The 108,671-nt window shown below is 44.2% G+C and overlaps 2 protein-coding genes and 1 long non-coding RNA gene across 5 annotated transcripts; all 3 read right to left on the reverse strand.

Annotated features, from left to right (window-relative positions):
• Positions 1-25,876: 25,876 nt before the first annotated feature.
• Positions 25,877-36,920, reverse strand: LOC309335154. The gene is made up of 3 exons (XR_014153403.1): positions 36,476-36,920; positions 34,908-35,040; positions 25,877-25,980 (listed from the first exon to the last, which is right to left on the reverse strand). It is a non-coding gene; the product is annotated as an uncharacterized lncRNA (long non-coding RNA).
• Positions 36,921-61,249: 24,329 nt separating this feature from the next.
• LOC309335074 (uncharacterized protein) lies at positions 61,250-68,454 on the reverse strand. 3 transcript variants are annotated; one of them, XM_081850013.1, is made up of 5 exons: positions 68,177-68,288; positions 66,551-66,571; positions 65,955-66,033; positions 63,626-63,835; positions 61,250-61,858 (listed from the first exon to the last, which is right to left on the reverse strand). In XM_081850013.1, exons 1-5 carry the CDS (start codon positions 68,198-68,200, stop codon positions 61,689-61,691), a joined length of 504 nt encoding a protein of 167 aa, XP_081706139.1. In that variant the 5' UTR covers positions 68,201-68,288; the 3' UTR covers positions 61,250-61,688. The 3 variants fall into 3 exon arrangements, with proteins under 3 accessions (XP_081706139.1, XP_081706138.1, XP_081706140.1); XM_081850012.1 differs by lacking the exons at positions 66,551-66,571; positions 68,177-68,288 and adding an exon at positions 68,303-68,454; XM_081850014.1 differs by lacking the exon at positions 66,551-66,571 and having other exon boundaries at positions 68,177-68,303.
• Positions 68,455-71,384: 2,930 nt separating this feature from the next.
• UTP6 (UTP6 small subunit processome component) lies at positions 71,385-96,289 on the reverse strand. Its single transcript, XM_081849707.1, has 19 exons — positions 96,097-96,289; positions 94,887-94,971; positions 94,033-94,074; positions 93,857-93,949; positions 92,884-92,931; positions 92,298-92,361; positions 91,779-91,897; positions 90,573-90,650; positions 87,446-87,527; positions 85,838-85,919; positions 85,139-85,320; positions 83,140-83,219; positions 82,944-83,021; positions 81,814-81,993; positions 77,448-77,528; positions 75,032-75,141; positions 74,848-74,914; positions 72,749-72,821; positions 71,385-71,645 (listed from the first exon to the last, which is right to left on the reverse strand). Exons 1-19 carry the CDS (start codon positions 96,186-96,188, stop codon positions 71,488-71,490), a joined length of 1,794 nt encoding a protein of 597 aa, XP_081705833.1. The 5' UTR covers positions 96,189-96,289; the 3' UTR covers positions 71,385-71,487.
• Between the last annotated feature and the right edge of the window lie 12,382 nt (positions 96,290-108,671).

Genomic DNA, 108,671 nt, shown 5'->3' on the forward strand with positions numbered 1-108,671 from the left:
AGTCTCTCAGCCCCACTCACCTCACAGAGTGTTTGTTGTGGGGGAGGAAGGGAAAGGAGAATGTTAGCCGCTTTGAGACTCCTTAAAGGGAGTGAAAGGCGGGATATCAAATCCAAACTACTACTACTACAACTGTTTGGGATGGGAAGGAAGGGTGGAAAAGAAAGAGAAGAGACTGATCAGGGTCTGTGCCTCATCCTGTTGTGGCATCTCAAAATAAGATGCAAGTAGAAAACTGTCTCCAACTACACATTGAATGAAGCCATCTGTCTGCAGTCTTCCCCGTCAGGGCTGGCATACGGGAAAATGATTCTTTAAGGTGGCGGTGGAGAGAAGAGTGATATGCCATGACTGTAGCTGCTGTTCTGTCCACTCTCACCCAGCTGATAATTATTTATGGCTTGTATACAAGGCAGGAAAACTTAAAGGAGTCCCAACATGTTCTCCCTAAATAGCTGCTTGAACAAACAGAAGCTCTTCACGCCTGCTAGGAGTCTGGGGCTGTGTACACATTCGTGGTTAATCTGGCTCCAGTTCCCACCTCTGTTTTTTGACTCTGAATACACACGGTAACAGCTGGAATCCACAGGCATCTCAGAGTTCCTTATTTCAAAACCGTGTTTTGATGCAGCTTCCCTTAACACAACTTCACTACCATATTCTGGTCAGTTTTTAACATGGTGGATTAAACCCAAGTTGGTTGGTTGGCCAACTGGATTTTTATACCGCCGGTCAACCATTTTTTCTAAGTGAGGTGAACACCAAGATGGTCTCTCCACACAGTAGGTGAATTCTCCAGCCTGGACACTAAGATCTAGTGCCAACAACCTTCTGGATAGGAACACAGGTGGCGCTGTGGGTTAAACCACAGAGCCTAGGACTTGCCAATCAGAAGGTCGGCGGTTCGAATCCCCATGACGGAGTGAGCTCCCATTGCTCGGTCCCTGCTCCTGCCAACCTAGCAGTTCGAAAGCACGTCAAAGTGCAAGTAGATAAATAGGTACTGCTCCAGCAGGAAGGTAAACAGCGTTTCCGTGTGCTGCTCTGGTTCGCCAGAAGCGGCTTAGTCATGCTGGCCACATGACCCGGAAGCTGTACGCTGGCTCCCTCGGCCAATAAAGCGAGATGAGCACTGCAACCCCAGAGTCGGCCACGACTGGACCTAATGGTCAGGGATCCCTTTACCTTTACCTTTACCTTTACCTTTTAGTAGTCCAAGCAGGAAATAACCAGAGCATGTACCATCCTGGCAAAACAATGCGCAGGCAGGTAGGGTCTCAGCCAGTATACCAGCACGTGAAGCTGGTAGACAGCTGCCCTGGACACAGAATTGACCTGTGCCTCCATGGACAGCTGTGAGTCCAAAATGACTCCCAGGCTGTGCACTGGTCCTTTGGATTATAGTTACCCTATTCAGGACAAGGGAATCCCCCACAACCGGCTGCCCCCTGTCCCCCAGAAACAGTATTCCGTCTTGTCGGGATTCAACCTCAGTCTGTTGACAAACAGTGCTCTGCAAGAAAGGGGGAAGGTATTAAGCTGTTAATGAGAATTACCGGGGGGCAGAGCATTCATAGGATTGCTTCCTTAGTAGATTAGTATTATGCAATAATTCTAAAATAAAAAAGGAGTGAGAAATTATGACAGATGAATATGAAGTATATTTGTTTTGATAATCTGTGTACATTCAATCATATGCACTGTTTGGGACACACTCAGGGAGTTTTTCCAGGGGGAACTCACAGGAACTCAGTTCCGACACCTCTCAGGTGGCCACCATTGCCATTTTAAGAGAATGAGGGAGGTGTTCATGGTGAGTTCTGGCACCTCTTTTTCTAGAAAAATAGCACTGGGCACACTGGGTTTTCAGAGAGCAGAGAACAGAAAGCCTACCACAGTAAAGATGAACAGGGATAGAAAAATGAAGAGATTATTTAAACAACCTAACTGAGTGAACACCAGCTGCCTCCGTGTTCTGAAAGGACCTCTAGCCTTATTGAAAATTAAAAAAACAGTGATGTTCTGTAATTGGCTGCTGCCAAAGACCCAAAGATTTGGGGGGGGGGAGACATTCAGCATCTTAAATGAATCTTTTCATCCAACATAACGATGAGCAATGAAGTGGGAGCAATTCTGATTGATTTTTCTTCGGGGGGTGAGAATTACCAGGGGGGCAGAGCATTCATAGGATTGCTTCCTTAGTAGATTAGTAAATTTGGTAATAAATTGCTGCATGGTTTTCTTATCTTTTATAAGCATTTTCCTCCCTTGTCTGCATTTGCTTGCCCGATAATACCACCTACCAGTGTTACGCTAATTATCTCTTACAAATGCCAGGCCAGCGTCAAGTTAGAAATATTGAGAGCAGATAGAGATGTGGCTGGATGAAATTCTGAAGCTCTCTTCTATGGAGGATTATCAAAGGCTAAGCCTTGGCATTTTTCAGGTGTGATGTAATGGGAATAGATGCTGACAGAGGGCAGCATTTAGTATTTTTCATTCATTTTACTGTGGCTAGTTTGTCCCTGCAGTGGTACCTCAGTTTTTGAACAGCTTAGTTCATGAACAACTTGGAACCCAAACACTGCAAAACCAGAAGTAGGTGTTTCTGTTTTTGAACTTTTTTTCAGAAGCCGAACATGCTCCGTTTTGAGTCCCCCCGTGTTTCCTGTTGCGCTGCTAATTTGTGCCCCCCCCCCCCCACTGTAATTCAAGCCTTCCACTTCCAATTGCTGTGTTCTGGGGTGATACTTGGAGCTTATATTTGGTGCTCTTGTTTTTGCTTTTTACTGAGTGAGTGAGTGAGTGAGTGAGTGAGTGACTGCAGAAATGGATAATGACTATCATCAGTGCAGGTAAGAATTTTTTTAAAAAAAATATCATCTACAATACTGTTTTATTTATTTTATAGTACAGTACAATAATTATTGCTTTCATTTTATGGTCTCATTAGATAGTAAAATTCACGTTAAATTGCTGTTTTAGGGGTTGTTTTTAAAAGTCTGGAAAGGATTAATCCGTTTTGCATTACAGTGGTACCTCGGGTTACATACGCTTCAGGTTACATTCACTTCAGGTTACAGACACCGCTAACCCAGAAATAGTGCTTCAGGTTAAGAACTTTGCTTCAGGATGAGAACAGAAATCGTGCTCTGGCGGCACGGCAGCAGCAGGAAGCCCCATTAGCTAAAGTGGTGCTTCAGGTTAAGAACAGTTTCAGGTTAAGTACGGACCCCCAGAACGAATTAAGTACTTAACCTGAGGTACCACTGTACTTTCTATGGGAAAGCGCACCTTGGTTTTGGAACGCTTTGGTTTTGAAACAGACTTCCAGAACGGATTAGGTTTGAGAACCAAGGTACCACTGTATTCCTAGGTTCACTTTTCAAGATACAGCACTGAAATGTTTTTTCAAGTTACTCTAAAGACAGCTCACACAAAAGAGTGATTTTTGGAGAATCCTGGAGTGGTTTTACAGACAACACATTTAGTTGCTTCTAGGCGATGAGTTGTATTGAACTTTCACCTTGATTTATTTGCACAAAGTTTGCTATGAGTTTATACAACATTGGCTGTTATATTGAGTATTTGTTCTGATTTGTTTTCAGGTTGTATTCTTCCAGAGACTTTTTGTCATCTTCTTTTCTTTTTGAAATGTATTGTTTCATAAAACTGGTTACTAAAAGGGGGCAGGTAAACCTGTCAATTTCCATTTCTTATTTTTCAGATCATCCACACTTGTCCCATATCTAGAAAGCATGGGTCTGCGAGGTCTTCCACTTGGCCCATGACACAACATAGCCAGCATAAATCCAGCTAAAAACCACTTAGTGAGTTCATAAGCTCTGAACCACCACCACAGCCCCAAGTCCCAGCTCAATCTCTTAGCCGCCACATTTTAGCTTGGCATTGTGCAAGCACTATAAACCCAAGCAGGCATTGTTTTTAAATAAACTCTTGAAAAAGAGGCTGAGTGGATATGTCTTCATAACTACCGTATTTTTTCTTCTACAGTATAAGACTCACTTTTTCCCTCCTAAAAAGTAAGGGGAAATGTGTGTGAGTCTTATGGAGCGAATGCAGGCTGCGCAGCTATCACAGAAGCCAGAACAGCAAGAGGGATTGCTGCTTTCACTGCGATTCCTCTTGCTGTTCTGGCTTCTGAGATTCAGGGGGAAAAAAATTCTTCTTTTCCTCCTCCAAAAACTAGGTGCGTCTTGTGGTCTGGTGCATCTTACAGAGCGAAAAATACGGTAATCGTCACAGAATTACCACCACACACACACACACACACACACACACAAACTGTGGCTTTGGTAAGCCCAGCTCATGTTATTTGACATGAAAATGAGAAACAACTGCTTGATTAAACAAGGCGATTCTTCAGTTGTGCAGCAATAATATATTAAGATGACACATCATTTGCACTTGTGTGTAACTGCCGCTCCTTCAGATTTAAATGCTGAGGATAATTGTGTGCTTTCCCATTCTCTCGACCTGATTTATAACCCAGGCTCCCCCTGCCCAATCTTTCCAGCAATATACTTTTGTGTATTCCCCCGGAGCTGAACTTAAACATTTTTGGATGATTGATCCCTCTCGTCCCCCTCACTGCAGCTATCACCTTGTTGTACTGCAATTGCTCTCGGCCAAAGGGGAACAGAGTGTGCTGGAAGCTGCATATGATTCAGTTCTTTGTGCCACTCCCAGCGTCATAAATCGCATGAGCAAATCACACTGAGACAGCTTTTTCGCCATGCCAGCTTTAACACTGCTTTGTTTATGTGCTCCCAGACCTCATGATATTTGTTCGTGCTTTTGGCTTGAGATTTCCTTTTTTTAAAGAAGAAGAGAGGAATCAGTGTGCTTGCCAACCCAACATGCTCCATAACACGTCAGATATCATCAGATCATCATGAGATGCTTACAATTTTTAAAACAAAGAGCACAGCAGTTATGGGAAAGGGGAAGGGGAAGGAGATTATATCTTTTGATGTTGGAGTTGCCATTATTCAATGACAACGGCAACTATTATTATTATTATTATTATTATTATTATTATTATTATTACCCCAGCCACTCTGGGCAGCTGCCAACAGAATATTAAAAACACAATAAAACATTAAAAACTTCCCTATACAGTGGACCTTCTGGTTACAGATTTAATTCATTCCAGGGGTCCATGCGCATCCTGAAAAATCCGTAACCAGAGGCCCACTTCTGCACACACAGACGGCGTAATAGAGTGCTTCTGCGCATACGTGCGGCGAAAGCGCTTCGGCACATGAGTGTGGCACGCAGAGCACTTCTGCGCATGTGCACATGGCAAAACCCGGAAGAATACACTTCTGGGTTTCCCACGTTCATAACCTGAAAGTTACATAATCAGAGTGGTACATAACCGGAGGGTCCACTGTATAAGAAGTTTAAGGTTTGATTCACATATTGCTTGATCTGTAAACACAGAATCTTGACCATCTCTGGGCCAGCTGTCATGCCAACAGGCAAAATGGATATAAAGACTGATCACGGTCATGTCTGTCAGCTGTTCCTATGGACTGTTCTTCCAGCTGCCAAAGTCACAAGAACTGATGTCGATGATGATGATGATGATTGTTGTTGTTGTTGTTGTTGTTGTTGTTATATTTTCCCAGCCACTCTGGGCGGCTCCCAACAGAATATCTAAAAGTCAGATAGTTGTTTATTTCCCTGACATGTGATGGGAGGGCATTCCACAGAGTGGGCACCACTACCAAGAAGGCCCTCTGCCTGGTTTCCTGTAACCTCACTTCTCGCAGGGAGGGAACCGCCAGAAGGCCCCCAGAGCTGGACCTCAGTATCTGAGCTGGATGATGGGGGTGGAGATGCTCCTTCAGGTATACTGGGCTGAGGCAGTTTAGGGCTTTAAAGTTGTGCATCATATCTGTGATTACCTCAGCTGACATATTACATCATCAAGTGCTGTTAGTGGTTTTGCTACGATACCAACACAGGTCCTCTGTGATCGAGTTTCCACGTCACGGTATGACAGCTCAAGGTTTACTGTGAATGGGGAGAGCATTCCCACTTCACTCTGCCCCTAGCATGAGTGGGAGCAACAAACCATGATTCCTGGCTTAGTACTGTGTCTAAACCATGGGATATAACTTGTTTACTTCAAACGAAGAAACCATGATTGGTAAACCAAGAACAAATCTTGACTTCACATTGTGGTTTTTTTGGAGTAAGACACCCCCATGATCCCCCATTCAGCCATAATGCTAACCCAGAGGTTGTGGTCTGTTACTGCCACTCAGATGAATGGAAAAGCGGGAGGGTTCTGTGCTTTATGGTCAAGTACATATCACAGTAAACCATTCACTATGGCTTACTGCGATATATAAATGCTGCCTACATATTATCAGAGACTGGTAGTGTCACGGTCTGTTTTACGGGCAGTCGAAGTCCCAGCTGAGGACATCGGGACTGGGGGCAAGATGGTGGGGTGGGAGCAGGAATGAGAGTCCAGAAGCCAGGGGTCCGAGGGTCAGGAAGCAGGGAGTCACGAAGTCAAGGCTCCAAGGGTCGAGAAGCAAGGATTCACAAAGTCAAGGGTCCGAGAATCAGGAAGCAAGAAGCCAAATGCAGCAAGGCATGAGACATGTTGCTGTGGCCAAGAGCCAAAGGGAAATGCTGACCTTATATCCCTTCCTGGCTCTTGCCACCAGGTGCAGTGAGTTACCAAGCAGCCTCACCTGTGCGGCCGCACCTTGCCTCCCCAGAACTCAGGAAGGCCACAGTCCTGCAAAGCCCTACTGGTCACAGGGCCTGGCTCCTGCATACACACCTGACAGGTAGGGCTCTGAGGAGTGCGTGACAGAGGCTGATCCAGGGGAAGGAGATCAGTGATTTGTGGGGACTTGTACCACCTGCAAGGCTGAAGACTGGGCTACAGGAAGGAGAAGAGTCTGAGCATTCGGAGATGGGGGAGGAGGTGCAGGAGGAGTCAGAAGTGAAAGAAGAGACTGTCCCTGCAAGTTGTGGGATGGTAGAATCCCCATCATCCCTTTCCCCACTGTCTCCAAGGACCAGGAGGAGCTTGAAGAGGCAGGCACAGTGGCAACCTCCATGCAGAGCAAGTTCCATGCATGTGCTCCGTCAGGCAAGGATACTTAAGTTCGGTTCAGGGTGTGGTTGCGCAGTTACTCCAACAGTCCATCTCAGAGCACAAGCCTGGGCAGGGGATGCCATGTCAGGCTTCAGGGACTTGGCTTCCCCACCCCCTTTGGCAGTAGATAAGCAGAATCAAAGCGAAAGGAGACTCTCACCAGTTAGCAATTTTTATGATCATAGCAAGAGAACAAAGAATCCATGTCCTAGGAATGGAGGTGTTCCCACTTAAGGGTTCCACCCACTTCCCCCCTTGTCACCCACGTAACTACCACGTCTTGTGTGCTGGGCCCGGGGGTAACCCGTGAAACGCAGTCCAGGACCAGTCCAGTATCCAAAGGTTCCGCTGGGAGTCAGTCCGACAGGGCCAAGGCAGGACACGAGGCAGGAAACCAGGCAAGGACAAGTATAGGATCTCAGGCAGGATCTAGCATACAGCAATGTTGCTCCTGCAACCTGGGGCGGGGTCCGACAGCCTTTTATCTTTGTCGGGGTAGCGGCCAGTCCTGATCCCCCGGCGACTCACCTCCCTGTTTCGCCTGAAGACCAGTACTCCTCCTGCGAGTACTCAGGTCTCTCATTCTCTCAGACCTTAGTCTCTGCAGCTTGGGAGACATTGGTGTGTTACTAGACCCAGGGGCCGCCTCAGCCTCTCCTGACCAAACTGGTAGTGGAGCAGCTGTAAGTGATGGCCCAGCTGAAGGCAACGAGGTAATCTGGAGCTAGGGCAGGCTCAGGCCCCTGACTCGGCCCAGCTGGTGTTTGTTGCAGGGGAACCTGTGCAGACTGGGACTTCAGGGTCAGGCCCCAGACTTGGTTCAGATGATGCCTGAGGCAAAGGATCCGGTGCAAACTGAATCTCCTCTGATTCCAAGTCCGAGCCCCAGTCCCAGGCCATCACATCTTGTAACCTGATCTCGCAACCACTGTGCTTTCTGTGCTTCCCCCTTATCTGCTCTCCTTGACCTTGGGCTGAGCGGATGGACACTTTGCAGCAAAAGAGAGTCTGTTAACTCTCCCCCCCCCCCCCGGTTCTTCTTCTTCTAGCTGTTCACCACCCAGTTCTTCCCAACTTCTGCCTTCTGATCTTTGCCCCTCTGCAAACCACTGTTCCAAATCTATACTGTCCCACTGCTCCTAGGAAGATTCAGGGTCCTGATCAGGAGCAGGAGGAGGGGGAGACTCTCATCATTCCTCCTCAGTGCAGCTCTCCTCAGAACAATCCCTGACACGCCAGCTACTTAGTTGCCAGAAGTGTGTGTCTGTATGTGTTCTATGCACCTTAGAATCTCCTGTAAGTGCATGCTTTGTCAATAAAAGAATTAAACTACTGGATGTTTGTTCTCCTTGGGTTGGGCGTGCTCTGGGCACATATGCACAGATGTACTATCACCTTAACTGTTCTGGATGCTCAATAAGCCAAAGAGTGGATATGAATATTTACTCATTGTCATCATTATAATTCTGCATGCTGTGTCAAACCCTAGCACTGAAAACATGTCCTGGACTGACATAAATTAAAGCTTTGGTGGGCCATACCATTTGCAAGAAATCATAAATAAATATTGCATCGAGAACCCTGGGGTTCTGTATGCGGGAACAAAAACCAAGTGCAGAGACAGATTCTGCACAACTCATATTTGTGCATGGTTTAGCTAGCAGGGTCTAACCACAGATTCTGAATAATGCATATGACACTTCATAATATTCCAGTGAATTAAACTAGGGGGGTCCAAGGAGCATAAGAGCATTAAGCCAGGAAGCAGATGAGAGCTACCTTTTCACAGTGTGCATTTAAATAGTAAAATCCCCAATTAAGGTAAAGGTAAAGGTACCCTGCCCATACGGGCCAGTCTTGACAGACTCTAGGGTTGTGCGCCCATCTCACTCAAGAGGCCAGGGGCCAGCGCTGTCCGGAGACACTTCTGGGTCACGTGGCCAGCGTGACAAAGCTGCATCTGGCGAGCCAGCGCAGCACACGGAAACGCTGTTTACCTTCCCGCCAGTAAGCGGTCCCTATTTATCTACGTGCACCCGGGGGTGCTTTCGAACTGCTAGGTTGGCAGGCGCTGGGACCGAGCAATGGGAGCGCACCCCGCCGCGGGGATTCGAACCGCCGACCTTTCGATCGGCAAGCCCTAGGCACTGAGGCTTTTACCCACAGCACCACCCCAATTACATAAGTGCAAATTGTCACCCTGGTCCCCTCCGTAAATTACCACTCCAGACAGATCAACCCTAGCTCAATGAACGGTGAAAACTCTATCATCCTTTGCAATCAAGTCAATTTCCCCCTGCAAGTTGCTTGCTTGTACGCAGGCAGCCTGGGCAAGAATCAAACTGGGTACAGCTTACCTAGTGAAATATCATGATTGCTTGCTAAAGAAAGATGTAATTGTCTCTAAATCATGCTTTCCTTCTTGTCCCTGACATGATGTACACAAATAGGTACTTGCTTTCCACTGAAAGGTCTATCTAGAGTTCATCCAAGACAGATGTCTCCTGCCTCAATTGTTCTAACAACCATCCCTGGCAGGCATCCACAAATAGGAGGCTGTGATTACCCACACTTACAACCAGATTATGAGACACCTGGGAGTGGCGATTAGACTTCTTCTTCCTTTCTTTTTTTACAGAAGATGGAATAGGGATTGGGAGAGGGAAGGGAAGGGCCTAGTCAGGTTTGCTGCAGTTAATGTTTAATCTGGAAACAGAGAGACAGTTTTCTATTGAAGGGGCTGTTTTGGATACTGACTGAACATTGGGATCAAGAGGCTGTAAAAATGAAAATTAAAAAGGAACCAAATAATCAACAGCCCAAAACTGTATTCGGCTGCACAGCAGCAACCCAGAGAATTCAGCACAAAGTTCTCTGCATCTTGTTGCCTCTTGGGACAGGAAAGGCCCTTAGCCATGGAGTTTTGGAACAGAGGGGGAGTAGAGGGAGAAAAGCAGATCTGTATTGCTAAAGATCATCTGAGAGCTCCTGTCAGCTCCACAGCAATGCAACTTTAGACTAAGGTTCCCAACTTTTGAAAGTTAAAATTCTGCTCCCTGGCCTGGGCCAGGGAGGGGGAGCCCAAAGGGTCAATGGGAGGAAACTGTAAGTTTGAGTTAAGTCTGCTGCAGCTGGATTTCTTATGGACAGTGCTAGTCCTGAATGTATTGGATTTGTGACCATTGTGCTCATCTGCCTTCAGTAGCAATAAAGCTCTGCTGGATGAAATACAATTGCCTCTGGTCTTATTTTGGAAGGAATCCTGCAGCGTGTGGGATTTGAACTGAGGGCTTTATAGATCATGCAGTTTAGGGGCCTAGACTACTCCAGCTCTCTGGTTTATATTACACGGATAAAACACATGTGTGTGGAATTATGAGAGGCATTGCACATGGCAAAGCAATTGCACTCTCCTTTTGCCATTTACAAGACTTGTATGGAGCCCCTCACATTCACCTTCTCAGGTTAGCAGTTTGGTCAAATCAATGCTTTGACTGCCCTGTGTTTCCAAAAGTGTGCAAGACACTCAGCAGCGTAATATTATACCCCTTGATCCAGGCCCTGGAGATCTGTAATCCTCCAGTTCTGACTTGTGCGAAATCATTTCACAGTTGTTCGAAAGCATAGCTGTTCCTCCCAATTGTCCTTAAAAATTAAATGCCACAGGAATCAGAGTGTATCAAACACCTGTAGAGATAATTTTCTGGAACACTGTCAGGGGTCCTTTCTACCAAGAACTCAGTTATCACTGGATCCATTGTATTGTCAGGAAACTGTCGTCTAAGGGGTTCCTCACAGGCATATTCTAGATATGGAAATGATAGATAATGAACTGGGGGGGGAAATGTTTAAAATAACTTTTTAAAAAAATCTTTACACTTGTAAAATCAAATAAAAATTATATATATAGACCCTTTCCCTGAAAATGAATTTCTCCTAATAAACACATTTTTGCATTCTGTTTTGACCGATGTGCATATTTTTGCAAGTAATTTCCCCCAATGTAATGCATTTTTCTTTGTTATTTTCACTAATATATTCATTTTTATGCACACTGTTACCAAATATAGGCCTATTTGTAAACCTTGGTTGGAGAACTGGATCGTAAAAATTTGAAGATGTGTGGATTTTTAAGAGTGGCTGTATTTCACTTTGCACGGTGTTTCGGAACGTGTGCCTGATTTGCCTTCAACTGAAGCAGCTTGCATGGAAATAATAAAATAAAAATGATGCCACACTAAGAACCGCAACATCACACCTCTAAAACCCACTGGCAGGAGAACAGCGGCAGCAGTGGTAATAAAACAGTTGGTGATAAATTGCTTGTAGAATTCAACCTGCTACAAGCAAAAAATGGGGCAGGAAGTATAAGCCTTGATTGTCCAGTGGCTGAGAATGTCCTGATGGAGTCTGAGAACTTTTGCATTGTAATACAGTGGTGCCTCGCAAGACGAAAAGAATCCGTTCCGCGAGTCTCTTTGTCTAGCGGTTTTTTCGTCTTGCGAAGCAAGCCCATTGACGGATTAGCGGATTAGCGCTATTAGCGGTTTAGCGGCTTTTAGCGGCTTATCAGCTTAGCGGATCAGCTGATAAGCGGCTTAGCGGCTTAGAAAAAGGGGGGGAGGGAAAAAAACCCGCAGGAACTCGCAAGACATTTTCGTCTTGCGAAGCAAGCCCATAGGAAATTCGTTTTGCAAAGCACCTCCAAAACGGAAAACTCTTTCGTCTAGCAAGTTTTCCGTCTTGCGAGGCATTCGTCTTGCGGGGCACCACTGTATTTATTTTCTAGGCAGCTAGTTTTTTGCGAAAAAAGTGTCAGCATTCCAAATTTGAATCTTTTGCACTATGGGCAGTGTCCCAGAGAATGTCCCATATTCACATTCCTGCACATACTGGGAACTGAATTGCAAACGCTAAATAGTTTGTCTCTCTTATTTCCAACCACCAGATGTAAAGAGCCAGCCCTTCATTCCGTGTTAACTGGTGTAGCCACTAGTCAGATGTCTGATTCATAAATTTAGCTTAAATGTCTTCCTTCTCTCTCTCTCTCTCTCTCTCTCTCTCTCTCTCTCCACCATGATCTGGAACTGATAGCTGGAAACTTCTTTTTATTGGCCACTTGTCAGCTCAAGATTATATATCACAAGGCCATGGTCTATTAATGGGCCAGAAACCTGACATCTAAATCACAGGCATTTCCTCATACTAAGACATGTAGAGGGGAGCCTTAATCTTTGCTCGCAGTAAAAAGCGTCGGTTCTGTCATGATGGCTTCCTAAGGGTGGGGCGGGGAGGCAAAGACGTAGAAAATGCAAGGAGAAGCCTTCTGCGGAAGAAGGTGGAAACACCACCTGCGCGGGATAGAAGAGCAGGGGATCAGCTGCACAAGGGCCTCTCCAGACGGACATTTTGACACATCGTAAATGTGCCATTGTAAATATGCTGCTGCTGTTGGGTGATAACACTGAGGCCTGGTACCTGCCCCCAACGCAGCGTCACCCAGGATTCATCATTCCGGTCTCCCGTCACGCTGATGTGGCCATATCCAGGGACATGAGCACACGACAAGCAGAAGCTCAGCCTTGAGGAGTAACATCTAAGCCCAATTTATTGCAAATTAAATCAAACATAACAGAAAAAAGAAAACATGGCTTCTCTCTCTGTCTTTCTTCCTCGGAGAGAGCACTGCAGAAGCAAAAGCTACACAGAGGGGAAACAACGTATCTCGATTTCCTCTCACAAGACTCCAAAATCAGTGCTGGAATGTAAACAGACATGTGACATGTAACAATCCCACACAACTGCAGCACGGGAGGTATGGAATTCCCAACAGCTGCTGGCTATGATCCAGAAAGGAATGCACACACCTGGCGCTGGCCTTCTTGTGAGGCAGTTGCATAAGACAACAGATTCCAGAAGGCACTGTTAGAATTCCTGCTCTGTGATTGCAGTCATGGGATTGTTGTCTATCCCATGACGGTATATGTTTTGACTCCGCAGAGTGGGAAGTGACGGAGACAGGATGTTTGTGTTACTGTGTTCCATGAAGTGGGACTATTGTCCTTTGTTCATTCTCTTTGCTGTCTGATGCTAGAGAGAGAGGGAGTCATGTTGAGGTGCTCTGTGTGTCTTTATTTGTAAATAAAGTACCGTAGATTAGCCAAAATGCTGAGTTGCTGAGGTCTGTCACGTGAACTGCGCAGACTCTGCGGATCCCTAAGTGTGCCGATGTCTGTTGGCATTGGTCGCTGTGATGTTCAGGCTGAAGAAAGCTTTTGAAGTTCCTGATCGACCAGGAGGGAGAGAACATGCCAGTTGGGCATGTGTCTCTACCAGGGTCCTACTCAAGTGTAGGATAAGCTACTGACAGGCACGCCATTTTCCTGCCTCTAACCTTCATCACTCCCTCTTGTGTTAAATGCACACAGGTTTAAAGTGCTCTTTCAAAATACATCTTTGAAGATTCATTCTCCCCCAGTTCACCAGGGTTTGGTTTGGAGACGGCTGTGTGTTGGCCATGGTAACTGTTCACAGTAAAAGTGCAGCTCTCCTACAAAAGGAAAGTATCCTTGAGGGTTTTGCTCCGAAATCCTTCCACTCGGGAAGATGAAACTGAACACCTTTATTTTTATTTAAGAGAATGGCTACCATTGTTCTCCTGTTATTGCAGCGATTGATTTATACATAAAGTCGCTTAAAAAGGACGCAGAAAATCTCCCACACGAGCAGAGGTTATAAAATAACCAATACAGGAGGCGGTTTTGTATCGTTAATCCGATAATGTGTTTTTGCTCTTGTGATGTTTTTATATTGTTTCCAGCCCATCTTTTCGGTTAATGTCGCACACATGCACCGTACTGAACAATAAATCTTCTCTTCTGGGTTTTGATCAGCAAATCATCATATATAACGATGCCTGACACCATGTGATTTGCCTGCCATGTGGATTTATCGCAAGAGACGGGCCTTTTGCTCATTAAACAAATGTGGTTTGGATGGGCGGGGTGCTTTTTTTTAAAAGTTGCAAAACTATAATATCGTTTAATGGTCTGCGGGACATGTTTGAGCGTCCCGGAATTTGCAAATTAAGTCTCTCTGCATCTTCGAGAGGGAGGGAGGGAGGGAGAGGCCTGAAAAAATGCTGTAGAAAGGCGAAAGGGTCTCAGACAGCTTTTCTTCCCTCACACCCCCAACCTCATGGCCAATTCCCATTGCAGGCATCGCTTGGCTTCTTCCTGAGGGAAACTTGGCAGGATAGAAGGAAAACTGCATATCCTCAGTCATGCCCCTGACAAGGGTATTCTTGGATGAAAGCTGCCTTCTTGGCCCAAAGATTTTAACACTACATCTATTTTGGTACCATGAATAAGAGCCCACTTGGCTTCTCCGCCACCATCTCATCCTTAAAACTGAGGGAAAGAAAAGAAAGGAGAAGGGGCAGGGGCAGGGGAGATCGCAGTAATGAAAATCAAGGCAAATTTCTAAGGTTATGAAGCCAGAAAGGATTTAAAAATCCAGGACAAAGCTAGAGGAAACTAAGCCAAAAAACAAACAAACACCTGGCATATTTTTGTGTGGTGCAGTGGTTAGAGTTCTGGTCTAGGACCAGAGTTCAAATCACCACTCATTGATGAAGCCCACAGGCTGACCTTGAGCCAATCACTGCCTCTCAGCCTAAACTATTTCACAGAGGATTAAAAGAGGAAGGGGAGAACCACAGACCCTTCACGGGTCCCTATTTTCCAGGGACAGTCCCAGATTACAGAAGCCACCCCAGTTTCTGACTCGATCCCAGAATGTCCTGCTTTTCCTTAGGACAATGGTTCTCAACCTGTGGGTCCCCAGATGTTGTTGGACTACAACTCCCATCATCCCTGAGCTCTGGCCTTGCTAGCTGGGGATGATGGGAGTTGTAGTTCAACAACATCTGGGGACCCACAGATTGAGAAAGCCTGCCTTAGGATGTCCCTATCAGAGAAATGTTGGAGGGTATGGGACACCTCAAAGTGTCCCTATTTTCCAGGGACATCCCTGATTTAGAGACACCATTCCAGTTTCTTATTTGATCCCGGAATGTCCTGCTTTTTCTTAAGATGTCCCTATTTTCGGAAAAATGTTAGGAGGGTATGGAGTTACTCGATGCCGGAGCTGTCTGAAGGCAATCCTGTATAGGGAAGTTTTTTAATGTTTTACCATGTTTTTATATATGTTGGAAGCTGTCCAGAGTGGCTGGGGCAACCCAGTCAGATGTGTGGGGTACAAATAGTAAAATTATCATTATGGAATGGGGCGTCCCTATTTTCATTGGAGAAATGTTGGAAGGTATGGAGTTATGTGACACGCCCCCCCCCCAGCCATCTGAATGCAGCCCTGTATAGGGGAAGTTTTTTCAATGTTTAATGTTTTATTATGTTTTATGTATGTTGGAAGCCACCCAGAGTGAGTGTGGCAAACCAGTCAGATGGGTAGGGTATAAATATTGTATAAATGTTGTTGTTGAATAGGATGTCCCTATTTTCATCAGGGAAATGTTGGAAGGTATGGAACCATGTGAACAACCTTGAGCTCCTTAGTGGAAAAAGCTCGGATATAAATGCATTTTATACATATAAGATTGCATATGGAAATTGGAGAGGGATGAGGTTTGAAGTTACCCAAGCCACTAAGAACAAGCTTTGCCCACACTTCAGAAATAAACACTGCAAAACCCCATGATGAAAACAAGACAAGGTCTCATGTGAAGAGACTGCCGTTTCTGGCGACAGTCTGTGGTAACACATTTAGCGAGGAGCTAATAGGCTGCTATGGTTTTCCCAGTAGTGGTGTATGGAAGTGAGAGCTGGACCATAAAGAAGGCTGTTCGCTGAAGAATTGATGCTTTTGAATTATGGTGCTGGAGGAGACTCCTGAGAGTCCCATGGACTGCAAGAAGATCAAACCTATCCATTCTGAAGGAAATCAGCCCTGAGTGCGACACTGGAAGGACAGATCCTGAAGTTGAGGCTTCAATACTTTGGCCACTTCATGAGAAGAGAAGACTCCCTGGAAAAGACCCTGATGCTGGGAAAGATGGAGGGCACAAGAAGGGGACGACAGAGGACGAGATGGTTGGACAGTGTTCTCGAAGTTACCAGCATGAGTTTGACCAAACTGCGGGAGGCAGTGGAAGACAGGAGTGCCTGGCGTGCTCTGGTCCATGGGGTCACGAAGAGTCGGACACGACTAAACAACAACAACAAGTTGCTTGGATCTGATCAGGAACGGATAGGGCCAGCGGAGGGAGTAGGGAGGAAGCTCCCTGTGGACCAGCTGGATGATAAGGAGAGTTAGGCCAAGCTACCAGGCATTTGTGACGAATGCAACACTGCCCTTCTGGGAGTAGAGATGTGGGAAAACATTTGATTCAGCTGATGTTTCAAGACAAACATAACTCATTTGCACTTTCTGAGAATACCATGCAAACTGAAACGAAGTCCACCCTTACCAATTTGCACTTCTCTGAATTTCGCAAGGCAGTTTGCCAGTCATGTAAAGAGTACTAAAAAGGCACATACAAGAGTAATGTGTGCATAACAGATGAATATCCTTTCTACAAAAGAACATATTGTAAAACTGTAATGATCCAGAGAAGATCCGCAGGGCCCTTGCACAAGGACGACACGCAATATCGTGAAGAGTTTTGTATTTTTTCTGCATATGGGGGCGGGGGCGGTATTGTCTCTGTTCTTATGTTATATGTTTTTGTGTTTTTATATTGTAAACAATCCTGTGATCCTCAGATGAAGGATGTTATAGAAATTTTAATAATAATAATAATACAGTGGTGCCTTGCAAGACGAAATTAATCCATTCCGTGAGGCTCTTCGTATAGCGGTTTTTTCGTCTTGCGAAGCAAGCCCATTGACAGCTTAGCGGATTAGCGCTATTAGCAGTTTAGCGGCTTTTAGCGGATTAGCTGATAAGCGGCTTAGGGCTTAGGAAAGGGGGGGGAGGGAAAAAACCCCGGAGGAACTCGCAAGACATTTTCGTCTTGCGAAGCAAGCCCATAGGGAAATTCGTTTTGCGAAGCGCCTCCAAAACGGAAAACCCTTTCGTCTAGCGGGTTTTCCGTCTTGCGAGGCGTTCGTCTTGCGGGGCACCACTGTAATAATAATAATAATAATAATAATAATAATAATGGTGAAAATAGTGTTCAAAAATGTTCTCCATGAGGGAATATTACTTTGCCAGAAATGTGTGTATTAGACAAGGGGGACTTTTTGTTTAAAAAAATCACAAATGAAGAAAGAGCAGAAAAATGAGAAACTGAAAAGGGACAGATTTGCTCATCTCTACCTGGGAGGTATCTTGGTGTTTTGTGGGCCTATCCTTTCCTGGACAGAGTTAGCGTCAGGCTATTTCCTGAGCCGTTTCCAAGCAACCTTTTCGCCTCGCATTCAGATCATTCCACTACTACACAATAGCTATCACTTGGGCTAAAGAAGACTCTTCGCCATCTCAGAAATGTTGAGTTTCAATTTCCTGGGTGAACTATTAAACCTCCTAGCGGGAGCCACCTCTAAACAGTAAGCAATCACTTTACAGCGAGGGATGAAGAACAAAATGGCTGAACAGTTTCATTCCTTCAATGGGACTGGGTAAACATGCAGAGGATAAGCTGGATCCAATTTTTTTCGATACAAGAAAAAGACTACAGGATCAATATGGATTTTGGCTAACACCATGAGAATGTGGCTTCAAATATTAGCAGTGGGAAGCTCACTGGATGCAGAGTAAACCATAATGTGAACATACCCACAGCTCTGCCCTAGGGGCTCCCTTCAGTCCCCCCCCAAAAAAAAGTATTTGAAGGGGTTGGGTTCCCCCCAAGTTGATGGGCATTGCCATTCAAATGGTGTGTGTGTGTGCCATGTCATGTGATTGACTATGCGGGGTGGGACATATTTTATGCAGTTTGGCATCCCTACACACCACCATGCTTGATCTTGAGCATAAATCTCGACACAATTCAGAAGAAAACAGAGGCAAAGTTTTCTGCTTCTTCTTTCCAAACATATTGTTTTCCATTACATACAGGTCAGCATGGAAAGTTTCCGCTGTAAAATGGGCCCAATGTACTCTTTAAACCCAACATTTAGAGGATTATTTATTAAGTGTCCAGGCTGTCATAGACTCCTTGCATGGTGTCAAGCTTTTTCTACTGAGGCACATTTGCCTTAAAGCCTCTCTTGCTGATTTCTTAAAAGCCTTACCATTATATAATAATTTATATAATATATAAATATATAAATATAAATATATAATAATTTATTATATAATAATTCAGAAGGTTCCTATTTAAGGACAGGAAATCTGAAGTCTTTCATTTATACTCCCTGTTACCTTCCAAAATACAACTTTTTAAGAGACCAAATTTTCTCTGCTTTCGGGATTTACAGAGAACAACAGGTGGGCTATGAGGAAGCAATTTGTTATGAACATTAACTCTGTCCATATTCATGACACATAATCCTCCATTGCAGTTTTAGTAGCCAACATGTGAGAGCTGAGGGGGTGAATAATGTTTGGAACTTTGTTTATTCGTTTATTTTAAAAGTTCCCATCTCCCGATATGAGTAATAGGCTATGAGGATCTGACAGCTCTGATTATATCTTCGCTCCCTCCTGCAATCTGGAGGAAAGATTTGGAGCCAGTCATATCCTATGGCATTTAGCAACCAAATTTCCAGTTGGGGGCCGAAGTAAGACTCCCTGGGGCCTCCTTAGCTTTTCATCCTTTCCAGGCATGGGAGGAAGATGGGGTTTCAGCAGATGAAAGATGCTTGTGGATGCTAAGGGAACACATTCCATATTGGAAAGGATGCTGAAATGCAAGTTCCGTTCTCCCACCAGGATATTGGAGGCTACTGAGTTCCAATTGGCACTTACGCTCGGCGTTCCACTTCTGCCATTGGCAATCTGACAGAGGTGGTTCACATGATACGGGTACCTTGTGGAAGCTATACAGGTCTGGATGGGGAGACTGTTAGGGAGCCCTGCGGATGCAGCCTTGAACTTCATGGAAGAAAGGTGACTTATGGGACATATATTGCCCTAGGACAGCAGGATCCATAGGAGAAACACATACTGGCCTCTGCTGCCACCAGTATGGGAAGGGTGAACATGTCAAGTTAAGTTTCTTCTCTTTCCAGGCTTAGGTTCAGTTGTCTGTATTTCCAAATAAGTTTGCCATATATGCGCAGTATAGATAGCTGACAGCCGACAGTCGACAGCTGACAGCTGATGATGATGATGATAATAATAATAATAATAATAATAATAATAATAATAATTTGTTATTTATACCCGCCCATCTGGCTGGGTTTCCCCAGCCACTCTGGGCGGCTTCCAACAAAATATTAAAATACAGTAGTCCATCAAACATTAAAAGCTTCCCTAAACAGGGCTGCCTTCAGATAGACAGATAAATAAATAAATAAATAAATGATAGATAGATAGATAGATAGATAGATAGATAGATGATAGATAGATAGTCCTAATGAAGATTCATCAGCATCTTTGTGTGAATTTCTTTGATATAAACAATATATTTTATGCAGGTTTTTGCCTAATACGCATAATTTTGTTTGCACAGCCATTTCCACTCATATAATGCATTTATAACACTCCCAATCAAGTGTTAAAAACAATTCAGCATTAAATATTAAAAACTTCCCTAAACAGGGCTGCCTCCAGATATCTTTTAAAAATAGGATAGCTGCTTATTTCCTTGACATCTGATGGGAGGGTGCAGGGCGGGCGCCACTACCAAAAAGGCCCTCTGTCTGGTTCTCTGCAACCTCACTTCTTGCAGTGAGGGAACTGCCAGAAGGCCCTCGGCGCTGGACCTCAGCGCCGGGCAGAATGATGGGGGTGGAGATGGTCCTTCAGGTATACTGGGCCAAGGCCATTTAGGGCTTTAAAGGTCAGCCCCAACACTTTGAACTGATGTTATTGACACTAATATATGCATCTCCTTGCACATTTTAACACAGTACATGCATTTTTGTAAACATTAATTGACTGGAGAACTGTGTCATAAAATTCAGAGAAGTACAAATTTCAAAGGATGTGTCTCATTTTGCATATTGTTTCGGAAGGTGCAAATTAGGTTCACTGGCCTTTAAAAACAAACTGAACCAAATTTCTCCTCATCCCTAGCCATTAGCAAAGGGGAGGCTGCATAATTCATGCAATTTTGTTGGGTCGGCGACCATGGCACATCTCTATTCAGACCCTAGAGAACCAATATTGACATAAAATTTTAGAATAATGCAATTTGTCATGCCTTGGGTCCCGAACACCTTGGTACTCGGACATTTTGGCTCCCGAACACTGCAAACCCGGAAGTGACTGTTCTGGTTTGTGAACTATTTTTGGAAGCCAAATGTCCGACGGGGCTTCCGTGGCTTCCGATTGGCTGCAGGAGCTTCCTGCAGCCAACCAGAAGCTGTGCTTTGGTTTCTGAACATTTTGGAAGTCAAATGGACTTCTGGAACAGATTCCGTTCAACTTCCAAGGTACGATTGTACTCCTACCAAAGTAGGGAATGCATGGGCTAACCTGCAAATAAAGGCAGCATAGCAATTTCACGAGGGACGTGGGTGGCGCTGTGGGTTCAACCACAGAGCCTAGGACTTGCCAATCAGAAGGTCGGCAGTTTGAATCCCCTCAATGGGGTGAGCTCCCATTGCTCGGTTCCAGCTCCTGCCAACCTAGCAGTCCGAAAGCACAGCAAAGTGCAAGTAGATAAATAGGCACCACTCTGGCAGGAAGGTAAACGGCGTTTCCGTGTGCTGCTCTGGTTCAGCAGAAGCAGCTTAGTCATGCTGGCCACATGACCCAGAAGCTGTGCACTGGCTCCCTCGGCCAATAAAGCGAGATGAGCGCCACAACCCCAGAGTCGGCCACAACTGGACCCTTTACGTTTACCTTAGCAATTTCACAATAAATGCCCCAATGTGTATTTTCTGACTAGAGGATTTTGAAATGTTTTTGATTCGGTGTTGTAAAACATAAACACAGAATGCTCTGGAAAACAAGGATAAGAAGTTATCTTTAGTTTACACTGACCATACGCAAAGAATGCAGAAGGAAGCAGTGTATGGTGTAGTTAGCACATGTAAATAGTTAAATATAGCAATAGCTGGCAGGCAGATTTACCAGGAGTGGGGAGATAAAAGCCCTCAGATGTATTCCAAGCTTGCCACCAATGAAGGATAATGCTATGTATGCAAAACAGTTTGCTTTTTAAAGCAGCCCTGTATATTTACAAGCATCTGTAGCCATAGCGAACATATGGGATGGCGATCAACCAGGCCCTATGGAGATAGCACTATACAAAGGCATTTTTAAAAGTTTTTTTAAAAAATCTAAAGTGATGTTGTATCTAAGTGAACGAGAAAGATATTGCACTCAGAGCCACAGCGGCAAATCACAAGGTAATTGTTTCCTTCTGCAGAAGTTATCATAATACGGACCCAAATTAGTTTCCATATTCAATGAAGTTTATTCGATAGCGCTTTTACTGCCCTGCTAATGATCCGGTTAAGCCAAGTTGGGGCAAATAAATTATGAAACAATAGGAAGATGGTGGCAGTTTACAAGGCATGTTCTATATAACAATCTTTAAAAGGCTATAACACAGGTTTATTGGATCTGGCACAGCTTATAAATCCCAACACCCATTAGTACACCATGGGAGTGGGGCAAAAAGGATGTCCTTTCATTTGTCATTGGCAGTTTTACACCTAAGTGGGTTTACTGCAGAATGTGGCCGCCGCCACCTCAACTAGAAGATCTACCAACGAATGGCAAGATATATTAAAACGCTTACATTAAAATGTCCCCTTTGCTCTCCAGGAGCACCCAGTTGCTCAGCAAGGAAACCAGGATGAAGAGATTTCTGAGTTTATGTTACTTTGGAAAACTGACTGAGCAATTGATTTTAAAGTATTCATGTCCAACATCTACTATACATTTTGGGAAGTGGTTTGTCTGTCTCTTTGTCTTTTCTCTATACCTTTCAAGATATTGCTGCCAAATTTGATACAAGCTTGAGGTGGGGGCAGCACGCTTCATCAGCATTTCACACTGGGTTCCAGTGACGTAGCATGGGCTGCTGGCGCCCGAGGTCACATGGAGCGGTCTGAGGAAAGCAAAACGGGTGGAATAGAGAGATTGCAGCTGCAGAGATAAGAAAAGAAGAGTTGATCCATTGTCTGGAGAGGTCACTTCCTGGTTCGCATGGAGAAGTCATTTTCAACTGAGTCCAGCAACGGAAGTACACAGCTGTATTGAGCCAGCACTAGGTGTTGAAATTTTGCGCCCCTAACATTTTTGCAGCCAGGACAACCGCCCCTATGCTCTCCCCCCCCCACCCACATGCTACACCACTGCTGGGTTCCATTTTGAATCAAGATGGTGGGTCTAAATGTCACTTTGACCAATTTTGGCCATAGATTTGGCTGCCTCTCAAGATCCTAGTCACAAACTCAGTACAGTTATTCCTGGAGTGGGAATGGGGGTCCATATAGATGTTGTGGTGCCAGACACCATTTCAAGGCAAGATAGCATCCTGAAGTATGACTTTGGCGTGACCTCACCCTTTTTTGACATAGGTTTGGCCTCCTCTCAAGACATCCGCACCAAACACGAGGGTGGCAACATGAGAACGGATATTCTCTGCAGTAGCTCCCCATCTGTGGAATGCTCCCCCCAGGGAAGTTCACCTGGCGCCTTATAATAATAATAATAATTTATTATTTATACCCCGCCCATTTGGCTGGGTCCCCCCAGCCACTCTGGGAGGCTTCCAAAAAAACACTAAAATACAATAACCTATTAAACATTAAAAGCTTCCTTAAACAGGCCTGCCTTTAGATGTCTTCTAAAAGTTTGGTAGTTATTTTTCTCTTTGACATCTGGTGGGAGGGCGTTCCACAGGGCGGGCACCACTACCGAGAAGGCCCTATGCCTGGTTCCCTGTAACTTCGCTTCTCACAGCGAGGGAACCACCAGAAGGCCCTCGGGGCTGGACCTGAGTGTCCAGGCAGAACAATGGAGGTGGACACGCTCCTTCAGGCATACTGGACCGAGGCTGTTTAGGGCTTTAAAGGTCAGCACCAACACTTTGAATTGTGCTCAGGAACGTACTGGGAGCCAGTGTAGGTCTTTCAAGACCGGTGTTATATGGTCTTGGCTGCTGCTCCCAGTCACCAGTCTAGCTGCCGCATTCTGGATTAATTGTAGTTTCCGGATCACCTTCAAAGGTAGCCCCACATAGAGCGCATTGCAGTAGTCCAAGCGAGAGATAACCAGAGCATGAACCACTCTGGCGAGACAGTATAGCCTTCACTATACACCTTTAGGCGCCAGGCAAAAACGTTCCTTTTCAACCAGGCCTTTCCTGACTCAATCTACATCCTACACCCTGTTTAAAAATGCTGGCTCTTTTGGGGGTTTTTTATCGGGTTGTTGGTTTTGTTTTGACTTTATGTATTTTATATTTTATGTGTACTGCCCTGAGACCTTCAGTTATAGGACGGTACAGTCATACCTCATGTTACGTCCGCTTCATGTTACGTTCTTTCAGGTTATGTCCTGCAGTGACCCAGAAGTACCAGAAAGGATTACTTCCTGGTTTCGCTGCTCGCGCATGCGCAGAAGCACAAAATGACGTCACGCACATGCGCAGAAGAGGCGAATCACAACCCGTGCGTAATAATAATAATAACAACAACAACTTGACATATGGGTTCTCAAGGTGGGGATCAGCAGACTTTGTCCCCATCGGGATGCCAGGAGCCATTTTGAAGCAAGTTAACAGACCAAAACATCATCTGGGATGGCTTTGTCCATTTTTGACCTCTTACGATATCATTGCCAAATTCAGCATGAGGGTTCCTGAGGTGGAGGTGAGAGTCTTCGTTGACATTTAGACACCAAGTACTGTTTTGAATCAAGATGACAGACTGAAACATGACTTTGACATGACTTTCTGTGGTCCAGAGAGCCTAGAATTTTCCAAGATAGTGATATGGATGGGTTTTGTATCATTGGATACTAAAGCATAGCTTCTAGAGTTCTCGTTTTAATCCAACAACCCTTGTTCTTTCTTTCAGGTCACTTCCATAGGACATGGAGGAGGTATTAACGGGTCTTTTCTAGAAGCTTATCTAACTTGGACTGCTCTTCCTTAAGCAAGAATAGAGTAGGATCAGGGATTTTGTTGCAGCCACTTCTGTAAATTACATAAAATCCTTACCTGACCATCAGAGATGCCTGATTGGAAGCATAAAAGCATGCAGACAGAGCTAACATTGCATGTAAATGATGGCGAGAGTCAAAAAATGGCTTTTAATGATCCATTGGGCTACAAAGCATTACACATAAAAACCTTTGTTAAAAAGAGGCAAGTGGGAGATCATGACTCAGCGTGTTATCTCCACGGTGTTGTTTAGTCTATCCGTTTTCGGAAAATTAAATAATACAATTAAAGTTAAATGGACCACACAAGAATAACAATTAGAGTATTGCAATGTATCAGAATGTTGTTAGTTTGGGCAATAATTCAAATCTGGCAAGAATCTCTCATTGTCACTGGTGTCCTTGATTTGAACTTTTTTTTCCCCCTCACCGCCCCTCATTATATTTGCAAAGTCTTTGATTCGTGCTCTATGTTTGGAAACATATGGCAGCTTCATTTTTTGCCACAGGATTCAGGAAGACCTTATTGAAATAAGTGCAAAAATGAGCAGCTGCGGTGATGGGAAGAACACTTTGGTGAGAAGAGAATGGGACGTTTGCCTCAGCATTCAAAACACAGCTTTGTACCAACAAAACAAACTAACAGCTCCAAGTGGTGATGGCCAATGAAACAACCATGTGATGCATGTCAGTTGACTTCTGTGTTATTCAATTAACTCCAATGCACTTTACCAATAGCCTTGAAAAATATTGTTATGGGATCTGGTCTAGCAGATGTGTTGATGGCTGGGGGTAAGACCCAGCCTTAAGCTGCAATCCTGTGCACATTTACTTGGGAGTAAACCTTTTGGACAATGAGATATACATCTGAGTAAACTTGCACGGAATTGCACTGATACTCTGGTAAATATTTGGAACACTGTGGTTTTATTCACAGCTAGACATCCTTTTCATCTGCCCTAGTGTGGGTTTGGCTCTCATTTAATATAAGTTCTTTTTGTGCTACAAAAGCAGCTTCTCTGTGCATAGTACATAGTTAAAATTATGAAATTCCTGACAACACTGTCAAGGCTCTGTCAAGGCTTTGGAAAAGTATTCCTCCCCCAGTTGCAGCAAGAGGAGAGAAAACAAGGCAGAGTCCTTTTTAATGAGTTTTATTCAATCTTAATAGTGAGAGACAAAAGAACACAACAAGAATTAACAATGGCCTTGCTCCAAACTGGGCTCCTCCAGAGCCAGTGTGGTGTAGTGGTTAAGAGCGGTAGTCTTGTAATCTGGGGAACCGGGTTCGTGTCTCTGCTCCTCCACATGCAGCTGCTGGGTGACCTTGGGCCAGTCACACTTCTCTGAAGTCTCTCAGCCCCACTCACCTCACAGAGTGTTTGTTGTGGGGGAGGAAGGGAAAGGAGAATGTTAGCCGCTTTGAGACTCCTGAAGGGGAGGGATAAAGCGGGATATCAAATCCAAACTCTTCTTCTCTCCTCCTCCTCCTTCCTTCCTAGCAACAGCATCTCCCTGTACGGTGGCTGCTTGTGGCCCAAAGTCTCTGATTCCGTTGTTCCTGCACCCTTTATGAAAGCCGAGTTCTGGGAGAAGGGGAATCAGAAATACTCTCCAGTGACAACGTATCAGTTGACTGCCCTGCCTCTGTCTCCCCTCTTCCCAAATCTGCTGCTCATCTGTCTCTGAGCTGTGACTTTCCTCAAACCTAAACGGCCTCAGCCCAGTATACCTGAAGAAGCGTCTGCCCGGATGCTGAGGTCCAGCGCCGAGGGCCTTCTGGCAGTTCCCTCACTGTGAGAAGCAAAGTTACAGGGAACCAGGCAGAGGGCCTTCTTGGTAGTGGCACCTGCCCTGTGGAACACCCTCCCATCAGATGTCAAAGAGATAAACAACTACCTGACATTTACAAGACATCTGAAGGCAGCCCTGTTCAGGGAAGTTTTGAATGTGTAACATTTTAATGTATTTTTAATCTTTGTTGGAAGCCGCCCAGAGTGGCTGGGGAAACCCAGCCAGATGGGCGGGGTACAAATAAATTATTATTATTATTATTACTATTACTATTATTACTATTAATAATAATAACCCCTCAAACCCCTGCTGTAAATCAATGCTGCATTCTTCTTCTCCTGCAGCGTCAGGAGATGGGGGAGTGATCTTCACCATTCCTCATCCATCTCGCTCTCTTGAGTCCAATCCCTGACCAACAAGGTGTAGCGATGGCCAGGAACGTGAAAAGAGTTTAGACAAATTCATGGTGGATAAAGCCAGCAATGGCTATTTGTCAGAATGGCCATGCACTACCTTCAGAATCAATGGTAAGCCTCTGAATACCAGTTGCTGGAAACCGCAGTTGTGATGTTGCCCTCGGGATCTGTTTGTGAGTTTTCCATAGGCATCTGACTGGCTAATGCAAGAACAAGATGCTGGTCTGGAGGAGGTTATAGCCTGCTGTTGTAAGGCTCTTGTTAAATTCGCATCACTTCAAAGGCCCACCCAACCTAGTATCCTGTCCCTGAGGTAAATGGTAAATGGCGTTTCTATGCGCTCTGGCTTCTGTCATGGTGTTCTGTTGCGCCAGAAGCGGTTTAGTCATGCTGGCCACATGACCCGGAAAAGCTGTCTATGCACGAACTCCAGCTCCCTCGGCCTGAAAGCGAGATGAGCGCCGCAACCCCATAGTCGCCTTACCTTTACCTTTACCTGTCCCTGAGGATGGGCAGATTCAGATGCCTTAGGAATGTACAACAAGCACAGGGAACTATTGAATGTATTCCATTTCTAGCCTCAATCAATTACAGGATTAGGAGCCTCTTGAGAATTTGATCAACCCAGCTTCCTACTTACCCAACATTCATAGATTTGCCTGATCTTCACTTGAAGTGCAGTTTGGGGGCTTTCGAAAATGCTTTGTCACAACTTAATAGTGTTTGAACAAACAAACAAACCTGTTTTCAAGTTCCAACACAAATAAAGTTTTAGCAGCCATTTTTCCAATCACTTTGAAAGCAAAGAGAAATCAAATTCGAAGTCATTTGGAATTATAGAGGTAGAGTTTCATAACGATCTTAGAAAGCCAGGCTGCATCCTTAGCCCTACCTGCATCTACTGAGATCATATTCTAAAGGCTCTTCTCCCCACTAAAAGAAGGCTTGTTAACATTCGCAAATCCCTTTTCAGAATCAGCTCCATGTGAATCTGCTTCTGGTTTCAACCTTTCTCAAGCTAACCTTACTTAAAGCAATATCGCTTAAATGAGTTGCATGATTTTTTGAGTCACTTGCAGCATATCGACGTGAGGCTGATTCAAGACTCCTTTGGAGCTGGCTTTGGCAACAAATACTTATTCTGAGATCAGAGGCACATTTTAATATGTAAAATGTGTTTCTTGGGCAAGAAATCCCTCTCATTTATTCTCTCTCTCCCCCCCCTCCCCTTTTATCATTTCAGGCTGAGCAGCAGAAAGCCTTTCATTAACATACTTCTCCACCACATAAAAGTGAGCTATTGTGTCAAAGACTACAGCTGGTGAAAGTAGTAGATGAGGTAATATCAGGCAGATGCATCTGCGCTCATCAAAGGGAACTTCAGATGCTCTGGGAAGAAGGTAGGGGAGTTGAGGTGCCCACATTTACCCACCTTTCCCAACCCCCTGGGTTGGTTTCGAAAGAGATACCCTTGATCCAAAAAGATTTAAATGCACACACAAACCCCACCACTTCCTGGATTCTGTTCCTTCCCTTCAGTCTGGGCCCAGTCTGACCCCCCCCCCTCCAGGGGACCCTGTAAGTTACCTCTTTGGCCTTTTTATCAGCTTATGTGGGACCAACATGGATATCGGGCCCTGATGAATACTTGAGGTTCCGGACCCTATGGTTGTAATTCGTGGGCAATCATTTAATTTTATCCTGATTCTAATTTTTAAGATGTATTTTAATCAATTGTTTGATGGTGTTTCAATGTATTTGATATTTGATGTTAGCCACCCTGGACCCAGTCTTGGCCGGGGAGGGTGGGGTATAAATAAAAATTTACTTATTTACTTACTTACTTCCTACACAGTTCTAAAACCATCTAATGAAAACGTTCTCTGCACACTGCTTCAGAACACTTTGTCACCATCATTGCAGGCCAGAAATCTTCTGCTTCACTTCTCCCATTGGCTGAGCACTGGGTGGGCAGAGGTGTACAGCCAACATGCATCGTTTGTGCTGCAACACATCTGGGCCAGTTGGATGTCAGATGCAGAAATTGCTTGGAAAACAAAGCATTGGGCTGTGCACTTCATTAGGAACCAACTTTCCGTGCTCCTGGCCTGGCTGCATGACACACAACTGGGAACATGAGCAATCTGGAGCCAGGAAATGAAAAGGAACAGTAAGCCAGGAGAGCCAGGACAGCAATGCTCACGCTGATCCGGCAATTTGCACCCACCAGAAATGTGCAATGGTGTATTGAGGGGGCAGGAGTTTGATGCACCTCACACAGCAGAATAAGCAGGAAAACGCCCAAACGCAGCTGGGCTGGCTTGTCTACCATCTAAAGAGCTCCCTGTAAGCCCATGAAATCCAGAGTTTATTTTATTTTTAAAAAATGATTTGTATTGAATTTTACAATTTTATCATCATCACAATCAATATTTCAAAAACAAAATACATTATAAATCCTCAACCCCAACCCCGGTGACTTCCCTCAACTTCCTTTTCTGGTTTTTTGGCATATTATCTCTCCCTGCTTATTGGTTAATTCTTATTCTTTATAGTTTTTTAAAATAATTATTATTCTTCTCTTATCATTTTGCCATCCTGTTTCTATTTCTACATTTATTCTGTGAATTGCAAGTGTTTAATCAAACCCTGCAAGTGAGACCACTTCTTTATGTTGATTCTGTAAATAGAACATAAATGGTTCCCAGTCCTTCTTAAAATCTCTGTTGTCTTTATCTCGAAGTCTTTCCGTTAGTTTGGCCATTTCAGCGTTTTCCATCAGTTCTCCTTGCCATTCTTCTTTAGCTGGTATTTCAGTACTTTTCCATCTTTGTGCATGAAATCCAGAGTTTAAATGGCCGTATACACTGCATCTGTGTGCAAGTTGTGTACCCGGCCGGAGAGGTTGCGCGCGGCTAAAGAGGAAGCCAGGACAGCAAGCAGGATCCCACTGGCTTTGCTCTTTGGGGCTGGGGGGAAAATAATATTTTTTTTCTTGATTTCCCCCCAAAAAACTAGGTGCGCCTTATGGTCAGGTGTGCCTTATGGAGTGAAAAATACAGTATATTCTGTTTCTCTTGACTGCAGGCACAAGAAACGTTTGAAACAATCCTCCATATCTACAAAATCAAAGCCCATTAGATAACTCCTTCAAAGAAAAAGGGATTCTGGGCACATGCTTTCTCCAGGAACGGCGCTGATTTTTGCAGATGACCTGTGTTATGACCAAACACATTGAATACCTGCAAGCAAGGTGTGAAGGGTACCAGGTGTTAGTTCAAATAAACTAGGAGGATCAGAAAATGGAAGGTGAAACCATTGATGCCATGTCGATCATGGTGCGCTTTGCTTTGCTCCCTAGTTTCAGCCAGCCAAAGCCAAACATTTGCAAGAAATGAATGTCAGTACAAAGCCTCATACATACAGATCAGCCGCCAGATCAGCCATGTTGAGGACAGTATGATTTATATCTCACACCCACACACTCAAATGCACAGCCCTGCCTTTATGATTGTTTCTAAGGAGGATACAATAGCTGTATATGCCAGCGAGATGTTTCTGGCCAGGAACATCAGCCATATCTCCTAGTTAAGTCCAACTTTTGTCCTCTAGATCCGGGAATAGCTGTGTGTCTCATGCTGCAGATATATATATAGGTTTTTGAACTGGGAGTCCACTGGGCGTTTGTGGCAATTGCAGCCAGAAAATCAGTTTGCTAAACCTACCAAAAGAACAGAAAGTTTTGACTCCCAACCATTTTTGTTCCCTGCACAAGAGGATCTTTGCTTTGGGGAAGTTTCTGTCTGATAATCCACCCCAGTGGAAGAAGGCAGAACTTACTGCCTTAAGAAAAAGGGTTGTTTCAAATGTCTCTCGGGCCCCATCTGCACCAAGCTCCTGCCAACCTAGGAGTTCAAAAGCATGCCAGTGCAAGCAGATAAATAGGTACCGCTGTGGCAGGAAGGTAAACGGTGTTTCTGTGCGCTCTGGCACTCGTCACAGTCCTCCGTGCGCCAGTAGCAGTTTAGTCGTGCTGGCCACATGACCCGGAAAACTGTCTGTGGACAAACGCCGGCTCCCTCGGCTTGAAAGCAAGATGAGTGCCGCGCCCCATAGTCGCCTTTGACTGGACTTAACCATCCAGGGATCCTTTACCTTTACCTATTAGAACAGTACAAGGCCATCTTAAGCATATGCGGCGCCATGGTACAAAAATCCCTCCAGCACCCCACCCCCCAGCAACTCCAAAACAAGAGAGATGGGGCGGTGGAAAATGTCCTCTGCCTCCCCCACCGCCCCGATCCCCGGCATGGTGGTGGCGATCAAGCAGGAAAACATGCTGGCAGACATGATCTCCGGCATCGGGGCGCCCGAGAAGGCGGCCCGGGAAGGCTGCACACTGCCTTTTGCCAGGAAGCAGGAGGAGGACAACGATTGGGAGCAGGGCCATCTTTAGCAGATGCAGAGGCTGGGGAGGGAAGTTGCGTGCTGCTTCCTTCTAATAATAATAATAATAATAATAATAATAATAATAATAATAATAATAATTTATTATTATTTATACCCTGCCCATCTGGCTGGGTCCCCCCAGCCACTCTGGGAGGCTTCCAAAAAAACACTAAAATACAATAACCTATTAAACATTAAAAGCTTCCCTAAACAGGGCTGCCTTTAGATGTCTTCTAAAAGTTTGGTAGTTATTTTTCTCTTTGACATCTGGTGGGAGGGCATTCCACAGGGCAGGTGCCACTACCGAGAAGGCCCTCTGCCTGGTTCCCTGTAATTTGGCTTCTCGCAGCGAGGGAACCGCCAGAAGGCCCTCGGCACTGGACCTCAGTGTCCGGGCAGAACAATGGAGGTGGAGACGCTCCTTCAGGTATACTGGGCCGAGGCCTAAGCCTCTGCAGGGATCGCTCTTCTCCTGCGGAGGCTTCGGAAAGAAGCTGCACGCCCGCCAGCCATATAGTTGGCGGGGCGCAGCTAGCGGGCATGCAGGGAAAGGGGAGGCTGCCGGCAAAGCCATGCAGCTCCCCCACTCACCAGGGCGCCCCTGAGAGGCCGGCGCCCTGGCGCAACGAACCACTAAGACCAATGGGAAAGACAGCTCTGGAACAGTATCATGACAATTAAAACAGTCAAAACTTTCCCCCAAAGAATTCTGGGAGCTGTAGTTGGTTAAGGATGCTGAGAGTTGTTTGGAGACCGCCTGTTCCACTCATAGTGCTGCAGTTCCCAGTGTGGTTTAACAACCTTATCCTCTTCACAGAGAACTCTGGGAATTGTAGGTCACTGAAGGAAATAGGGGCCACCTAATGATTCTCAGCAGCCTTAACAAACGGCAGTTCCCAGCAGTGGCGTAGCGTGGGGGGTGCAGGGGGTGCCGGCCGCACCGGGCGCAACATCTGGGGGTTAGGGTTAGGGATAGGGTTAGGGGGCGCAAATCCAGAGTTAGGGGGCGCAAATTACTTGCCTTGCCCCGGGTGCTGACAACCCACGCTACGCCACTGGTTTCCAGGATACTTTGGGGGAAGCCATAATACTGCTTTTAATGTTTCGTGCAGAACGGGGGTCTCTTAGAAAATGCTTCCAGTAGGGCAGCTCCTAGCACTAAGCAGCACAGTGGCTGTTTCTTTCTTTGTTTCAAACAATTAAAAATTGTTCTAAAACCCTATTTCGTTTTAAGCATGGCCATGCAAATATTTTTAGATTTCTTTGTACAAAAAACACAGAAGCCAACTGGAGTGGCTGTTGAACCTTACGTCGGCCATGCTAATTGGATCTGAAAGCAATTGGATTTGAGATTTCCTTCAAGGGGAGAGAGCATATGCCTTAGCTGGTTCATGCCATTTCTTGTTTCGAGGCTGTCTCCAATGCTGTCCATGCAGTGTTCAGAGCTATACGCCCTGGAATCTGGATCGTAGACTTTGCAGTTAATCCACCCTCAGCTTTTCTTTTCTTTTTCTTTTTTGGCATTGAGGAGGCTCATATGTGGAACATGTTGGGCAAAGCATTCTAAGCTCTATATAAACATAAATCCTTTCTGGATTTGGGATACATGGTTATACAACAATCCGATGTCATCTTGCTATAGCTGGCATCTTTACAATATCTTCTTGGAACAAGATGAAAGACAACTTCTTCTTTTTAATAGTACGGCTATCATGCAATTCCAAACATCTATTAATTAGAGAGGTTATTTCTGCTGACTCATTCTCCAATGAATGAGGCAGGTTGCGATCTTCTCGATGTGACACATAAACGCCCCATCTCTCCATCATCATCAGTTCCTTGGCAAGTTGCCCGACAGGGGCTGAACTTGTTGATATTATAGACACACACGTTTCCCTGGAGACATGTAGCCTCATATCTTCAGGAATGTACGAGAATGCAGCATTTACAAGAATGCCGTTGACCACAAGTCACTTCAGTGAACAAAGAGGAGCAAGCCTCATATTCCAGTAGTGAAAAAACTGTGCTTTTAAATTCCTGTTAACAAATACCCATTAACAAACAAGGCCCCAGTCGCTCTAGCTTTCCCCTTAAATCAATTTACAGTGGTACCTCGGGTTACATACGCTTCAGGTTACATACGCTTCAGGTTACAGACTCTACTAACCCAGAAATAGTACCTCGGGTTAAGAACTTTGCTTCAGGATGAGAACAGAAATTGTGCTCCGGCGGCACGGCAGCAGCAGGAGGCGCCATTAGCTAAAGTGGCGCTCCAGGTTAAGAACAGTTTCAGGTTAAGAACAGACCTCCAGAACGAATTAAGTACCGTATTTTTTGCTCTATAAGAATCACTTTTTCCCTCCTAAAAAGTAAAGGGAAATGTGGGTGCGTCTTATTCAGCGAATGCAGGCTACGCAGCTATCCCAGAAGCCAGAACAGCAAGAGGAATTGCTGCTTTCACTGCGCAGCGATCCCTCTTGCTGTTCTGGATTCTGAGATTCAGAATATTTTTTTTCTTCTTTTCCTCCTCCAAAAACCACCTCTTGTGGTCTGGTGCGTCTTATAGAGTGTCTTATAGAGTGAAAAATACGGTACTTAACCCGAGGTACCACTGTACTATCCAGGGGGCCACTTTATCTAAGTTATATAATTCAATATTTGAACAATTGCTATTAATAATAGTGCTATAAATTGGTTTTGTTATAATGAGGCTATTCTTGGACTGTAATTGAAAACTAAGAAAAAATATTATTTTTAAAAAAATCAATTTACTACCCATCCAAATATTACTCTCAGGACAGCTGCAAACAGTTGGAATAAGTGGTAGATGAACCAGAAGGCAAAAATCCCAACTGAGTCATAATCCTACTGGGAAATCGGAATGCTCATGCCGGATATGAAAGTAACTTTGTGGTACAATTGATGAACCTAGATGCAAATGACTCATTCTCCTCCTTCCACGGAGACCAGATACAATTTTCTGAAATTTTTATTTCCGTATTATTTGAAATCTGCGGTGTTAGGGGCTCCAGGAATCAGCGAGGGAATTACACTATCCTCTCTTCCAATGGAGCCAGTATTATTGATTATAAATTGGTTCCCATTATGATAGCTAATCATTTTAATAATGTTGAAGTTCTTACTTTTAGTTTTGGGACAAACATTTTTACTTTATTTTTTAGGAATAAGGTATATTTACTGTGCCACTTTGGTGCTAAAGCCATTGAAGTATTTTGTGAAGAGCTAATTAAGCCTTAACTTCCCTGCTTGCCCTAAGCAAAATCCTTTCTCTAAAGCTTACATTTGCATTGAAAATAAATCCCTCATCACACTGCATTTTGTAAGGCTTTTCTGCAGATTTCACTCGAAAACTCCGTTTTTAAATTTTATCATACAGAACCCACAACTGCATCAACATTCTGTTTTAGGATGCTGCTTTAGATTCAGAAGAAAGAAGAGATCAAATGCTTTTTCTACCTCTGGCCACCGATTGGCCAGTTGCCTCTTCTCGACTCCTCTTCGATGAGGAGTAAGGACTAAGGAGTAAGGCTGGATCTACACCGATTGTAAAAACGCTTTTCAAAAAGTTATATAGCTCTCAATACACTTTTACACTGATGATGGATCGCTGCTCTACAGCGCCCTCTGGTGCCACGTGCTTATAACACCTTTATAACGTTTTAACTCACCAGCGTAGATGAGTCCTAACTCAACCAGCTCCCCTCCATATGCATTGCAGCAGACCAAGAAAGTGTTTGAGAAAAGAAAGTCTGGCAAAGGCACACACGAAGGACGTATAATTCACACTTCCGTTCTCTAGGCTTAACAAGATAAAATGAGACTGGATGTAATACCTGAAACTGAGCTGTATCTCTGAAAGTCCCCAGGTCAAATTTCACCAGTACAAGATGATATCAGGCAAGCGGCTCACTTTCAACCTCAGGGCTTCCGTCTGCAATAAATGGACTTACAGGGTTATTTTAATGACTGCAAGACACAAGAACTAACATCTGTACTACCATACAAATGTTAAGTATTATCACATTAAAGGCCCTCCAGTTTTACAATATTATAGCTACAGTCTTTTATAATATTTGTTTACTATTTTTTGCATTAATCAAGAGTAATCCAAAAAATGCTTTCTTTCTTTTTTAACAGACTCTAAAGGGATTTTGTTGTTTAGTCGTGTCCGACTCTTCGTGACCCCCTGGACCAGAGCACGCCAGGCACTCCTTTCTTCCACTGCCTCCCGCAGTTTGGTCAGACTCATGCTGGTAGCTTCGAGAACACTGTCCAACCATCTCATCCTCTGTCGTCCCCTTCTCCTTGGGCCCTCCATCTTTCCCAACATTAGGGTCTTTTCCAGGGAGTCTTCTCTTCTCATGAGGTGGCCAAAGTATTGCAGCCTCAGCTTCACAATCTGTCCTTCCAGTGAGCACTCAGGGCTGATTTCCTTCAGAATGGAGAGGTTTGATCTTCTTGCAGTTCATGGGACTCTCAAGAGTCTCCTCCAGCCATTAAAAGAATACTCATATATATATTCTTTGGAACTTGAAATTAGGGAAAGACAAAGCTAGCAAAAGATGGGAGAGAGTTCTAAGCAGATCCATTCATAGTGAAGAATGTTCTTATTTATGTAAACAAGGATCAGATATTTCAATGCATGTCAGCTTAAAAGAAAACTTTCAGAAATGCTTATACATCAGTATTATACATCTGTGGTATCACACGTTTGCCAGACTTCCAAAATGGGTTGGTCTCCTAGGATTTGCTGGAGGTATAACACCGATAATGCTATTTCTTGCATATTTGGCGGCACCATGTCAAAATCTCACCTTACTGGTGAAAAGATCCAGTTAATAATTGGATTCAGCCTCTTTAGCTACCAGAAGTAATGACTCTAGTTTTATTTTTATTTAAACCTATGTGGACAAAAAGTGCCATTCCTTGGTATGATGTCCTCTTACAACAGCCAGTACTGCAGTTACAAAATAAAATAAAATAAAAATGGAGAACGAAGCACACTTCTTGTTGACTGGAATAGCTGGCTGAAATCTGGATGCTTCTTTTATTAATAAAATGACCTATTGTGCTCTTATATGACAAGGAAGAATAATGACCATCACGGTTGGCCTCTTTGGCAGCTCCTTTGTATTTTTTGGAAAAATTGGAGCTGAGATATAAATATACAAGATCGTTTTTATCTTGGTAAGTTTTTAATATTATCTGTAAGGAGCCATTTCTTTATTATTATTATTATGTGGTCTCACTGTACTAAAATCCTTCAAAACAACATTTAAACATAGAGAATGGACCAACTGGAACTTGGACAAGTCTCAAAACCCAATTAACTTTCTGCTACTCTCCATATAATCCCCCATCCCTTCACCAGAGATCCATACTTACTCTTATCCATACTTACTCTTGCTCTGCTCTTTCCAGGCACAGCTTTGTGCTTAAAAGCTCCATGTCTAAGCAGTTGGGGTTATTTGCCCCAGAAAATCTGCACTTCTTGCCCAATGGGAGCAAACATCAATTCAGATTCTGTGCGGATGGAAGCTTGCTTCGACTGAGCTTTAAAGAGCAGGCTTTGCCAGGAAAGAGTAGAGAAAAAGTAAGTGTCACAGACTGGTTGGATGCCAAGGAGTGGTAGGAGGCATGAGCCGGGGAACCCCCAAGGGAAGAAGGCTCGGAGCCAGGGGAGTGGTGGTGGGACTACAATGAGTGGTCAGAGAGAGAAGACCGGGGGGTTGAGGTGTTGGAAGCTGGAGAGGCAACCAGTGGCATAGCATGGGTTGCCAGTGCCCAGGGCTGCGTGGAGGTGGTGGGGTGGAAGGGAGGGAAACAGGTGGAGTACGCATGCACAGTCAACTGCCTAACAGCATCCATGTCACCTAAAAGATCGCAGCTGCAGAGATAAGAAAGGAAGATTTGTTCCATTGTCTGGAGATGTCACTTCCTGGTTCACAAGGAAAAGCCATTTTCAACAGAGCACAGAAGCGTGCAGCTGTATTGAGGCAGCACTGAGTGTTGAAATTTTGTACCCCTAACAATTATGCACCCAGGGTGACACACATCCCCTGTGCCCCATCCCACGCTATGCAACTGAGGGCAACAGGGTTTAGTGAGCAGGAAGAGTCTGGGACAGAGTGAAGTTCAGACTCTGAGGCTGAAGCAGAGGCTGGAGAGGAGTGGGGTCAAGAGGTTGCTGAAGAATCCAGGGAGTCTCCCTGTCCTGCTGTGACCAACTCCCCTCTCCCCTGGTCTCTGAGAACACACAAAGAAATGAAAAGAGCAGAACAGAGATTAGTTGTGTGCAGACAGAGTTTGAGACTGGGGGGGGGGGGACCCTGAAGAGGATGAGCCTTAGAGAGGGGTGGGAAGACACAACTGTGTCTTCGGGGCAAAACCTACCAGGAAGGGTTGCTGGGACCACTAGGCCTGAGCTGTATTTTTGTTTCCTTGGATAAATAGTTACCGTACTTTTCCGTGTATAAGACAATTTTTATTTCTTTAAAAACCATGCTAAAAAATGGGGGTCGTCTTATACATGGGTAGTGCATAGGGTGGTCGTTTGAGTGGTTAGTGCTGCAGCTGTCAGCGGCTATTGTGCATGTTATTGGTTGCTGTGTCAATGGGTGGTGTTGATTGGCTGGCCCAGGAGCTCACCAAGACAGTAGCTAACTTCCTCTATTTGATTTTTTGTCGCCGAAGTATGCTACAGGATCCTGCCCTTGCTGGAAACCCACAGAGATGAGGCGGATTGCTCGCCTCTTAAGCCCTTTGGCAGGTGACTGTGCTGTTGGGGTGGTGATGAGATCACACTGGCCTATCTATTCTGAATGCATTCTAAATGTTCTTATGTGATGCCAATAAAGGTTACTTGACTTGACTGGCTGGCGCTGCGGCAATTGGGCGGGCGATTGGCAGCTCTTGCCAGCGACGGGACATACGAAAGGCAGATTTTGTGACGCGTTGTGGTGAGCGATTTTCAGCAATCCCCCCCTAAAAAAAGCTAACGTACACATGTTTACAAGCAATTTCCCTAATATGCATTTTGGTATCTTCTTTCCATCAATATGTACACTTTTACCTAATACACTCATTTTTGTAAACATTGGTTGGTTGGAGAACTGCATTACAAAATTCGGTTGAGTGTGAATTTCAACAGAGAGCTGTGCTTTGGATCATCTATTCAGAATGAGCAAATTTGAACAATTCGGCTTTAAATACAAGCTGAATCAAATTCCGCCCTCACCCCTACTTCCAGATCTTTAACTTTTGTTGTTGTTTAGTCGTTTAGTCGTGTCCGACTCTTCGTGACCCCATGGACCAGAGCACGCCAGGCACTTCTGTCTTCCACTGCCTCCCGCAGTTTGGTCAAACTCATGTTAGTAGCTTCAAGAACACTGTCTAACCATCTCGTCCTCTGTCGTCCCCTTCTCCTTGTGCCCTCCATCTTTCCCAACATCAGGGTCTTTTCCAGGGAGTCTTCTCTTCTCATGAGGTGGCCAAAGTATTGGAGTCTCAGCTTCAGTATCTGTCCTTCCAGTGAGCACTCAGGGTGATTTCCTTAAGAATGGAGTGGTTTGATCTTCTTGTAGTCTATGGGACTCTCAAGAGTCTCCTCCAGCACCATAATTCAAAAGCATCAATTCTACTTTCCCCCATATGAGTAAATGGCAATCATTAATAGGGGAGAAAATAAAAGTGTGTTTTCAAGGGCATCGTTGGAGTTGGGGTTAAAGCTGCACCCCTGGTGGCCCATTTTATTGGCCTGGAGGGAAGCTCTCAAAAATCTTCCCCAATGTAGCCTGTTTAATATGCCCCATCCAATCTAATGGGATCCGCTAATATCCAAGGCTGCTGTTATCTGCTTCGCCCACCCTGACTTCTATTTCTTGCAAGTGATAGTTAAGACAGTGACAAAGCAAAAGACAGCAGGAAATGGCTAGAACCGAAGACTCCCCTCTCAACTTAGGTCCTGTCCACACCAGAGTTTAATGCAGATTTGAAGGGACAGGACGCCCTCTCTCTGTGGGCCCGTCCCCCAAATCTGGATTATCTGTGGATAATCCAATAAGGAAAGAAAATTTAACATAGAAGTGCATGCTCCCCAACTGGGCAGACTTTTTCTACATGTGTCGTGGTGTTTCTGTGTGTGCCATTTATAGCTATACCCTCTGCTTCCATTTTCTTTTCATCAGCTTTTTTTCCACCAGTTGTTGCTGAAGGTATGCATAGTTTTTGTTTTTGTTTGTTTTTTTGGAGGGAAGGGAATTAAAACAGCTCTTTTGCACAGAAGCGCTCTTGCAGAAAACAGCTGTATTAAAACAAGCACAAATTACACTGTGACAAAACCATTCTACTATCTGAAACTGCTTATGTGGAAATCAGAAGCCGTTTCTAGGGATGGGGGAGAAAATTTGCCGTTGCATATTGTCAGGGAACTGCCATCAGAGCCAAAGGAGGAGAGAGGGCTCCAGAGGGATGCCGGAGAGGGTCCCAGTAGGGAGAGAGGCAGCCCATCTGCTGGGGAAGGAAATCAGCGTAGCACCAGTGGAGAAGGGGGGCAGATGGGGGAATCGGAGAAAAGGCTCCTGGACTCCTCACCGGAGACCAGCGGGGAGAGCACGGGTCCTCCGCTGCCCACACCCTCCCTGCGCAGAAGACTTCCGCGAGAGTAGGAGGCGACTGGGCGTCAAAGAACTTCTTTGCTGGAAGAAGTTCAAGAAACGCCCACTGATGGATTCTGCCAGTGACTGAGACAGCCACAAGTGCAAGACTGTCCAGAAGGAAAGGGTTCAACCAGGCAACCTAGCCAGGAGCGGCGGCAACTTACGCACGAGCAACCCCCTTAGAACCACTGCACATATCCAGGAGGCTAAAAAAATACAAAAACAAAGGGAGAGAACAAGAAGTAACAGCTCTTTGTGTGACTGACTCCAAATCCTTGGCTGGTTGCGTGGCGATCTGCCCCCTCCCACAGATGGAATCAATAAAGACACATGGACACCAGAATTTAGGTTAATGGGTGAAAAATGGCCACAACTTTATTGATTACAGGTAAGAGCGGTATTGATAGGCACTGGCCCTATCAGACTAACAGGCATAGAACCGGGAAGGGTTAAGCACCAACAGGGGGAGCCCCCGAGATGCACATCCCTAGGCGCTCCCCAAGGGGTTACCGCTCGGGGGGCGCTTTAGGCCCTCGCCTCCATAGGTTTCGGACGAGGCGACACCCCCCGGAGTCCTTTATCGAACTACCCATCAACATTTGGGTGAGGTAATGGCGTTCCTCCCCCCCCAACTCATTTGCATAATAATCCCCTGCCAATGCCTAACCGCCCAAACCAAAGGTGTTGTGACGTTTTGCTACGAGGTAGGCGAAAAATCCAAGTGGCTTCCAAAATAATGCCAATTAGCCAAGTGGAAAAACTCCTACCAGGCCCCAGCCAAAGTCCATAGCAAAGTCCAAGTGAAAACCTAGAGGGTGGGTGGGTGGGAAACCGCAGCTGGCTGGAAGAAAGGGGCGAGCACGGGCTGCCCTGACCTTAAATGAACTCTCCTAAGCCCTCCCCCGCCGCCAGCCGATTGGCTGGCCCGCTAAATGATGACTCCCGGGATTCCCAAGTCCCGCAGGGCTGCAGGTGGGGCGTGAGCCCACAACACACACACACACCCTCCTTATGTCGGGAGTGGCTTTTGGAGCAACAAGAACTTTCTTCCTCTCTTTTGTACAAATCTGGTATATCCAAAAACCTGTGTTAAAAAATAAATAAATAAAAAGATGCTCAAGCTTTCCAATGTTCCAATTTACATAACAGAACCACACACACAATTTGGCCCTCCATTCCTGCTCTTCTTCTTTTTCTCAACATCTTCGCCTATGAAGCAATTGTGCAAAATGCATCCAGTAAATCAAGACACCTGCTGACTTCGCTGTGTACGTGCTGAGAACCGCGGAGCCTCGTGGGACAGATACATGGCCTGTTTTGCAACCCATGCAGAATCAAATGGGTTTTTCCAGTTCCTGTGCGGAAACCAAGCTTGGGCATGCAAGGCCTGATGGCTTCGTTTATAGCTCTTGCCAAACCCAAGCTTTTGTTTGTGGTCTCACCAAATCCATGATTAAGGATTGAAGCCGCAGTTAAGTCCTGACGCAGCAAAATGGCTCAGGGGACACCCCCGTATTACATATCTGGGCGGGAATGCTCTTTAAAGGCCCTACTGAACAGAGGGCCCCAGATATTAATCGAGAGGCTTGTTGACTCATTAAAAGCATTTAAACTTTATATTTAAAAAAGAAACACAAAGTTGCATTTCAAAGGTAAATGGGAGAAGAAAATGGAACATTTAAAAACTGTGAGCTAAAAAAGGGATACTTCTCTCTAGGTGGTACATTTTTCTGGGACTGGCAGTTGAGTCTGGCAGCTGGGTCTGGCAGTTTATTTTCTGGGGTAAAATCCCAAAACCAGCTCAACAATTTCAATCCTTAAAAAAGCTCAACAACTTTGGTTGTCCCTTTGGTCGTCCCTCACGCATGTTCACTTCATCAAATCTGGCCCTCTGAAAAAAGTTTGGACACCCCTGCTTAACCTTTAAAACCCACAAAACCATTAAAAGGGGGGGACAATTCATGTGTCAAATAGGCATGGATCTCATTCACAGCTTCATAGCACACTTAGTGCTAAGAATGAATTCAGAACATGCCCAGGGGCAAATCTGCTAATTTGGGGCTCATCCTCACTTCCCTTTGTTCTGCAATTTCTTCCAATTGTCCCGTGATTTATAGCCATGGGTCTGAGAAGTTTTTCTTTAGTCCTGCCACTTTCACCAAGAAAATCGACTGTTTACTTGGACTACTGCAATGCACTCTACGTGGGGCTATCTTTGAAGGTGACCCGGAAACTACAACTAATCCAGAATGCGGCAGTGAGACTGGTGACTGGGAGTGGCCACCAAGACCACATCACACCAGTCCTGAAAGACCTACATTGGCTCCCAGTACATTTCCGAGCACAATTCAAAGTGTTGGTGCTGACCTTTAAAGCCCTAAACAACCTCAGCCCTGTACACCTGAAGGAGCGTCTCCACCCACATTGTACAGCCTGGACACTGAAATCCAGCTCTGAGGGCCTTCTGGCGGTTCCCTCCCTGCCAGAAGCAAAGTTACAGGGAACGAGGCAGAGGACCTTCTCAGTAGTGGTGCCAGCCCTGTGGAATGCCCCCACATCAGATGTCAAGGAAATAAGCAACTATCTGACATTTAGAAAACATCTGAAGGCAGCCCTGTTTAGGGAAGTTTTTAAATGACTGATGTTTTAATGTATTTTTAATCTTTTGTTGGAAGCCGCCCAGAGTGGCTTGGTAAACCCAGCCAGATGGGCAGGGTATAAATAATATATTATTATTATTATTATTATTATTATTATTATTATTATTATTATTATTTTATTACAGTGGTGCCCCGCAAGACGAACGCCTCGCAAGATGGAAAACCCGCTAGACGAAAGGGTTTTCCGTTTTGGAGGCGCTTCGCTAAACGAATTTCTCTACGGGGTTGCTTCGCAAGACTAAAAAATCTTGCGAGTTCCCGCGGGTTTTTTTCGCATTTTCCCCCCTTTTCCTAAGCTGCTAAGCCACTTAACAGCTGATCCGCTGATAAGCCGCTTAACAGCTGATCGCTAAAAGCCGCTAGGCCGCTAATAGCACTAATCCGCTAAGCTGTCAATGGGCTTGCTTCGCAAGACGAAAAAACCGCTAGACGAAGAGAATCGTGGAACGGATTCTTTTTGTCTTGCGAGGCACCACTGTAACTGCTAGTGTGGTGTAGTGGTTAAGAGCGGCGGACTCGTAATCTGGGGAACCAGGTTCGTGTCTCCGCTCCTCCACATGCAGCTACTGGGTGACCTTGGGCTAGTCACACTTCTCTGAAGTCTCTCAGCCCCACTCACCTCACAGAGTGTTTGTTGTGGGGAAGGAAGGGAAAGGAGATTGTTAGCCGCTTTGAGACTCCTTAGGGTAGTGATAAAGTGGGATATCAAATCCAAACTCTTCTTCTTCAGAAAATCCGACTGACTTTCTTTGATTCAGCAGTAAGCAGCGGGTTTTCCTGGGCAAAGCACCAGAACAAAATAAAAACCTCTCAGAACCATATCTGGAAATCACAGGACAAACAAAAGTGTGGATTAGTCCTCAGTTTAACCTCTGGTTGCTAACTTATAGTTTAGGTAGTTCTCAAGGAAGCAGCCAGGTGAAAGCACAATGCATCAATGGAACAACATCCAAAGGGATGTGTTGGAGAGACATGGTGGAATAGATAATAAATACGGAAGAGGCTGAACCAAGTGAAGTTCAGTGCGCATCAGCGGCAGAGAGTATCAGAACTCACACCAACATTTCCCAGTTACTGCAGCAGTTCCTCAGCCAAGAGGGGCGAGTTTCAAGTCCAACCCCCCAATGGATAGGATTGTCCATATTACGTTCAGAAGCTCCAACTCGGAGCAATGGTGTGGCTCATATCTGGGCACTGTCCCAAAACTCATGTGGGGAAACCGTGTGGGACAACTGGCCCGGAACGCATGTGCAAATTGATTCAACAATCCTATTATCCACAGAGTTCGGTGGGATTTGCTGTCCAAAGGGGTGGGGGCAATTAGGAGCAGGAAGTCAGCTAGTGGGAAAAGGATTACCGTATTTTTTGCTCTATAAGACTCACTTTTTCCCTCCTAAAAAGTAAGGGGAAATGTGTGTGCGTCTTATGGAGCGAATGCAGGCTGCACAGCTATCACAGAAGCCAGAACAGCAAGAGGGATTGCTGCTTTCGCTGCGCAGCGATCCCTCTTGCTGTTCTGGCTTCTGAGATTCAGAATATTTTTTTTCTTGTTTTCCCCCTCCAAAAACTAGGTGCGTCTTGTGGTCTGGTGCGTCTTATAGAGCGAAAAATACGGTAAGCTGTTCCGCTGCTCAAATCCGCAGCCTCCTGGGTTTGTTTGTTATTGAATGAAACAGCCACTGAGTAATGTGTAGTTCGCCCTGACTATAGGACTCTAGCCTGACAGTACAACCTTGTAAATACTCAGAAAAAAAGTCCCACTAACCCCAATGGCTCACTTCCGAGTAAACATGTTTTGAGATTGCAGCTTTCATTTCTGGAGCTAGCATGGCAACTACTGTTTATTGTAATTAACATCTGATGATAATCATAGGGAGCCACGGTGGTAAATTTGAATAACTAGAGTTCTCAGCCGCATCAAGAAAGAGTGTTCTGCATCTTAAACTTTTCTTCGCAAAGCTGTTTGTGCCTGCAGCCAGAGAAATTTGAAGCTCTTCGGCACACAGCTGCTCTGCAAATATAATTTTCCTATCAACTTTGACAAAGAAAAATTGCTAAACGGTTCCCACTTCTGCCATCATTGCTCTTGACAATGTTTTAACAAGCTAAGTGTTTTCATATGTTTGCTTTATGTAAGAGATACAAATTGGCAACAAGCAGTGGCGGCGGCTGCTGCTAATGCCAATCGTGGCATTGTGAACTCCAAGGTCGTAAAGTTAAGAAAAAATATATTTTTAAAAAATCAAGTTTCTTTCTCCACCAAAGGAAGGTTCTGATCTGATCTGGTCATGAATCATGCTGCATTTCTAATTAATAAAATAAGTTATTGGGCACTAGATCTGCAGGAATTTGTAGATGGGGTTCATGCAACTTCCCAGAATCCTGATCAAGGGAGTCTGGTGAAACTAGAGGACCAATCTTATGTCTGTTTGGTAGAATGCTTGTCAGTGTGAGCAGCTTATATACCTGTGCAAGACCAGCAGGTTCCTCCTCTGGTCTGTCAGACTGATGCTCTTTGGTCTGTCTGCTGTTTCACATGTTGACCCCACCTGCCCAAAGACAGTCTCTCCAGAGTGGTGCATGCTCTGGTTATCTCCCGCTTGGACTACTGCAATGCCCTCTACGTGGGGCTACCTTTGAAAGTGATCCGGAAACTGCAACTAATCCAGAATGCGACAGCCAGACTGGTGACTGGGAGTGGCCGCCGAGACCATTTAACACCGGTCCTGAAAGACCTTCATTGGCTCCCAGTACGTTTCTGAGCCCAATTCAAAGTGTTGGTGCTGACCTTTAAAGCCCTAAACGGCCTTGGCCCAGTATACCTGAAGGAATGCCTCCACCCCCATCGTTCAGCCCAGACACTGAGATCCAGTACCGAGGGCCTTCTGGCAGTTCCCTCATTCCGAAAAGTGAAGCTACAGGGAACCAGGCAGAGGGCCTTCTTGGTAGTGATGCCTGCTCTGTGGAATGGCCTCCCAACCGATGTCAAGGAAATAAACAACTATCTGACTTTTAGAAGACATCTGAAGGCAGCCCTGTTTAGGGGAGTTTTTAAAGTTTGGTGTTTTATTCTGTTTTTAGTGTTCTGTTGGTTGCCGCCCAGAGTGGCTGGGGAAACCTAGCCAGATGGGCAGGGTATAAATAATAAAATTGTTGTTGTTGTTGTTGACCCAAAGTCTTTTATTTATTTACTTGGGTAATCCTCACTCAGAACTAAGTCGCAATGAGTTCTATGCCATTTGCTCTCAAGTAAATGCACATTTAGGATTGCAGTCTCCCTGTCTTTCAAGGTGGTGGTATCCCCCTCCTCTGTTTCACCCTGAGAATAGCCATGTTAAGAAGTTGAGAGGTATTCACTCAAATCAACAAGAGCATTTCTGATTCAAAAACATCGCTGCTAAATAGCTCTGTTCTAATACACAGAATGCAATTTTCTACAAAAAAAAAAAAAGAATTTATTTAGTGCTGAAATAGCAGCCACTCATAACATTATCATAAATGTGCTTGTTTAGCTGAACTGAGTTCAATATTTTATTTAAAAGGAACTTTAAACAATCTTATTTTGGAAACCATCATTTTCAAGCATGAATTTTGAGATCATGTTTCTGACCACTTCTCCCTCACTTAAGCTCCTATTTTGGTGAGGTAGATAATCTTCTATGTAAGGGGACAAAATGATATCAGGTTCTGCACAGTCAATTCCACCTAATGAATGCCCATTCGATTCATATATATATTGCCACACAGGCTGTATACAGCAGTCACTGGAAATAATGATAATGATGATAATGATAATGATAATGATAATGATAATGATAATGATAATGATAATGATAATAACAATTATTATTATTATTATTATTATTATTATTATTATTATTATTTTATAATTTATACCGCATCCATCTGGCTGGGTTTCCCCAGTCAGTCTGGGTGGCTTCCGGCATACATAAAAATTTTAATAAAATGTCAAACATTAAAAAAAACATTAAATGACTCTGTGAGACAACACCAGCATCCCTTTGAGATGTCAAAATGTTATTTCCACTACATTTCTGCATCTATTAAAGCTGCAGTTGAAAAGCATTTTTCTGGGTTCCAAATATGCACCACCATATGGTTTCATTAACCACTTCCTTAGTGGATTTGCAGCATATGCAAGAATTAGGGGGGAGGATCTTCTGTTTGCTGTGAACTGTTATGGTAGGGATGCAAGGCATAAATGTCCCCTCATCCACTGCCTGGCAAAGTACAGAATTTACAAAAACAAAGGCATCGTGATTTCTGCCACTCCAGCAAACTTCCACGTTGATAAATTGCCCACCAAGGACCAAGCAAGGGCTTAAGTTGACCCAGGCATTGCGGAGAGGGGAAAGGAAATCTCAGGCAATGCTACTCTTTGGGGCAGCGGGTCCGTTTTCTTTGCAAAGTGCAGTTCCACTCTTAAATACATGCAGTTCCGCTAAGGCTGCCAGCCATCCCAGCCACTGTTTTGTGTGTCCATTATTATTACATTAAAGGCCCTCCAGTTTTACAATATTATAGATAAAGTCTTTTATGCTATTTGTTTAATGATAACTTTTTTGCATTAATCAAGAGTAATAAAAATATGCTTCTTTTTTTAACAGACTCAACAGCCATTAAAATATTACTATTATATAATATTCTTTTGAACTTGAAATTAGGGAAAGACAAAGGTAGCAAAAGATGGGAGAGAGTTCTAAGCAGATTCATTCATAATGAAGAATGTTCTTATTTATGTAAACAAGGATTGGATATTTCAATGCATGTCAGCTTAAAAAAAAAAAAACTTTCAGAAATGCTTATACATCAGTATTATACATCTGTGGTATCACACATTTGCTAGACTTCCAAAATGGGTTGGTCCTCTAGGACTTGCTGGAGGTATAACACCCATAATGCTAATTTCTTGAAAATTTGGTGGCCACCTTATGAGAAGAGAAGACTCCCTGGAAAAGACCCTGATGTTGGGAAAGATGGAGGGCACAAGGAGAAGGGGACGACTGAGGACGAGATGGTTGGACAGTGTTCTTGAAGCTACCAGCATGAGTTTGACCAAACTGCACGAGGCAGTGGAAGACAGAAGTGCCTGGCGTGCTCTGGTCCATGGGGTCACGAAGAGTCGGACACGACTAAACGACTAAACAACAACAACAACGTCAAAGTCTCACCTTACTGGGGGAAAGTAGCAGATAAGATCCAGTTAATAATTGGATTCAGCTGTCACCACCACCATGTGAAGTGGTGGTCACAATGTGTTTTTCTGTTGCTGTTAAAATTTGTATACCCCCCTGGCATCCGCAGATCTCAGGGTGGTTCACAACAGAAAAATACAATATAAAAGCATAAAAAACAAAGAAAACAACCAATAACAAGCCAATAATCTCCCCGCCCCCTGCCGATGAACTAAGCTACTAGAGATTGTTGCTGTCAGTTCCTTGCTTCCCTGCCAGTTGCCCCCAATGATATGGATTGGAGTTGGATTGGGGAATTTACTCTACCCAATTCATAGGGTGCTGTTAAATATTCCAGATGGGACATCTCACCATGGCGGTGCCAGTCTGCTCCTCGTCCCTTCTCTTAAGATGCTGCCCAGCTCAAAGATGACCTATCTAGGAAATGCAACATGGCCCCACCTACTGGAGTTCCAACAGCTTCCCCATTTACAACAGTAATATAAAATGTTGTTTGTTCCATGTAACAAAAACACAAACTAGCAGTTGGCCTGCGGCTTGGGACACATTTCTGCCAGGGCTGGCTGTGCTGCATAATCTTAATCCAGAAGGGTGATGTGTTCAGGGGGACATGCCTTGGATAAGTGACCTTGTCAACTGTGTTCCCTGATCCAAACAAAGCTATGGTGTTAAGTCCTATAATGTTAGTATAACTCCATAATCAAAGCGATTCGGGTTTGGGGATTTGGAGACTCATCTGGCCCAGGACATCTTTTAGAGAAGAAATGTTGATTTGTAGCTGTGCACCTGCTTGCAAAAGGCTATGCAGATGGATATTTATTTCTAGATCTTCTTCCTGTAGCTTGACCCTTGGCAACCTACCCCATCTAGGGCTATTTTAAAACTGCACAAACCATTTGGGTCAGCCTCTCCCTGTCCCACTTCTCAAGTATCTACAGTGAGCTAATAATATTAACAGTGAGGCTCTTCTTTATTCTCGATGATCTTAAACGTTCTGCTTTTGTACACTTGGCACTTCTGTTCTCAATTCTGCTGTCTAGGAATGCAATCGGCACCATCGCTTTGGATTAAAACACACTGGGAGCTTTTTACGGACAGTTTGCCAGCGTATTTAATGTTCTCATAAAAAGTTCAACAATTGAAAAGAGGGCAAGCCAAGTAATCAAGCATTATCTGGGCCCAACAGAATACAAATGTCTAGGCACTGACCATTTCTGCTCAATAGGTTAGCCAAACCTAATAGACATTACTATTGTTTTGACCACCAGACTTCTGATTGGTTGGCCTTTTCTACTTGGTAGACTTGCGTCAAAAAATGGCTCCCCTCAGGAGGCAGGAAGTGGCTGGGTAATGTGATGACCATGTGGAGATCAACAATATTTGAGGTGTATAAAGGACAACAAGCCTTGGTGCCTCCTTGAGGAGAAAGTTCAAGAGGAATGGTCCACTTTGAACAACGTTACCTCTTTTCTCAAATAGCTTTGAACAATCACGGCATGAAATTGTCCAAACCAATTTCAACAATAGTTCACCCATTTCATCATGTCTCCCTGCAGGATCCACTCTTATATCAACTAATATGGGATTAATATATTAATGGATGAAAAAACAAACTAGCAATAAAGAGAAGAACAGAGGAAAAGCCTTCCCTGTCTCCAAAAATAATTTTTTTTTAATAAAGAACATTATTTGGGTCTAGCCATCCATTCACTCCCCATTTTGTCCTATTCCAGCAGCTTCATACATTTTTTAAAAAATGATGCTGACTTAAAACACACACAAATCAAATAGGGTGCTAAAATGATGGCGAGATTTACATGTTTCAAAATGTCAATTCAACTGCTAACGTATATGGTATTTCTGGGATCCCTCTGTCTGGAAGCTATAAAAGGCTATTTCCCTGCTTGCTCTTGGTTGATTCCTGCAATACCATTAGCTTTCTTGCAGTTCTTCTTCACTCCTTGCTTTTCAATAGCAGAGAAAAGGTAGGTGCTTAACTAGGAACTTCACTGTCCTAAGCAGACTGAGAAGGATCAGTGGCCACAGCTATCAGCTCTGCTGGCTTAACATGGCAACTGTGGGGTTAACCAGCCTCATAAAACCAACTTGCTTAAGTTTAATTAATGCATGAAAGGGTTAATACCACAAAGTAAGCTGTCCTGCCAGGCTTAGCTATGTCCACGGCCCTTCATCTTGGGAGGAACTAGATAAACAAGCCTTTGTTCTCCTGCAGTCTATCTGAGCAGCTCAGTGTATGAAGAGAATTGAACTGGTTGCTCCAGCAAAACCGCATGGCTCGCACAAGCCACTATACTAATAATCTAGGAACTTTGAAGACACTCAAACTCAGGACGCAAGGGAGAAACGTGCTAAGAGGAAGGCATGCTTGGCAAATCCACACCGTGATCAACTCCCGCCCAGAAACCAATGTCCCCACTGTGGAAGGACGCATGGATCCAGAATTGGCCTCCACAGTCACTTACAAACTCACTGTTAAAACCGTGTTTATGGAAAACAATCTTACTCGGATATGAGTGATCACCAGAGAAGAATCTAGAAACTTTCACCACTTTGTAACTAAACTAAGTTTTACTCCCTGTTGAACTTTTCTGAACTTTTCTGAGGCACACGAATCTGACCTTTGGAGAGTTTGTAAGTAACCAATTTTTAACTGACCAAATGTGTTGTTGTTTTCCTATGCGGGAGAAGAGGGTAACTTTTGAAAAACACTTTTTAAGTGGGCATTTTGGAACTCATTTTGACAAATACTGTTCCCCCCCTCCTCCTTTTTGCATTCATTCTGTCTTAGCACCTGCCCAGACTAGCTCAGGAGAGGTTGTATTATGCTGACGAACTTTGCAGACCCAACTCTAACATTTTCTTACTTTTCTTATTACCAGTTCCTCCTCCTCCTTTTTTCCAACTAAGAAAGGGGCTTGCCATTTTACTTTCCCTTGATTGGCCAGTTCCGCAGTGTCTTAGTGCAAATACAGTGCTAGTTGTTTCTGCAGAATCTACAATGGTGTAGATTTATATTCAGTGCTTCCAGAGAATGTTGCAGGCTACTGCTAAAGGCTGCCCCCTTGTGGCAGCTGCTTTTAATTATAGAGTATCCTGCAACAATTTGAAAAATTCTAATTAAATGCTGCACATTTTAATCATTCGGCTAATCAACTAAATATTTAGCTGATGAACCAATAGGGCTGGGGGAAGAACAAACAGTTTATAGTATGAGTCATGAGGCTATTTTGGTCTTTGTTTGTTACTATAATAGGGAATTAATTGAGGCTATTTTAGCATAGTAATGAGAAGAATTAAATATTAAAAATAGACTTTCAATTTAAAAATGAGTAGCTGTTGCTCAGTCATTTGTTTCTTCAATATCTGCCAAAGACACAGATATTGGTAACAACTAGAATTACCTGGATTTAATCAATTAAAAAGAAATTTGACACATAATTAAACTTTTAAAAAAAAGATTGTCCGGGGGGGGGGGAATCCCACACAATAATGATTGCCAAAGTCCTTTTGTTTACTTCCTAGCTGTTGCAAGTGGTATATTGGAATGGAGCAGGCAATTCCTTCATCAGAGACTCCTTGGCAAACTTCAGAGGAACTGAAAAAGTCATGTGATGTACTAAGAAATGTCTTGAGATTCTCCATGACTGAAGTGGTTGTGTTTCTGGAATGGTGTGGAATTAAAGGAATTGTGTTTCTTTCAATAAGAAAGGTGCTTGGTATTTTTTTGCCACCTCCTTTGTGAAGTTCAAGTTGGCTCGTTTCCGATAAACACAGTTAAAGATTTACCATAATGTTTGTGTGTATCTATGTATCCTAAACAGTATTTTAGACAGTATTTCAATCTTGGCGATGCCTTTAATTTATTTAGATCAGCTGCTGGAGAGAGTGTTCTTTTTGCTCATGCTCCGTTTGTGGGCTTCCCAGAAGCATCTGATAATCATGATGGGAAACAGGATATTTGACTGGATAGGACTTGGGTCTGATCCAACAGGGCTCTTTTACTACAGGACTAATCACTGTATAGTGACCTTAAGAATCACTGCCCTTAAAAAGAACTGTTTGGAAGGGCAGTTGCACGAAGGGAGTGCCTATTCCTTGGGAAATCTGATTGTGTTTCTCAAGGGCTTTTCTGAGAGTCTTGTTAATGAGAGCTAGCAGAAAGGAGCCTCAATTCACTTTACCCTCATTCAAGATAGCATTCTGTGTTTGACTTAAAAACCAGGATGTGGATCTCCAGATGTCTCTGAAATGCATCTCTCCTTATCCCTGACCACGATTAGCCATGCTGGGAGTTGGGGGTCCATAACAACCCTGATTTAAAGGCACAGGATATTCAAGATCCAGCTTAAACTTTTAAGCATGGGAATGGCTTAAGCCCAGCAGGGCATTCTAAGCATTTTAGCAGAAAATGTCCAGGAACTCACCTTTCTTCGCCTCATCTCTTTTCAGGGTTGCATCTCCTCCCTACGTATCCAGATTCTCCCATCACTCTCCATCTCTTAGGACCTCACCATAGCTGTCAACGTTTCCCTTTTTTTAAGGGAAATCCCCTTATTCTGAATAGGATTCCTCGCAAGAAAAGGGAAAAGTTGACAGCTATGGACCTCACTCACAGCCATCCCCCACTGCTTTTCTGCCACAGGTACAGGGTGCTACTTCTGCTTATAAGGCCAGCATCCAGTCCATAGCTGTCAACGTTTCCCTTTTTTTAAAGGGAAATTCCATTATTCCAAATAGGATTCCTCGCAAGAAAAGGAAAAAGTTGACAGCTATGATCCAGTCAAGCCTCCCTAGGACTGATTAGAAGAGTTTGCTGCAAAGCAATCAATTTCTCTGATCCAGAATTGAACGTGTTCCATTCATGAGCTTCCTCTTGCCGATAGTTACAGAAACACAGTGACTGCATGGAAACAAACCATCTCCTGCGTTGGAATCAACCTTGAGCAGCAAAAATAAGGCTAGGTCCACTTTTCTTCCTGCCAGATCATGGGATTACTGTATTGAAGAGGTGGGAGCTGTTTACTACATTGAAACTTCAACTACATTGAAACTTCAAGCAGTACCAGCAGTAGAGTAAATTGCAAGCAGCAGCATGGCCTAGTTTGCAACATCCTGTCACCAGTTGCACAAAGGAGCTTAATCAAAGCCTTAATGACTACTGCAAGAAGCTGTGGCACACACCCACATGCGCTTTGCAGGATGTTTCTAACAGGGTCCAGACTCTCTTTGCTCTCCACAAGAGCATGTAATTGGGGCAGCTGGTGCTTATAGCTGGGCTCTCTTGCTGGGCTCTCTGTCCCTTGCCAGAGGGGCAAGTAATTGTGCATGACCCCAGCAGGTAATAAAAATCTCCTTCCAGAGGCCACAGATCCAAGCAGAGGCATGGTGCAGGGAGATGTGGCTAACCCAGATCCCATCAGCCATTCCCCATTCAGAATCTGCAGATTTGCAAAACAAGAGGAAATCCACATCTGGAGCAGAAGGGGAAAGAGCCAGGGAAGATTCTACAGGGGGGGCAAGGGAAGCTTGCAAGAAAGGGTAGATTTCTTATCCTTCTCTCAAAAGTGCAGCACTGAATCTTGAAGCCACTTCTGATTATCTGCCAGTATTTTGTTGGACATTAAATATGTCTGATTTCCTCAGTTCCAACCTATAAAATAGCTAAATGAGTCGGTGTGGCAACTCTACCAATCCTGATCTGGGAGTCCTGGACCGCCATGCTGCAATCTAAGCCTGGAGGACATGGAAAAGCAAGATGCTGAAGGCACAGGGCAACAGGTGATGCTGTATTGGGAGCTGTCAAAGGCAGAAGTCTGCGCTCCTGGCCCCTCTACCAGGTCCGGCCAATCCAGAGGTTCTACAGTGCCTGCCAATCACAGGAGGCTAATGCTTTAGATCAGCGGTTCATTGATGCTTGTTTTTAACTTTTGTTGTTTTTGCCTTTTCATGTTGTTATTGTATGTTTTATATTTTTAAGGTTTTGATATATTTTATGAATTAGTGGTATGTTGTTGTTTAGTAGTTTAGTCGTGTCCGACTCTTCGTGACCCCATGGACCAGAGCATGCCAGGCACTCCTGTCATCCACCGCCTCCCACAGCTTGGTCAAACTCATGCTGGTAGCTTAGAGAACACTGTCCAACCATCTCGTCCTCTGTCGTCCCCTTCTCCTTGTGCCCTCCATCTTTCCCAACATCAGGGTCTTTTCCAGGGAGTCTTCTCTTCTCATGAAGTGGCCAAAGTATTGGAGCCTCAGCTTCACGATCTGTCCTTCCAGTGAGCACTCAGGGCTTATTTCCTTCAGAATGGTGAGGTTTGATCTTCTTGCAGTCCATGGGACTCTCAAGAGTCTCCTCCAGCACCATAATTCAAAAGCATCAATTCTTCAGCGATCAGCCTTCTTTATGGTCCAGCTCTCACTTCCATACATCACTACTGGGAAAGCCATAGCTTTAACTATACAGACCTTTGTTGGCAAGGTGATGTCTCTACTTTTTAAGATGCTGGTATTAGTGGTATACTGTATATTTATTATTATAAATGCAGATAAAAAATAAAGATGCTTGCAATACTCTTTAGCATCTGGAGGGAGCACTTCAGCACACGGTCACAGGAAGTTCCCAAAGTTGGTCCTGGCTTCCATCCACAGAATGTCCTTGTTAAACTGTGAGCTTTGCCATTCGCTCATGAGAGTGCTAGAATTTATCGGCCTGCTTAATCCAGGTGACCTCTGCCAGACTCTCAGGGATTTAGACTAGAATCCCTAAGAATAGCAGATGGCTAGGAAGAGCTGCTGTCTTCAGCATTTTTCTCCCGGTCTGTGAAATTATTTGCATCCCCCCCCCTTTTTTTTTTTACATCTGGAACTGCAGACACTAACTGAGACACTTTCAGGCTAAACATGTTTAATGATGTAACAGCTTGCCAGGCAACTGACAACAACAAAACCTCCTCAGTTATCTTCTTTTTTTAAGGAAATGGTAAGAAATGCACAGCTTGAGGAATTCCATGCAATTAAGGGGGAGGGGTGTTGAACATTTTCCTTGCGAAAGAAAGAATTAGATTGTCAAAGATCTCCCAACCACCTCCACACAAAAAATGCAATCTTTGGCAGGTGCTTCACTAAAGCGTGCATCACTTACAAGCATAATTTAATTGTATCCACAATGTTGATGCTGTTCCTTGGATTCTACCACATCAGCAGCATTTTATTATTTGTACCCCGCCCATCTGACTGGGTTGCCCCAGTCACTCTGGGCAGCTTCCAACATATGTATATAAAAACATTTTTAAAATTGCACATTAAAAGACTTCCATATACAGAGCTGCCTTCAGATGTTCTCTAGAGGTTACACAGTGGTACCTCGGGTTACAGACGCTTCAGGTTACAGACGCCACTAACCCAGAAATAGTACCTCGGGTTAAGAATTTGCTTCAGTATGAGAACAGAAATCGTGCAGCGGTGGCAGTGGGAGGCCCCATTAGCTAAAGTGGTACCTCAGGTTAAGAACAGCTTCAGGTTAAGAACAGACCTCCAGAACGAATTAAGTTCTTAACCTGAGGTACCACTGTATAGTCAATCAGCACCTTGGGCGTTCCACAGGGTGGGCACCACTACTGACAAGGCCCTCTGCCTGGTTTCCTGTAGCTTCCATTCTTGCAGTGAAGGAACCACCAGAAGACCCTCAGAGCTGGATCTCAGTGTCCAGGATGAATGATGGGGGGTTGAGACACTCCTTCGGGTATGAAGGGCCAAGGCCATTTAGCGCTTTAAAGGTCAGCACCAATACCAGACCCTCCAAGTGTCCCTATTTTCCAGGGACATCCCTGTTTTACAGAAGCCGTCCCGGTTTCTGATTTGATCCGGGAATGTCCTACTTTTCCTTAGGACGTCCCTATTTTCATTGGAGAAATGTTGGAGGGTATGGAGTTATCCGACCCCTGAGCCATCTGAAGGCAATCCTATATAGGGAAGGTTTTTACTGTTTAATGATTTATTATGTTTTTAAATATATTGGAAGCTGCCCGGAGTGGCTGGAGCAACCCAGTAAGATGTGTGGAGTATAAATAGTAAAATGATCATTATGGAATGGGATGTCCCTATTTTCATTGGAGAAATGTTGGAAGGTATGCAACATTGTGCTTGGAAATGTACTGGGAGCCAGTGAAGATCCTTTAGGACTGGTGTTATATGGTCCCAGGGGCCACCCCCAGTACCAGTCTGCCGTATTCTGCATTAGTTTTAGTTTCCAAGTCACCTTCAAAGGTAGCCCCACATAGAGCACATTGCAGTATTCCAAACAGCAGATAACCAGCACGCGTAGCACTCTGGTAAGACAGTGCACAAGCAAGTAGGGTCGGCCGCCATACCAGGTGGAGCTGATAGACAACCGCCCTGGACACAAAATTAATCTGCACCTCCATGGACAGCTGCAAGTCCAAAATGACTCCAGAATGCACAATGGAGGGGTTGCCTCTTTGGAGCATTCTCTCATCAAATAAAATAAGCAGCCAAGAGTTATTTTTGCTTCCTCTGCAGCACCCTATTCTTGGGGAAGGTGATCAAGCATGTGGTGGCAGGACAACTCCGGAGACTGTTACATAATACTGATTGCGATAATTTATCGGTCTGGCTTCTGGCCCAGTTTCCGCGTGGAGTCTGCCTTTGATGACTATCTCTGGAAGAAGAATAGTAAACCCCAAACCTCTCAGTAGCTTTTTCTCCCATCAACCATAGTACCCTTCAGGAGTGGCTCTCATGGTTAGGGAACAGAGGCGTCTTTTCCCAGCCATCCCTTTCTCACCTGTTTGACAGGTTCCAGAAGATGGTGCCTCAGGTTAAAGCAGCTCCATCTCTTAAGTGTTGTCTCACGCAGTGCCACAAATACAGTGGTACCTCGGGTTAAGTACTTAATTCGTTCCGGAGGTCCGTACTTTTTTTTTTTTTTTTAATGATATTTATTAAAGTTTTAAGTTTTTCACATAAACAAAACAACAATACAAACACAAACAAAAACAAGTATAATTTCAATCTCTTTTTTTCTTGTAACTTACTTTCCCGACCTCCTCGTACCTCCCCTTTCTGTATTCCAATTTCTATTTATCAAATCAGCAAATCCTTTCCCCTATTCTCAATTTAATTTTTAACCTTTCTTTTGTTTTTATTTAATCATTACCGCTGAAAACCACTTAACTTCTAAACCCATGTCATTCTAACATTCGTTGATTTTACAGGGTTTCCTAAGATAATCCTTGAATTTCTTCCAATCATCCTCCACCGTCTCTTTCCCCTGGTCCCGGATTCGGCCAGTCATCTCTGCCAGTCCCATGTAGTCTATCATCTTCATCTGCCATTCTTCCAAGGTGGGTAGATCTTGTGTCTTCCAATGCTTTGCAATAAGAATTCTTGCTGCTGTTGTAGCATACAAAAAAAATGTTCTGTCCTTCTTTAGCACCCCTTGGCTGACCATACCCAGGAGAAAGGCCTCTGGTTTCTTCAGAAAGGTATATTTAAATACCTTTTTCATTTCATTATATATCATCTCCCAGAAAGCCTTAATCCTTGGGCACGTCCACCAAAGGTGAAAGAATGTACCTTCATTTTCTTTACATTTCCAACATTTATTGTCTGATAAGTGGTAGATCTTTGCAAGCTTGACTGGGGTCATGTACCACCTATAAATCATTTTCATAATGTTCTCTCTCAAGGCATTACATGCCGTAAATTTCATACCGGTGGTCCACAACCTTTCCCAGTCAGCAAACATAATGTTGTGTCCGATATCTTGTGCCCACTTAATCATAGCTGATTTAACCGTTTCATCCTGCGTATTCCATTTCAACAACAAGTTATACATTTTTGATAAATTCCCAGTTTTGGATTCTAACAGTTCTGTTTCCAATTTTGATTTTTCCACCTGGAAGCCAATTTTCCTGTCCAACTTAGAAGCTTCCATTATTTGATAATAATGAAGCCAGCCTCGCACTTTATCTTTTAGTTTCTCAAAACTCTGCAATTTCAATTTATCCCCTTCTTGTTCTAGAATTTCCCAATATTTCGGCCATTTAGATTCCATATTAAGCCTTTTCACTGCCTTTGCCTCCATTGGCGACAACCACCTTGGAGTTTTGTTTTCCAACAAGTCTTTATATTTAGTCCAGACATTATATAATGCTTTCCTGACAATATGATTTTTAAAAGCTTTGTGTGCTTTCACCTTGTCATACCACAAATATGCATGCCACCCAAAAAAATTGTTAAAACCTTCTAAGTCCAAAATGTCTGTGTTCTCAAGGAGCAGCCAGTCTTTCAACCAGCAAAAAGCTGCTGATTCGTAGTAAAGTTTAAAGTCTGGCAGGGCAAAACCCCCCCTTTCCTTTGCATCAGTTAATATCTTATATTTTATTCTGGGTTTCTTGCCCTGCCAGACAAATTTGGAGATATCTTTCTGCCACTTCTTGAAACAGTCCATCTTGTCCACAATTTGTAATGTTTGAAACAAAAACAACATTCTAGGCACGGAGGTCCGTACTTAACCTGAAACTGTTCTTAACCTGAAGCACCATTTTAGCCAATGGGGCCTCCTGCTGCTGCCGTGCCACCGAAGCCTGATTTCTGTTCTCATCCTGAAGCAAAGTTCTTAACCTGAAGCACAATTTCTGGGTTAGCAGAGTCTGTAACCTGAAGCGTAGGTAACCCGAGGTACCACTGTATTCATATCCCGTACCATCTTAACATTTGTTTCAAATCCCCAGGGGAGATTTGCCAGAGGTTTGAGCTCAAGTGCCGCTACTACTGTGCTAGTGACACCCAGTTCTGCATCTCCTGATAATAAAAAATAAATAAATGGAGGAATGTCTGCGTATGACAATTATTTCCAAGTAAGGGGGAGTGGCAACAAAATGTTGCAGTGTGGGGTGCTCCTGGTCAGAGTTCTGACCAAGCAGGGAGCCAGCAACACTTTTCTGAGATACTTTGTTCCATTATTCTTATCCCTGTGTCCACACCCAAAAGTCAGCCGGCATTTTGTGACTGAGTATGCTTCAGGCTTTATGGGGCTTGGGGTGAGGGGCTCACCCAGTTTTATTTTTTTCCTAAACATTTATTGTACTTCTGCAAACGTGGGGTTTCCCCCAAATGAATACTTCCTTCTTGTGCATGGACGGTGATGCTTCAGCTATGTAAGATCCCCACACAGATACTGAAGTCATTGTTAGCAATGGGATGGGATAGACCAGAGACGGCCAACTTTCAAGAGACTGCGATGATCTACTCACACAATTATAAACTGGCAGTGATCTACCCCTTGGGGGGGGTCAAAGTTGTTGAGCTTTTTTATGCAGGAATGATGTGCAGTCTAATTCTCTATGTATTAATTTTGATCCCTTGAAAACGAGAGTAAGGACATGGCGATATTCTTTCTGAGCTCATAGGAAAGGGCAGCTCAATTTGTTTTCAAATATGGCAGGTGCAGCTGGATACCAATTAAACTGAACCAAAAAATATAAATCATCATTGGTTTTTTAATTATTATTCTGATAACTGGCAGATAAAATATGGGAGTTACAAGATGTTACAATTTTGGGGGTGGGTGGGGGAACCTCACTGGCCCAATTAAGCACAATTTCACCTGCACAGTATTACCTGATCAACACTTAAACATGTCTCAGACTATATCGCTTTGCCGCTGCGCCCTGTAAGAGCCTATTGTTTGAGGAAATAGGCCATAAACTATGGGCTGGGTTGGTGCTGCCCTCTAGGGGCTGTCCTGCATGGACTGCAATAGCAGGCGTCACTCAAATTAATCCTCAGAGGAGGAATAAGCCTTCACACACGTACACAGAAGTGTTTCAAGAGTTTTGGCATCAACATCAAACACCAGGTCACAATGTTCTATTTGTATCTCCAGGGAAATAACCAGAGACTCAAGGCAACAGCTGGCAGGAAGCATCTGGTGAACTCAATTCAATGCCAAAGTGCGATATACAGGACATTGGGCATAACATTATGTTTGAGGACTGGGAAAGGTTGTGGACCACTGGGCTGAACTTCACCGCATGTAATGCTCTGAAGGAAAATGTAATGAAAATGATATATAGATGGTACATGACCCCAGTTAAACTTGCCAAAATATACCATTCGTCTGATAATAAATGTTGGAAATGTAAAGAAAATGAAGGAACATTCTTTCACCTCTGGTGGACATGCCCTAAGGTGAAGGTCTTCTGGGAAATGATATATAATGAGCTGAAAAAGGTATTTAAGTATACCTTCACTAAGAAACCAGAGGCCTTCCTTCTGGGTATTGTCGGCCAGAAGGTGTTAAAGAAGGACCGAACATTCTTTATGTATGCAACAACGGCAGCAAGGATACTCATCGCAAAAAACTGGAAAACTCAAGATCTACCCACACTGGAAGAGTGGCAGATGCAACTGATGGACTATATGCAACTGGCCGAGATGACTGGCAGAATCCGTGACCTGGGAGAAGAGAAGATGGAGGAAGACTGGGAGAAATTCAAGAAGTATCTACAAAAACATTGTAATTTGGTTGAATGTTAAGAAGGATGCTAGATTATAAAAAATTGGCCACCACTAAATTAGATTTGAAATTTGATGATAAGTGAGACTAAAGAAAATATAAAATTTTTTGGAAGAAGTGCTAGATCATATTTGAATGTGTGGACATGAGATTGTAAACAAGTTGATAATTTGTTTGGAAAAAACTTTTAACGATGTAAATGGGAGCGGGAGACGCGAGGGAGTCCAAAGAAGTGATGAAACTATGTCTGTGATAGAAGTAAGATTGTTTATTATTTGTGCATTTATATTTAAAAACTTTAATAAATATTTATATTAAAAAAAAAACAAAGTGCGATATACGGAAAAGGTGCCACGTTGCACAGATTTCTGTGAACGTTTTCACCATGTAAATGGCACTGCATATGCACAGGCTGCAATTGCAATGAACTACAGGAACAAAGGGACGCGGGTGGCGCTGTGGTCTAAACCACTGAGCCTCTTGGGCTTGCCGATTGGAAGGTCGGCGGTTTGAATCCCCGCGACGGGGTGAGCTCCTGTTGCTCGGTCCCAGCTCCTGCCAACCTAGCAGTTCAAAAGCATGTCAAAGTACAAGTAGATAAATAGGTACCACTCCGGTGGGAAGGTAGACAGCATTTCCGTGCACTGCTCTGGTTTCACCAGAAGCGGCTTAGTCATGCTGGCCACATGACCCGGAAAAACTGTCTGCAGACAAACATCTGCTCCCTCGGCCAAAAAAGTGAGATGAGCACCGCAACCCCAGAGTCATTCATGACTGGACTTAACTGTCAGGGGTCCTTTACCTTTTTACTGGGGAAAGGCACAGGGTCAGCACAATAGCTCCTTGGCTTCTAGGAAATCAGGTGCATGGAAGCAAGTTTGAGGCTCAATCCAAGACAAGGGGATGATAGCTCTCGAACTAATTGGGGATTATCTTGTGTTTGCTGGTAAGAGCCCCATTGTGTTTGCATGATTAAATCAATGGAAGGCAGGCAAAAGAATTCAGGTGCTAGAGCAGTATGTTGCATCAGCCATTTCTCCCACATTTATATTGACAATCACATTAAATGAAACACACACATTGTACACACTCAAAAAGCCTGTATTCTTCAGGAGAGACCCTGTCAGAACACCAAAGTCTAATAAATAACATTTACAAGAAAACTGAAGTGCAACAGTTACGATGCAGAGTTTGTAACATGGATACAAATATGGATTGACAGCTCAATGAGGTCATCCGTGTCAAATCAAATAACAAAAATTGCGCACGAGACAAGGGGAAAGTAATAAGCAGCTCAAAGTAACAGCATGCTAAACTGAAAAATAAAACCTATACCATTTCCAAGCCAAAGCAAAAAGTGCTACAAAATTGCCATCCACCTAGTTTCTGATCTTCCACTTCTCTAGTTTCCAAGTTTTATAAACTATTCCATAAAATACAAGAGGTGTTCATGTTGAGTCTCAAGTAAGTTTCAAGGAGATATAAGTTTAGAAGTCCACATTTCTACCCCAGTGTCACCTCAGTCAACAGCGTCGTCAAATTGGCCTTCCACTGGCATAGTCTCTACCTGTCTCCAGGTCACCGGTGCTACATGGTGCAAACTTGGGTCATACAAAGGCTTTTCTCGAACTGAACATGCCACTGGCTCTTGATCCAAGAAACCTCCGCAGTGAATCACATCTTCAAAATCTAAAGTGTTGAGTGATTTTAAATCAATATGATTATGTCTATAAAGCTGTTTTCAACAGGCTGCAATTCTAAGAACCCACGCTAGGGAATAAGGCCCTCCTGACATCAGAGCAAATTATTTTTGATAACAATTATTCCTTTCATCCCACCCTTCCTCCAATAAGCCTAGGGCAGCATACAGAGAGAGGATATCATTTTATCTTCCCAACAACCCTTAAGGCCATGTTGTCAGCTTTCTTCCTTGAGCCAAGAGAACAGAAAGCTAAATACATGAACAAAATTTGATCTCAGAGTGTTTATCAGTGTGTGCTTATTCTGCAATTCGGTTGCAACCCTCATCAAAGGATATCAACTTACTTAAGCAGTATGTCAACCACTTTAGCCTTATAAAGGTCTATGCTGAACACAATGAAATTTGGATCCAAGTTGTTAAGTAAAATAACATGGCAAGAAAATTTGTTGTTGGTTGTTGTTGTGCCACTGAATAATTAATTTCCCCTTCCTTCACCACTCCACACATATTGCAATAAGCATGTCAGCAAGTCATGCAGAACAAATGGGAACTTCCTCTATTGAATAGAACAAGTTTCAGGAAGATCATATTCTCCAGCGCTACTGCTCACTAACTGCTCAAACCAATGCTGTAATCCAGAACTGGTAGCACCAGAGTACATCATGTTGAGTAGAGCAATATGAGCATACGTCTGATGGCTGCTAGACTACAAGCCCTGGCCTGTTTCCCTCTCTGCTTGCTTTCTCGGGGGCTTTTCCCAACCATCTGTAATGTACTGGGAGAAGGTAACTAGGCAAGACAGCCAGCCAACCCAGACCAACAGCAAGGAAGTATCACTGCTTCCAGAGCACCAGCTCAGAATGTGAATGGCCAGAGGGTTCAGGAGAAACGGCTCAACAAACTGCTGCTGCCGCCACCACCCTACAGCACCTGCTGCCAGAAGCGGCTGATTTACTCTGCCTCATGACAGAGCTGGCCCTACAAGGAGATGGGATGTACGTTTTGTCAATGTAGTCTCGACAACTGCTGCATCTAGGTGCCAAGTAGATTTTGATCTTTAGCTGTCTTACAACTACTTTTTCAAAAGACTGGTGCTTTTATCCGGCCTACTCTGTTCTCCCAGACTGCTCTACTCTCTCACACATCTAATGCTGTTGCTATGAACTGAGTGACACATGTAGTCTTAGATTGCGTATCTCCAAAGTTTCACAGATTAAAAGAGATACCTTTGTGTTCTTGAAACATCCCTATTTTTACACCACACTCTGTCCTCTATAGACGGATGGGTTAAAAAAAAATGTCCATAGTAGCTTCCTTTTAAACACCCACCCACACCCCTTAAGTTTTAATCTCATACTCAATTTGGTACAACTTATTCAAAGAATACTTTTTTAAAAAATTCATGGCTATGACTATGAAAGGCTAATAGTCATGAAGCTATGTACCACCACAGGCATCAGAGCTGGTATACCTCTGAATACCAGCTGCTGGGAATCACAAGTGCTACTGAACTTACGTCCTGCTTATGGGATTCTCACAGACATTTATCTGGCTGGTCGCCATGAGAACAGCATGCTGGACTAGCAATACAACAGGCTCTTTTTATGTTCTTATGACACTTTTATTGGCCTATCGCAAGAGCAGTTCTAAAGAAATCTTCCCACAATGCACCTCTCCCTAGACACCTGGCTTTCTAGCATTTCTTTTCTTCTTTTCTTTTTTTTAAAAAGAACCATGTTGAAGCATCCACCTACCATAAGGATTGCTATTGTTTTCGTTGTCTTCCAACTCTTTATCCCAGTCCTCTTCTACATAGTGAGATACAGTTTTCGTCTCAATAAAAGCTGCATCTGTGGGCATGCTTAAGTCTTCGCCATCTGACTCAGAGTCTTCGTAGGGTGACTCAAAGTCTTCCAATTCCTGAAGGGCACTTTTTGCTTTCTCCATCGCATGTTCTGCCAAACCTATACAGAAAGAAGCCTTCGTTGATTTATTTGAAAAATTAAACAGCAAAATGGATCCATAAACCTAGGGAGTTTGATAGGTTAAGGCAATAAATCAGCTTAGCCATTTCCTCACTTCATTGTACGTGGCAGCAGAAAACAACTGCTGTTGTTTGAGGCGATCTTTGAATATTACAAATTCCCACCTGGTAATCATTTAGTATCAAATATTGTCTGAGGTTTCCCTTTCAGTTTTAACGGATATTATTTCATAAAGCTAGTTGACTGAGGAAAACAAGGGATAAGTAAAAACGTAACTAGTTGGGAGGGAGAGGCAGTTCAGGGCAGCATTGGCAACTGTTGCGAAGGGAATCTGAATGTTGGTCAAGTGGCGGTTGGGGCAGTTAGCGCAGAGAGAGGAAGGGATGGTGCGGTTAAGTGAAAAAAAAGAAAATGTTGTCATGGGTTTGTGAAGCACGTCCGAGGAGGGAAGACTGGTTGTTCTGGGAATGACTGTGGCAGAGAGACGGAAGAATGATGGGGTGCAGAATGACTGTGAGATAGCCAGCAACTTTCATGGAATAGTGTGAAATGCTGGGTGACACCGCGTCATCCAAAAGGGATGCAACTGGGGGACAGAACAGAAGTGTTAGTCTCATTGTACAAGAGTAGATCAGGGGTACCAACTTGGAATAAAATATTGCAGGGGGGGCAAGTAAGCCTTGCATAATTGATCACATTGCCATGGTGCACAGACACCATTTGAATGGCAATGCCCATCAGCTGGGGGGGCCCTCAAATATTTTATTGGGGGGGAGATGCAAAGACCCCTTGGCCCCTAGGAGTTGGCTCCTATGGGATGGATACATGCTAGGGGTTACTCCATCCAACATTTATAACAAAAGTTGTTTCAGCTAGCAAAGGTGTTTGTGTAATCTTCCAAACTCCCTTCCCAGGTTGCAAACTTAGGAGCATGGCTTTCCAGCTCTCATGGTAGCACTTCCTTGTTCAGTTTATAGCCTCACAGCTCTCATCGTAAGAGTTGGAAGGGTCCCCTAGGGTCATCTGGTCCAACCCCTGCTGTGCAAGAATCTCAACTAAAGCATCTTTGACAAATGACCATCCAACCTCTGCTTTAAAAGCTCTAAGGAAGGAGAGTCCACAACCTTCCGAGACAGACCATTCCACTGTTGAATGGCTCTTACTGTCAGAAAGTTCTTCCTGATGTTTAGTCGGAATCTCCTTTCTTGTAACTTGAAGCCATTGGTTTGAGTTCTACCCTCTAGAGCAGGAGAAAGCAAACTTGCGCCATCTTCCATGCGACATTGAAGATGGCTATCATATCTCCTCGATTCCAGGCTAAACATACCCAGCAACTTCAACTGTTCCTCAAAAGGCTTGGTTTCTAGACCCTTGATCATCTTGGTTGTCCTCCTCTGCACACGTTCCAGTTCATGGAGATAAAAACATAGCCACAGCAGGCTCCAACAGTTTGACTTCACCCCCCGAAGGCGCACTCTTCCACTGTCTCCCGAGAGGGCAGATCCCAGCAATATATGTATGTAATATTATAAGGAGCTACCATCTACTGAACAAGACCAGCAAGTACTAGAAGTGGCTGTCCTCTTTCCCAGTTCTGCTACTCAAAGTCTCTTACAGGGATTGAGAGCTTAGGAGATATACAAGGTATGTACAGTGGTGCCCCGCAAGACGAATGCCTCGCAAGACGAAAAACCCGCTAGACGAAAGGGTTTTCCGTTTTTCGAGGCGCTTCGCAAGACAAATTTCCCTATGGGCTTGCTTCGCAAGACAAAAACGTCTTGCGAGCCTTGCGATTTTTTTCGCTTCCCCCCCCCTTTTTCTAAGCCGCTAAGCCACTAATAGCCGCATAGCCGCTTTGCCGCTAATAGCCACTAAGCCGCTAATAGCGCTAATCCACTAAGCTGCTAATAGGGTTGCTTCGCAAGACGAAAAAACCGCAAGACGAAGAGACTCGCGGAACGGATTCTTTTCATCTTGCGAGGCACCACTGTATTCTACTACTGAACTACAGGGCCTTCTCCCAGGAATATGGGAATCTCTGGTATTCAAAGCTAAGATTGTACTTCTCAGCCATTTCCTCCCCACCCCAAAAAAGTACCTTTTCCAGGCCTCCAGCTGAAAGTCTTCACCACTTCAAATTCCTCCTGTCCAGCAAATGCAGATGCATCAGCCTTTTTCTAGAGGGGAAAAACGTTTAAGAAGTCAAATGATCCACATCTTTGATTGGATTCCTCATGAGACTGGCTGTTACTGGACAATAAATTATCCTATTATTGAGCTTTTGGTAACCATCTCTTTATTTTTGAAAGATTGTGTTACATTACCTTTTACAGTGAGCAAAATGTTTGTGACCTATTTGTGTATATTTTTAATGCTGATTTCACTATTATGACCTATTTAGTTAACTAAATTGTCAGATGATGATTCCTAACGTATGTTATGGAAATTATTAGCTTCCTCGTGTAACCTCATGAGAACAATCACAACACTTGTCTTAAGAAAATGTTTCCTTCTACCACAATATACAAATGCACTGGCACACTTGCTTCCCTGGAGTCAAAAAAGGAAGCCATATAAAGAGGTACACACTCCAACCCTCCTGCTCAGAGGTTGGAAATTTTATTTCTAAAGAAGGGTGTCAACAAGTTTATCCAAATGAACAAAAAACCTCTAAATCTCCACCCATTTGTTCACCTGATAATGCTCATTCTTTGTCTTTGTCAGGAGCAGAACAACAGAAGATATAGGATCAACCACAGGGAAACACTCTACAGATCTTTTTTAACTCTTCAGAAAGTAAGTAATTTATCCAGCGATCCCCAGAACAATACAAAATGCCTCAGATGCAGAAAGGCCCATATTAATTTCCACTCCCTCCCTACAAAACGCAATAATAATTCTGGAGTACTGTATAGAAGTTTGAACTCCACCTTACTTCATCCAAGAAAAAGTCAGTACCCTGGGAAGCTGTTCTTTACAAGAGGAGAGGAAATGTGAGTCTGCAGCAATAAAACCACTAGCACATTTGCAAAGCTCAGCAGGGTCCGGTATGGTTTCAAATGGGATGGGGAACCTCATGTTCCTGCATTCTAGGGTTGCCACCTGTCCTGTATAATGCAGGACTGTCCCATATTTAAATGTCAAATGCTAGTCCTGTATTGACAAGAGTTTTGTCCAGTATTTCAGGGCTCTCTCTCTGCCAAAACAAAATTAAAAAATTCCTTCCAGTAGCACCTTAAAGACCAACTAAGTTAGTTCTTGGTATGAGCTTTCGTGTGCATGCACACTTCGTCTAACTTAGTTGGTCTTTAAGGTGCTACTGGAAGGAATTTTTTTATTTTGTTTTGACTATGGCAGACCAACACGGCTACCTATCTGTAACTCTCTCTGCCAAGTTAGGGATCCTCTCCAAATGCATGTGTTGGAAAGGGTGTGCGAAAGGTCATGCATTCAAGTTGTGCATAGCCAAGCGCAAGACAGATTTACAATTTCATGTGTATGCGTGTGTGCACGTCTGTGCGACAAACTTCAGAGCAGCCATCCTGTTAGGCTGCAACAGCTTGCAATGGATTGCTTTGAAGAGAGAGTGACAACTTGAATAAAACATTGGGGGACCCACATAATCCATCGCTAGACAAGGCACATACAATCTGAATGGCAATGCCCAACAACTTTGGGGTAGCCCGGCCGCCTCAAATATTTTATTTGGCCGTGGACCTTGACCTTAGGAGTTGGCTCCTATGCTTTGAAATCACTCCAGTATCAATTTTTTTATTTTAAAATATTTAAAAATATAACCTCCCCGCCCCGCATTTTGCCAGAACAAAAGTAGCAACACAATGTTGGACTCGACGACCCTCACAGGATTCCTTCCAATTCAGCAATTCTCAATTCCCCCATGTTGGGGGACATGGGCGTAACCAAGGAGGGGCAGTTGCACCCCCCAAAAAAAAGTATTAAAAATTAATAGAAACACTCCAACAAACTGGAGTTCTGCTCTTCCTAACAGAAGCCTGCCACACCCCCACCTAATGTCCTCTTTTGGGGGGGGGGGGACAAGGTTTCCTTTTACATTTTAAAGCCTGATTCCCAACCACAGGGGGGCAATTCGAAAATAATATCTCCATGAATGGCATTTTAGGCTCCCTCCACGTGAATAGGAGTTCACCTTTTGAATAATAAGAATTTAGGAAGCATTAGGATATGGGAAGAATTAGGATTTGAGAGATGCTTAGGTGGGGCATGGCCAAAAACAAAGGTTGGGAACCACTGTTTTAAAGGACCCGCTCGACAGCTGTTCGTGGGACCTCCCTTCCTCACCCTCCCAAAAAAGTAGCTGGACATTTCGAACGTGAGCACAAGTTTAACACGTGTTTCCCCCTCCTGCACGTGAACTCCAGAGCCTCTTCCTCTCTCTCTCCCAGCCCGTGGCCGTTTTCCCCTCACCCGCTGCTCTGGGAGGAGGAGGCGCCCCGGAGGCTCGCGCTGCCCGACCGCCTCCATGCGCGCGCGGCCACCCCCCTCCCGCCCCGCGCGGCCAGAGTCCGCCCCTCAGTCACAGAGTCACCCGGACGCAACCGGCGCCTGCCCCGAAATGCAGCTGCGCCGCCACTTACTCCGCGGCCGCAGGCGCGCGTGTGTCACGTGGCCGACCCTCGGGGCGCTCCCCTTGAGCAGCCGACCAATCCGCTCCCGGAACCGAGAAGCTGATCCTTTGGGAACCCACCCCCGCGCGCGCCCCTGCAGGCGTCTCGCCTGCCCGCCGCGAGGGTGGGCGAGGGCGGAGAGCAGGTTGCGCGCTGCAGCTTGCCTTATTAGTATTATTACTATTTAGAAGTTTGAACTCCACCTCACACCATCTACTATTATTATGATGATTATTATTACTGTATAGAAGTTTGAACGCCACCTCACATCATCCATTATTATTATTATTACTGTATGGAAGTTTGAACGCCACCTCACATCATCCATTATTATTATTATTATTATTATCTGTATAGAAGTTTGAACGCCACCTCACATCATCCATTATTATTATTATTACTGTATAGAAGTTTGAACGCCACCTCACATCATCCATTATTATTATTATTATTATTATTATTATTATTTACTGTATAGAAGTTTGAACTCCACCTCACATGATCCATTATTATTATTACTGTGTAGAAGTTTGAACGCCACCTCAAATCAACCATTATTATTATTACTGTATAGACGTTTAAACTCCACCTCACATCATCTATTATTATATTACTGCATAGAAGTTTGAACGCCACTTCACATAATCCATTATTATTATTATTATTATTATTATTATTATTATTATTATTATTATTATTATTACTGTATAGAAGTTTGAACTCCACATCATCCATTATTATTATTATTCCGCTGAGTATTTATTTTTGGGTATGCACGCGTACTCAGGAGGAATTCGCTTTGTCCCGTGTCCGAAAGGATTGTTGGCATGCGAGCCAGCACTGCACAAGTTTTGCCTTATTATGCTTTCTAAACTCGTGTTTATGCTTAAAACCTATAAAATCATTTACCCAAAGCACGCTACAGGTTTCGATTGGGCAGTGGTGTTATGACACCTGTTTGAAAACATGGGCCAGTGGAAACATTTTATTACATTTGGAGTCTTGACACAGGACAGTGGCACAGTTTTGTTTTTCCCCTAAAATAATGGATGCAAGAATTCAAGACTGCCTGGAAGTCATAGTAGTACCCTATATTTTGTATTTTAGCTTTCAACTGTATGCCCGCAAACTTTGGGTTGCATCTATTGAAATCTAAATGCAAGTGCACTGATGAGCATATTCCGTTAACTGCATTCTTGTGCAAACTCTTATGCTAGGACTTGGAAGAATGTGGAAGTGCAGCCAATATGCCTACAACTGCATGTCTGTTAGTGGAAAGCAAAGCTGGAGTGCACTTTCTCCCTTAAAATATGTTTGCAAGCAGAGTCTCTGAGATCTCAAGCCTTGGGCAAGCCAACATTGCTTTCCAGCATTTGTCTTCCAGCCACTGGGGTATCGTTTTGCAGTGTGCAACTGCACGGGACCCAGCTATTTATTTGGGCTTGATCTGCCCTAGACAAGGTGTTTATAAAATAATCAAAACAAAATAAATCCAGACGGGAGGAAAAACAGCCAAGGATTTTGTGCAAATGGATGTACAGTGGTATCTCTGGGTGCAAACGGGATCCGTTCCAGAGCCCCATTCGCATCCTGAAGCGAACGCAGCCCGCGTCTGCGGGTTGCAAGTCACCGCTTCTGCGCATGCGCGGGTGGCGCAACCTGGAAGTAATGCGTTCTGTTACTTCCGGGCCGCCGCAGAGCGCAATCCACAAATGCTCAACCGGAAGCTACTTCAACCCGAGATATGACTGTACTTGGATTTCACATTGCTTTTCAGTGCAATGCTGTACTTGCTAAGGCAGAAGTTTGAACTGAAGAGGCTTTCTGCTTGCAGAAGGACATCTTTAGATACAATCTATTGGCACATTTTAAATTTAAAAACTTCATGAAACCAAACTGACCAGTCAGTCTTAAATTCCTTGCAACTTGAGTAATATCAACGCATTCCAAAAAAATCTGACAGAGTGATTGGATATTAGATTGTTAATGATACTTTGGACACCACTGTCTCCAGTGGTGCACTGCTAAGTAGTTAATGTCCAAGAGTTAGAAATCCTATTTATTTAAATACTCTTTATTATTGTACTTGTAGACCACTCTTCAGTGTATGTCACAAGGTGGATTTGAAAAATGTGACAAAGCAAATAGATTTTACAAAAAACACATAGTAAAACCACAAAACAGTGTTATGGGATGGGGGGGGGATTTCTCTTAAGCACACGAAAGCTTATACTCAGAACAAACTTAGTTGGTCTCTAAGGTGCTACTGGAGAATGCAATAAATTTATTTGTTTGTTTGTTTGTTTGTATAGCGCTTTTCATCCAAAGATCTCAAGGTGGTTCATAGCAATGTAAGCTTTTCTTTCTGTGTCTTCTGTTTTATGGATCAACAGAACACACACAACAATGTGCCAACCGTTTCCTCTAACTCCACTCTCATGTTCTTATACAGTGGTGCCTCGCAAGACGAAATTAATCCGTTCCGCGAGTCTCTTCGTCTAGCGGTTTTTTCGTCTTGCGAAGCAAGCCCATTGACGGCTTAGCGGATTAGCGCTATTAGCGGTTTAGCGGCTTTTAGCGGCTTATCGGCTTATCGGATCAGCTGATAAGCGGCTTAGCGGCTTAGAAAATGGGGGGGAGGGGAAAAACCCTGCAGGAACTCGCAAGACATTTTCGTCTTGCGAAGCAAGCCCATAGGGAAATTCGTTTTGCGAAGCGCCTCCAAAACGGAAAACCCTTTCGTCTAGCGGGTTTTCCGTCTTGCGAGGCGTTCGTCTTGCAGGGCACCACTGTAGTTCTTTTTTTTCCATTGGAGTACGCCGTATGAACGCCAGTCAGAATCTTTGATCCACCCATCAAAAGACCAACAATGAAGAGAGAAGGCCCCCCAAAATATATATTTATTTGCCTTTGGGTTACAAATTTACAAACAACGTTTAAAGTAGGTTTAGCTCTTAAGATAAGACACATCTATGATTACATTTCTCACAGGTGTCCAGTTTGCAGCAATGTGTACTTTGAAATAAAAGTTTCCACTTGTTCTCCCTGCAACATTTTCATCGCCCTCCAGTGAATGCTGCCGCAGTTCTCAGGTTTGCCTTGGGACTGAGTCAGTTCCTCTCTGATGTAATCCAGCCAAATATCTTCAAAGGAAGAAAAAAGGCTAGTTAATATTGTGATAATGGAAATGCCCCTGTGAGCCCAAAACTTAGCAACACATGATCCTATGTATGTTCCACCATTGGAGTATATGTGTGGAGTGGGTTGGTTTTTTTTTTGCAAAACTCTGGGACTAAAAACTTAGCAGTTGCTATAGTACTTACAATAGCTCCTTTTTAAAGATTATGTACTTTGCATCAAAGATGAGAAAGTGGTTCCAGCAGAAGTGGTGGGTTTTGATTTACGTTACGGTATATGTTGAACAAGGGACGCAGGTGGCCCTGTGGGTTAAACCACAGAGCCTAGGACTTGCCGATCAGAAGGTCCGCGGTTCAAATCCCCACGACGGGGTGAGCTCCCGTTGCTCAGTCCCTGCTCCTGCCAACCTAGCAGTTCGAAAGCACACCAGTGCAAATAGATAAATAGGTACCGCTCCGGCAGGAAGGTAAACAGCGTTTCTGTGTTCCCTCGGCCAATAAAGCGAGATGAGCGCTGCAACCCCAGAGTCAGTCACAACTGGACCTAATGGTGAGGGGTCCCTTTACATGTTGAACAATGCAGACATTGATGATGAGTAACCTTTGGGCCAAGTCCAGAGTAAAATAACTTGTGCACAACTTTAAAAAAAATATCCCTTTCCTGTACATTGGATGGCTCTGGCTACCACAGCTTTATGGCCAGCCCCCAGGTTAGCCAGATGCTTAATTCTGGGAATTTGAGGGGTGGTGTGGGGATTTCATCTGAGGGACGTTGCTATTTGGGTGCCTGCTTATTTAGCTGCCGACTTCATACTTATTACCAGGCATAGGCAAACTCCGGCCCTCCAGATGTTTGGGACTACAATTCCCATCATCCCTAGCTAACAGGACCAGTGGTCAGAGATGATGGGAATTGTAGTCCCAAACATCTGAAGGGCTGGAGTTTGCCTATGCCTGCTTATTATGATTCTGGCCTAAGTAGGTTCTCAAGATGACACGCAATAAAATCCAGTTTTTTTGTGTCTGTGTGTTTAAATTTAAAATGAAGAAGGAAGGAAGAGAAGATCTCTGGTTATACTCACAACACTTGAAGAAATAAAACTTCTTACCGGGGTCTGTGGCACCGAATTCTCTCAAGGCTCGTTCATAATATTCTCGGATATTGGACATTTTACAGGATTCCTTGGAGGTAGAAAGAAAAGGTGGGGGGGATAACTAAGAATGCTGAGCCAAAGGTTACAGCTGTTAAATATACTTGCCAAGCACATGAAACAGTGCATTGCTATTTAGTCCTTCAGCCCATGAATTAAAAGGGCACAGGAATAAGAGCAGAAGCTGTGACAGGCTTGGGCAATAAAGTATTGAGAAGCTTTCCCCTCTCACATGGCACTTTTCCTGCCTCACCACCCAAACCCATAGCCTTGAATGCTTCCCCTGCTATTCCTTCTCCACTACCCCACCACACCCCTTGGAGCTCCCTGAAAACTATACAGTGGTGCCTCGCAAGACGAAAAGAATCCGTTCCGCGATTCTCTTCGTCTAGCGGTTTTTTCGTCTTGCGAAGCAAGCCCATTGACGGCTTAGCGGATTAGCGCTTTTAGCGGCTTTTAGCGGCTTATCGGCTTAGCGGATCAGCTGATAAGCAGCTTAGCGGCTTAGAAAAAGGGGGGGAAAGGAAAAAAAAACCCGCAGGAACTCGCAAGACATTTTCGTCTTGCGAAGCAAGCCCATAGGAAATTCGTTTTGCGAAGCGCCTCCAAAACGGAAAACCCTTTCGTCTAGCGTGTTTTCTGTCTTGCGAGGCGTTCATCTTGCGGGGAACCACTGTACGTAAAACACACATACAGTGGTACCTCGGGTTAAGTACTTAATCCATTCTGGAGGTCCGTTCTTAACCTGAAACTGTTCTTAACCTGAAGCACCACTTTAGATAATGGGGCTTCCTGTTGCTGCCGCGCTGCCAGAGCACAATTTCTGTTCTCATCCTGAAGCAAAGTTCTTAACCTGAAGCACTGTTTCTGGGTTAGTGGAGTCTGTAACCTGAAGCGTATGTAACCTGAGGTACCACTGTATTCCTATCCAACCAGATACAACCATGGGCAGCAACTAACGTAAAAGTTAAAAGCATTCAGAAAGCACACAGAGGAGGCTGTTTAATTCCAAGACAGAACGCAAGTCAATCCAGCTCAGAATTGGTTGGCAGTGGCTCTTCAAAGTTTGGGGCAGGGTTATCTCTCAGCCCTACTTGAAGCTGCCAGGATTTGAACCTGGGACCTTATGCATGCAAAGCAGATGATCTACCACTGAAGGCAGCCCTCTATAGGGAAGCTTTTAAAGGTTCAATGTTTTGCTATGTCTTTATTACTTACACTGGAAGCTGCCCAGAGTGGCTGGGGCAACCCAGTCAGATGGACAGGGTACAATTATTATTATTATTATTATTATTATTATTATTATTATTATTATTATTATGCTAGACCTCTGCCTGGCCTTTGGCTTGGAGCCAATTTGATTCCCTCCCTCTCTTTCTTTTTTCTTTTCCTTCTCCTCCTGCGAGGAGGCTACATTTTAATATTTTAATGTTTCAATATTTTAATGTTTTATTTTAATTTTGTTTTTAAGTTGTAATCATTCAACTTGTTTTTATTATTGCTTGTAAGCCGCTCTGAGCCCGGCCTTGGCTGGGGAGGGCGGGGTATGAAATTATTATTATTATTATTATTATTATTATTATTATTATTATTATTAGACTACCAAATAGGCAGAGTAGGCACTGATCTATGGGCCCCACGCCTTTTAGTGCCCCTGCGACAATGCATCAAAATTGGTTTATTAAAATTGTTGGTTGGTAAAATAAAAATAAAAAATTTACTAGACATCCACAACGTTTAATCTGACACTGTGGAGCTATGACCTTTTCCCCAAACAAACAAACAAAGTATAAAAAAATAAGCAACATCTCTAGCTGTTTAGGGCTTTCAGAAAACAACACATTTTGAGTCATGTCAGGAAACGGAATAGCAACGATGCCCTTGATATAGGTCAAATCCTTTAAAAAAGTTTCCAGATGTTTTCTAAAAAGGCACCTTTTAGTAGTCCAATCCCAACATATTCCAGCATATTAACCACTGCTCCCTTTAGAAAATTCACAGTGGCACATGCCTCTAATGATACAGAACATCCTAAAACTAAGTTTTACGTTACTTACTTGCTCCTTTTCAATCTGAATCATCTTCTTGAAGAACTCAAGGGAAAACGGACGGCTCTCATGTAAACTAGGAAATAAAGATGGTGTGTGAGGGATTCAGTTTTTAAAAACCATCAGAGAAAGCAGAATAAATAAATAATTGTATTTCTGTATATGTGTGTGTTTCAGAAGGAGTTCTTCTAACCTGGTAAAGACTTTCTTTGCTTTCTTATAGCCACCAGCCCTGTACGCCCATTCGATATACTTTTCCTTCATGGTTACCGAGTCAGCAGGCAGCGTGGCAAGCAAAGATCTCTGCAAGTTAAAACGTAAAAAGACCCTGAGCACATTCAGAGAAGACCTGTGAAGCTCTTAAGCGCATGTCATGGACTATGAGGAGCCAGCATATTTTGATCCGAAGTGGGATATTTCAACCCAGAGAGCTAAGGATTCAAATAGAGAGCAGGACTGGTGTACACAGATGGAATAATTCTGATTCAGCTAACTTTAGCAAATCTGAGTACATCTTGTAATTTCGAGACTGTCCTTTCCAAATCAATATACAGTCATACCTTGATTTTCGATCAGCTTAGTTCTTGAATGTTTTAGTTCCCGAATGCCACAAACCCAGAAATGACTGTTCTGGTTTGTGAACTATTTTTGGAAGCCGAACATCCGACGGGGCTTCCGACTGGCTGCAGGAACTTCCTGCAGCCAATCAGAAGCTGCGCTTTGGTTTCTGAATGTTTTGGAATGGATTCCGTTTGACTTCCAAGGTACGACTATACAGTGGTACCTTGGTTTTCGAACGTACAGTAGTACCTCTGGTTGTGAATGGAATCCGTTCCGGAGGCCCGTTCACAACATGAGCAGCCCGCAACCTGCAGCGGCGTGTCTGCACATGCGTGGGTTGCGATTCGCCGCTTCTGCGCATGATGCCATTTTTCGCGTCTGTGCATGCGCAAGCGGCAAAACCCAGAAGTAACCCTTTCCGGTACTTCCGGGTCGCCGCAGGACGCAACCTGAAAAAACGTATCATGAAGCAAACGTAACATGAGGTATGACTGTAATCTGTTCCGGAAGACCGTTTAAGTTCTGAAATGTTCGAAAATCAAAAACTCAACAGCTGACAGCTTGGCCTCAGGATCTTGCACTAAGCAGAAGCCACGTGGCATGTTTGACTTCTGAGGCGTGTTCGAAAACCAAAATATTCGTCAACGAAGACATTCGAAAAACCGAGGTACCACTGTATTTAGAAATGGAGATTGTGTCTGAATGCATTCATACACACATTTATATCTGGGGTGCTTTCAATGGGTGTGCGCTCCCCCCCCCCCCCCGTTTGAATATTACTGTCTCCAGGCATTCCCCTCCTTCTCCCTCTTTCTTGCACCCGCTCCTGCTTTGCTTCCACTTCAGAGACAACTCACATCTTCAGCAAAGGCTTTCCCCAAGTATGGCAGCCAGATCGGACACTGTATTCCCTCACCAAAGCCCTTGACCCCAACTTAGTCTGGCTCCTGTACTCTACAAAGCTCTGTCTTGGGATCACATGATTTCTTTGACCTGCAGATTACCAAGCACAGTGCTGGTTCTAAAATTAATGCTAACATGATAATGTTACTAGTAAGACTACAGTGGTGCCCCGCAAGACGAATGCCTCGCTAAACGAAAAACCCGCAAGACGAAAGGGTTTTCCGATTTTTTAGCGGCTTCGCAAGACGAATTTCCCTATGGGCTTGCTTCGCAAGACGAAAGCCCATAGGGAAATCTCCGGGACAGCGGGGAACCCTCCTCCCACCGCAAGCCCCGGGAACAGAGGAGAAGCTGCGTGTCTTCCCCTCTGTTCCCGGACCTGTCCTGAAGGCTTGAGGCGGGAGGAGGGCTTTCCTCCCCACCGCCAACATTCAGAATGCTGTTCTGAATGTTGGCGGTGGGGAGGAAAAACCCTCCTCCCACCGCAAGCCCCGGGAAGAGAGGAGAAGCTGCGCACCTTCCCCTCTGTTCCCGGACCTGGCCTGAAGGCTTGCAGCGGGAGGAGGGCTTTCCTCCCTTTCCTCCCCACTGCCAACATTCAGAAGGCTGTTCTGAAGCCTGGCGGTGGGAAGAAAAGCCCTTCTCCCGCCTCCAGCCTTCAGAAGAGTTCCCCGCAGGGCTCCCCAAGCTGTGAATGTCTGCCCCGCGCGAGGGGCGCTCTGCTTCAGAGTGTCCCTCGCACCGGGCAGCAGGCTGCTATTCGCAGCCTAGGCAGCCCTGCAGGAACTCTTCTGAAGGCTGGCGGCGGGAGAAGGGCTTTTCTTCCCACCGCCAGCCTTCAGAAGGCTGTTCTGAAGCCTGGCGGTGGGGAGAAAAGTCCTCCCCCCCCCCAGCCTTCAGAAGAGGTCCGGGGACAGACTGTCCCCAGACCTGGTCTGAAGGCGGTCTCCCTAGGAACGCATTAATTGATTTTCAATGCATTCCTATGGGAAACCGTGCTTCGCAAGACGAAAAACTCGCAAGACGAAAAAACTTGCGGAACGAATTAATTTCGTCTTGCGAGGCACCACTGTATTCCCATCCGCTTTCCTGAATAGTTCTACCCATGCTGAGCTGTCGTTGTTTTCAAATAGGATATGTAATACCTGATAGAGTGCTTCCGTTTCAGGAGTGCTATTGACATTCTCGCTCCATTCTGTACATAGAATCCATAACGGCAAGCTGTCCTAGTGGTAGGAAGAAAGAAAAATTAATGTATTTTTAAAAATAATTTTTATTGAATGGTTTTATGTTATAAAAAACAATACAGCCATACTACCACTAAATATAATTAAGAAATAAAAATTACATACATCGATATTTAGTTTGTTATTTGTTATTTACTGTCTTATTTCCTCCCAAACATTGCATACAACAACACACATATATGCAGACACCCACACACCCACACCCACACCCACACAGAAAATGATAAAAATGAAAGTAAATATTTTTTTCCCTTTATCTTACAAAATCTTTTCTTCAACTATGACTTCCTGTCAAGTCCCTTTGCATATGTTTTATCTTACATTTGAATGTACTCAAAACAATAAACCTTTCTATATAAATTGAGAAAAATTAATTTTAGGCCGTGGAAATACTGGGCATGATACACTGGATGCGAGGCACACACATAGGAGCCAAACCCAGCATTTGAGACTATGTGACAGCTATGCAACATATTTTTAAAAGCCACCAGAAAGCCCAGCGTGGGCTAGGACAGTGTTTCCCAACCTTTTTTGGGCAAAGGCACACTTGTTTCATGAAAAAAATCTCGAGGCACACCACCATTAGAAAATGTTTAAAAAATTAACTCTGTGCCTATATTGACTATATATAAAGTAACTCTCTTTAATAGGAATCAAATAAACACAAAGAAAGTATTTTATAATTACTTTATTATGAAATAGTAAGTACCGTATTTTTCGTCCCATAGGACGCTCCGTCCCATAGGACGCACCTACTTTTTTGAGGGGGGAAATAAAGGAAAAATTTTTTTCCTTTATTTCCCCCCAAAAAAACCAGGTCGGGGAACAGTGGGATGGCGGTGCTGCGCCTCCCCGCTGTCCCCCGAGCTTGTGGGGCTGGCCCATGTCTGCCTGGCGCGAGGGGCGCTCTGCTTCAGGGCGCCCCGCGCGTCCGGCGGCAGGCTACAGTCCGCAGCATGGGGAACCCTCTGTTTCAGGGCGCCCCATGCGCCCCCCGGGTGCGCAAGGCTGGCCAACACCAGCGCGGAGCACGGGGCGTCCTCCGAAGGGCGCCCCGTGCTCCGCGCTGCCAGCTGCCGCCCGCAAGCCTTGCGCTCCTGGGGGGAGATCCCCCGGGTGCGCAAGGCTGGCCGACACCAGCGCGGAGCACGGGGCGTCCTCCGAAGGGCGCCCCGTGCTCCGCGCTGCCAGCTGACGCCCGCAAGCCTTGCGCTCCCGGGGAGAGATCCCCCGGGTGCGCAAGGCTTGCGGACACCTGCGTGGAGCACGGGGCGTCCTCTGGAGGGCGCCCCGTGCTCCGCGCTGCAGGCTGCTGCCCGCAAGCCTTGCGCTCCCGGGGGGAGATCCCCCGGGTGCGCAAGGCTGGCCGACACCAGCGCGGAGCACGGGGCGTCCTCCGGAGGGCGCCCCGTGCTCCGCGCTGCAGGCTGCTGCCCGCAAGCCTTGCGCTCCCGGGGGGAGATCCCCCGGGTGCGCAAGGCTTGCGGACACCAGCGCGGAGCACGGGGCGTCCTCCGGAGGGCGCCCCGTGCTCCGCGCTGCAGGCTGCTGCCCGCAAGCCTTGCGCTCCCGGGGGGAGATCCCCCGGGTGCGCAAGGCTTGCGGACACCTGCGCGGAGCACGGGGCGTCCTCCGGAGGGCGCCCCGTGCTCCGCGCTGCAGGCTGCTGCCCGCAAGCCTTGCGCTCCCGGGGGGAGATCCCCCGGGTGCGCAAGGCTTGCGGACACCAGCGCGGAGCACGGGGCGTCCTCCGGAGGACGCCCCGTGCTCCGCGCTGCAGGCTGCTGCCCGCAAGCCTTGCGCTCCCGGGGGGAGATCCCCCGGGTGCGCAAGGCTTGCGGACACCAGCGCGGAGCACGGGGCGTCCTCCGGAGGGCGCCCCGTGCTCCGCGCTGCAGGCTGCTGCCCGCAAGCCTTGCGCTCCCGGGGGGAGATCCCCCGGGTGCGCAAGGCTTGCGGACACCAGCGCGGAGCACGGGGCGATGGGATGTGGGAGGGAGCTCGCTCCCCGCCCCGCGTGTGCTCGCCGCCGCCGCCCCGCCTCTCGCCGCCCGACTCGCCCGCCTCCCTCCCACGGCACACCAGCCGACGTCCCGCGGCACACTAGTGTGCCGCGGAACACCGGTTGGGAAACACTGGGCTAGGAGATTAGGATGGCAGCAGAATTAATGCACTTATCTTCCTATTGGAGGGGTCTAGGCATATCAAGCAGCTGGAACCCCTTGCTGCAGAGGATAATATCAAAGGCTTGTAAGGGGGCAATAATGGGTGATACCTTTGTTCTAATTACAGGCGTTTAGGCAAGTAACTTAGCCCTTAACGTAAGCATTACAAGCAAGGGGTGTGTGGCACACCATCTTAGTAACTCTGGGGTGTCCCCATAGTCATGTGCCTTTCCCCAAGTTGCAGCTGCTGCCAACCCCTGTGGAGTGCAACTTATACAAATTATTATTATTAATTATTATTATTATTATTATTATTATTATTATTATTATTATTATTATGCCTATCTGACTGGGTGGCTTCCAACAAATTAAAACACATCAAAAATTAAAAACATACAGGGCTGCCTTCAGATGTCTTCTAGAAGCCAGATAGTTGTTTACTGCCTTGACATCTGATGGGAGGGCGCCACCACCGAGAAGGCCCTCTGCCTGATTCCCTTTAACTTCACTTCTCACAGTGAGGGAACTGCCAGAAGGCCTTTGGAGCTGGATCTCAGTGTCTGGACTGAATGATAGGGGTGGAGACACTCCTTCAAGTATGCAGGGCCAAAGCCCTTTAGAGCTTAAAAGGTCAGCACCAACACTTTGAATTGTGCTTGGAAACGTACTGGGAGCCAATGTGGTCTCAGCGGCCGCGCCCAGTCACCAGTCTGGCAGTGGCATTCTAGATTAGTTTTAGTTTCCGAGTCACCTTCAAAGGTAGCCCCCCAGAGAGTGCATTGTAGTACTCTAAGCACAAAGGCATGCATACAAGACACCCTCCCACCATGGCTGAAGAAACCCATAGTCTAGCATCATTCCAAAGGCATTCTGGGGGGGAAAAACACTAAATGGAAGGTCCAGAGAATTTGCGCCGGTCCACTGGGGGATATAGGAAGCCCTGAACACATATTTTTTAGATGTCCCTTTTATGATGAGGCATGTAGAGAAACCATTGACCCCCCTGCTGGTGAGGCTTGCTGACCTCCCGGTAAAGCAAAAATTCGATCTTTTCCTGTTAGGCAAAGACCACAAGATGACCTGGATTGTCGCCAGATTCTGCGCACAGATCTGTAGGTGCAGACCATCCCCCAATTCAATCTAGTTTGTTAAGAAAATTCCCAAACTCGGACCCATGGGCGACTTTGGGTCATTTCTCTAAGGCAGTCTATTTTAAAGTTTTTATGTGTTTATATGCCTATTGCACTTTTAAACTTAAAATCCATTGTTGTATATTGTTTTAAATGTTTGTTTTGCTATTGCGAGGGTAGTTCCATTTGTGTTTCTCAAGCCGGTCTCTGACCGTAATAAATTTCATCACTAAATGGAAGGAGCAAATGAGAAGAGTTGTCACCCCTGCCATCACAGTAAACATCCCTGAACACGATCTGTCCCCAAGATGAAGGGAACATTTCCCACCCACCCACCCACCCAAGATCAGAACACATGCCCCCCCCAAATGCAAGTGAGGTGGCAAATTGGGGAGGAGGGTATTTCAAGGAAGCTGCCTGTGGCGTTTGCCTCCTAGGATGGGTCATAAGGAAAGGGTTAAAGTGGCTGTGATGTGATTGGCCAGTGAGAATGCAAGGGGGGAATAAAAGTTAGAGTGGGAGGTTTTGAAAGTCAGTTGAGGTTTGGGAGTTGAGAGTTGAGGTTTGGGAGTTGAAGAAGGAAGAGGGAGGTTTAGGTGTGGGTTGGTAGAGTTGTATTGTGAGAGAGTGAGAGGAATTGTTAGGTGGAGTCAGATAGATAGTTGGAATAATCAGTTTGGAGTTGTTAGGAACTAAGATTAAGAAACTGTCAAGAAAAACTAACTGAAACCATAAGCTTGTTCCTGCATTTAAAAATAAACTTGATTATTTGTTTATGTTAACAACTGACTGGACTCCGTGTGTCCCCGTGAGATACGGGGTGGTGGCAGCGGAAAAAGCCATCGCAGTGGCGGCACAGGGTCAATAGACCGTCAAACGTCCGGGGGCCCTGTGTGGGATCGCCACACTGCCCCTCCACCATGAGGCTTGCAAACAGCAATCCTTTCATTCCAGGGGCTTGTCGCTTACCTTCGCCTTAACTGCTCTAAATGCTTCCTGGAAACAAGGGCCTACACCATCCGTGTTCAGCTGGAGAAGCAACTTCAGCCTCATCTCCCACATTTCTACCAAGTGGCTGAATCGTCTCGTTGCTGCTGCTGCCACCTCTTCAGCCTTTTCTCCAAGGTTGAGCCCCAGTAAGAGCTGGAGCTGACGAGATGCAAATCAAAGATAAAACGGAAGCCTTTATTGAGAAATGTGTCCCAAGACCCAAAGTCAAGTCTTCTCGTTTCATGCGATGTGGTGCTTTTTATATATATAAAAAACCCAGCAAGAGTCATATACTGTATTTTTTGCACCATAACATTCATTTTTTACCTCCTAGAAAGTAAGGGGAAATGTCTGTGCGTGTTATGGAGCGAATGCCTATGGGTGGCGGGGGGGATCTGCTGCAGTTGTGAGCAGAGGATCCATGGTTCCCCTTCCTTCCCTCCTCCGTGTTTCGCTTTGAAACAGCAAAGTGGGAGAAGAGCCACTGAGTGGGGAGGAGAGAGGGACAGAGAGCCTGCTTGCTTTAAAGGAGCAAAGTGGGAGAGGAGAGGAGCCGCTTACACAAGTGTAAGTGGCTCCTGTCCGGTTGGCTCCTTTAAAGCAAGCAGGCTCTCTGTCCCTCTCTCCTCCCCACTCAGCTCGCTAAATAGCATTATTAGCAGCATCCTTCTCCACAGACCCCATGCGTTCTCCTTGTCCCTTGAGTGCTTTTCCTTCCCTCCCCACTTAAAACGTGGTTACAAAGCACGGATCCACATGGATCCTCAGGATTTTTGCACTGGGTCACCCCAAATTCACCATCAGATCACATAGCATGTCCATGGCTACATCTTGCACCAAAAAAATCACGCACCGACTGTTGCCTGGGGTCGCAGTGGTGCAAAAACATGGTTACAAAGCATGGATCCACATGGATCCTCAGGATTTTTGTATTGGGCTACTCCAAACTCACTTCAGATCACATGCCTGTGGCCACAGCATGAACCACAAAAATCATACATCCACTGTTTCGTTTAGAATATTTTTTTTCTTGTTTTCCTCCTCTAAAAACTACGTGCGTGTTATGGTCTGGTGCGTGTTATAGAGCGAAAAATACGGTACATCCTTACCCACTGCTGATAGAGAGAAGCTGGTAGCAACTGTAATTCATGAGCCCGGCTGCAAACACTTGATATTCTTTCCAACCTCTAAAAAAACAGGAAGAGATAAGGAAAAAAGAATGAGCTTCACTGCCGCGCAGACTAGCCTCCACAAAAACAAAAGTAAACTTCTGGAATTGTCTGCAGGAATACTTAAAGCGTTTACCTTCTGCTTTAACTCTTCGCTGTTTGTCTTCCGGTTATATCTTTCCAAGCAAAAAGCGACATAACGTTCCCACATGGCCTCTGGAGGGTTAAAAATGTTTCATTAAATAAAAACAGCAGTCACTCCTTCTGAATGAAAACAACACTGCTTTTCCAAGACCTGCTAAAGAAAAATTCAACTCCTAAGCAAAAGCTATCAAACCAACAATTAAAAGGGGGGTGGAAGCACCTATTCACAAGATTTGCTACAAGTTTCTTTCCTCCTTCAGTATCTTTATTTAGAAATTTTATAAGCCACTTGATCAAAGAGCTCACCGAACAGTGCACGAATAAAATCGTAGATAAAACACAGCTAAAATCCACACGGTACAGACACCGTATAAACCTCAAGGCAGCTCTGGTGCTTTCTCCTACTTCTCTGAGTCAGCTGAGGATGAAAACGTACAAAATCTGACTCTCTTGGAGCACATCATGAGGGAAAAGTGGATTGCAGGACACCAGAAAGAAGACACACATATTCTGCCCACCTCATGGCTCTTTTCCGTCACCAAAGCAAGACAACGGTAAGTGGACGGTACTGCCTTTTGAATATGACTTCTGAGGCGTTTCATGGGAGGCCTCTGGGAAGGTTGTGCATGAAATAAACCCTTGCTAACCAGCCTAGCCGGGTTCACTCAGCTGTTCCCTCCTCCGTGCAAATTGCACAGTGTACGTTAAGTCCCTGAGGTGAAGCGGTTAGTGGCGTAAGGCCCGCAAACCCTTGTGCTATATGAAGGTACAGGAGGGCCCTGCTCCCTCCCACCACTGACACTCTGGCCGCCTTCTCAAATTCGGCCGAGGTGGCCATGAAACGGTTTTGGACCATACCACTTCAGACTGCAGGCAAAGGTTCTGAGGAAAAATCACTCTCTCGTGAGCAGCAGTACACTCCCAAGCATGGAATATGTCCTATAAAAGCTTAGCCTGGAAGCTTGCTCCTTGAAATCTAAATTTCTACGTGGAGGGATTTTATATGAGGCCCAGGAAGGTGCTGAATTGGGGAACATTCAGTCATGCGAGTCTCTACCTGCAGTCTTGAGGTGGTCAAATCCAGACATGGCTTTATTACCTCATCTGCTGTTAGAACTAGACCAACAAGCCTACAGTTCACCTTAAAGCCTATAGCTTAATTACTATTTTTGGAGGACATAAATCACCACTGTTATCGTGTAAAGGGAAAGGGAAAGGACCCCTGGATGGTTAAGTCCAGTCAAAGGTGACTATGGGGTTGCGGCACTCGTCTCGCTTTTCAGGCTGTGGGTACTGGCATTTGTCTGCAGTCAGGTTTCCAGGTCATGTGGCCAGCATGACTAAACTGCTTCTGGCGCAATGGAACACCGTGACGGAAACAAGAACGAACGGAAACACCATTTACCTTCCCACTGCAGTAAACTATTTATCTACTTGCACTGGTGTGCTTTCGAACTGCTAGGTTGGCAGGACCTGGGACAGAGCAACGGGAGCTCACCCCGTCGCAGGGATTTGAACCGCCAACCTTCTGATCAGCCAAGCCCAAGAGGTTCAGTGGTTTAGACCACAGCGCCACCCTCATCGTGAAACCTGATTAACAATTGCAAGTGGATGAAAAGGACAAATGGACAAGCACTAGGAAACCTTTCTGCCTCTCTTGCATTTCCAGATGGGTGTTTAAGCGTGGGAAGGAGGCTCATCGCGCATGCAAATTCTTCACAGCATCTGCATGACATCATTGGCAAAAACAAAAGTATTGCCTTCCCGTTTTCATTCAAATATACCCCTTTCGGGGGAAATCTGAACACTTAAAAATTAAAAAATAGCCACACACATATTGAGCTCTTCAAGTCCATCAGTTCATAGTTAATTTGGGAATCATGACTACATACATCTTCAAAGCTCTACCGCAAGAACTGGAAGTTTCGTTTATGTTTTAGAGATTTTATACTTTATAAATGCTGATATATATTAGAGGCCCAAGTTCTAACCTGTGGGAAGGGAGGCGACTGCTTCATCAAACACCATGCAACACCGTTCTTCTTTTAGGGCTGCTTCCTGTGCTTTTGACTGTTTGGACCGATGTTCTGTTGTGGGCAAGGAGTCCTTCTCCAGCTCCTGCCGTGCTATGTAGTCCCACATAAGAGGATCGTTGGCGTATTCTGCCTGCAGGCTAAGAGGAAAACTATCATGCTATTGCTCCATGCGCTACCCTCTTCTTAGGAGGGAGCATTAAGAGTGCTTTGCTCTACAAGCAGGCAGCTATATCACAACAGTGACATTTTATTTATCCTGAGACACTCTCGGCACCAATTCAGGTGAAGCCACCTCAGACATGCCGGAGTCTGCCAAGTCATAGTGTGGTCTACACACGCTAAAGAACAGAATGGGGATGAGGTGATAGACTGAAAGTGAGAACATCAAACCTGAATGCTTTCCATGTTAAACAAAATAATACTTCTAGCACAGTGGCTTCCAAACTTTTCTTTCCCAAAGACCACTTGGAAATTGCTGAAGATCTTGGCAGACCACTTAATGATTTTTCTACCTGTTGTAGCAATTGCAATGCGCTGCGATAGATGATCTTTGATATATGTTTTAAGAAATTGTATTTTTACAGACACGCTGCAGACCAAATGAATGGACCACACTAACCGTGCTCTAGTTCTCCACACCCACCCCGAACTTACTTTTCCAGAATTTCCTTTTGAAGGTCTTGTGTAAAATCAAAAAGTTTTGCAATTGACAGCAGTGACAGAAGAAACTCGGCACCTAGAATGGAGTCAGACAGACAGACGGTAAGTAGGGAGGGTCCAGAACCTCATAAACAGTCTCTCTTAAACCAGAAAATATTTAACAAATAAAATATATGTACTCTAAAACGAGAGGATTAATTTAAAAAACGAATAAAACCGTAAGAACTCACCAAACTTTGCTTGAAATGCATCTCTTTAATGTGGAGTGTCAAATTTTGCCGCAAGGCTTGGATTGACTTGTATGTGAACTTGACTACACAATTCATGAATGCTCAGTACAGCAGCTGGGACAGATCAGTCTGTAGATCATGAGGCTCTTAACCTCAGGGTCATGGGTTCGAGCCCAACATTGGGCAAAAGATTCCTGCATTGCAGGGGGTTCGACTAGATGACCCTCAGAGTCCCTTTCAACTCTTGTGATTCTATGCAGGTAATACCAGGTCAGAGACAACTATCCCATCAACACTAGCATCCTGAGAGCAGCCAAATCCAGACGCTACAAGAAAGCTGAACAACTCATCCTACATACTAGTACAGTGGTACCTCGGGTTACATACACTTCAGGTTACATACGCTTCAGGTTACAGACTCCGCTAACCCAGAAATAGTACTTCAGGTTAAGAACTTTGCTTCAGGATAAGAACAGAAATCAGGCTCCGGCGGTGCGGCAGCAGCAAGAGGCCCCATTAGCTAAAGTGGTGCTTCAGGTTAAGAACAGTTTCAGGTTAAGAACGGACCTCCGGAATAAATTAAGTACTTAACCTGAGGTACCACTGTAAATATATTTTTTAAAAACCTAGGTGCCACTTTTGAATTTTAAATCAGTCCCAATATTCATAAAACCATTCGAAACAATAAACAAAAGTGAAAACATCCATATAGTCGATGTAATTTCAGCAACCTCCGCAGCCAGAACCAACCCAGAACTCGGTTATCAACACTTGTGGAAAGTTAGGGTGAGCAGAGAGGTCTTTTAACTGTCTGCGAAAGTACCCCTTTGTCAGTAACACCTTCAGGGTTGTAGCCATCCCAAAGTCATTCTGTTAGAATGGGTGCCGCAATATTCAACCCCAGCCAACCAAACCAGTGGCCTATATTTATTTTTAAAAACCTAAGCCATGTTGCTGGGACACGGGTGGCGCTGTGGGTTAAATCACAGAGCCTAGGACTTGCCGATCAGAAGGTCAGCGGTTCGAATCCCTGCGACGGGGTGAGCTCCCGTTGCTCGGTCCCTGCTCCTGCCAACCTAGCAGTTCGAAAGCACGTCAAAGTGCAAGTAGATAAATAGGTACCGCTCTGGCGGGAAGATAAACAGCGTTTTCCGTGCGCTGCTCTGGTTTGCCAGAAGCGGCTTAGTCACGCTGGCCACATGACCCGGAGGCTGTACGCTGGCTCCCTTGGCCAATAAAGCGAGATAAGCGCCGCAACCCCAGAGTCGGTCACGACTGGACCTAACGGTCAGGGGTCCCTTTACCTTTACCTAAGGCAGGTTGCTACTTAAAACACACACACACACACACGAGAAATACAACATGGAGTTACCTTTGATTTTCTGAACAGCATTTCTGTAGACAACTCGGGCCATTGCACCATTAAGTATTTCCTCAGAATAGCTGAATTCACCCTAAAATTGCAGGCAAAAGTCAAGCTTTCATGTCCTAGACCCTTTTCAGATAAAAAAACAATTCATGGCACATGACCAACACTTTTTCCTCCACAGGAGTTGCAGCTGGAGCCCCACTGCACATATGAGCCACTGCACTGCACTGTCAGAGAAATGCTCCACATATATTGATAGGTGGACATTCCCCAATATTGAAAAAGCAACAACAGTGTGGCCTCTGGTTAGCTTTGTTGGCATATATTTTCCATAAGCAATGAGGGTAGGGGCAGAGGAAAGGCACAGCAGGTCACAAGAAACTTGCAGCTTGTCAACGTCTTCCAGAAACAACACAATACACTTTGGCGGGCAGGGGCAGGGAAGGGCAAGATGGAATAATTTAGCTTTTTCCTACCCACCCTAAGCCATTTGGATGGGGTGGGCTACATGTTCAACAGAATACATAAATTAAGAAGGAACATGGCAAAGAACCTTTCATAAGAGGTGTGTGATCTCTGGAAGAGTGCAGTCACTCAACAAAACACAATCCGGTTTTCACCTTGCGTTTGTTAACAGCTGTACAAGTTACTAGAACTTTTCCACAGCACATTTATAAAGAAACCAGAGGCCTTTCTTCTTGGAATAACAGGTTTGGAATTACCCAAGAAAGATGTTAAATTATTTTTGTATGCCACAACTGCTGCACGTATTCTCTTAGCTAAAAAGTGGAAAACCCAAGAATTACCAACGATAGAAGAATGGCAGGTGAAGATGGATTTTTTGTAGCTAGCCGACCTAACCAGAACAGTACGCGACCAGGAGGAGGAGGAGTATCAGGAAGAGTGGATTAAATTTAATGATTACTTAGTTAAATATGTTAAGTTAAATTAACTGAAAACAGCTTGCAGATACTTAATTGGCTTAGGATTTTATTTATGTCAAGTGTCGAATTAATATGTTTAATTTCATAATGTGAAGATCTACGGATGTTAATGTTTAAGTTAAATTTTATAAGAACTGTGATTTGGAAAACCATTAAAAGGATATGCAATGAAATTCAACCAGGGGGAAGCGAGGAAGTCACTTAACAATGTTAATAAGTGTAATTTTCAATAAGGCTATGATTTGTCTTATGTGTTTGTATGTTTATAATGTTGCGAAAACCAATAAAAAAAAATGGGGGGGGGGGAGATTCCACAACACATGTCCCAAGTTGATGACTCGCCACTATTACAGGAGCACAGAAACACTGCTCCATGGGAGAAAGCTGCGCCAGCGATGTTCCTCGAGTCATGCAGACTCTGTGCTGCACTTAAAGGACAAGCACAAGAGCAATTAAGGGATAGCTGTTTTTGCTTCAGATGTCTCAAATGGACACACAGCACAGGAAAGTAATGTATAAGCGTGCTGTAATTTATTGTATCGCAAACACTTCAAATGATACAACTTAACTGTCTAAGTCAGAGGCGGGAAAACATTTTCCAGATTAAGGATCCCCATACCCTCCTGGGCCACATTTTGGGGGATGCACACCAGTGATTGGAAGGGGGCTGGAAGCAGGCAAAAAGTGGATACAGCAACTGTTGTGAAACTTTACCGTACAAAGTTAAGTGCATCCCAGTCGCCAGGGCCGCATTTAGGTTTGATGAGGCCCTAAGCTACTGAAGGTAATGGGGCCCTTTAAATGTCCAGCTGTCCTTTTGTTAACAACAAATTGTTGCTGTTTTTTGTGTTGAATATATGCTTTATGGTAATTTATGGACCTAATGGGTATCTAAAGCCATTTGCACGTAACAAAATATGTGTTTTATCAAAGTAATTGTTGAACTGAAATACAATTAAGAAGTATATTAATAGTGAAATACAATTAAGAAGAAGTATATTGGGGGGTACAGAAGTACTGTTTTGGGGGGACAGGAGATGGGCGAGTGTAGAGGACTCCCTGGTCCTGAATGGGGTAACTGTGCCCCTGAAGGACCAGGTGCGCAGCCTGGGAGTCATTCTGGACTCACAGCTCTCCATGGAGGTGCAGGTCAATTCTGTGTCCAGGGCAGCTGTTTATCAGCTCCATCTGGTACGCAGGCTGAGACTCTACCTGTCTGCAGACTGTCTCACCAGAGTGGTGCATGCTCTAGTTATCTCTTGCTTGGACTACTGCAATGTGGGGCTACCTTTGAAGGTGATCCGGAAACTACAACTAATCCAGAATGCGGCATCCAGACTGGTGACTGGGAGCGGCCGCCAAGACCATATAACACCGGTCTTGAAAGAACTACACTGGCTCCCAGTACATTTCCGAGCACAATTCAAAGTGTTGGTGCTGACCTTTAAAGCCCTAAACGGCCTTGGTCCAGTATACCTGAAGGAGCGTCTCCACCCCCATCGTTCTGCCCAGACACTGAGGTCCAGCACTGAGGGCCTTCTGGCAGTTCCCTCGCTGCAAGAAGCCAAGTTACAGGGAACCAGGCAGAGGGCCTTCTAGGTAGTGGCACCCGCCCTGTGGAACGCCCTCCCATCAGATGTCAAAGAGAAAAATAACTACCAAACTTTTAGAAGACATCTGAAGGCAGCCCTGTTTAGGGAAGCTTTTAATGTTTAATAGGTTATTGTATTTTAGTGTTTTATTGGAAGCCGCCCAGAGTGGCTGGGGAAACCCAGCCAGATGGGCGGGGTATAAATAATATAAATAATAATAATAATAATAATTTATTATTATTATTGGGGGGCAAGAGAAGGGGGCTCTAAGCTATAGCTTGTTTAGCTTATATGTAAATCTGGCAGTGACAGTCACACAACACTCACAGGTTTCCACAAACACACACCCATCTCCACCCAGGGAGGAAAGAGGCATCTTCACAGTTCAAGGACTTATTTCAGCCAAGCAAAAGCACCTGAGAAGGGTGTAGAGACAGGCTGAAGAGGAGTGTGGCCTGGGGACAGGAGATGTAGCCTGGAAAAAAATCCCAAGGGCTCAGCAGACAGGTCTAGATTTTCCCCACCCCTGACCCAAGAGGAATTGTTTCTGGCACAGGCAGAAATTTTCCGTGACAACGACATCTCATTTCTTACCAGGTCCATCTTTGCTTGCTCAAATTCTTTCTTCTCTTTCCTTTGCTTTTCGGCATTCATGAGCTCCATCCTGAAATACTACAGAAACAAAGAAAGGCAAAGGGGGGGGGGGGGAAATGAGGTGGCAAGGGCTTCAAATGCCAGTGGAGAAGGATTCCTTGTTACTACTGTGGTTAATAGTGGTGCTGATGTAAAACGTAACTGGAGTAAAATCAGGAATAGGAAATCAGCCATTTTGTGGCGTGCTCCCAATTAACCATGGTTCAGGGACTCCCAGCATTATTACTACCAAAAAAAAAAAAAATTAGCAGTCTTCTTCTTAATAAACTTTGCATTCGTTGTTCTTTTGACTTTTCCCTCACTACTGTTCTTGAAACTGTTGAAGACTTTGCCCGGTTAAGCGCTTCACCAGAAACTGACGTTGTCATTATGGATGGACCAGGATAAACATGGCTGTTTCACAACAACAGAGGCTACTATTGACACATAAAAATAATGACAACAGTGGAGATCAAGTTGGCATGTTAAAATTTTAGAGAGAAATTTTAAAGCTCCCTTGGATTTTTGATGATTTTAACAACAAAAGCAATACTACAAAACTGCATCACTTTCAGGCTGCAAAGATAAAACACGAAGGACTTCACTACACATATTGCATATCTTACTTTCCCACCCGTGGTAAAGACAATTACATCTGAAGTTTTTCCTGGCAGACACACTCAGACTCAATGCCTACCATATTTAACTATAGCTTTGAGAATGAAAAAAGGGCATCATACTATTAGCTTGAAAGTTATACGTATATAAAAAAGCAACAGTATGTCCAGCCAGGCTCACTTGGCACATTCATTACAGGCACTAAACAAAACAATTTCTCTTTAACCAGGGCTTTGACTGATTAGCATTATATGGCTTTTTAAATGTGTCTGTGGGAGGGGGTTCTTGGTTTGTTTTGCTTTCATTTTATTATGCATTTTGTGTTTTCGTTTTGTATTTTTCTGTTGTGAACGGCCCTGTGATCTTCGGAGGAAGGGTGGTATACAACTACTACAACTAAAAAAAAGAATAATTTGCCAGTGAGGATGGAAAACCAGAATGGCGTTCTGTTCTTCAGTTCAACAAACCAGCAGTCAATGAACAAGCTGAAACAAACTAGTTAAACATTTGCAGCGGAGGGAGTGGGGAAGCATCAGAATCACATATTACCTCTTGATACAGTTTGGGACATTCTGGATGGAAACGCAATGCACGAAGGAACAACTGCCGGGCACTTTCAGATGAGAGACGGTCCTCCATTTCCCATTTTGCAGCCATGATCCAGAGAGCTACAAAAGAGAGAGAGAGAGAGAGAGAGATGCATGGTGCTGTTTAAGACAGCCACTGCAAAACCAGCTGACAACCAAGAAGTCATTCCAAGTAATGGTTCTTATGCCTTGTTCTGCTAGCCTCGCCTTCCCCAACTTGGTACCTTCCAGATACTGCTAGACTACAACTCTCATCATCCCTGGACATTGGACACACTGGCTGGAGCTGATGGGATGTGGAGGCCAACATCTGGAGGACACAACATTGGGGAAGGTTGCTCTAGTATAGCAACGTAACCTGTTCCATCAGCTTAAATGAGCCAGATCAGGCAAACAAATTGTGCCACTGCCAGGATATCCCATCCATCTTTTCCAAGATTGCCTACCCTCCTCACTTCATATACAAGCTTAAGTACCGTACCTGGTTTGTTAGGATGAAGAGCTAACATGGCTGAAAAGACCTTGCTCAGCTGTATTTTCCTGTTCTATTAGGAAACAGAAAGCATCATATCACTCTCTTATATTGTGTACCTTTTCAAGTGAAACAGATTCACCTTCATTACAGAGGACTTTGATACTGTTTGGTTTGCCGTCTTACAGTGAAATATATCTGGAACTGCACAGAGGGAACTTACAGTTTTTAGCACCTGCATTCCCCATAACAAAAGACTGGGGTGGTCAGGCAGAACAACAAAGCTCAAACAGCAGCAAGACTGTGAGTATTTATTTAGTATTTATTTATTTATCTATCACAAACTCCGGCTGTTGTAAACTCTGTCGTGCATAATCATATATAAGAGACAGAGACTAACTCACAGTCCTCCGATAGTACTGGCAGGTAAAAATATCAAAAGCAAGTCCAGTCGTTCCAACAAATCTGGTCATTTCAACAAGGTTCTTCCAAATTATCACCATGCAAAGACCACATCCCGTGGCTCCCTTGAAAGGAGGTTCAACTGCTTTATAAGCTCACAGCTGAAATGATGAAATTACACTCCAATACTCACCCATTTCTTGCAAAAGGCCACATGAGACAACCACAGCTGAAGATCATCCTATGGAAGTGAAACAAAAAGGAGGGTACAGGTAAGCTAAGAACACAACAAGTACCATTAATCCAGAATTGTTATCCTTTTTACAACAATGGCGTAAGGAGCAAGATATGGGAGGGTCAAAGCTTCCACAGCAAGCAATTGAGAAAAGAAACTATGGAATGAAGAAGTGTCTCAACTAGCAGTCAGTGATGGACCTGTCTTTCAGGAGGAGGAAGAACCAGTATTCTGAAACAAGCATTTTAGAAACTAAAAAGGTAAAGGTAAAGGGCCCCTGACCATTAGGTCCAGTCGTGGCCGACTCTGGAGTTGCGGCGCTCATCTCGCTTTAATGGCTGAGGGAGCTGCTGTACAGCTTCCGGGTCATGTGGCCAGCATGACTAAGCTGCTTCTGGCGAACCAGAGCAGCGCACGGAAATGCCATTTACCTTCCCACCGGAGCGGTACCTATTTATCTACTTGCACTTTGACGTGCTTTCGAACTGCTAGGTTGGCAGGAGCAGGGACCAAGCGATGGGAGCTCACCCCGTCGCGGGGATTCCAACCGCCAACCTTCTGATCGGCAGGTCCTAGGCTCTGTGGTTTAACCCACAGCGCCACCCGCGTCCCTATTTTAGAAACTAGAAAGCTACAAACTGCAACTGGTTTGTTCTTGGCTTACCACTCATGGTTTGTTTGGAGCAAGACAACCCATGAGCCCAGGTTTGAACATAACACTAAGCCAAACTCTGTCACAGCTCCAAGAAAAACAGCAGCAGCACCAGCAGAGGAGTGAAACAGCTGCTGTTTTCTAACTGTCACTAGGACACCTGCTCATTCATACTTAGCTGCAGTTTGGCTTTAGAATTATGCACAAATAAGGTCAGCATCATGTTACACAAGAGGTTATACAAAATCATCCAAGTGCTGTAGAATAAAACAGTCTTACACTCCATTTTGTTGTGGCCCGTTTGAAGACACCATGTATTCTCTGCAGAATGGAGTACTCAATCTCATCTTTCTTGAACGAGTAGCCAGTGCGCTATGGAAAACAATGACCAACTTTACAATCCTTGGTAAATTCCATAAGAACCCCTTCAAGTTTTCAGTTACATGTCAACTTACCGCTCTTCTTTTCTTAATCAATTCCAACAGATTGATTTCATACTGAAGGGGAAGAAAATATTTAGAAGGTCAACAATACTTCAAGGATGATAAAAACTGAGCAATAGCTAGCACAGAAAAAGCCGTGCATTTATTGCTTTATATAGATTTTATATGCTATTATATAATAACAACTGCAATTAAGGCCTGTAATAATGAGGTGAATAAATCAAAAATTATCCAGTGCCCATTCATCCTAGCTACTAATCATGGAGAAACTCTCCTCTCCACTCAATCAGTGGGCTGAATCCTCTTGGATTTTGATGGAACCAAAACATACATTTACCACTTTCTCTCTCTCTCTCTCCCTCCCTCTCTCTCACTCTCACACACACACACACACACACACACACTCATTTCTCTATGTAGGGTCCAGAAAGACTTCTGTCTATTCTTAAGAGCTGCTGCTAACCAGGGATGGGGAACCTGCGAACCTCCAGATGTTGGTAGTCCAAACCCCATCAACCTCAGCCAGCATGGCCAATTGTCAGGGATTATGGGACCTGTAGTCCAGCAACATCTGGAGGGTCAATAAGTTATCTACTCGTCTGGTGATATAAGGCAGCTTCCTCCGTTTTTGAAAGGCCCTCTCTACATCCTTATAACTGCATTGTAATTAATGTATAGATCTGCTGCGGCAAAATTTAGAACCAAGAGATATACCAGACTGAGCATTTGACAACTAAGCCATGCTTTATTGCATTATGTTTTCAGCTCACATTTTTAAGAAACACCACAAGATATAACGCTTGTTAACTGAGATAAATATCAAGAGATGAAAGCATACTGAAAATGAATCTTCTTAAGAAACCTACCTGAATGTAACTGATAAAATTCTCCTTATGGAGTGCTCTCCGTTGTATTTTATATTCAAGGGCTAAGGTCTTCTTAATAACTGCCCTGCAGAAATACAAAAAGGCAACATCCTTCCATGGTTCCCTATCCACAGAACACACAGGTATCACAACATTTTGGGGGCAACTCAACTATCTCCTTATTGTCCATGTCTGGAGAGGGACATGCAGGTTCTAGATGGGTGCCTGGCTGCTAGAATGGGCTGGGTGGGGGGCTGATAAAATCCTGAAAAGATGTTACTGAATATATGGAAAGTAACTGTGTACAGCTGAAAACACTGGCAGCATTAAGATAAATTCCACAGTGTAAATAAGTTTTGATGGATGCAATAATGGAATACTGAATGGTACATTGTAAAAGACGCAGGGATATAAGATATGTAAAATGAACCATGGAAAGAGAAGAAGAGAAGTCACTGATATCTTAAGTATATTAAATGTTTCTCTGAAATTGTAAAAATTTAATAAAAATCGTATATATTTATTTATTTTTTAAAAAAATGGTATGGCTTGGCTGCTTGCAGGTCTGCCAAGAACAGCCTGTTTCCTACTGCCCTTGAAGGAGTAGGACCAGGGCTGGATTTAGGTTTGATGAGGCCCTAAGCTACTGAAGGTAATGGGGCCCTTTATATGTCCAGCTGTCCTTTGTCAACAACAAATTGTCACTGTTTTTTGTGTTGAATATATGCTATATGGTCATTTACGGACCTAATAGGTATCTAAATCCATTTGCACGTAACAAAATATGTATTTTATCAAAGTAATTGTTGAACTTAAATACAATTAAGAAGTATATTAATAGTGAAATACAATTAATAAGTACATTAATAGTGAAATAATTATTAAGCTCTAACTTAAAATGGTTGGGGGCCCATTACTTACATCACAGGAGCCTACACAACACAAAACACTGTTGCTGTATGTAGGTTTTATTTGATTTGTTTTTTATCTTACATTTTGGAAATGTACATCCTGGTTGTTGTTTTTCCTTTAAATTTTTTAGGGGCCCCCAAGAAAGTGGGGCCCTAAGCTAGAGCTTGTTTACCTTATACGTAAAACCGACCCGGACAAACGAGGCTCCCTTTCCCCACCATCCTGCTTCCACCCCCAATCCATGGGGCCGTTCCCTCCCTAGATCCCCGGGGATCGCGGAGATCCCACCTCGCCCAACCTGATCTCTTTGCTGGTGAGGAGCCCGACCCTCCCCAGCTCTTCTAGCTCGGGGATCCGGTCTTCGATGCGCTGCTCGGTCCTCTCTGCCATGACCGGGAAAGGCGACCAGCCTCCGAGCGCCGGTCTCTAGCTAAATGCACAGCAGCAGCAAGCAACACATGCCTTCGCCAGGAGAGACTCCACTTCCGCTTCCGCCGGGGTGTCGCCGCGTTTCCCTTCCGCGAAGGGCTCGCTGCCTCCTTGCGGCTCCCAGGGGAACTGCAGCATTTCTGGCTCCGGCCGGGAAAAAGGGTCAGGGCAGATCAGGGCCGCTTTGTCAGCCTTTCCTCCTCTGCTCCTTTGAAAGGAAAGCCTGGTCCAGACGTGAGGTGGGAGGAGGGCCTGGTGACAACCTGAGTTGCTAAGATGTGGAATATACACTTCATTAATTCAAGGAATATACATTAATTACAATTTACCAATTTCTGTGAAACACGCCCAGCAAATTCCTACTACATCTTGCCTTCCATACTACAAACGCTGTCATTCAGGATCTCCCTCTTTGATATATCATCTGCAACACTCATCTAAAATCAAAGCAGTTGCATTTATGTGGCGCAGATAGTGTTAAATATCACAAAAATAGTGGCATTGAGTGCCAGCTATAAAATACTAGATGTACCTTTCCCACAGAAGCACCCAATAAAACAAAACAAAAAATCCAACCTGCAATCCGAATGTGTAAAGGTAAAGGGATCCCTGACCATTAGGTCCAGTCGTGACCAACTCTGGGGTTGCGGCACTCATCTCGCTTTATTGGCTGAGGGATCATGTGGCCAGCATGACTAAGCCGCTTCTGGCGAACCAGAGCAGCGCATGGAAACGCCGTTCACCTTCCCACCAGAGCGGTCCCTATTTATCTACTTGCACTTTGACATGGTTTCGAATTGCTAGGTTGGCAGGAACAGTGACTGAACAACGGGAGCTCACCCCGTCGCGGGGATTCGAACCGCCGACCTTCTGATCGGTAAGTCCTGGGCTATGTGATTTAAACCACAGCACCACCCGTGTCCCAATCTGAATGTGTAGGATAAATTACTGTTCACAATACTATCTATATTCGGGTAGGTAGCCGTGTTGGTCTGATGCAGTCGAAATATATAAAGAAATTTTAAAAATTGTCCAGTAGCACCTTAGAGACCAACTAAGTTTGTTCTTGGTGTAAGCTTTCTGAAGAAGTGTGCATGCACATGAAAGCTTATACCAAGAACAAACTTAGTTGGTCTCTAAGGTGCTACTGGACCATTTTTTATTTATATATATATTAATGCTATCTATGACAGCAGATGTTCTCCACTGGGGTCAAAGCTAGGTGGAAATGTATCTATTTAAAAATTATTATTATTATTATTATTATTAATTGAATTTATATATCGCCCTATCCCCGGGGGTCTCAGGGCAGTTCACAGAATAAAATCAAGATATAAAACTATTTTTTCTATAAAAAGAGGTGCCAGAGCTCACCTAAGAATGCCTCCCTCTTTCTCTTAGAATGGCAATGGCGCCCACCTGAGAGGGGCCAGAACTGAGTTCTGTCAAGTTCCCCCTGAGAGGAAAAAAACCCTCCTTTTGACCAGTTTTGAGAGCAACTGCACCAGGAATTCCCTTCATCCTTCCCAAACTGCAGTTTGTTTGTTTCCCCAGCATGTTTTATTAAATTTCCACAAATTTCACACATACATTCCAATACACAATAGATTTTTTTCTTTGCCGACTTCACATCCCATTTTTCCATGATGTTTTTTCAATTTCCCTCCTTGCTGCACTCTGTCTTCTCTCTCTTATATCATGGCAATAAGACAATAGTCTCTTAATTCCTTCTGTTGCTCATAGTCCGGCTCACAAATTCGTCATGCTATCATATTTCTTTAAATTTTTTGAAAAAGACCTCCATCCTTCCATAAAACAATCAGCATTAGGTTCTCTTTTTTCAGCTGTTAATTTTGCTAATTCATCACTTTACTTATTGGTTCTTCTTTGGTGAGAACTTCAGCCTTCCACCAAACTACAGTTTCTCTGGATTCTTTGACAGAAGGCACTGCTGTTAAACAATATAGAAGACCAATATAACAAACAATATAGAAGACCAATATAAGGTTTGTTTTAGATATGCCTTAAAAGGCTTTTTGAGTCTATAGTAGGAAGGCTAGAAAGGGAGTAATTTCCATGTCACAACAAATACATCTGGAATTTGAAATGCTCAGATTGAGCCAGAGTTTTCTAGGGCTTTGCTCCAGAGTCCAGAACCTACTTTCAATGCCCGGGTTCACTAACCAGTACATATAAGAGAGGTGATGGAGCTTACACCTTCTTGGAAACTATATCCCCTGACCTGAAATATTTTCCCTACCTGAGTATGTTGAAGATGGGCTGTAATTACTTTCAAGTTCCGAAATGATCTATAATGAAATTAAGAAAGTCCTTAAGTGGACCTTTCCTAAGAAACCTGAGGCTTTTCTCTTGGGCATGGTTGGCCAATTGGTATTAAAGAAGGACAGGATCTTTTTTATGTATGCTACCACAGCAGCAAGAATTCTTCTGGCAAAGTATTGGAAGATGCAAGAACTACCTACTCTGGAAGAATGGCAGACAAAGGTGACGGACTTTATGGGACTGGCAGAGATGACTGGCAGAATCCGCGACCAGGGGAAAGAGACAGTGGAAGAGGATTGGAAGAAATTTAAAATATATCTTAAAAATTGTTGTAAAATTGAGGAATGCTAAGATGTCAAGGGGTAAGAAGCAGAGAATTACAGCTGTAACTAATAAATTAAAGGAAACTTAATGAAAGGGAATTAATTAGATAAACTGACTAAAGGGTTGCTAAAGAACTGTATAACAAGGATGCAGCGATGGGGAGGTATGGGGAAGTCGGAGGAAAGAAGGTGCATGAAAATAAGATTATGAAACTATACATGTTTAAATGTTCTGTATGTTTTTGTTTTTGTTTTGTGTTTTGTTTGTTTTCTTTATTATGTGTTTGAAAAATGAATAAAAAAATTTTTTAAAAAAGTAATTACTTTCAAGTTCCACTGAGCACATGTCTAAGTAGGATCAGACTGCAAGTACTGTGGGAAATACACTTTGAACATGGCTCAGAGGTACTATACTATAATTAAATCTTGTTCCAGGATTAAGCCTGACACAAAACTAGAGCTTGGCACCTGAGCCCTGGTTCCAATTGAGCCCTTAGGGACTATTTGACTAAATGTTTGTGTAAAACATTTTGCAACTTCTCAAGCTCAAATCTTATTGTCATTTTCAAAGCACACATTTGTTTGTTTGAATTGATCCTGAATAAAACCAGCCTGAGATGAAAGGGAAGGGGCTTGCAGATTAGAAGATGTGACTGCTTGGCAAAAGGGGAATAATAAAGGTTCATCCCTGACCCAGAAAGTGTGCTTTGGCCAGGATAACATCAAATGTTTAGCTATATTCCTGTCGAAAAAGACCATTCCTGGTACATTCCTGTCGAAAAAGACCATTCCTGGTACATGGTTAAACAGCTAATGCAAGCTCTCTTTAAAGAGAGCATCCTTACTGCCATCCCTTACAGATGGGGCAGCAGGACAGGATAAATGCTTAAAGCTCCCCGCCCTTGAGAACGCCTTTCATAACAAACAGGTTTCAAAAGGTGCTCTCACATTTTGTGACTCACCCTTGCGCCAAGGTCAGGCTGAGAATAGTTGCATTTCTGTACTGCTGCAGGCCCTGAGAAGGGATGTATTTGTATGCTGTGCTAGGATGAGTTCTGGCCTCAAAGAGCCAGCTGCAGTACATTGTAGCTGCTACAAACTGTAGAGGTGTTGACGAATGCATATGCTCCTGGGCGTGTGAAACAAATCCAGATTTTAAAAACAAAAAATTCCTTCCAGTAGCACCTTAAAGACCAACTAAGTTAGTTCTAGGTATGAGCTTTCGTGTGCATGCACACTTCTTCAGATATCTGAAGAAGTATTCTTGAATATCTTCAAGAAGTATTCTTGAAGAAGTATTCTTGAATATCTTCAGAATATCTTCAGATATTCTTGTGTATCTGAAGAAGTGTGCATGCACACGAAAGCTCATACCTAGAACTAACTTAGTTGGTCTTTAAGGTGCTACTGGAAGGAATTTTTTGTTTTGACTATGGCAGACCAACACGGCTACCTATCTGTAACTAAATCCAGATTTTGTGATAGGAATTTTCTGGTCTTAGGTATATGGTAATGTTCATAGGTGTACCAACCAAGCACATACATAGATCAGCACAGGAAGGCCAACCTGGAACCATTTCGATTCCTAAACTGACCAAATGTTTTCTCTGCAAGGTCAAAGTGGGAAACCTCCCCATTGTCTCTTTCCTCACAAATCCTGTCTTAAGGACACATTTAAGATATGAATAGGGTGTGAGCCTGTGACCTGGCCCAGGAACCACTACAAAAGAATGAGCGGCCTCCCCAGGCAATCCAATCAAATAACCTGCCAGACATGAGATAAACAACAGAAGAAAAACAATATTAAAATTTCTGTTTTAGACCGCCTTTTCTGTGATGTAGGTGTGATGTATCTGAGGGGTGGTCTTAGGTTACACCCCTTCTGTGATGTATGTATGATGTTTCTGGGTGTGGTCTTGATCTACAGGGTTATTCTCTCCTATCAATAAGGAACCTATGTAAGGACTCTATATGGGCTTTTGGATACCCCATAAGGGATAAGTGCAATTTTTGTTTACAACACCGTGTATATGATAGGCAATTGAACATAACCACTTAGATCCTAAATTAACTTACGAAAGTCAATGGAATTAAGGCGTCCTGCCTCACCCTTCCACTACAGCTCCCTTAAAAGTCTAAATAGGAACAATGTAGTCTTATGGGGTAGAGGGGGCTGCTGCTGTTAGGGGGAATCACCCTAAGTAAATTTACTTAGGGAAGTTCACATAAAGGTTTCCTGTTCTCTTCTCCCAAGAGAAGACTCCCATGCCTCTGTCAAACATTGCTCAGAAATCCTGCAGGGGGTCTTTTACAGTGCCACACAGGGAGAAGGAAATAATAAATTTGCCTTCCATGAACTTTGTTAACTTTTCTTATGTTGCAGGATATCATGCACATGCAACCCACTACCAGAACCAGCACAATCACTTTTGTGACTTTTATGATTTGTCCCCACAAAACACTTAATCAGTTTCTTCCTATCCATTCAAAGGGCCTTTGCTGCACGATACCAAATGTAACAATTCACTGATAAATGTATCTATGTACTGGCTCACTGGGAAAACTTCAGAAATTCATGTAGACGTGTGAGCTCAGCTACTCAGCAGCCCCTCTGCCTGAGTGATAATTCCTGGCATCCTGGTACCTGAGTGCCAGACAGGTAGCCATTCTATAAATAACATACCCAGATGAAGACAAAAGGGTGTGATTAACTTGGCTGGGAAACAGGGAAATGTAAATATGGTAATGCTCATAGAGCAGCAAGAGGCTTGAGCCCAGGAGTCAGCCTCTTTTCTTTGGCCTTAGCCCCCCCCCCCCCGGCCGTCCATTGTCCTCCCTGGCCGAGGGTGGGTCAAAGGCCAGCTCAGGCAGGTGGGTGGCACCCGCCCAGGTGAGCCTCGCTTGGTGCCGCAAACCCCGCCCACCTGTGGGGAAGGGAGGGCGGATATTTTGTTACACTTGATGGGTGTTTGGTGGAGGGCAAGGAGAACCATGGGGCAGGGTCCAGGATGCTCAGATTACTGCCACCAAACCTCCCCTTTCATGATGTAACCGTGATGTATGAGTGATGAAGTTTGGGGGGGTGTAGGGGGGATTAGCAGCTAATAAAAATTTGGGGGCTCTTTTGTTTGGGGCTTCCATCTTGTTCCACCTTGTGGCAGGTGGGAGTCCTGTTGCAACAGTCTTCAATAAAGACCAAGCCTACTGGCTGCTGTTTTGCTCTGGTATTCCTGGCTAGTGTCCTTGTTTTTTGTCCAAGGGAGCCCTCAGATTTCTTCGTTAACACTTAGGATCCAAACCCATATAAAAATCAATGATTTTGCACATACATTATTTCTACCAGACGCTATAAAATATAATCAGGTTGTGTTCGTAGACTACATTCCTCTGTTTTCCTTATCATTCTTCCCTTACTTATATGTGTGCAAAGAATATGACTTCTTGAATATAATTAAGCAAGTCTGTATTTTAACGTTTTTAACACACATCTGAAGCATTCTTTCTAGATCCCTAGCAACATCCTTGATTTCCTAGCAATGGTCTGAAATTTTGATTCTTGGCTTGTCCTCATTTCTCTGAACCTTGAAGACTGACATTAATTGAAACGCAATGTGTGTGTGTGCCAGGTTTTGTGATAAGCTTTTTTTCTGACCATTCTTACATGCTTCTGCATGTTTGCTTTGGAGGCACTGAAAGCTTCACCATTTTGGATCTACAGAACAATATATACTTATGTACCATTTTACTGGGACTCAGGTGGGGTTGTGGTCTAAACCACTGCACCTCTTGGGCTTGCCAATCGGAAGGTCGGTGGTTTGAATCTGCACCATGGGGCGAGCTCCCATTTTTCTAGCTTCTGCCAACCTAGCAGTTCGAAAGCATGCCAGTACAAGTCGATAAATAGGTACCACTGCGGCAGGAAGGTAAACGGAGTTTCCGTGTGCTCTGACTTCCATCACAGTGTCCCCATTGCGCCAGAGGTGGGTTTGTCATGCTGGCCACATGGCCATGACCACTACCTGCCTTAACAGCATTTTCTTCTTAATATATCAAAAGACTATTCAGGAGGAGTCACAAGAGGAGGACTCTTCTCCTCTTACTACATTATTACTACATTATATATTATACTACATTAGCGTCACCTTTCTGTGACTACAACACCTCATCGACTATCCTTTATAGTAGGGTCTATTCTCCAATAGCTAAACATCCAGTTGTTTTGTAGCTCACACCCATAAAGATGCCCATCTTCTGGTGCAACGATGACCATCATATTCCTTGTAAATCTGGAATTCATACATCTGAAGTACAGTGGTACCTCGGGTTAAGTACTTAATTCGTTCCGGAGGTCCGTTCTTTACCTGAAACTGTTCTTAACCTGAACCACCACTTTAGTTAATGGGGCCTCCTGCTGCTGCTGCGCCGCCGGAGCCCAATTTCTGTTCTCATCCTGAAGCAAAGTTCTTAACCTGAAGCACTATTTCTGGGTTAGCGGAGTGTGTAACTTGAAGCATATGTAACCTGAAGCATATGTAACCCGAGGTACCACTGTATATGTTTATATTTGCTACTCTACTGCTCAAAGGAATTGCAGAAAAGTGGATTGCACTGTCACCATGTGCAGCTGCCTCAAATGCCTTTCTCTGTAGTTCGTAGATTATATGAAACACTTTATAGAATATCAGTTAGAAACATCCTTGATTGCAAAACCAGAACTATATTACAGTTACATTAAGGTAGTTATTTACTATAATAAAAAGGGGTGATATCACTAGAAAATATAACTTGTTTTCACCCGCTGATGCAACTCCAAGCAGGTTTACTTGGAAATAAGAATCACTCAACACATTAGGACTTCCTTATGAGCGAACATACCAGAATTGAGCTGTGAACAGGAAGCAGTGGAGAACAAATCAAGGCTCTGCTTAGCAACCACTGTGTTCTGCCCCCTTACCTGGAATAATAAATATGCTCTCTGGAATGTTATAACCCAGTCAGTGAAGAAACGGTGATGACAGAACCAGCCACAATACCATAAAAAGCAACGTGAGCCCTAATGGCAGCCGTTTTTTCAACTACAGGTGCTCAGTGTTGCAACTTGGAAAAGCAGTTAATACAGTGGTACCTCGGGTTACAGACGCTTCAGGTTACAGACTCCGCTAACCCAGAAATAGTACCTTGGGTTAAGAACTTTGCTTCAGGATGAGAACATAAATCGCACAGCAGTGGCGCGGCAGCAGCAGGAGGCCCCATTAGCTAAAGTGGTGTTTCAGGTTAAGAACGGACCTCCAGAACAAATTAAGTTCTTAACCCAAGTTACCACTGTACAAACATTGGTAGTAGTGAGCAAGGTGGTGGTTGTAAGAACATTGCATTCACCATTGGAAGAATCAACTCTGAGACAGGTCTACTGACTTCAGCATCTTTGCTGTATCAGTATGCTAACCCCCCAAACACTTTTGTGTTCTAACCCTGGTTGGCATGATATAAAGCTGGAGACAGGCTGTGAGATTCATTTTCTTACAGGCAGTGTTAGAAACCTCCCCAGATGCCAGGCACGTTTTGCAACTGGCCTGCGACCATATGGATATCTCTGGGTGCTAGGTTGGCGACTGACATCTCCATCTGGCTGGCCCCTCCAGCTTTCTTAAGCAGGTAAGCAGAAGAACTTATTTGTTGCATTTACTGTATATCCCACCTTTTCCTCCAAGGAGTACATGGTTCATCCGCCTCCTCGGTTAATCCCTACAACAACCCTGTGAGGTAGGTTGAAAGGCGCTGAGTGGCCCAAGATCACCCAGTCAGTTTCCTGACTGAGGATTCGAACCCTAATCTCCTGTGTCCTAGTCTGCCACTCTTAACCACTACACCACATTGACTTCCTAGAGCACTTCTGCTATGGAGCAGCTATATAAATAAAGTAGGTAAATAATTATGGGGAAAGCAATGTGTCACTTAGAGAAGGATTTTAAATATTTTCCTTGAATCTTGAATGTGTTTGTTTCTGGATTGTTTTATCTGATGTTTTAATGTGTTGTAAACCACTCTGAGATTTTTTTCTTTAAAATATCAAGTGGTATAGAAATAATAACAATAATAACAACAACATCCTACCTCAAGAAAGGTGCTTACACATTCTATTGTGGTGACCATAAACTAGGTTTAAGGTACCATTTGGTGAATAGTTTATACAGTCGTACCTTGGATCCCAAACTCTTGGTACTCGGACGTTTTGGCTCCTGAACACCGCAAACCCAGAAGTGAGTGTTCCGGTTTGCGAACGTTCTTTGGAACCCAAATGTCTAATGGCGCTTCTGCGGCTTCTGATTGGCTGCAGGAACTTCCTGCAGCCAATCAGAAGACGCACTTTGGTTTCTGAACGTTTTGGAAGTCGAATGGACTTCCAGAATGGATTCCATTTGACTTCCAAGGTATGACTGTATACCTACCTTTCTAACACTGCCTATAGTTTCTAACGCTGCCTTCTGAAAAAAGGAACAGAAGGAGAGAAACAGTAGGTTCTTCCTCTTTGTTGCCACTTCACTAGTCATCCTTAGGCCAAAATACTAATCTACTCACCAGCTTTTGAAAAGTTATTCAGATGCTGTCCACATAAGAGCAAAAATATAAAGCAAAGCTGGCTAACTGGCCATTGTCAGAGTCAGTGTACACACAACATTTTATTTTAGAATCCAGGGGGACCAAGTATTTTTTTTTCTTATGTAGTTCACACACTCTAGATCTATTGCATTGATTTTTGCCCTTGAAAAGCTCTTATTGAGAAACTGGTTTTATTCCAGAAATAAAAGCTTGTTGAGGATTGATTGTGAATGATACCATTACATGTCCATTTGAAAACAGATGTAGGCAGTCCTGTCAATGCGGGTGGTGTATGTATCCATACCTGCCCACTGATGTTGTGAGTGGGGCACATGCAATAATCACTTACTTCTCAATGCATTTGGGGCATGTGCAGAGAGGAAAACACATGGATAACCTGATCAAGGGGAAAGCTTTCAAACATGTTTCAAGTAACCACACCCACCCTTGCAGGTCGCAGGATCTAGAATCAATCTAGATTATGTTGAGGTTGAGCACGAATGATTACAGATTTAGAAAAACTTTATTTTTGTGCTGCAAACAGGTTAGGGTGTATGCAGCCTTGCAATATTGCAACTGATATGAGCACACAGACAAAGCTGAAACCATTCTGCATGACCTATAGCTGTTAGGCTCAAAGCAGAACAAAAAGAAAGCAGTACAGCAGGACAATGGAATTCCAAAGCTTTTATATTTCGGGAGTGCCTGAAGTCTCTTTGCTAGAAACACAAACATTGAGGAAACAACAACAAATATATTTAAAATGCTGGCGTGTGATGTTAAATAGCCAGTCTAAGTATAACCAATAACTGAAAAGAATACTCTGTTTCTGGGGTGGGGGAAATCACCAAAATAGACCTCATTTCTAATTCACAGTCTAACAAAGTGATCCTTAGAACAATTAACATTATGGACTGTCAGAAGTATTCAAACCAAAGTAACAAATGCCGCACATGGCAGGCAAGCAAAGACCAGACCCACGAGAACAGTGCACAGTAGATTTGGAATGCAAATCAAAATGCAACCTGACATGTCCTTTGTTCTTTCCCCCATGGAAAATCCACTTTAAATGCTTCCCATGTGCCCTTTTTGTAAGCTTATCATCTGAACGGATCACAGAAAATTAGGCAAAAAGGATCTATTACACATTTTTAAGAGTAGGGAGAGACTGTCTCAGAAATGCTACAACAGGATAATCAGAGGGAGGCCCATTACTGTCCCTCATGCTCTGTTGCTGCTGCAATCTTTTAATCTTTTATTTGCTTAAGAGCAATTTCCCCTTGAGCACATATATCAAGTACCATACACTCCTCTCCCTTCTCATGGTAAAAGTTATTTTAAGTCACCCAAACTAATGCTGCTAGCTCCCATCAAAACATGGGGCATTGACCAAAAAAAGTATGATCGGGGTTTATCAGTGTAAGGATAATCCGCCTAACCAATTTAAATGTAATTTATGGAAAGGTATGTATCACATTTTAAATTGTTTAAGGAAACAAAATCTGAGCAATTCCCTCCACTGAGAGAATAGTGACCCAGTATTCTGAAATAAGCACTTGGAAATAGCTCTGTTACCACTCTGTATGCCTCCCCCACCCCCCAAAATGAAAGGCTTCTATCCCTCTTTAAAAGCATCACTATTCCACATGTAATGTCTGGTCAAGCATAATATGCCTCTCTGGAGAGTCACCTGCTGGTATTCAGATGTTCCTATAGCTAATATTAATGGACTCAAGCTGAATATAAAACCTCAGCAGATTTCTTTGTAGCTCCTGCAGCCAGTAGATAAGCTACCTATGGTTCACAATGTGAGCTGTTATTTCAGTAATATTTAACGGTCATGCCAAACCTATCACTTACGGAAAATGTCCTGCCTACAGATGTTCAAATCCAGAGCTAACTAAAAGCAGTTGATTTTGTTCTGAATATGAATAGTAGGCAATTATGACTCACAAAAAGTTTAGATTCAGAATCATGATTCAGTAGCAGTTAATGGAAAGTGTAATGCTGGTGATCAACAAAAAGAGGTTTAAGGACTCTCTCAAGGCAAATCTCAAAAAAATGTAGTATAAACACCGACAGCTGGGAAACACTGGCCTGAGAGCGCTCCAGTTGGAGAACAGCCTTTATCAAAGTGGACTTTGAAGACACTCACACTCGGGACCAAAGGGAGAAACGTGCCAAGGAGAAGGCACGTTTGGCAAACCCTCACAGTGATCAACTTCCGCCAGCACTAGATTTATGTATAGGCTAAGTAGGCTGAAGCCTAGGGCCTCTAGATCTAGGGGACCTCACCAGCCTGCCCACTCCCCAGCACTGCAGTCTCCCGCCCGGAAACCTATGTCCCCACTGTGTAAGGATGTGTGGATCCAGAATTGGCCTCCACAGTCACTTACGGACAGACTCACTGTTAAGACAGTGTTCATGGAAGACAATCTTACTCGGTTATGCGTGATCACCAAAGAAGATCTTCTGTAGTTTTGCCTTTTCAAAGGAGAAGATAGATAATAATTATTTGGACTCAGGAATTGGGGAAACCCCAGTTGTTAATGAGTTTAGAGGTAGAATTTGAAAATGTCTCATGATTGAAAGTGGTTTGCATGTTTGGAGTAAAACAGATGTTTCTTCCAAAACATCTGGAGAACACCAAGAAGTGGGGTTTCATCCTAGAAACTACCTAGAACCTTTAAGTACTAAAGTTGGACGGGGGACACCATATGTCAAGGTCCTGCAAGGCAAAATAGGTTGCTGCTACACAGCACTTGATACTTTAAAAAACAAACTTTCAAGAGATTACCAGAACCACCACATTGTTTATTATATACTTTATAAATGCTGCTGTTTTGGGTAAGCTGGCAAATAAAATTTACCATCATTGCCCTCTTGCTGCTTTCACCCTTCTCCCATGGAGAGCTGAGGGAATCAACCTTGAAGCATCAAGCATGCTGAGAAGAGTCCTCTTCCACGCTGAACTGTGTTTATTGCTTGCCCATTAATTTTTATTTTTATTTGTGCTTACATATAAAGCCTGGGTTGATTATCTGCAGTAATGAATTGTTTGTTGAATTGTTGATATTGTATTATTTGAATTTATTAAACTTTACAAAACTAGTTTCTCTTCCCACCATGTTTTGAATTCTGAAGAATGGATGTCTGTTGTTAGCTGCTTCAACAGCAGTTCGCTGTGGAAAGGTGGCATATCAAAGCTACAAGGGTAATCACACAGTAGTAATTCTGG

The sequence above is a fragment of the Podarcis erhardii genome (genome assembly GCF_964252035.2).
Source record: "Podarcis erhardii genome assembly, chromosome: 2".
Taxonomy (NCBI): Eukaryota; Metazoa; Chordata; class Lepidosauria; order Squamata; family Lacertidae; genus Podarcis; species Podarcis erhardii.

What these genes read in the sequence shown, in the direction of transcription:
- LOC309335074 (XM_081850012.1), bottom strand. Translation starts at nt 68,359, where the DNA reads ATGGAGGCGGTCGGGCAGCGCGAGCCTCCGGGGCGCCTCCTCCTCCCA. An exon ending in TCCTCCTCCCAGAGCAGCGG is followed by an intron (nt 66,034 to 68,302) that starts GTGAGGGGAAAA and finishes TTTCCCCTCTAG; the next exon opens with AAAAAGGCTGATGCATCTGC. An exon ending in CAGCTGGAGGCCTGGAAAAG is followed by an intron (nt 63,836 to 65,954) that starts GTACTTTTTTGG and finishes CTTTCTGTATAG; the next exon opens with GTTTGGCAGAACATGCGATG.
- UTP6 (XM_081849707.1), bottom strand. Translation starts at nt 96,188, where the DNA reads ATGGCAGAGAGGACCGAGCAGCGCATCGAAGACCGGATCCCCGAGCTA. An exon ending in AAACGGAAGCACTCTATCAG is followed by an intron (nt 75,142 to 77,447) that starts GTATTACATATC and finishes TTTAACTTGCAG; the next exon opens with AGATCTTTGCTTGCCACGCT. An exon ending in GCAAAGAAAGTCTTTACCAG is followed by an intron (nt 74,915 to 75,031) that starts GTTAGAAGAACT and finishes TTTATTTCCTAG; the next exon opens with TTTACATGAGAGCCGTCCGT.